Source organism: Macaca mulatta, chromosome X, assembly GCF_049350105.2.
Source record: "Macaca mulatta isolate MMU2019108-1 chromosome X, T2T-MMU8v2.0, whole genome shotgun sequence".
Lineage (NCBI taxonomy): Eukaryota > Metazoa > Chordata > Mammalia > Primates > Cercopithecidae > Macaca > Macaca mulatta.
Window position 1 is genome coordinate 21575274 of NC_133426.1, and position 118276 is coordinate 21693549.

The 118276-nt window shown below is 39.3% G+C and overlaps 2 protein-coding genes across 4 annotated transcripts; both read left to right on the forward strand.

Moving 5' to 3' along the window:
• Nucleotides 1-17774: 17774 nt before the first annotated feature.
• MBTPS2 (membrane bound transcription factor peptidase, site 2) lies at nucleotides 17775-76318 on the forward strand. Of its 3 annotated transcripts, XM_077988388.1 has the most exons (12): nucleotides 17775-17972; nucleotides 21339-21487; nucleotides 23670-23886; nucleotides 29659-29762; nucleotides 31549-31676; nucleotides 47657-47775; nucleotides 48688-48868; nucleotides 56197-56291; nucleotides 56656-56851; nucleotides 59048-59123; nucleotides 60579-60797; nucleotides 75909-76318. In XM_077988388.1, the coding sequence occupies exons 1-12, from the start codon at nucleotides 17898-17900 to the stop codon at nucleotides 75928-75930; spliced, it is 1581 nt and encodes a 526-aa protein (XP_077844514.1). In that variant the 5' UTR covers nucleotides 17775-17897; the 3' UTR covers nucleotides 75931-76318. The 3 variants fall into 3 exon arrangements, with proteins under 3 accessions (XP_077844514.1, XP_014982566.1, XP_077844515.1); XM_015127080.3 differs by lacking the exon at nucleotides 75909-76318 and having other exon boundaries at nucleotides 60579-63555; XM_077988389.1 differs by lacking the exons at nucleotides 47657-47775; nucleotides 48688-48868 and having other exon boundaries at nucleotides 75909-76314.
• On the forward strand, nucleotides 34197-38608 carry YY2 (YY2 transcription factor). The gene has a single exon (XM_015127081.3). The coding sequence runs from the start codon at nucleotides 35471-35473 to the stop codon at nucleotides 36593-36595; it is 1125 nt and encodes a 374-aa protein (XP_014982567.1). The 5' UTR covers nucleotides 34197-35470; the 3' UTR covers nucleotides 36596-38608.
• Nucleotides 76319-118276: the final 41958 nt, after the last annotated feature.

Below are 118276 nucleotides of genomic sequence, written 5' to 3' on the forward strand. Positions count from 1 at the left end.
CCAAAATTTTGCTGAGCTCTGAAAACATTTTAAAACTTTTATTATCATTTGCTTTGGCCTGTCAATATGCTGTAAGCCAATATCACAGCATTTGAACTTTGGCAGTTTTTTAGCTGAACGAATAATAATTCAGCAGTTTTTAATTGTGTCTCTGATAACTAAAGAAGTAGATGAAAAATTTTAAGTACCAAGTACAGCTGCTGTCTCGTTTGCAATTCTTACTAAAACCCATTGTCTTATCCATTTTGTGTTGCTATAAAGGAATGCCTGAGGCTGAGTAATTTATAAGGAAAAGAGATTTATTGGGCTCACAATGCTGCACACTGTACAAGAAGCATGGCATTGATATCTGCTTCTAGTAAAAACCTCAGGAATCTTCCACTCATGGTGGAAGGTGAAAGGGGAGCAGATGTGTCACATGGCAAGAGAGAAAGCAACAGAGAGACAAGAGGGGTACCCACACTCTTTTAAACAATCAGCTCTTGCATGAACTAATAAAGTGAGAACTTACTCATTATTGATAAGACAACACCAAGCCGTTCATGAGGGATCCACCCCTATGATCCAAACACTTCCCACCAGGCCCCATTTCTAACATTGAAAATCAAATTTCAACATCAGATTTGGAGAGGAAAAATAGCCAAAATATATCACCCATTAAATCCAAATGAATAAAATGCCCATTTTAAATATTGTGCAGAATTCGCACAGAAGGTATGCTAAGGTTTGAATGCTTTTTCCCCTCCAAAACTCATGTTGAAATTTGGTTGCCATTGTGGCAGTGTTGGGAGGTGGGAATTTGGGGTGGTGATCAGGCCATAAGGGCTCCACCCTCATGGGTAGGATTAATGCCATTAAAAGGGTGAGTTTGGTCCCCTCTTGCTCTCTTGCCCTTTCATCTTCCATCATGTGAGGACATAACAAGAAGGTCCTCACCAGATGCTGGCATCTTGATTTCCAGCCCCTAGAACTGTAAGAAAGTAAATTTCTGTTCTTTGTAAATTACCCAGTCTGTGATACTCTGTTATAGCAGAACAAAAAAAGACTAAGACAAGGTACAAGCTACATTTTTCAAGTAATCTATCAGAGTAACTGTTGACACAATTTATGCTTTATGTAAAAGTAATAAAAATCAAATTTTTAAAATTAGCTTTGGCCGGACACAGTGGCTAGCACCTGTAATCCTAGCACTTTGGGAGACCAAGGCAGGTGGATCAACTGAGGTCAGGAGTTCAAGACCACCCCGGCAAACATGGCAAAACCCCGTCTCTACTAAAAAAATACAAAAATTAGCCAGGCGTGGTGGCACGTGCCTGTAATCCCAGCTATTCTGGAGATTGAGGCAGGAGAATCACTTGAACCTGGGAGGCGGAGGTTGCAGTGAGCCAAGATCACGCCACTGCACTCCAGCCTGGGCAACAGAGTAAGTGAGACTCTGTCTCAAAAATAAAAAATAAAATAAAATTAGCTTTCTGCAAATTCTTTTATTTATCAGATAATATTAGAAAATAAATGTAAATTTTTCTTTTCTGTTATTTTGACAGTCCTCATTATCATATCAAGGGAGTATGTTCTTGCTTGAAATTGAACCAATTAAAAATCCATATTCCATGCACTATGAGAAGTGTTTTTTCAGGAGGTATCTCATTTATTCCTTACAAGAAACACCTGCTAATATTATCAACATTTTACAAATGAGAAATGAAGTAACTTGCAAGATTACACAACCAATATGTAGTAGAGTTGCAATTTGAACCCAGGCCATCCAGCTCTAGAGCCTGTATGTCCAACAACAAAACTGTACTGCAGTTACATTTTAAAAATTAAAACACACACACACACACACACACACACACACACACACACACACACACACACAAGAAATCTACCTCAGAGGCCAGGTGCAGTAGCTCATGCTTGTAATCCCAGCACTTTGAGAGGCTGAGGCTGGTGAATCGCTTGAGCCCAAGAGTTCAAGGCCAGCTTGGGCAACATGGCGAAACTCTGTCTCCACAAAAAAATTTTAAAAATTAGCCAGGCATGGTGGCTCACTCCTGTAGTTCCAACTACTTGGAAGACTGAGGTGGGAGGATCACTTGAGCCCAGGAGGCGGAGGCTGCAGTGAGCTGAGATCATACCACTGCCTGCATGACAGAGCAAGATCCTGTCTAAAAAAAAGAAGGGAAGGAAAGGGAAGGGAAGGGAAGGGAAGGGAAGGGAAGGGAAGGGAAGGGAAGGGAAGGGAAGGGAAGGGAGGGGAAGGGAGGGGAAGGGAGGGGAAGGGAGGGGAAGGGAGGGGAAGGGAGGGGAAGGGAGGGGAAGGGAAGGGAAGGGAAGGGAAAAGAAATCTACCCAAGGAACATTCTAGGATAACAATGTTTAAAAACAAGTTTTATTGGCTCTACCCCTCCAAAGAGCTCCCAAATCCAACTACTTCTCACCTCCTTCAATACTGCCTCTCACTGAGACTATTGCAACTGCCTGACAGGAAATAATAAAGATACAGATATGTCCACTCTATGACCCAGTAATTCCACACCTGAACAGACACTCAACATAAATGAGTGCTTTACGTCCATCCACCAGCACATATAGACAAGAATGTTCATAGCACTGTTATTCATAACCAAATGCTACAACACACAAATATCCATCAACTATAGAACAGATGAATGATTTATGAAATACTACGCAGTGATTTTAAAAACTTATTTTGATACATAAAATAATATCGATCAATCTTATAGATGTAATGTTGAGTGAAATAAATCAAACTAAAGCCAGGTGCAGCAGCTCATGCCTGTAATCCCAGCACTTTGGGAGGCTGAGGCGGAAGGATTGCTTGAGCCCAGTTCAAGATGAGCCCAGGTAACATGGTGAGACTCCGCCTCTACAAAAAATAAAATAATTAGCTGGGTGTGGTAGCACATGCTTGTGGTCCCAGCTATTCAGGAGGCTGAGGTGGGAGGATCACTTGTGCCTAGGAGGTTGAGGCTGCAGTGAGCCATGTTCACACCACCACACGCCAGCCTGGGCAACAAAGGGAGACCCTGTCTCAGAAAAAACAAAAAAACAAAAATCTTAAGAAATTAGACACAAAAGAGTGCATACTGTATCATTCCTGTATCATTCCTGTTTTCCTTTTTTTTTTTGGATGGAGTCTCGCTCTGTTGCCCAGGCTGGAGTGCAGTGGTATGATCTCAGCTCACTGCAACCTCTGCCTCCTGGGTTCAAGTAATTCTCCTACCTCAGCCTCCCAAGTAGCTGGGGCTACAGGTGCCCACCACCATGCCCAGCTAATTTTTGTATTTTTAGTAGAGATGGGGTTTCACCATGTTGGCCAAGCTGGTCTTGAACTCCTGACCTCAAGTAATCTGCCTGCCTCGGTCTCCCAAAGTGCTCGGATTACAGGCGTGAGCCACTGTGCCTGGCATATGATTCCATTTCTATGAGGTTAAAAAACAGACAAAAACTAATCTATGGTGCTAGAAACCAGAAAAGTGATTATTTCTTGGTGGGGTGGGTGGGGGCAGATGGTTGACTGGGAAGGGGATGAGGAAGAAGACATGTGAGGTGCTGGTATATTCTGTATTTTGATCTGGGTGGTGGTGACACAGGTGTAGACACGTAAAAATTCATTGAGCTCAGCCCTTAGGACTGTGCACCTGACTGTACGTGAGCAACATCTCAAATGAAAAGAAAAAAGTGAAAACAACAAAGAACATCAAAGGCCATCCAAATCATAACTGACAACACCCATCCTAAAGCCAGTTTTTCTCTCCTCCCCAATTCTGCTACAGTAACCCTCACTGACCAAACCCCAAAACTCACTGTGGCATCCAGCAAGTACTTTTTCTTTCATCTCTCCTTTCTTTCAATTTTAATCCCAGGCTTGACTTGGCTTTTTACTAAACCTTTTCCTCTTACCCACCCCCTTTCAGGTCCATCTCTTTCTAAGTCCATCTCATTTTCCCAATTCTGCCTCATAAAAGATGCAGAATAGAATAGCAAAGACAAAATTCTCTTTACTAGATAGTTATGGGGAGAGAATGAACAGCCAGTAACGTATCTTGTTCCCTCACATATCCTCAGTTATAAAGTTAATTGAACTTTCCTAGAGAAAAGATACCACTGAGTGATTATTTCTTTTTAGTGACTGTGCACCAGTATAAACAATTGACCGACCCCTCACCTAAAATGTAGTAGTAAGCTGTTGTCTTACTCTTCTTAGCAATATCTACCAGCCTATACCAGGTATTTCCTGCAGGATGGTTTTTTTTTTTTATGAATTTGTTTTTTGCTGAAAATCATAAAGGTAAAATTAGGAAGCAGCATGGCATCTGGAGAATGGTTGGAAGAAACACATTGCAATTTCTTAAATATGAATATTGGCAGCACTTTTCAACTTTAAAAGGCAATGGTTATGGGCCCAGAGCACATCAGTTATCAACAGCACTTTCCTGGTGTAATTCTACAATGTTAAATGTATAATCTTTGGGCCAGGCACAGTGGCTCATGTCCATAATCCCAGCACTTCGGGAGGCTAGGGTGGGAGGATCGCTTGAGGCTAGGAGTTTTAGACCAGCCTGTGCAACACAGTGAGACTCCATCTCCACGAAAATTTTAAAAATTAGCCATGTGTCATGGTGTGCACCTGTGGTCCCAGCTACTTGGGAAGCTGAGGCAGGAGGATCACTTGAGCCTGGGAGGTCAAGGCTGCAGTGAGCTATAACCATGCCATTGCACTCCAACCTAGATGCCAGAGACCTTGTCTCAAAAAATAAAAATATATGGTCTTTGACTATTTTTTCTCAATTTAGGGTCTGAGAATATCTGGGGTTCTGCAAATATGTTCTCAAAGATCTGCAATGACTTTTCCCTTTAAAACAGGTCCATAGGAAGTTATCAGGGGCTAGAGAGGAAGCAAAATGGGAAGTTATTGTTTAATGGGTAAAAAATTTATATTTGGGAAGATGAAAAAGTTATGGAAATATATAATGGTAACTGTTATACAATGTTGTAAATATATATACATGCCACTGAATTGTACACCTAAAAATGGTTAAAATGCGAATTTTTATGTTATGTAAATGTTACCAAAATTTTTAAAAAACAAGTTCATAGGGACTTCCATTCCCAGCAATATAGCCTATTAGCCATCCTGAAAAAACCCTCCTAGTACAAAAATACCCAAAATATAGAATAACATACTTAAAATATTCCACAAATGCATAGTTGCTATAGTAGAAAGTAAGGGAAATCCTTAGAGGTAAAAAAAAAAAAAAAAAAAAAATACGAGATGAAAAAACACAAATCCAGAGAGGTAAGAGAGCTCTAAAGCTGGTGGCTTCCCTGATGTCATCTGCTGATCTTAGGTGCTCCAGAGCTGCTGCTGTAACAGGCCATCTTTGGGGACAGAAGATAAAGCCCAGAGACTTAGAAACTGGACCCTCAGAGGGTGAACCAGAACAAACCAACCACTCTGGAGCGAACCTTAAAGAAATTTGCTTCTCTTGGCCTCAGATGGAGGAGAAAAAAGTCTCCCGTGAAATCTTCTGTTTATGAACTGGGATCCAGGAGGTTTGGGGTCTCAAAGTCTTAGTGATTTCTATTGCTCCTAGTTCCAACTTCTATTCCATTATCTTTTTAAAAATTTGAAAAAATATTATGGATCAATTTCTCAGTTATAACACACCCAATTCTTTCACCTGTTCTTCATATGACATATTTCCCAGATCTTTTACCACCCCTCCCCACTTCAACAGGCTTCTTTGGGGTACCTTCTGGTTTGTCTCAGTATTCAGTATTCCTCTTAAGGAATAATGGCCATAACTGGAAACAGTGATGCAGATACGGCTAAGCCTATACAGAATAGAGTGGGCTTATTGCCACTCTCAATTGGTGTATTAGTTATCCACTGTTGAATAACAAATTACTCCCAAAACTTAGCGGCTTGAAATAACAACATTTATGATCTCACCATTTCTGTGGGTCAGGAACCTGCGCAGTGTAGCTAGGTCTTCTGGCTCAGGGCCTCTCACAAGGTGGAAGTCAAGGTGTTGGCTGCAGTGGCAGTCATCCCAAGGCTCAACTGGGGAAGGACCTGCCTCTGAGTTCACTCATGTGGTTGTGAGCAGGATTCAGTTTACCACAGGCTATTGGTTTAGGGGCCTCAGTTTGTCACTGGCTGTTGGCCAGAGGCTGCCTTCAGGTCCTTGCCACATGGGCCTCTCTAGAGAACAGCTCACAACATAGTAGCTTGCTTCATTAGAGCAAGCGAGGAAAGCCAGAGAGAGAGAGCAAGCAAGACAGAAGTCACAGTCTTTTATAACCAAATCACAGAAGTAATAGCCTATCACTTTTGCCATATTCTATTGGTTAGAAGCATATCACTTGGTCCAGTCCACACACACAGAGAGTGGATTACATAAGGCATGAATAACAAGAAGCAAGGATCACGAGAAGCCATTTCAGAAGCAGCCCGTCACAACTGTATACCACACTTCTGATCCTGAACCTAAAACTGTGACCTAGAAAGAAAGCCCACATGAATGATTTACTTTAAGTGACCTCAGGTTAGTGAGGCCCCTAAGTATTTGGCAAAAGCAAACAATCATCATCTCTGGAGGAATTTACCTTAAGCCCAGGCATCAAGTGCTTGCGCCACCACATGAGGGTCCAATAAACATAAGTTCACAATGGAAAAGAAAAAAACCTAAGTCACTATGAGCAACAGTTAGCAGAAACAACCATACCTGCAGATACTACAGACACTGGAATTATCAGATACACAATATATAATAAGATGTTTAATATGTAGAATCGAAATATGACTGAGGAACAAGAGGGTTTTTAAAAATAGCAAATCATTTCTGAAATGAAAACAATATTGCTTCTCAGCCTTTTGGCTAAGATCAAGTGAAATGAAACCAAATATAATTTCTAGAAATGAAAAATAAAATAGTTGAAATTACAAATCAATAGCCTGGTGGCCGGGCACGGTGGCTCATGCCTGTAATCCCAGCACTTCGGCAGGCTGAGGCAGGCAGATCACTCGAGGTCAGGAGTTTGAGACCAGCCTGGCCAACATGGCGAAATGCCATCTTTACTAAAAATACAAAAATTTAGCCGGGCATGGTGGCACAAGCCTGTAGTCCCAACTACTCGGGAGGCTGAGACAGGAGAATTGCTTTAACCCGGGAGGCAGAGGTTGCAGTGAACCAAGATGGCGCCACTGTACTCCAGCCTGGGCGACAGAGTGAGACTCTGTCTCAAAAAAAAAAAGAAATCAATAGCCTGGTTAAAACAGCAGATGAGACACAGTTGAAGTGAGAATTAAGAAACTGAAAGATAGATTTCAAGAAATTACTCAGAATGCAGCAAAGGAAAGACATGGAAATTCCAAAGAGAGGGCAAAAGACACAAAAAATAGAGAAGCTCTTATATCTAATTGGACTTTCAAAATGAAATTAAAGAACAAGCAAGTGAGAATATTCAAAGAGAATGACAGCTGGGCATGGTGGCTCACATCTGTAATCCCAGTACTTTGGGAAGCCAAGGATGGAGGATCACTTGAGACCAGCCCGGCCAACATAGCAAGACCCTGTCTCTAAAAAAAAAAAAAAAAAAAAAAAATTAATTTTTAAAAAACTAGCCAGGGATGGTGGCATGTGCCTGTACTTCTAGCTATTCAGGAGGCCAAGATAGGAGGATTGCTTGAACCCAGGAGTTTGAGCTACAATGAGCTATGATTGCACCACTCCAGCCTGGGTGACAATGTTAGACCCTGTCTCTGAAAAAGAAAAAGAAAATGGCAGAAAATTTACCATACGTGATGCAGACAACAAATCCTAAAATTCAGAAGCTAAACTGCACTGGTTATTTATCTAGCTTTCAACTCCACATCCATCCTATTTCTTGCAAAATAATGATAGGATGGGATGTCTTCAAAGCACTTTTCCAGGCTCTGTTAGTGGCTGACTTCCCCCAAGGTTTCACCAATAATAGGCACTGGTCAGTGATCATAAGGTAGGAAAGGGGAATAGCAGTAGTTCTTCCCCTCTCTTTTTTGCTCTTTTCCTTCTGGCTCTAAGCTCTCAGCAATAGCACTTCCTCCAACTATTCAGCCCCAGTAGCCCAACCGTTGAGGAGATGGTGGTCCCTCCTCTTCCCTTCTAGATTCTGATAATGCAACATACTCTCTTTGATTCCTTGAGCCCTAGAGATGTGATAGCTACTTTCTGTGTTTTCTAATCTCTGGGCTACCTCACCTTTGTTCCTCTTTCAACCTTTTGACATATGTGTAGCTAATTTCCTTACAAAATCCTCTATATAAAAATTTTATATAAAATACAAAAATATTTTAAAATACCTAGCATGGTTTCTTTTTCCTGCCTGGACTGTGACTCAAATACCAACAATTCCAATCAGGAAGAATAAAAAGAAATCCACAACTAGACACATCGAAGTCAAATTTAGAATATTAGAAAGAGGACAGACTGCCTAAAAGAAGTGACTGGTGGATTGATGATGGACTTCTTAACAGTAACAGTGGAAGCCAGAAAATAAGTACCATTCTCAAAGTGCTGATTAAAAACAACTGTCAGCCTAGAAGTACATACTCTATGAAACTATCATCTCCAAATAAGAGGGAAATCAAGATATTTTTCAGACAAAACCCAAGTGTTTTCCACAAACTGAGACTCTCCAAAGCAATTACTGAAAACTATACTTATGGAAAAAGACAAATTGTCCCAAAAGAAAGGCCTGAAATGTTACCAGGCAATGGTGAGCAAAAAAATAAAATAAAATAACAAATAAAAAAGTAAGCATCCAGTTATCTAAAGAAATACTGCCTCTAATAAACAACAAAAATATCTTTTTATGTGCTTAAATAACATCAACAGAGAACCAAAATACCAGGAAAAAAATGACATGCAAGTCGGGAGTGGGGTAATGATCATTAAAGCTTTCAAAGGTCCTGATACTATTCAAGAGAATGCTAAGTGTATTGACCAATTTTAGACCATGCTGAGTTAAATAATAGAGATCACCAAAGTTTAGTGAATCTCTATTATTTCACTCAGCATGGTCTAAAAGACCTGGCCTTGGGATCTGGGGTTTAGTTTCCCCCTCAGCCTTGCCTTTAGAAATCCAATTAGCCAGATGCCTACTTCAACATCATCTCTGGCATCCCTGAAAAGTTGCACAACCAGTTATCATATGATTGAGTAGGTACTATCATATTTAATTAGTGAAACAATGTCTGTAATATGAATAAGGTATGCCACTTGGATGAATTGAAAATACTTTAATATTTACTTTTGAATATACATAAGCATTCTAAAAATAACTTGGAGTGAAATTTTTCTTTATGAGCTTTCTATGTTTATATCCATCACTTGAATTAAAAAATGTTATTCATTGGTTCAGTATACTCAGTACTGAAGAGTAAAATGCTGCAATAATTATGATTTTTAATACTATTGACATAGAAAACCAATTATTAACAACCTGCATTGCTCAGCTTTTGCTACATTATGCTGCAGCAAAAAACCCTAAAATAAACAACTATATTTAATTTTGTGTTTCTTAATTCCACTTAGGCCATAAGTCTAACAAGAAAAAATATTATTAGGAAATTCTTCACATCTTGCAAGGGTAAACTTAAAGCAGAATTTTAGCTTTGCCACCTTAAAATTTCACAAGTAGGGAAAACTCAAAAATCCTGCTCAAAGAATCTCAAAATCCTGGAGGCCAGGCGCAGTGGCTCATGCCTGTAATCCCAGAACTTTGGAAGGCTGAGGCAGGCGGATCACTTGAGGTCAGGAATTCCAAACCAGCCTGGCCAACATGGTGGAACCCCATGTCTGCAAAAATATAAAAGTTAGCCAGGCTTGGTGGCGCATGCCTGTAATCCCAGCCACTCTGGAGGCTGAGGCACGAGAGTCGCTTGAACCCAGAAGGCAGAGGTTGCAGTGAGCCGAGATCACGCCACTGCACTCCAGTCTGGGTGACAGAGCGAGACCCCATTTCAAATAAATAAATAAATAAATAAATAAAAACATCCTTGATAAACCATTTTCAATTTAGATATGATAAATGTAAAATACAAAAAGAGTCAAATAAAGTGTTAGAGCAAAATGAGGTATCAAAACACACTTTATTCTCACTTATCAAACTTAAAAATAATAAATTTTTTAAAAAGGCTTTGAGAATTCCTTATAGTTATGTCTAGGGAAGCTAAAAGTTAAAGAAAAAGCTTATTGATCTTATTACTATAGAACCAGGAGTTGGCAAATTTTTTGTTAAGGGCCAGAGACTAAATATCTTAGGCTTTGCAGGTCATAAGGTCTTTATCACAACTACCCAACTCTGTTGTAATATAAAGGTGCCGTAGATAATATGCAACAAATTAGCACGGCTGTGTTCCAATAAAACTTTACTTACAAAACAGGCTCAGCCAGGAGCTGTGGCTCATGCCTGTAATCTCAACACTTTGAGAGGCTGAGGCGGGAGAATCACTGTGAGACTAGCCTGGGCAACATAATGAGACCCCGTCTCTACAAAAATATATATTATTTAATTAGCCAGGCATAGTGGTGAAGCGGGAAAAGTTCCCTTGTTCCCCTCGCAGGGCATGCGACCGGGGAGTGGCTCACTTCTTCAGTGCCCCACTGCTCAAACCTCTAGGGGAGCTTACAGTCGGGCAGGTTGTGGGGCTCCAACCCCACGGCAGCGTCTAGTGGTGAATGTTTACAGCTTCTGAGGCCCCAGTGGGTGTGTGTTACCGTGTCCTCTTTTAGTTGTGTTGTCTGTAGGCGGCTTGCGTTTATCAGCTCAATTAGACCCTCTGCCTTATCGCAAGGACAAAGGGCTTTCTGTATCCTGGGGTTCTTGCCTGAATATACGGGAAAAATCAGATCACACGTGGGCTTGGAGAATGCATGCAAGGTTTTATTGAATGGTGGAAGTAGTTCTCAGCAGATGGATGGGGAGCCGGAAGGGGAATGGTAAGGTGGTTTTCCCCTGGAGTCAGGCTGCTCAGCAGACCCGACTCTCCTCCGATCACCCTGGCCAAACTGCACGTCCTTCCGCTGGTCAATGGCCTGCCGGCGTCTGCCAGTGCCTGTTGGTGTGCTCTTCAACAGATGTGTTCCTCTTGACATCCAGCCGCTTGTGTGCCTGCCCGCTAGGGTCTCGGGGGTTTTTATAGGCACAGGATGGGGTGTGGCGGGCCAGGGTGGTCTAGGGAAAGACAACATTTGGGCACAAAAACAGAAATGCCTGTCCTCACCTAGATCGGTGGGCACAGGCCCAAGGTTGGAACCCTAGCCAGGGACCACGCCCTTCTCTACCCAGCACTTCTCTGCCCCCCTCCCATATCAGTGGCATGCACCTGTGGTCCCAGCTACTAGGGAGGTTGAAGTGGGAGGGCTGCTTGAGCCCAGGAGTTTAAGGCTGCAGTGGGCCGTTGCCGTGCCACTGTACTCCAACCTGGGCGACAGAGCAAGACCCTATCTCAAAAATAAAAAATTTTAAAAAGGACAGATTTGGCCTTTAGGCAGTAGTTTGACAGTCCCTACTCTAGACTGTGAACTATTTTCAGTAGGTGAAGATGAAAGATTTTTGAGATTTGCTGAAGCTATGAATCCTACTTGAGGTCCTTCTAGAAAATTTATTATCAAAAAACGTTTTCTTGAATTGTATTCTGTTGTGTACAGAATGGCTATGATAATATTAAATGGACTACTCTATCTTGGACATCGAGACATTTGGATATGCTGAGACAACTACAAGTCATATTTAAGTTTAATAGCATGGTAGATTAATGATGAATTCAACTCTACTTCTACTTGATTGTTGGGAGATCATTGAGGTCTCATACAGCTATTAATATAATACATTCTGATTGAAGAACTATTTATAGGATAGAAATCAGTAAAGAAGAGTGTCATTCAGTTGTTATCAACAAATAACCAACATAGTGAAGGACCAGATAGTAAATATCTTAGGCTGATTTAGGAACCACAAGCATACAATGTTTTGTTCACATACCCTTCAGTACTGCAATCAGAAAGCAATTATAACTGTCTATAAGCAGAAAGTTAGTAGGCCACTTCATCATACCTCAGTCAAGACAAAATATATGATGTCCAGAGATTTTGGAATGGCCGTGTCATATATTTAACAAGATATTTAAAGAAGATGGAATAGCAGCTACTACATGTTTAAAAGCCATGTTGAATGAAATAAAAACAATATACTTTTTAGATGAAAATTTATTTTAACTTATTAAAAATGCTTGCAGAGAAAGTAGTTTGCTTACTGGAACCTGAAGAGAAAGTAAATAACCAAGCCAATGCTTTCAGAGTGCAAATATTTCTCATATGATAGCTGCTGAAAAAATTCCCTTATCTACTCCAGGAAGATGCTTATACTGGTGTGTATGATATGAAACTGAAATGCAGATGGAAAGCCTGAGAAGACTGGTTTCTTGAAAGCCAATTATATTGCTCCATTGCTATATTGGTAGACTCAAGGTTTAAGGACACATTTTTTCAAGTGACTGTGTAAAAGCACCATGTGCAGACAAAAACAAAAATACAGAAAGTGAGAACAATACTTTCTGAAAAGATTCAGAAAATAGATTCTCCATTTGGCACTCAAAGCTTCCATTTGTAGAACTACTCCAATCAAACTGCACCATCACTGGCAATCACAAGACTAAGATTTTAATGGAGATGAATTTTTACCCTACTCAGTTCCTATTAAACAGAAAGGAAAGCTTAATAATTTTGTGGCAACATCAACACTAGCAGTATCCCATAATGGCAGAGCTAACCAAACATCTGCTACTCTACCCTCTTTAGGTGAAAGTGAACATCTATTTATGTGGTACATAACACTGGCATTAAGGTTAGGCACAGTGGCTCACACCTGTAAATCCCAGTACTTTGGGAGGCCAAGGTGGGAGGATTGCTTGAGTCCAGGAGTTTGAGACCATCCTGAGCAACAAACGAGGCCCTTATCTCGACAAAAACATTTTAAAAAAATTAGTTGGCTGGGCGCGGTGGCTCAAGCCTGTAATCCCAGCACTTTTGGAGGCCGAGACGGGCGGATCATGAGGTCAGGAGATCGAGACCATCCTGGCTAACCCGGTGAAACCCTGTCTCTACTAAAAAATACAAAAAACTAGCCAGGGGAGGTGGCAGGCGCCTGTAGTCCCAGCTACTCGGGAAGCTGAGGCAGGAGAATGGCGTAAACCCGGGGGCGGAGTTTGCAGTGAGCTGAGATCTGGCCACTGCACTCCAGCCTGGGCGACAGAATGAGACTCCGTCTCAAAAAAAAAAAGCCAGACATGGTGGCACGCACCTGTGGTCCCAGCTACTTCAGAAGCTGAGTTGGGAGGATCACTTGCCCAGAAGGTTAAGGCTGAAGTGAGTTGTGATAGCGCCACTGCACTCCAGCCTGGGTAAAAAAAACAAGACCCTGTCTCAAGAAAGAGAGAGAGAGAGAGAAAATAAATCTTGGGACCCCAAAATCACAAAGCCAAAGGGAAAAGTCAAGCTGGGAAATGCATCAGGCAAACCTGCCTCCCATTTTAGTCCTAAATAAGATAGCTACATAGATGTTTTTTTAAAAGCTACATATGTCCCTCACAACAGGCCAACAAGGAATTTCCCTGAAACAGTTCTGTTGAATTTTACCCCGGTAATATAAATTGATAGCTTATCTTCACAGGTACAGGACAAAAAAGACAGAACTCAAAGTCATTCTGCTACTCACCTAAGACAAATGTTTATCTGATTGCTTCCTTTGTTTTTTTGTGTTTTGTTTTAAGATGGAGTTTTGCTCTTTTGCCCAGGCTGGAGTCAAGTGGCACGATCTCGGCTCACTGCAGCCTCCGCCTCCCATCCCACCCCTACGCTGGGTTCAAGTGATTCTCCTGCTTCAGCCTCCTGAGTAGCTGGGATTATAGGCGCCTGCCACCATGCCCGGCTAGTTTTTGTATTTTTAGTAGAGATGGGGTTTTGCCATGTTGGCCAGCCCGGTCTCAAACTCATGACTTCAGGTGATCCACCTGCCTCGGCCTCTCAAACTGCTAGGATTACAGCTGTGAGCCACCCCACCTGGCTGGATTGCTTCCTTTGTTTATGTAAAAATGCAAAAGTCACTGAATCAGACTAAGGCATAAGTGACTATTTCTCTACCCCCTGCAACGTGTAAATCGTGTATTCAGCAAAAGGCTGATCAAAGACCCCAGAGAATGCAACCTTTGGTCTCTTACCTACCTATGACGCCTAGGCAGGCGTCGTCAGGACCTCCTGAGGCTGTGTCACAGGTGTGTCCTTAACCTTGACAAAACAAACTTTCTAAGTTAATTGAGACCTGTCTCAGATACTTTTAGGTTCACAACTGTTTACTTCCAGGCATGTTCTTCTCTACTTTCAGGTATACAGGGGATTACACTTTCCCTGCCCTTTTTAGTTAGGCACAGCTATTTGACTAGTTTTGATAATGAAACATGAATAGAAGTAACATGTGAATATCTGAGCTATAGCATTTCACTGCCAGTGGTAGACTCCCTAGTTCACTTCTTTCCCTGCCTTGGTGAACCCTAAGCGTCATCTTGTGATGTGGACATGATAAAATGGTGGAGTTTCCATCAGCCTGCCACCCTCCTACCTGCATATCCTGCCAACTAGCACACACAAAAAATAAATCTTTGTTGTTTTAAGCCTTTGGATTTTAGGGTTGGTTTCGAAAGCATAAGCTAGGTTATCCTGACTGCTGCAAGTTAATGTCATAAATGTAGACTATAATGATCCCAGAAGCAAACTATCTGCTCACATTGATGAGAAATACATAATTCTGAATGCCATGTCAAACTTTAAAAATTTAAATAGCAATACTTGATAATTGAAAAATAAAAATTGTATATATTTATCATGTACAACATGTTATTTTGAAATATGTATACATTGTGTAATGACTGAATAGTAATATTTTCAAGAAAACTAATATAAACATTTAATTTTTAAATGTTATATTTCATGTATTTTTTATCACTGAAGTTTATTATATAATGGTGATATTCTGCTTCAGCCAAATATTGACTTTTAACATGCAGCTGCTTTGCATTCAGTCAATATATATATTCCGTGCCCCTCTAAAAATAATATATATACAAATGATATAAATTCAATCTTGGTTATGTGTCCTTTATTTAAAATACATAGGTCACAGAAACCTGAAACAATTTGTAAATTAAATCACAAATTTATTCTACGGAAAAATACCTTGATCTTCTAGAATTCAGGCATTTTTTGCTGCCCCTTGCATCCTCTATCTTGTCTCGTCTGCTGCCACCAGCTGGCTTCCACTACTGCTAAATTTCAGCAACCAGCAGGATTCAATTCAGTGCTTTGTTTTGACTGCTGAGTCCCTGATGAAAACACCAAGTCAGTTGAATAACTAAATTTTTAGGCTGGAAACAGAAAAGCACAACCAATTCATTTCCTATGTACTTTGGGCTATCAGATAGCCACATGGTAGCTGGTACTTGTCCCAGTAAGTGGTCCAGACAAGGCTGCAGGCTAACAAAAGAGAAGACATTTCAGTTCTTAAGTTAATATTCTGCTCTCAGGGAAGAATATTGTTAAAAACTATAGAGTCATTGTATAAGAACAGACAAAGGTCAGATCAAACACAATAGTGTATCAATAGTCTCAGTATATGGCCAGGCATGATGGCTCACACCTGTAATCCCAGCACTTTGGGAGGCAGAGGCCGGCAGATCACCTGAGGTCAAGAGGTTGAGACCAGCCTGGCCAACATGGTGAAATCTCGTCTCTACTAAAAATACAAAAATTAGCTGGGAGTACTGGTGGGCGCCCGTAATCCCAGCTACTCAGGAGGCTGAGGCAGGAGAATTGCTTGAGCCCAGGAGACGGAGGTTGCAGTGAGCCAAGATCGTACCACTGCACTCCAGCCTGGATGACAAGAGCGAGACTACGTCTCAAAAAAGAAAAAAAAAAGTCTCAGTATAGTATTAAGCTTTTAATAACTTCAGTAGTATAAATTCTATGAATTTATACATCATTTGAAAGTAAAATTATTTAACTGTATTAACTATAAAATTATTTAACTGCCTATTTGGTTTGTGAATTTTTGAACAGTAAATGTGTTTTACTTTTTTGTTGCAGTCAATGTTTGCCATCTCCTGCTAAAGGGACTGAAAAATTTAAAAATGTTCAAAATTCACAAAATAAAATAAGCATTTAAGAAATTTAAATAAACCTTCAAGTGACTTTTTGCAAGTTTGTAGCATTAATACTTCAGAAATTATTAAAGCTTAAAACAGCACTAAGTCTTTTGGGATACTTGTATTTGGAAAACTGTGCAGTAACAGGGTGGTTGAATACAAACTTTTATAATTTACACCCAGCTATGTCCAAAGAAAACTGAAATCATTTATAACAACACATATACACGCAAATAGGCAAAGATATGTAAAACAGTCATAAGCTGTCTTGAAGCTGGAGAAACATGTTCCTAAGTGAGTAAAACTTTAGGAAAAGCAGAGAGAATGAGGCAAATTAGTAGCAATATTTTTAATATAGGTTTCTGGTATTATTCTATATTTTCACTTGGAAGGGTGTTGAGGATACATTTTTATTTGGGATACTTGTTCTTGAGATAGTATTATGTTCTCAATATTTTGGTATTAGCATTAGTATAGCTAATGATGCTTTTCCAGAAAAACTGAAACAAATAACTTTTAAAGATGCACATTAATAGAATGTTAAAAAAATAATAATAAATAGTTTTCTTTCCTCTTAGAGATTATCTAGTTCAGTGGTTCTCAACCTTGGCTGTACAGTGCAATGACTTGAGGGGTTTAAAAAGTATAAATGCTTGGGTCCCACTGAGCATCTGATTTAATTGGTCGAGGATACAGAACTGGCATCGGGAATTTTAAAAGACCTTGGTGATCCTAAAGTGCAGGTAAGGTTGAGAACCTCTGCTCTAGTTCAATATATAATCAGGTATACATCAACATTAAAATGTGTAGGTGTTCAGAGTTCTGATTTTTAACCATAGTACCATCTCAAATATTATAATGGAAAAGTTTGAAAAAAGAGCCTAATTTAATCATCATGGATAAATTTCAAAAAGCATGTTGAACGAAACAAGCCAGACACAAAGATTACTTATTGCATTCTATTTACATAAAGTTAAAAATAATCAGAACAGGGGGAGGGGCTATTGACTAGGAAGGGACGCAAGAAGGAAATTCCTCAGAGGGAAATTTTCTCTATTTTGATTAGGGTACACGGATATATATATATATATATATATATATATATATCTCAAAAATCACAGAAATGGACAATTGAGCTCTGTATGTATGATTTCATTATATGTAAATTTACAATTCAGTAAAAAGGATAATCTGCATAATTAAATCTGCATATGTATGACAGGGTCGGGTAGGGAGAGACGATTACTTTAGACGACCCCAAATCCTCATAGGTTAAAAGAAACAGCAAACTCCTGATCAGAACTGGCGAAAATGGAGAGTAGACAGCAGGGAGGGCCAAAGCCTAAGAAATCGCTACAAGACTAGACGCCGAGTTCGAACTACTGCCAGGACGGCGGCGCCCGAGCGCCCACAAAAATAAGCCCCCGCGCCATTTCCGGTACTAGCAAATCCTCCTGTATGTCCCCACTGGAAGAGTCCGGTGGGAAACTGTGCCACCGCAGGGAAGGAGCCGGCGGTAGCTTGGTTCCTGAGCGGATGCTGGGGCTGTAAGGCGCGCGCGGTCAGCTGTTTGCGGTGCAGGGAGGAGGACGCCGGGGCTCGCCTTCCCTCCTCTGCCGCCGCCGCCGCCATGATTCCGGTGTCGTTGGTGGTGGTGGTGGTGGGTGGCTGGACTGTCGTCTACCTGACCGACTTGGTGCTGAAGGTGAGGGCCTTGGGCCTAAGGTCCAAGCCCGCGGTGCCCATGGCCGGAGCGCAAGGCCTTCTTTTCTCTTCCCCTGCCTCGCGCCTCCCGGGCTGGACGGTGCCCACGTGCGACAGTCCGCGTGGTGGATCGGCCCGGTGGAGTAAATAAAGCATTGCCGGCCGCGGGAGGGGTGTGGCGGCCTGCGCGGCTGCCACCGTCGCAGTGCGGGACAGTGCAGGCCCTTCAGCCTTCGGGTCTTGCCTGGGAGGCGCCAGTGGTGGGATCGGGAGGGCCGGGGCCCTGCCAGACCCAGCCGCTGCAGTGCAGCAGGGAGGAAAAGAAAACGTCTGCTTAGTAAAGACAGTGCTTTCCCTTACTGTTTTTAAGGTCAAGACGCTCTAGAGACTCAGATATTGGAATGAATCTAAATCAAGTCGTGATTTAGATCAGTAGTCTCAAATTTTTAAATGCATATGATCGTCTGCTGTTGCGGTCAAAATGCAGATTCCGATTCAGCAGGTCTGCGGCAAGGCCTAAAATTCTGCATTTCTAACCACTTCCCAAGTGCTGCTGATACTGCCAGATCACAGAGTGTACTTCAGAGTAGCACACTCAAATAGCAAGGATTTACATAACCAGTTTCTGACTACTTGAATTCTGACTTGCACCCTGCACCCCACTTCTTCACACTAACCAGATACCTGGGTGCACGGTCCATTTTCCAGTTATTTGAGAAGGGTAGCAGAAAATCAGGAAGAGTTGTCTGACCACATGCTTCAGGCAAGCTTTTGAAATTGAGCATTGGGGGGGTAGGGGATGCGGGAGAGTAATTGTGTATGTGGAATAAGATCATATAAATTCTCAAATGTTTAATACAAATTCCAGTTATGAATAGCAAAACCTTCATGTTATGAATACCATTTAAAATAGAAAACCATAGTATTGCGTGTTTTAGCTTTAACAATAAAATGAAATGAGACTTTTCCTTCTTTCTATCATTTAAACTCGTAAAGTGCAGGAGGTTATATAGTGTAGTCCTTAGATCCAGGGCTGGGCTTCTAGCCAATGTGACCTTGGGAAAATTGCTATCTGTGCCTTGGTTTCTCATCTTTAAATAGAGATAATAGTAAGGATCTCCTAAGATTATAGAGAGAATTACATTAGTGTATCCACATAAAGTCTCGCTCCTCAACTTGAGGTTCAAGGACCAGTAGCATTTGCATCATTTGGGAGCTTGTTAGAAATGCAGAATCCCAGGCCTCACCCCGACCTAGGGAATCAGAATCTGCATCTTAGCAAGATCCCAGGTGGCTCCTCTGTACCTGTTTGTGTTTGAAAAGCACTGATGTGGCCAGTCACAGTGGCTCACACCTGTAATCCCAGCACTTTGAAGGAGGCTGAGGTGGGAGGATTACCTGAGTCCAGGAGTTCGAGACCAGCCTGGGCAATATAGTGAGACTTTATCTCTACAAAAAATGTAAAAGCTAGCCAACCATGGTGGTGCATGCCTGTAGTCCCAGCTACTCTGGAGGCTGAGGTAGGAGGATTGCTTGAGTCTGAGAGTCAGGGGTTACAGTGAACAAAGATCAAGCCACTACACTTTGGCCTGGGTGACAGAGCAAGACCCTGTCTCAAAAAAAAAGAAAAAGCACTGATTTAAAGTACTTGGCATAGTGGTTAACATGTCATAAGCAATACGGGCCACAGTGATTTTGTTGTTTGAAAAAGCCACATGAGCCAGGTATGGTGGTGCAGCCTGTAGTCTCAGCTACTTGGGAAGAAGAGGCGGGAGGATAGCTTGAGGCCAGGAGTTACAGGCCAGCCTGAGTAACATAGTAAGACACACACACAAAGCCACATGATTTCTTCATGTTGCATATGTGGAAAAAAAAATCTAAAATAAAAAGAACTTTTACAGCCCCTAGTCACGAGTGAGGTGACCAAGATGTCACTGGTTTCAGTGACAACCCCTAGCTCCTTAAGAGTGCACCATCCTCTGAGCAAAAGACCTAACAACCACTCAGAATATCTGCCTGGGAAATGGAGAGACCTCAACTTTTAGGAGCCTGCACCTTTAGTTTCTCTGCTTCCAGCTTGGTCTGCTGATCCATCCTCGGTTTTTCTAGGATTTCTGCATAGACATCTGTTGGAGAAGTGTGTCACTCCTTTTCCAAGTCTTGGAAAACAAGCAGACTTAAAATTTAACTACCGGAAGACTGGGAGCAGATAACATTACAGATCCAAAGCAAACAGCTACCTATATTTAGACTATGATCATTTTTTAAGACTATGATAGGGCTAAGATTTCCTTCTTGGACAGATAAGTTTCTCACATGGGTGGGCATCAATATGACAATACTTACTGTACTTACTGTAACTGAGTCAGGTATAAAACACAGCCTTATGTCATCCAAAATCCTATATTAGTCAAGGACTTCAAACTTCCCTAAAGGTAAAACTCTTGTTGGGGCTGTGTATAAGCAGCTATTCCCACAACCCCAGAGAATTTAAGGGACATTACTAAGCCCAAGATGGTTTTAGATAAGTTTTTTACTTTTTACATGATCAAAGTTGGCCTAACTTCTTAGGGATGTTGCTCAGAAGAAGAAAGCAAGCCCTGATTGCAACTGTCCCTTCTCTTGGATTGGTTGGGTTTTTTTTTTTTTAATTATAACACAAGGCTTCTAGACCAGTGCTGTCCAATATGGCAGATATTAGCTACATGTGGTTATTGAGCCTTTGATCAGAGCTAGTCCAAACTGAGATGTGCTGTAGGTATAAAGTTGATGTTGAAATTCAACGAATTAGTACCCCCCAAAAAGTAAAGTATCTCAACAATAGTATATGTTGATTACATGTTGAAATATCTTGGATTTTGGGGTAAAAGTATATGAAAATTAATATTTAAAATTTGGCTGTTAGAAAATTTAAAGTTATATATGTGGCTTACATTTGTGGCTCACATTATATTTCTATTGGACAACACTGTTCTAAGCAGGGGTCAGCAAACTTTTTGTAAAGGGCTTGGTAGTAAGTATTTTAGGCTTTTTGGGTCACACAGGGTCTCTGTCGCATATTTTTGGTTTTTATTGTATTTTTATAATCCCTTAAAAATGAAAACTATTCTTAGCTCACAAGTTGTGTGAAAACAGTCTGTAGTTTGGATTTGGCCTGCTGCCCATAGTTTACCAGACCCTAATCTCAGTAGACCAGTTAGGTCTGTGACCTTTAATATTCTGAAGAATAAACATAAAGCTTCAAGATTATAAACATTTGGGCAGTCAGCATCTTGATTTCCTCTAGAAAATACTTTGTGTTATTTTCTTACACATTATAAATTGTTCTTCAAAATTGAGTGATTAAGAACTTTTCTTTCTCTCTTAGTCATCTGTCTATTTTAAACATTCTTATGAAGACTGGCTGGAAAACAACGGATTGAGCATCTCCCCTTTCCACATAAGATGGCAAACTGCTATTTTCAATCGTGCCTTTTACAGTTGGGGACGGCGGAAAGCAAGGATGCTTTATCAATGGTATTCTTCATCTTCTTTTGTTTGGTTTAAGTTAATCATTAAGTGATCACTACAGACAGCTTGTTAAATTAACTATTTCCATCACTTTGCAGTTTTCTGAGTTTTAAAATATTGACAATATTAAAACTTTCTGGTTTTATATAACCTTACGGGATCGTATCATTGGGGCTTGCATACATTAAAAATCGAGGCATTTATGGCAATTTATGATTAGGGGCTTTATAATGATCTCTGGGACACCCAAGATACTGGCAGGTTCTGTAGATGAGTGAATGTGAGGGTCAGGGGTGGCATGGTCTAAATTTCTTTTTGTTAAAAATTTAGCCCCAAATGGATTAGAGCTAAGTGTAAACAATCAGATCATCAGAGTTAGCAGAAAATGCAATAGCAGATCAAAGCATACAAAGTAGAAAAAAGGATATAATAAAGATAAGAACAGAAATCAGTGAAACAGAAAATACACAATAGAGAAAATCAGCAAAGCCAAAAGTTGGTTCTTTGAAAATATTAATTGGGCCAGGTGCAGTGGCTCACACTTGTAATCCCAGCACTTTGGAAGGCCAAGGCAGGTGGATTGCTTGAGGCCAGGAGTTCAAGACCAGCCTGGCCAACATGGTGAAACCCTGTCTCTACTAAAAATACAAAAATTGCTGGGCATGGTGGCATACGTCTGTGGTCCCAGCTACTCGGGAGGCCAAGGCACAAGAATTACTTGAACTCAGGAGGCAGAGGTTGGCAGAGAGCCAAGATCACACCACTGCACTACAGCCTGTGTGACAGAGCAAGACCCTGTCTTAAATAAATAAATAAATAGAAAATATTAATTGATAAATCCCTACCATGACTGATGAAGAAAAAAGAAACATAAGTAATTAAAAATGAGAATTGAGGCCAGGCACAGTATTCCATGCTTCAGCCCAGGAGTTCGAGACCAGCCTGGGTAACATGGTGAAACCCCATCTCTACAAAAAATATAAAACTTAGCCAGGCGTGGTGGCTTGGGTCTGTAGTCCCAGCTACTTGGGAGGCTACATGGTGAAACTCCATCTCTACAAAAAATATAAAACTTAGCCAGGCGTGGTGGCTTGGGTCTGTAGTCCCAGCTACTTGGGAGCTAGTTGGGAAGATCACCTGAGCCCTGGGAGGTCAAGGCTGCAATGAGCTGTGACCATGCCACTGCACTCTAGCCTGGGTGACAGAGTGAGACCCTGTCTCAAAATGAAAAATCGGAATTGAAAAGGGGACATTACTACAGATTCTATAGACATTAAGAACATAGTAAGACTGCCGGGCGTGGTGGCTCACGCCTGTAATCCCAGCACTTTGGGGGGCCGAGGCGGGCGGATCACGAGGTCAGGAGATCAAGACCATCCTGGCTAACACGGTGAAACCCCATCTCTACTAAAAATACAAAAAATGAGCCGGGTGTGGTGGCGGGCACCTGTAGTCCCAGCTACTCAGGAGGCTGGGGCAGGAGAATGGCATGAACCCAGGAGGCGGAGCTTGCAGTGAGCCGAGATCACGCCACTGCACTCCAGCCTGGGTGACAAAGCAAGACACCGTCTCAAAAAAAAAAAAAAAAGGAACATAGTAAGACTATTAAGAAAATTCTATGCCTATAAATTTGACGGTTTTAATGAAGTAAACAAGTTCCTTGAAAAACACAACTTATCAAAGTTAGAAAACATGGCAGATTATCTCCACTATAGAAGGGTAGCTTCTAATTATTAAAACAATAGAAAAAAGAAACTATTATTAAATTGTGCCATGTTAATATTTAAGCTCATTTTATCACAAAGTAAAGCTGAAATACAATGCAGACAATAGAAGAGGTAGATGAAAAAGGATGGATGTCTATAACGTCAAAAGGGCTTTCATAACGATATAAGGACAAGATCAAAACAACGTTATGTAAATGAGCAAGTGCATGAGAGGAAACAAACTTTTTCATTGGGAATGATATTCAGATTCTTTAGTTATCAGAGAATTATAAATTATAAAACTGCTTAAACTAAGCTCATGCTTCAGTCAAATATTTGAAGTTCATGTAGGAAAAAGAGGCAGAGTTATTGAAATTTTTTAGCCATTATTTTAAAGCTATGAAATGTGGCTGGTCAGTGAGTTTGCTAGTCCATGAATTGAGAGAAATTGTAAATTAACATGATTTTTTTCCTTTTGACAGGTTCAATTTTGGAATGGTGTTTGGTGTAATTGCCATGTTTAGCTCATTTTTTCTCCTTGGAAAAACGCTGATGCAGACTTTGGCACAAATGATGGCTGACTCTCCCTCTTCTTATTCTTCCTCCTCTTCCTCTTCCTCCTCTTCTTCCTCTTCCTCTTCTTCATCATCTTCCTCTTCCTCCTCCTCGCTTCACAATGAACAGGTGTTACAAGTTGTGGTAAGTATCGTCTTTTTGCTTTAAATAACTATCGAAATAGAGATGCAAGATACCACTTCTGACCTAGTGTAACTCCTATCCATAATATAAATATGGAAATAAATTAAAAGTCTAATAATTTTCAAATTACCTTCTTACACAAAAAAATTAATAAGAATACAGCAAGGAATTGTTGAAATATTTGGTAGTAGCTTAGTATTAATGGTAATAGAGAACAAATGAACCATCGTTAAGACTGTCAGCAATTACACAGATATGTGACTGAATGTCTTTTTAAGATGTTAAATGATTGTTACTTTCAAAGAATAAGCATGCTGATTTAAGATCTCTATAATGTATAAGTAAATTGCATTCCAATTCTATGCAAAGTGTTTCCTTTTCCTTTTCATGGCCTTCAGAGCCTAACCAATAATATCCGTTTAATTAAAGATATAAGACCTTTCTGAGTCGTCACTGTGATTTCTTAATATGAAGAATAATGTGCTGAGTTGTACTCCTTTAAAACTCATTTGTAGACCTATACCTTATCATTTTATGTCTCCAAAGTTTGGAAGGGGGCTTTACATTGGCTCACTTTTATTTCACATTTTTACATTTATAGTTCCCATTTCCATGAGTCATGGATGTTGTTTTTAATCGTGTTCTTATTAATGGAGTAGACTAAGGATTAGTAACAGATTGGTTTTTTTTTTTTTTTTTTCTTGTCTCTTTGTGGCCTCTACTAGGCTGGGTCACTGGGAAGATTTAGAAGTCATTTGTAGAAAACAATAATCTCTCCTATGGCCATAGCTCGCTCTTAGAGATTAAAAAGATTTACCAGGTGAGGCCTCAGAATAAATTATTTATTTCTTCAGCAAACATTCCCTGCCTTACAGATAAGAAAATCGAGGCACAGACATGTTAAGTCACTTGCCTGTGGTCACAACTCATAACTAGTAGATCCATCATCACTGATCTTAGAGCCTATGGACATTATGCTCCATTATTATTATTATTATTATTATTTGAAACGGAGTTTTGCTCTTGTTGCCCAGGCTGGAGTGCAATGTGACACGATCTCAGCTCACCACAACCTCCGCCTCCCAGGTTCGAGCGATTCTCCTGCCTCAGCCTCCCGAGTAGCTGGGATTACAGACATGCGCCACCACGCCCAGCTAATGTTGTATTTTTAATAGAGACGGGGTTTCTCCATGTTGATCAGGCTGGTCTTGAACTCCCGACCTCAGGTGATCCACCTGCCTTCACCTTCCAAAGGGCTGGGATTACAGGCATGAGCCACTGCGCCCGGCCTATGCTCTACTTTTAAGAGAGGTAGATAATTCTTCAAGGAACTATAAATAATTTTACTTACAGTTTTATACCTCTAGGTATATGGTGGGAGGATAGGTGGGACTGGAGGCAAGAGAACAGGATAGTGCAGGAAATAAGGTGGGAGATACAGATAGGGTCTAGGTTATGAAGTTTATATTTTACCTGTAGGTAGCAAGTCTATACAAAATGGACCAAAGTCATTAGACTGAAGATGTGGAGATCATTTAAGAGCAGTAATTTATTTTAGAAGTGATAAAGATCTAAAATTAGTGGCAAGGAGAATGAAGGGGACAGATTGAAGTGACCTTTTGGAGTGGAATTCTCAGACCTTGGTGATGAATTAAATGTGAGACTGGAGGGAGAAGGAAAAGTTTAGGATGACTCAGGTTACATGATTGGTTATTGTTCACCAAGAAAAAGGATAAGAGAGAAATAAGCCAGTTGGAGAAAATATGATCATTGGCTTATCTGCCTGCTAGAATTAGAATGGCAAAATGTTGTTTAGGGAAGAAATTATTTCTTCTCTTTGCCACTCAGTTTATTCATAGTGCTCACAAAAATATCAGCTCTATTAGGAGAGCCGTGCTTTGGAACCATTAAGAAGTCAGCTGCCCTCTGGAGCCCACCATGCATATTAATGTATAAGTTTAAGAATGTTATGAATCCTGACTTTGACATGAGCTCTTGTCGCTTAGGTAACATACCTTCTGTTTACCCTATAATTCCCGACAGCCTTGTTCAGTATTAATTCTCCAAACCATGGCACTCTGTGTTGTTGAAAGTATTCTGTATTCAGTATTCCAGTACATCTAATACCCTGTGTGAATCATGGCAGAGACAGATGGGCAATCGTGTACTGCTGCCAACAAATAAGACCTACCATCTGTTGGTATTATCACACATTCAAATTCTTACTTTATCTCACTCACTAGTACATGCAGAAAATAATAAAGAGAAGGAAGAAATATCCTATTGGACCAAGCTTACTGATTTATTTGAAATGAAGGTAAGGTAACCAGGATATTTTGTGATATAGAGGGTATGTATGACAATCTTAAGTATGTAAATTTAGAGAGGGTCAGAGAAAAGTGTAACACTGGAAAGATGTCTGACAACTTGGGAATGTAGCAGGTATATAAAAAGGGACATAGAAGTTCTTGAAAAAAGTTGCTCAATAGGGTCCAAGTAAAGAGAATTTCAGATAATGAACATTATAAACATATCCATTTCCTTTGACTCTTTACCTCCATATCTGGGACTCTAGCTTAAGGAAACACTTTCAAATACAGAAAAAATAGTATTCATTAAGCTCTTTAGCCTAACATTATTTATTATTATGAAGAATTAAAAGCAACCAAAATATCTGAGGAATGATTAAATTATTGGATTGTCATTCAATTAGATATTATGCACACATTAAAAATGATTATAACTAGTTTCGGCCGGGCGCGGTGGCTCACGCCTGTAGTCCCAACACTTTGGGAGGTGGAGGTGGGTGGATCACCTGAGGTCAGGATTTCGAGACCAGCCTGGGAAACGTGGTGAAACTCCATCTCTACTAAAAATACAAAATTAGCCGGGTGTAGTGGCGTGTGCCTGTAGTCCCAGCTATTTGGGAGGCTGAGGCAGGAGAACTGCTTGAACCTGGGAGGTGGAGGTTGCAGTGAGCCAAGATCGCACCATTGCACTCCATCCTGGGCAACAAGAGCGAAATCCCATCACTTTGGGAGGCCAAGGTGGGCGGATCACAAGGTCAGGAGATCGAGACCATCCTGGCTAACACAGTAAAACCCCGCCTCTACTAAAAATACAAAAAAAAAATTAGCTGGGCGTGGTGGCGGGCGCCTGTAGTCCCAGCTACTCCGGAGGCTGAAGCAGGAGAATGGCGTGAACCCGGGAGGCGGAGCTTGCAGTGAGCTGAGATCGCGTCACTGCACTCCAGCCTGGGCTACAGAGCGAGACTCCGTCTCAAAAAATATATATAAATAAATAAAATAAAACAACAACAACAAAAATGATTATAACTAGTTTCATAACTGGAGAAAGGACACTTGGAATTAATGGAATTTAGAAAATGATTCAAGCAGCATTGTTTGAATCTTCAGTTACTAAAGGAGGCTTTTTAGATGAGATTTCTCTGTGTCCACAAAAATTCCAGTTGAATTAAAATTAAAACTTGAAACCATAAAAGACCTTGAAAGAAAAAAGCCAGGTTATCATTTTTATGAACACAGAATGAGGAAGACATAGAGCGAATACTAGAAACCATGAATATTTTTTATATAACAGTAACACCTTTATTTTTTATTTTTTAAATACTTTATTAGAGCAGTTTTAGATTCACAGCAAAATTAAGAAGGTGCAGAGGTTTCCCCCTTACAATGATGAACAGATGTGAATATGTCATCACCACCCATAGTTTACATTAGGGTTCACTCTTGGTGTGAACCATGAATACTAATAGATTACCTATATTTTACATATTGAAAACTAAAAACAAAGTAAAATTAAAAGGCAAACAAACTGTGGAATACATTTATGTCATGTATTACAAAGGACCAATGCTGATATTTGAAGTGATCTTACAGATCAGTAAGAAAAAGATGAATACTTTAGGAGAAAACAAGTCAGGTCATCAGTAGGCAGCTCACAGAAAGACCAAAAAAAAGTCAAAAGTACAGAGAAAGTTCAGCTTTACAAATGGTCAAAGAAATGTAAATCACATTGCAGATTTGAATAAAATGAGCTTGCCCAACGTTATGGAAGGGTCTGCTTTTAGAGTACAATTTGATGATATGTATCAAAATCTTTTAAATTTTGTGTAATAATAGCATTTACTACCCTCTCTGTGAGGCATAACATTAAACATTGGACAAAGATTAGCTCATCTAATCCTCAAAATTACACTTTTGTGCAAATGTGGTTATTTCCATTTTAATGATGAGAAAATAGAAATGTTGGAGGAATAATGCCAACTTTCCTGAGGTCATTTAGCTAGTTAACAGATAGAGACAGGACCTCAAACCCATAATATGTCTCAAGAGCCCAATCCCTTAGCAAGTATGCTCATCTAAGAATTTCTTCCTCCAAAATATTTAGGTGTGTGTGTCCGAATATCTTCATCACATTATTTATAAGAGCAGAAACTTTTAAAACAATTAAATGCCCAACAGTTTATTCCATAGAACACAGTGTAGCTATTAAAAATCATATTGAAATAGAAAAGACTCATGGGAAGATGTCTGTGATACTGTTAAATGAAGGGGCAAATTTCAAAACCAGATTTATAATAAAAGTATAGTTTTTAAATATATGTGTACAGGAAAAGACTAGAAGGACACACATCAGAATGATTCAGAATGGTTTTGTATGTGTATGTATGTTTGGGGAGCAGAATTTTAGGCTTCTGTTTAGCTTTGAATTTTGCAGTTTTCCTGCAAAATTATTAATATAATAATTATAAAAGAAAGCAGAAATTTCCTCCAGAATGATACCTTTAGGTTCCAACTCCTGGACTGTAAGAAATAGATTCTCAGTATGTAAATGGTATTCCTGAGCCTGGTGTGTCCCACTTAGCCTAATTTATTGTCTCTCTTTAACAGATGACATAACTTGGGAGTGATTACTTATGAGAATATATCTTTGCTATCTAAACAAAATTGCTGTGCAGCTCTTATCTTCCCTTGTGTATGCAATAATACATAACTGCACATTTTAGGAGCACATGATTGTAAGACAACTCCTGCTTCAAATGTTTGTAACATGTCTATATGTTCCAAATGCCTTAATTTCGACATTAAATTTCAATTTTAATGTATTTGTGTATCTTTCACACTATTTTTCTGACCAACATAGTAGACCAACTGATGAAATAGAAGGGTATGGTGCTCCCACACTGATCAGGATCCCTATTAGAACAGCTTTCATTACCAACTCACCTATAACTTGAGGATATTAAAATGAAAATCGCTGATTAATAATATGGGGTTCCTATATTAATCAACACAAGTACTTGGAACCTTGCAATAACATTTCAGAGGAAGGTCTAGGAATTTTAACAGCCATTCCCAAATCAGGCATCCAGCCTTTGAGGGTGGGTCAGCTGCTGCCTGCTTCACTGTCACCCTGCATTCCTTGGCACTTTGCTGGGCTCCCTCATTCTTTCCCATGGTGAAGACTCCAGGAAGCTAAAGTTTGAACTGTTTAACCTGGTGTTTCCCATTCTCTTTAGATTGGTTTTGTGCTTGTTCCAGAGAAACTGGCTAGTTCGAAAAATGAAATAGTGTTTTTGCTTTTTATTATGATAGAAATGGAGAAGTGAACCATTGTCATATTACTTTTAGTTTGCAGAACATTCAGCTTGAAGGTTTAATACAGAATGAACATCATGTATCTTAGTGCCCAAGTGGGACTCCCCTGCACCCCCACTGATAATTGCTGCCATATTGTGTCTATGAACAGGTTCCTGGTATAAATTTACCCGTCAATCAACTGACCTATTTCTTCGCGGCAGTTCTCATTAGTGGTGTTGTACATGAAATTGGACATGGGATAGCAGCTATTAGGTAATGATATTTACCTTTTTCTTCATACTACATGCAAAAAAAAGCTTTTCATTTAGGAGAATTTATTACTAAAATCTGCTACATTTGATACTTCACTATTTTTCTTTCTGTGGCTATTTCCTAGTGCATAGCCATCATTTGTTACTTTGAGGAAGCTTCTTTTTTTATAGAGAAGATTAATATGTTGATGAATATGCTCTGTTAACCACGGGCATATCTGTAATCAGGGTCTTTCTATCCTTTGCCTTTGCCAGCGTGGTTATCCTCATGATGCCTCAAAGATTTTTTTTACCAAATCCTGAAAGCCAATCTTTCTGTTCATCATTGAGTCAGAATGATAACCACTGTACTCAAAACCCACTCACCTTAGAACTTTATTTGACTTATCAGCTGAAATAATTTCCTGCTTCTGCTTATGTCCTCTGCTGGCTAGAGCAAGAAAACTGAAAGCACTGAGTTTAACAAATATCATAGTCTATCTGGAAACCCAAGTGGAAGATAAGATGAGACCTGGGACTAGCTTTGAGTATCACGCTCTGTTCTTGGTCTTGGCTTCCCAAATGTATCACTGTAACTATACCTAAGCATTTAGAATCCTATAACGCATACAAAATCATGATGGGGAGAGGGCCACGTCACAACTCCCCTGCTACCTCCATTGCTAATTACTGCCATGATTAGCAAGCATGCTAATAGGAATGTGTTTTATCCTTTTGGTGTGTGGACCAGAGAAAAGGTTAAAAACCTCTGTTTTGGAAGAGAAGGTGTAATCACTTCTTATTACTTTCCAGTTGTTTATGAACAAGAGTCTATTTATTGGCAATAAATCCTCATCTTGACAGAGCATATACTATTACACAGGTGTGCACAATAGTGGCTTAAAGTGGTGGCTGCTGGGTTTCTTTTTCTTTTTAAATCTCCTTCACCTCTGCTTCCATGTTTTTAGCTTTGCAGCCTTTAGGATTTTACCTACAGACACATAGTTAATAACAGCTTAACAGTTTACAGTATGTTTGTAAAAATAACTTGGGTAATTTTTTTTTTAAATCCCAACTGCCAAGAAAAAAAATGAACTGTACAGCTGTCTTATATATTTAGTATTAAGCAACAGCACAATATATTTAGGTGATACTTTTTTCTAGGGGGCCTGGTTGGTTTTATGAGACTTAAATATTAATTTTTGGAAAATGAAGTGATAAAAAAAATGGTTCTTTTTTTTTTTAATATGGAGAGCAAAACCTGCTAAAAAAACTGGTTCTCTTAAGGACAATCTGAGCATTATGCATGTTTAAACATACTTACTTAACGTTAGCTCGATAGGAATACACCTAGATAGATCTCTACCATTATTTATTATTGCTAAGACAAATACAAGTTATTAGGTAATTTACTTGAATTATATAGTCTCCTGTGTCCTTCTCTGATAATAGTTCAGAGTAAACCATAAAAATGTTTTTCATTTAGTTTCTCATAAAAGCCATTTCTGTATATATGTGACTAACTTCAATTATTTGCTCAACACATTGGTTTCTAAAAATTTTGAAGTGATGTCTATTTCAGTATGCCCTATGTTACAAAATTCAATTTCACAGATAACCAAATCTGTACATTATTATAAAATTAAGATTATATATAGTATAGATATAATTTTTTGGCTGTTCAGAGGGACTTTTTGTTTTTTAAGCAAGAATTCAAATTACAGGGAAAAGTTTTAAGATTATGTATACTATTAATTTGATAAATATAATAATATTAGTAAACTCCTTTTTCTTATGTGATTTCTTAGGGAACAAGTCCGATTTAATGGCTTTGGGATTTTTCTCTTCATTATTTATCCTGGAGCATTTGTTGATCTGTTCACCACTCATTTGCAACTTATATCACCAGTCCAGCAGCTAAGGATATTTTGTGCAGGTAACAGACTTAATTTTGTTTTAATATTCATCTGTGCTTTTAGTTTTGATTTTCTATGGTAAGTGGTTTTTGGAAAATATATCACAAATGACAATACGTTATCTTTTGGTTAATAACTTCAGTTTATAAGACCCCCTCAAAAGTAGAGGAGTAAAATAATTTACATTCCAGTTTCTTCCTTAAAATCAACTAAAAACAACATAAATTAATTTTTAAAAATTTAAAAACAGAAGAAAACTTTGTTTTGTCCACAACATGAACTCACAAACTATGAAGAATGTCAACTCAGCTGAAATAGAATGAAATTTGCATCAAATCAAGGGAGAACATGAAGAATTGACTAAGAGATAAATCAAAAGTATCCAGGAATGGAGAAGAAGGGTTATGAAAGGATGGGTAGTGAACTCTAGCACTGTCAGAGTTCAGTCAGAGAAACAGAATCCCTTAGAGATGGAACTGCAGTTCCAGCTGAGTGAAACTGACATAAGACAAATTCATCACAACCCTGCATCACTTTTAATGGAATAACTGAGGCTAAGCAAGTGTGGAATTAGAATTCTCAAACTAACAACAACAACAAAAAATTGAAGGTGGGAAAAACAAAAACAGAAAATGTAAATACTAATTTCCTCAACTTCATAGTGGAGAGGACATCTGCCTGAACTTGATAAATCAAGAAATAGAGGCTTGAGTATATCACTTAAGATTGTAAATGTAGGCCGAGCGCGGTGGCTCAAGCCTGTAATCCCAGCACTTTGGGAGGCCGAGACGGGCGGATCACGAGGTCAGGAGATCGAGACCATCCTGGCTAACACGGTGAAACCCCGTCTCTACTAAAAAATACAAAAAACTAGCCGGGCGAGGTGGCAGGCGCCTGTAGTCCCAGCTACTCGGGAGGCTGAGGCAGGAGAATGGCGTGAACCCGGGAGGCAGAGCTTGCAGTGAGCTGAGATCCGGCCACTGAACTCCAGCCTGGGCGACAGAGCGAGACTCCGTCTCAAAAAAAAAAAAAGAAAAAAAAAAAAAAAGATTGTAAATGTAAACAAGATCTAAAAACACACATAAACTTTTCGAGTTATCACAGTGAAAGCATGAAACACAGACCAAAGAAAACAGACCCTATATCAAAAGATAAACCATGGTAATGAATTTAAGACCAAAACACATTTATTTTGTCAATAAACATAAATGAAATAAGCTCACCTACTGAAAGAAAGATGCCCTTAGTTTGTATTTAAAACATGTCTCAAATGTGTGATGTACAAAATAAATCTGTCTAAAAATTACTCAAAAATATTGAAAGTAAAATGATGAGCAGAACATAACATGCAAATGGGGACAGAAAATAGGACCAAAAGCATTATGTCAGACATTGGGGGCCATTTAACAATAATAAGGAATATAAGCCACAATGAAAATATAACATTTGTGAATCTTACTGTATCAAGTAACAAACCATCACAGCAAAACAAAAATGGGAAAAGTATAAGACGAAACAGAAAGGTAATAAAAAGACTCACCTTTTAATACATGGCAGATAAGTATAAAAAAGTTAGGCTAAGGTAAAAACAGGTATGTCAAACTCTATTCCATGAACACAGAAGACAATATTTTTTTTCAAATGCCCATGGGACTTAAAGTCTCAGTAAATTCCCAAGAGAAGACTAGCAAACTAAGTAAAAACTACCTGAAATTTAGAAATTTATCTTAATCACACCTTGGATCAATTTAATTCAAACCTGTGATTTCAGTAGATTTAAAAATTATGATGATGAAATCATTTTGCTGAGATAATGTTTAAAGTTTTGCTAAAAGAAAAATGCACTGCCTTAGGCAGTTATGCAATTACAAATGGAAATAGATCAGTTAAGTATTCAACCTAAGTGAGAAAAGAACTGTAAAATAATTAAGAAATTAGGACATAATTAGTAAGGATATAGGCAGAAAATAATAAATTAGAAAAAACAAAACTAGATCTGTTAAATCCAAGAGCTCTTAAAAAAAAAAAAACAGGTCGAACAATGAGAAAAAGCATCTAAAGACAATTAGCAATCAGATTGTGGAATGACAGTTGATAACAGAGAAAATAAAAACAATTATAAGTATTCTTTGCTCATCTCCACAAAAAATTTCAAAAACCTATATAAATATAAGAAAATAAAAATAGCTGAAATTAACCCAAGAGGCAATCAAAAAAATCTAAATAGGCAAATAATTATAATGGGAGAAATTAAGAAAGTTGATAAAGAATGCCCTTTCTTTTGAGATGGAGTCTTGCTGTGTTGCCCAGGCTGGAGTGCAGTGGCGTGATCTAGGCTCACTGCAGCCTCCACCTCCCAGGTTGAAGCAATTCTCCTGCCTCTGCCTCCCGAGTAGCTAGGATTACAGGCACGAGCCACCACGCCCAGCTAATTTTTATATTTTTAGTAGAGACGGGTTTTGTCATGTTGGCCAGGATGGTCTCGAACTCCTGTCCTCCTGCCTCAGCCTCCCAAAGTGCTGGGATTACAGGTGTGGGATTATTGTGCCTAGCCAAGAATGCCCTTTACTATGTGGAATTCTTTCATACCTTGAATGAAAAACTTTTCTTTTAAATTCAAATTTACTATAAACTTTCCAGATCACATAGAGAAGGAAACTAAGATTTTTTTCTTAAAGCCAAATACAACACTGATTAGAACATCTGGTGAAGCACAAAACAACCTACAGACACATGACCTATCAAGAATACACTGGTGGCTGAAATCTGTTTGAATGTGATAAATATTATTTGCCACTAGGGAAAAAAAATTCATCTCAGAAGATATTGAGACAGTCTTTAACAAAATTCAACATCCATTAATACTTTAAAAAATCCTGGCCAGGTGCGGTGGCTCACGCCTGTAATCTCAGCATTTTGGGAGGCTGAGGCGGGTGGATCACAGGGTCAGGACATCCGAGACCATTCTGGCTAACACGGTGAAACCCCATCTCTACTAAAAATACGGAAAAAAAAAAAAAAAAAAAAGCCGGGTGTGGTGGCGGGCGACTGTAATCCCAGCTACTCCGGAGACTGAAACAGGAGAATCGCTCGAACCCAGGAGGCGGAGGTTGCAGTGAGCCGAGATCGCGCCACTGCACTCCAGCCTGGGCAACAGCGTGAGACTCCGTCTCAAAAAAAAAAAAAAAAATCCTTAGTAAAAGTAGGAATAGCTGCATACATCATAATAGCATAACACTTAGCACTCCTATTAAAGGACAAGACAAATTCTACTATCAACTATTACTGATATTAAATGTCGTGTTAGTGCAATTAAATAAGAAACGCATAAAAGGAGTAGGCTTTTTTGGCAGATACTGTTATATGGGATGGAAAGGAGGGGAAGACATGAAAATCAACTGAAATGAAATACATAAAAAATCAGTAAAGAGCCTGTTTACGAAATATTCGAAAAACAATACCTGGGCGGGGCTGCAGGGCGGCGCACGTGAGTACGTGGGCATGTGCGTGGGTACGTGGGCATGTGCGTGTGTACGTGGGCACGTGCACGTGCTTTTGGGGCCGCCAGACGCGCCAGTTGCCTAGGCGCATGCGTCTGGTATCCCAGAAGCACCTGCGCCTTCCGCCTCAGCCGCTCGTGCTTTCCTCAGGCTCGCGCCTTCCCCAGACTCGGCGCCTCTCTCTGCAGCTCGCGCCTTTCTCTGCAGCTCGCGCCTTTCTCTGCGCTCCGGCCTTTCTCTGCAGCTCCCACCTCACTCCCCTCAGCGTTCTTTTTCCCACGGTCTTCCTGTTGCTGCTAACCTAACTCTCAGCCATGGCCTCCAACGAAGATTTCTACATTACACAAGACCCGGAGATCCCGGCAGATATTGTGGGGCTCCACGACATCAATGTGGAGCCCCTTCCTATGGTGGACATTCCGATGGAAAGCATCCAGTACGAGGATGTCGATGGCAATTGGATCTATGGTGGCCACAACCATCCTCCTCTGATCGCGCTGCAGCCGCTCTTCATGAACACGGGCTATGGCGACCACGACCAGGAAATGCTCATGGTGCAGACACAAGAGGAAGTGGTGGGCTATTACGGCTCAGACAACCTGCTAGGCAACGACTTGGAGGACCAGTTGGCCATCCCGGATAGCACTGAAGACGAGCACTTCCAGCTGACCCTGGCCTCTCTGTCAGCCTCGGCGGCATCGACATCAACCCAGAGCCGCAGCAAAAAGCGCAGCAAAAAGCCCAGCAAAACGCCCAGCAGCAAGAGTGCCACCAGCGCTGAGGCCACGCCGGCGGGCAGCAGCTCCAACGAGGGCAGGAGGAAGTGGGAGCAGAAGCAAGTGCAGATCAAAACGCTCGAGGGTGAGTTTTCCGTGACTATGTGGTCCCCTAACGATAACAATGACCAAGGGGCAGTGGGCGAAGGGCAGGCTGAAAACCCACCTGATTATTCCGAGTACTTGAAAGGGAAGAAACTTCCTCCTGAGGGATTACCAGGCGTTGATCTCTCAGATCCTAAACAGCTGGCAGAATTTACTAAAATGAAGCCCAAAAGGTCCAAAGGAGAACTTCCCAAAACAGTCCCTTGCTCTCATAGTGGCTGCGAAAAGATGTTCAGGGATTACGCCGCCATGAGAAAACATCTCCACATCCACGGGCCCAGAGTCCACGTATGTGCAGAATGTGGCAAAGCTTTCATTGAGAGCTCAAAGCTGAAACGACACCACCTGGTCCACACCGGCGAGAAGCCCTTCCAGTGCACATTCGAAGGCTGCGGGAAACGCTTTTCCCTTGATTTCAATTTGCGCACACACTTGCGCATCCACACCGGCGATAAGCCCTTCGTGTGCCCCTTCGATATCTGCAATAGGAAGTTCGCTCAGTCAACCAACCTGAAAACCCACATTTTAACGCATGTGAAGAGCAAAAACAGCCCGTGAAAAGGAGAAGACCCCTCTCAGACTTGGGAAGTATCTTCCAGGACTGCGGTAGGGAATAAATATGCCTCTCAAAGCTTTGTATGTTGTTTCTAAGAGTTTTAAAACACTGAATCCTACACATCTAAGGTTCGTGTTTTGTTAGAGTAGTAGAAGTACAATTTAAAAGCTTTTTTAAAAGTAAACCTTGACGTAAGATAATAGTGCTAAGATGCCATAGCTTGTTCTGTAACAGCGTTTTTGTAAAGTTTGGTCCCAACAGGAGAAAAGTTCGTAGACTTCACATCAAGAGACGGTTCTTACAAACTGTGTTTAAAATGGGACTTTTCACATTCTTAGAAATAGGAAGTTCATTTATTGTTTAAAATGCTTTTTAAAAACTTGTAAAAAATTCAAAATGTTCATGTTTATACTTTTAGGAATATGCTTAATAAGTCTATGTATGGTTTTTCTGGAGGTTGATAACTTTGGGAAAGATTTACTTTAAAAAAGTGAACAATTATATGCATACGCGAAGTATTTTCCTGCTTAAAAAAGTTATATCGGTGCTATTTGTTTTAATTTTGGTTGTATTCTTGGATGTTAACACATCTTGCATTTTAGCTGTATTAGGTTATGTCGTATTGATATTAGGTGATTTAATAGTACTAGTTTAAACCTATTTTAGTCATTTTATTTTCCCCAAAATACTACCAGATGCTGTTTAGTGTAATTTCTCTGCCTTTTCAGTTAAAGCAGTGCTCAGTTGTAGAATATATTGTGTGTATGTTGACTTTAACACTTAAGAAGTACATTCTGTGTAATAGAAAAAGCAACTTCTTTCTAAAGAAGGAAGAAAGTAATTTGCCTATATCAATACAGAAGCTAGAACTAAAGAAAAGGGGGAGGGTGCTACTGGCATCTGGTGGGTGGAGGGAGATCAGGAATGCCACTAAACATCCTACAATGCACAGACAGCCCCACAAAACAAATAATTATTTGGCCAAAATGCCAATAGTGCCTGGTGCAGGGGCTCACACCGTAATCTCAACACTTTGGGAGGCCGAGGTGGGTGGATCGCTTGAGCTCAGGAGTTGAACATCAGCCTGGGCAACATGGCAAAACCCGGTCTCTACCAAAAATACAAAAATTAGCTGAGTGTGGGGCACACACCTGTGGTCCTAGCTACTCAGGAGGCTGAGATGGGAGGATCACTGGAGCTGGAGTAGTTGAGGCTGCGGTGAGCTGTGATCGAGCCACTGCACTCCAGCCTGGGTGACAAGAGTAAGACCTTGTCTCAAAAAACGGGGGGTGGCAGGGGGACTGGGCATGGAGCTCCTGCCTGTAATCCCAGCACTTTGAGAGACTGAGGCAGGTGGATCACTTAAGGTCAGGAGTTCAAGACCAGCCTGTCCAACATGGTGAAACCACCCCCCGGCTACTAAAAATACAAAAATTAGCTGTAGACTTCATAGACTTCACATCAAGAGATGGTTCTTACAAACTGTGTTTAAAATGGGACTTTTCACATTCTTAGAAATAGGATGTTCATTTATTGTTTATAATGTTTTTTTAAAAATTGTAAAAAAATTCAAAATGTTCATGTTTATACTTTTAGGAATATGCATAAGTCTATGTATGGTTTTTCTGGAGGTTGATAACTTTGGGAAAGATTTACTTTAAAAGAGTGAACAATTATATGCATACGCGAAGTAGTTTCCTGCTTTAAAAAAGTTATATCGGTGCTATTTGTTTTAATTTTGGTTGTATTCTTGGATATTAACACATCTTGCATTTTAGCTGTATTAGGTTATGTAGTATTGATACTAGGTGATTAACAGTACTAGTTTAAACCTATTTTAGTCATTTTATTTTCCCCAAAATACTACCAGATGCTGTTGTTTAGTGTAATTTCTTTGCCTGTTCAGTTAAAGTAGTGCTCAGTTGTAGAATATATTGTGTATATGTTGACTTTAACACTTAAGAAGTACATCTTGTGTAATAGAAAAAGCAAAATAAAATACCTCTTCTAAAGAAGGAAGAAAGTAGTTTGCTTGTATCAATATAGAAGCTAGAACTAAAGGAAAGGGGGAGGGTGCTACTGGCATCTGGTGGGTGGAGGGAGATCAGGAATGCCACTAAACATCCTACAATGCACAGACAGCCCCACAAAACAAATAATTATTTGGCCAAAATGCCAATAGTGCTGGGTACCAAGGGCTCACACCTATAATCTCAACACTTTGGGAGGCCGAGGTGGGTGGATCGCTTGAGCTCAGGAGTTGAACATCAGCCTGGGCAACATGGCAAAACCCGGTCTCTACCAAAAATACAAAAATTAGCTGAGTGTGGGGTGCACACCTGTGGTCCTAGCTACTCAGGAGGCTGAGATGGGAGGATCACTGGAGCTGGGGAAGTTGAGGCTGTGGTGAGCTGTGATTGGGCCACTGCACTCCAGCCTGGGTGACAGAGTAAGACCTTGTCTCAAAAAAAAAAGGGGGTGGCGGGGGGGGCGGGCATGGGGCTCCTGCCTGTAATCCCAGCACTTTGTGAGGCTGAGGCGGGTGGATCACTTAAGGTCAGGAGTTCAAGACCAGCCTGTCCAACATGGTGAAACCACTCCCCAGCTACTAAAAATACAAAAATTAGCCAGAGGTGCTGGCATTACCCCTGTAATTCCAGCTATTTGGGAGGCTGAGGCAGGAAAATCGCTTGAACCCAGGAGGCGGAGGTTACAGTGAGTTCAGAGAATGCCACTGCACTCCAGCCTGGGTGACAGAGTGAGACTCTGTCTCAAAAAAAATAAAATAAATGCCAATAGTGTCCCTGTTAAGAAATCCTGCTGTAGAAAAAGTAAGAGTTTATAACAAAGATTCCAGAGTTTTGCAGTACTTATAAACAAATCATTAATGGACAAGAGGTTGTTTAGATGAAGGAAATGTGTGTGCTCCACCACCCTCATTGCCATTTAACCAGCATGGGTAAATCCAGAATCAGAGGGGTGATCTGGTACTAGCTACATGCCTGACGAGATAAGAGACTAGGCAGATAGTCAAGGAATCAGTGCTGCTGAGTGTCCCAGCTTTTATTCATTTGTTCATGTCTGGTTTCTGTGACTAGCAACTGGGCTGGAGTTGGGGAATTCATAGTGGTATCCTGAATTAGTTTCCCCAGAGTAAATTCCTGCGCATCAAAGGATTAGGTTTTTTTTGTTTTGTTTCATTTTAATTTTGTTAAGGAAGCTATGAAAGCAGTACAAGAAAATACATGTGAATATCTTTTATAATCTTGAAGTGGAAAAGCCTTAGCACAAGAAACTATTTGATCACACAAAAATTTAAAGTATCTATACAGGCAAAATGACAAACCACACCAAACAACAAACTGGGAGGATAAAATTATAATACCTGTTACAACGGACCAAATTCCTCCATGTATAGATTATAAATAATAGCATATATGAATCAGTAAATTAATAAGACAACTCAGTCAAAAAATGGCAATGAATAGAAATAAGTAGCTGTCAAGAAAATGGGCTTTAATTTTTCACCCAGAAGACTGGCAAAGAGTAAAATTATGATAGCATCCAGTCTCATTCAGAGAGTGGAAAAATGTCAATTATGAGAGTATAAATTAATGCAATAATGGAAACTCATTGGAGGTCAACTTTAATGTTCATATTTTTTGACCCAACATTTCCATTTCTAGGTAATTTTTCATACCCTTGTAGATGCATACTTAACTGGATGCCTAACATTATAAACAAAGCTGTATATTTCAGTATTATATGAAAAGGTTAAAACACCCTAAGTGATTAATAGTAGGAAACCTTATAAATAAATTGATATGTTCATAAAAATGGATTACTCTCTGTAGCAGATATAATGGGATTGATATGTATAAACAGATATGGAAAAATGTCAAAAATATATAAATTAAAAAGCAAATAGGTTGTGATGGCTCACACCTGTAATCCCAAATTTTAGGAGGCTGAGGTGGAAGGATCACTTCAGGAGTTCAAGGCTGCCATGAGCTGTGATCATAGCACTGCACTCCAACCGGGGCAATAGAGCGAGACTGTCTTTTTTTTGTTTTTTTTTTTTAAGACACACAAAAAAGCAAAATATAGTATAATAATTTGATACCATTGGTGTTTTAAATGATATGTCTGTATATAATAGAAAAGATCATTTACCCAATAAGTCCTAGACCATACTTTGTCTGGCTATTTCTGGAATTTAACAATTTATAACACTTTAAAAATTTAAAAAGGAGCATTTTACAATGTGAATACATGACTTGGAACATGTGTTAGCTAGGTATTTCTCTGCTCTAATAACTAAAAATAAATGGCATAAACTCTCAAAACATTCCAAATATAAGTAGTTCAGTGTTGATCGGGTAACTCTGTGATTTGGGGACACAGGTTCTGTCTTGTTAGCTCTGCTATTCCCAGCAGGCAGCTTGTGTGGTGGACCTAAATCCAGCTCCATCATAGCTACATTACAGCCCACAGGCCAGGGTTGTCTCCATCACATCCTGGTGCTAGTAGTGCCCATACCCCGCCCCATAAGAAAAACTGCAATAGGAAAAGGGAAGACTAGGTATGGGGTAAGGGATTATCTAGTGGCGTGTTAAGTGAATGTTTAACATCTGGCTCTGCAGGGCTGAGGTGGGGAGCTCTGATGGTAGCATTTGCTGGTTTCTGTGGTGTAAATACTCGCACCATGGTCAGTTTCAAGCTGCAAACCTACACTTCCTGAAGGAGGAATTAGGGAGAAGTGCACACAGTTAGCTCCGGCAAGCTTGTAGGAGCAGGCTTCAGGGAACCACTGGGTTCATATAACCATATCTGCCATAGGATGGGATATAAGATGCTAAGGGGAAAAAAGAGTTTAAAAAATATAGGCCTGGTGCGGTGGCTCACGTGAGCCTGTAATCCCAGCACTTTGGGAGGCCGAGGCGGGCAGATCACGAGGTCAGGAGATGGAGACCATCCTGGCTAACACGGCGAAACCCCCCGTCTCTACTAAAAATACAAAAAAATTAGCCGGGCGTGGTGGCGGGCACCTGCAGTCCCAGCTACTCGGGAGGCTGAGGCAGGAGAATGGCGTGAACCCGGGAGGCGGAGCTTGCAGTGAGCAGAGATTGCGCCACTGCGCTCCAGCCTGGGCGACAGAGCGAGACTCTGTCTCAAAAACAAAAAACGTATATATAAAACCCGCTGGGCGCGGTGGCTCACGCCTGTAATCCCAGCACTTTGGGAGGTGGAGGCGGGAGGATGACTTGAGCTCAGGAGTTCAAGTCCAGCCTAAGCAAAATGGTGAAACCCCTGTCTCTAGGGAAAAAAAAAAACAAAAAAAACCTATATTAAAAAGCTAGCCGAGCATGGTGGCACGCGCCCGTAGTCCCAGCTACTTAGGACACTGAGGCAGGAGTGTTGCTTGAGCCCAGGAGGCGGAGGTTTCAGTGAGCCGAGATCTCGCCGTTGCACTGCAGCCTGGGCGACAGTGAGACTGTCTCAAAAAAAAAAAAATTAATAAATAAATTTTAAAAAATTTTAAAAACTATAAAACTGTCTTGAAAAAGTTATTAGAAAACTTGCTGCTTTGTACTCTTAAATAAATTATTAAAATTATTACGCATGTATACTCATATACATGCTGATGTGGGCAGAGAAAATCTGGAGTAATGGAAAATGATAACAGTATGTTTACTCTGAGTCTGGTGGTTGAGAAATGGTATTTGGGAAAGATGAATATTACTTCTCTATTGTTTGGAATTTTTATAATCAGCATGTATTTTTTAGTAATTTTTTAAAAGCCAATTGAACATTTTTAAATTAATTTCATATTAGGGTTAAAATGTACTGAGACTTATTTTTCCTTAAAATTGGCACTTAATGTCCAAAACTAAGACTAAAGAAGGTTATATATCCCCACCAATAATTGGATCCACACACCTCTTTCAGAGCTTATTAAATGGTATAGAACTAACTAGTCCTCCTATCCCAAACATCACCTAGCCCAGTAACTTCTCATTCTCAGTTGTGAGTTGTCAGCCTAGTAGATAACAGAACAGCTTTGCCCTGCCGTCTTTCCCAGGCAAGGGGGCAAGGTTAGGGGTGGGGAGGAGATGCTTATCTTGCCCTGAATTCAAGACAGGGCAAATTCAAAGATCTGGAATTGTCTATAAGAAGAAGAGTTTAGTATCTTATTCCCTGCTAAATGTTTGCTGAGCTGTGAGCTCACCTTGGTGCAGCCATCAAAGTGGAAGACAACATGGGAAACCTGTGTGTTCCCCAAAGTTTAGGGATGTACAGAAATTATGTATTTAGAGTGAGAGAGAAATAATGGATACCCTCTGCCTACTTTATTAGTTTTAAACTTAGGAATATAGCTTCATTGCTTCTAAAATGACTTTCCACTTCCATGTAAAAAGTACAGAGTGTCATTTAAATCTAGTTTTTTGTTTTGTTTTATTTTTTGTTTTTATTTGTTTGTTTGTTTGTTTGAGATGGAGTTTTGCTCTTGATGCCCAGGCTGGAGTACAATGGCACGATCTTGGCTCACTGCAACCTCCGCCTCCCGGGTTCAAGCGATTCTCCTGCCTCAGCCTCCAAAGTAGCTGGGATTACAGGCGCCTGCCACCACGCCCAGCTAATTTTTTATATTTTAGTAGAGATGGGGTTTCATCACGTTGGCCAGGCTGGTCTCGAACTCCTGACCTCGGGTGATCCACCCACCTCAGCCTCCCAATAAATCTAATTTTATAATGCTACTTTTTTAGCATAGGTAGGCCAGGTGCAGTGACTCATGCCTGTAATCCCAACACTTTGGGAGGCTGACGTGGGCAGGTCACTTGAGCTCAGAAGTTTCAGACCAGCCTGGGCAACATGGCAAGATTCCATCTCTACTAAAAATACAAAAAATTAGCCAAGCATGGTGGTGCACACCTGTGGTCCCAGCTATTCAGGAGGCTGAGGTGGGAGGACAGCTTGAGCCTGGGGAGCAGAGGTTGCAGTGAGCCGAGATTGCACCATTGCACTCCAGCTGGATGACAGAGTGAGAACCCTGTCTCAAAAATAAAATAAGTTGCATATGTAATAGGTTTTTTTTCTTTCTTTCTTTTTCTTTTTTTTTCTGAGATATGATATCGCCCTGTCACCCAGGCTGGAGGGCAGTGGTATAATCACGGCTCACTGCAGCCTCGACCTCCTGGGTTCAAGTGATCATCCCACTTCTCAGTCTCCCAAGTAGCTGACACCACAGGTGTACACCACCACACCCAGCTAATTTTTGTATTTTCTGTAGAGAGGCGAGTCTTGCCATGTTGCCCAGACTGGTCTCGAACTCCTGGGTTCAAGAGATCCACCCACCTCGGTCTCCCAGAGTGCTGGGATTACAGGCATGAGCTAGAGCTACCACACCGGGCTATTTCTTTCTTTCTTTCTTTTTTAATAAAAAAATATCAATGAAATGCATACTGATTTTGAAAAGAAAAAGTCACTGAACATCTGTCTGAAATTTGGTGGGGAAAAAAGAGAGATGAGATGAGATACTTCCTGAGCACATTGTAAATGAAGGTGTTTTAATTTTGAATTATGGTATAAAGAATTTTTAGAAGAGGGATTAAACAATACCTGCTATCTGGTCCCAAGTGAAGAGTAGATTGCTACTGCACTCCAGCCTGGGCGGCAGAGCGAGACTCCGTCTCAAAAAAAAAAAAAAAATTATCTATGCTTTGTTGCTAAAAGTTCCTTTAAATAGTGGAAGTAAAATTTGACCATTCTGGTTCCATACTTAAATGTTTTAAAATCCTTCTTAAATATTGAAAACCCTGTTCTTATTTGTATAAACCAGTTGTAAGTTTATTTGAGGGCAAAGTAAAAAACACTGGTGACTATAAAAATGATGCTGTGATTAGAGTAAGCTGGAATTTAAACTTAGAACACAGTGTAAGCCTTGCCAAATTGATAGTTTACATTCTTTCAGCTATAACTATTGTGGATTATTCAAGGAATAATAAGTTGTTATTTTACCTATTCAGTCATCTGGTGACCTGTAAATCATTTCTGTGTGTTTAGAGAATTAAGGTAGTTGGTTTTTTTATTGTTATTATTATTTGCAAACCACACTAAGTATAAGTAGGGCTTGATTGAGGTAATCCTTAGCCCCTGCTTAGTAATAATCACCAGCTTCAAGTCTATGTGTACCTTGCTGCCTTGATCACAACTATAGATTTTCTTCTCCTTTGAACCATGATTTTTTTTTTTTTTTTTTTTTGAGACAGAGTATCTCTGTGTCACCCAGGCTGGTCTCAAACTCTTGGTCTCAAGTGATCTGCCCACCTCGGCTTCCCAAAATGCTGGGATTATAGGCAGGAGCCACCGTGCCCAGCCCCATGATATTTTTAAACCCTGAGTCACCCATATTCTGATTTTTCTACTGTTGCCCCAGTCTCACTGCTTAGTATATAAACCAGAATAAAATTTGTCCTCAATTCCATCTAAGCCCTACTGTTGCTTGGCTATTCTTTTATTAAAATGATGAAGAAAGCAAAAGAAGGCATTCCATCACAACTATTCAGAAGTGTTCTAGAAGTTATAGTCATTGCTCTAAGATCAAACAGGAGGGAAAAGATGAGGTATGAATGTTGGAGGAGATAAATGATTATTATTAGCAAATAATGGAAAATCCAAGAGAATAAAGACTAAGACATCCTAAATGGAAAGTTCAGTTTGCTGGTTGATTAGAAAGTAAATATACAAAAATAAATGTAGTGTTCCTGTATATCTGAAAGAAATAGATCATGTAATAGGAAGAAAAGATCTCATTCAGAAAGTAATGTGACATATAAAAAAATAAAAAACTAACATTTTTAAAGAAGTATGCAGGGCCTATATAGAGAAACTACAAATCTGTACTGAGAGATGTAGAAGATTTCAGTAAACAGAGATGTCATGTTCCTATGTCAGAAATGAAAAAGTATGGATTTACCCCTAGTTATTGCAGTCATTGTAGTGACATTATAAATCCTAATGTGGGCCAGGTGTAGTGGCTCACACCTGTAATCCTAGAGCTTTGGGAGGCTGAGGTGGGCGGATCACTTGAGGTCAGGAGTTCAAAACCAGCCTAGCCAACATGGTGAAACCCTGTCTCTACTAAAAATACAAAAAAATTAGCCAGGCGTGGTGGTGGGCGCCTGTAATCCCAGCTACTTGGGAGGCTGAGGCAGGCGAATCGCTTGAACCCAGGAGGCTGAGGTTGCAGTGAGCTGAGATCTCGCCACTAGGCAACAGAGTGAGACTCTGTCTCAAAAAAAAAAAAAAAGAAAAGAAAAAAATCCTAATTTGAATAATATTTGGTGGTTGTCAAAATGATTCTCAAACTTGTTGGAAAGGATAAAGGGAGAATAACCAAAATAAACAAATTGAAAGTATTTATTTACTAAATACTGAAATATTACTACCAGCAACAGCTTTATTGTCGCTGGAATAGTGGAAAAGAATGGAAAATCCAGAAGTAAGCCAAAGAATAGATGAAAATGTAGTGTAAATTAAAAGTTGCATTTAATTTAGTAGGGAAAGGATGCACTGCTCAGTAATTATTAGCTAAACATTTGAATAAAATTAGTTATATGTATCAGTCACACCATACACAAAAATAAATTACAAATGGTAAAAGATTTAAATATAAAAATCACACACATACACAAAAATGAATTCCAAATGGTAAGAGATTTAAATGTAAAAATAAAACTGTTTAAACCATCCTTCCCCACAAAAGGAGTGATTACTTACATAATGTTAGGGGTGAGAAAGTCTTCCTTTGCACAGCTGCAAAGGTTGAATATACAATGGAAAAGATTCGTGAATTTGACTACCTAAATTTTAGGGGGTTTTATTTATTTATTTATTTATTTATTTATTTATTTTTGAGATAGAGTCTCGCTCTGTCGCCCAGGCTGGAGTGCAGTGGCCCGATCTCGGCTCACTGCAAGCTCCGCCTCCAGGGTTCACGCTGTTCTCCTGCCTCAGCCTCCTGAGTAGCTGGAACTACAGGCCCCCGCCAACAGGCCCGGCTAATTTTTTTGTACTTTTTTAGTAGAGACGGGGTTTCGCCGTGTTAGCCAGGATGGTCCTGATCTCCTGACCTCGTGATCCACCCGCCTCGGCCTCCCAAAGTGTTGGGATTACAGGTGTGAGCTACCGCGCCCGGCCACTTTTAGGGTTTACAAAAAAAAAATAAATAAAGACAGTTTTCTTTTTTTTTTTTTTTTTGAGACGGAATCCCGCTCTGTCACCCAGGCTGGAGCGCAGTGGCATGATCTCAGCTCACTGTAGCCTCCGCTTCCCGGGTTCAAGCAATTATGCGACCTCAGCCCCCCGAGTAACTGGGAATACAGACGCACGCCACCACGCCTGGCTAATTTTTTTGTATTTTTAGTAGACACGGGGTTTCGCCATGTTGGCCAAGCTGGTCTTGATCTGACCTCGTGATCCACCCGCCTGGGCCTCCCAAAGTGCTGGGATTACAGGCGTGAACCACCGCGTCTGGCCGACAGTTTTCTTACGGTTTGTTGCTTTATAGTCTGTGACGTGATGTAAAACACATGCTCAGTTTGTTCCACCAATATTATTCTGCATAATAGTTTAATTCTTAACCTCCTTTTTCCAAGTACCATTTGAGTTTCTGTACCCCTGTTTAGCAAGAATTTTTTTTATTTGAATGTATTTGAGGTTTCTTTCAAAGATCACAAATATGTTTAAATTAGTGATATATACATTTTCTGAAAAGAGGGTATAGTTAGTGGAAGATATTAGTTCTATCAGTATCAAATCATGTTAGCATGTGGTCATCCTAGTGTGGTATTAACATGCCCGTTTTAGATTTCAGTATCTCAAATGAAAGTAACTAATAATTGAACATCTGTCTGCTCTACTAATAAGTAGATATTTTTGCCTCATTGCTTCTTCTGATCACTTTATTAATTTATCAGAATGCCCAAGTGTTGTGAGGTCCAGCTACTTACATCATTCCTGCCCCTGGTTGAGCTTATTGCTTTTTTTTCCTCTCTTTCCAGGTATCTGGCATAATTTTGTCCTTGCACTCTTGGGTATTTTAGCTCTCGTTCTCCTCCCAGTAATTCTCTTGCCATTTTACTACACTGGAGTTGGGGTGCTCATCACTGAAGTTGCTGAGGTAAATAATGGATTACTCAGGGCATTCTTTCATCAGAGGTTGTGATGTAATACCTAGCATCTAATCAGAAACTTTTATTCAAGATCTCCTCATATACAAAATGCTCGGTTTCTTCTGAAGAAATTACTGTAATCCTTTCAAATCTAGCAAATAATGTTGGGAAACACGTTGGTTTTTTTAAAGTTTCGTGAAAATTGTTTTTGTCCTGATGCTGTACTTAGGAAGATAGTATCAAGATTCTCTACCTGTAGTTTATTGGTAAAATACATCATTTACCTTTACTGTTTATTTTTATATCTGCTTTTGAGTCAAATGTCTTTACGCCTCCTAAGTAGTAAGAAAGATGAAACCTAGGCTGTCCAGCTGCAACATTTCATAGGAGTTTAAGTTAACGTCTTCAACTCTGTATTTCACTCCCTTAGACAATAACTGCTATGATGGCATCAAACCTTCTATTCAGACATTAGAAAGAGGAAAATTACGTTTGTGAGCAGTTGGCTTACATATACATTGTACTGATGGTATTGTCTGTATATTTGGGATATGTAAGGACGTGTCTTATTGTTTTACGTGTTAAGGATATAGGAAAGGCAAGACAGTCTGATGATACGTTCACCAAAAAAAATTTTAATTGGCAGTTTGGGGAAAAAATTTATCATTTTAGTCTTAATAGTCAGCAAGTCGGCTTTTTTTCAGTTGTGAAAAATTCAAAATCTTGGAGAATTTGGGAAAAGTAACTATAATTGTTGGATTTTATTTTAATTTTCTAGGACTATGTCTTGAATTCAAAGCTGGATTATTTTCTGCATTCAAAATATTCTACTTAATTAACTCAGTGTTTTTATTATTTGCTCAGATTAATTACAGCTTGTCTTCATGCATTATCTGATTTGGTTTTACCCTCTTCCCAAGGACTCTCCTGCCATTGGACCCAGAGGCCTTTTTGTGGGAGACCTTGTCACCCATCTACAGGATTGTCCTGTTACTAATGTGCAAGATTGGAATGAATGTTTAGATACCATCGCCTATGAGCCCCAAATTGGTTACTGTATAAGTGCATCAACTTTACAGCAGTTAAGTTTCCCAGTTAGAGGTGTGTATTTTCCTCAATATAATATAATGCTTCAAGCACCAGTACCTGCCATTCACTAATCCTTAGACCATGTCTATAGATTTATTCTGTTCTAATCTGTTTAAAGCAAATCAGTAAAGTAAATAGGTTCAAACTAATAGACATTTTTCTTGGTAAGTTGGATGCTAATATGTATGTTTCCTTTATTATATATTGTTGAACTTTTAATTATTTTCATAATGTCATATTTGACTTTTAGGACTCTAATATTTTCTGCTTTCAAAACACTTGTATTAAATCATAGCCAGGCACAGTGGCTCAAGCCTGTAATCCCAGCACTTTGGGAGGCTGAGGCAGGCGGATCACTTGAGGTCAGGAGTTCACAACCAGCCTGGCCAACATGGTGAAACCCCATCTCTATTAAAAATACAAAAATTAGCAGGGCATGGTGACAGGCTCCTGTAGTTTCAGCTGCTCGGGAGTCTGAGGCAGGAGAATTGCTTGAACCCAGGAGATGGAGGTTGCAGTGAGCCAGGATCAGGACATGGAAAGAGACTCTGTCTCAAAAAAAAAAAAAAAAATCAGCATTCAAGGTCCATCATAACCAATTAACTAATTCCAATAATTAAATACCCCCAATATATTATCTTTATGGTGTGTAGATATATTATAGTACTTTAAACTTTTATAACTGAAAAAGGGAATATAAATAATAAGAACCAGTTCTACTTTGCATAAGCTTATGTCAGAACAGATAAACAATGATAGTTAACTAAATATATAAAAATCAAAGCATAAACATTCTGTATTAATATATTGTTAGCCCAACACAGACATGCAATAAGGAAAGATTAAAAGAAATAAAAAGGAACTTGGCAAACAAAAAACCCCATCTGGGATTTAGAAAAAATTCCCTTACTTCTTAAAAATTCCCTTAATACTTAAACAGTTCTAGTGGTAGCTGTGTGGATGTTGGCATGTCTGAATCTATCTGGGATAGAGTTATGTTATGTATTTTATGTGGCAGGCATCCTAAGGAAGTTATCTTGGCTTCCAAAAATACCCTGTGAAGTCAGATATGTTGCTCTGTGCAGCAGATGACAGAGCTGAAGCAAGTTTCTTCTCGGATCCTGCCAAACTTATTTTGAGTTATTTTAGCTCTGAAAAATCAGCTTCCCAATTTTTTATACAAAATCAGCTTCCCAATTCTTTATACAAAATCAGCTTCCCAATTCTTTGTACAAAATCAGCTTCCCAATTCTTTACACAAAATTGTTTATACAAAATTGAAGGTGTTAGAAAATAGAAATTATGGTCACAGACTATATCTTTAAGTGAAAAAACATCCTGATACTTGTCCACATCTATTGGTGTAGGGAAATATGATTAATAATCAAGAATAGTTTTAGTAAAGTACTGTGTGCAACACAGGCAAAGTAGTAAGAACTGATTTTTTTTTAAGTTTTCAAATTTACTCTTCCATGTATAATCCATTTGTAAGAATTTTTTTATTATCAAAAATGTTTAGACACAACGGAGAATAGTATAAACGAGCCCACATGTATCTTTCTGCCAACTTTGGCAATTATTAACATTTTGCCAATTTTTTCATCTAAGCAGTCCACTTTTAGGGGAAGTATTTTAAAGTACATCCCAGGCATCCTATCATTTCATCCATAACCTTCAGCCTGCCTTTAACTGATGATGACTCATTAAACATGACCATAATACTGTTGTAATTCCTAACAAAATAACAGTAATTTCTGATATCTAGTTGGTATTCAATTATTTCTAATTCTTTTCATTATAGTTGATTTAAATTAGTTAGGATGTCTTCTAAGACTTTAAATTTGTAACAATTCTCCTTGACCTGTTTTTGAAAGGTTATTTTTTTGTTGAAGAAACTGAGTCATTTGTTTTGTTGAATTTCCTATATTCTGGGTTTTTCTGGTTATAGCTTGTCCTCATGATGTCATTAACTTGTTCAGATGTCTTCCAATTTTCTATAAACTGTTAATTGGGTCCACGGCCTTGATTAGATTCAGAATCCTTTTTGTTTGTTTGTTTGTTTGGCAAAAACACTTCATAGGCGGCGCTTGGTACTTCCTATGGCATCATATTGCATCCAGTATCTATTGTGCTCTGTTTTAATGGTGTTAAGATTGTTCAGTGGACCAGTCTGATTCTTTAAGGTTGAAATATTTATAAATTTTCCCCATTCTCAGGAGCCTCTTACCATCTTCCAAAGCTTTTAAGATGATAGAAGATTGATTATGTAATCCACAATGTGTTCTTCTTTAAAGAAATGATCCATTATTTCCCACTTCTTAAGTCCTTTATCATTTTCTTTTGGTTTCTCTAAATTTGATGTAATGTGTATTGAATTACAAAAACCAAACTGACACACTAGTTAAATAAAGTTCTCTTCTGTAGGATTGTTTTACTTAGGATATCTGCATATTCAGATGTTTAAGGTTTTATCCTTTTCCTATCAGACAGACTGTAAATAAAAATTTTCCCTGAAATACTCAGAAACTCTCTTCTTGTCAACTGTTTGAGTATTTCACTGTTGTGGATCATGTGCTACATTTTGGAGGTATTTGTTTAAATACCTAATTACTCTTTCTATACTAAAATCAATCCAGAAGTAATTCTCTTTTTTTTTTTTTCCAGACCCTGGGCTGTTGTAGCCCAGCAGTAATTCTTCAATATCTATTTTGTCTCAGTATACATGTTTATTTTACATGATTACTATATCTGATAAATCTGTGCCTCTATTTAAGCTTTTGAAAATGGAGTACGTATACTTAGCCAGTTTAAAGGAACATTAATGTCTATAAATATCACTTAAAATATATACTAGGACTGGTCCAAATGCAGTTGTGGTTACAATTAATTGATCACAACCAGTTACAGAATTCTTTGTTCCTTCTCTATTCCCACTACATCACTTGACTAGCCTTAAAAAAAAAAATACATACTAGATTAATTTTGATGGCAGGCTTAGCCCCTGGGGCCATGGACATTTAAGAAAGCTATGGATTGATGGTTTTTTATATGTTTCTAGGTAACTTTGTTATCCTTCATTGTAAGTAGGAATGAAAGATATGGTCAAATATACCAATACAAAGTGTCCAATGATCCAAAAGTTATTCATGTTCAATTTAGAGTAGAATTCAGTACACATAACTAAATTCTAGGAATTTATACCACTTCAGATTAATAAAGCCACCTTGGAAAGATCACACCCTGGAAGTGCTTGTAAACCATCTCCACCAATTATCTCTAGCCTCTTATTTCATACCCCGCCTCTCCCAGATGCAGTATTAGATTTAAACTCTTTGAAGATTAAACAGCCTTTTGGGGAAACTCCAAGAAGAACACTGAGGGCTTGGAGCCCTTTGTACCTGGAATAGATCTCTGGTCTTACTCTGGGTCAGAAAAGAAAAACATACACTCTTCCCCCATTCATATTGAAGCCTCTGCTTTTAGGGTTGCTGGCTGTCCATACACCACTCAGTGATTTAAATAGAACTGAAAGTTACAGACAATAACTAGTATGACTCTTTTGGGGGACTATTTTCCTAACAAGTACTTTGCATCTTCACTCTTTATTTCGAGGGAGGCACTCCTTATTTCATATATGCATAAAGCTAAATTCCTTTTTGATGAAAGCATTGTCTTGAGTAAGAAAGGCTGTCCTTAGCAAGTCCACCATTTGAACTACATTTTAAGAAGCACGAGACAGAATGCTAAGGCAACTCTGCTTAAAGTGAAGCTGTGAGCCCAGACTCAGGCATCCACCCTGAACAGTTTACATTCCTATTCAAAGGAGGTGAGGGTTTATGCCCTTACCTGCCTGGCAACAGAAATATTAAACTGTCTTACATATCTTTAACTAGAGTGAGAGAAGACCCTTCTTGACCCAGTTTAAGATAATAAAAGGAAAACTCTGGGAATCTTTTCAACAAACTTTGAGAACTCAGATTGTTTTTATGCCCAAATTGCTCTAATATTTGGGGAAAAAAAGACTTTTTTGTTATTATGAGCATCAAGTTATGGTTTGCTATCCTAAATTGAAGAGTAAGAGTGTGTATATAAGTGTGTGTGTGTGTGTGTGTGTGTGTGTGTGTGTATATATATATATATTTTTTTTTTTTTTTTTGAGATGGAGTCTCACTCTGTCGCCCAGGCTGGAGTGCAGTGGCGCGATCTCGGCTCACAGCAACCTCTACCTCCCTGGTTCAAGCGATTCTCATGCCTCAGCGTTCCGAGTAGCTGGGATTACAGGTGTATGCCACCAAGCCCGGCTAATTTTTTTGTATTTTTTTTGGTAGAGACGGGGTTTCACCATGTTGGCCAGGCTGTTTTCAAACTCCTGACCTCAGGTGATTTCAAACTCCTGACCAGGCTGTTTTCAAACTCCTGACCTGGGTGAGCCACCACACCCAGCCTCGTGTGTGTGTGTGTGTGTGTGCGTGTGTGTTTCGTTTAACTACTTGTTACTAGGCAGTGATGGCATAAAGTCAGCAATAGAACTGAGAATAAATAGGCTTGCTTCCCTGTGTTGGAGCCCTAGCTATGTGTTATATATTTGATAAGCTAGGGTAAGAAAATTATTCAGTTCATGTTAGAGATATAGAAAATGGTAGGCACTGTGAACTAGAGATTGAAAAAATCTCTTCTCCCCAGCTTTATTCCACAGTTACCTCTGGTCTAGACCATTCTTTGTAGACTGGACTATTTCCATGACTATATTAGGGCTCATCTTAGGGTACATTCAAAATATACGAATTCTCCCTGTAATAACATTATGAAACTTTTCTGGCCTTAAATATTTCTGATTGTCTCCCATACTGGGGATATTTAAGGACAATTTTAATCTTCTAGAGTTAAATTGAACCCATAAATTCCCCTGGGGACATTCTATTGCAATCTTGAATATTACTTCCAAAGTAGAATTGTATTGGCCTCTCGTAATTGATAAAAACATATGAATGTAAAAATTATCTGTGTCATACCCCCTCATCTTATAGATTAAGAATCAAGTCACAGAAATTGGTTAAGTAACTTGTTCTTTATGTGACCCAGTAGAAAAGATTCTAAAATTATGTTTAAGCCTATAGCTTTTTAAGATAGCAATAGAGAAATATCAAGTTTACTTCTCACATGCAAACAAAATATTTAACTCTTTATTGGAAAATTATGTATGTCAGGACGTACTTAATCATGTTACGGAGGCCACAGGCATGGATTTCTGTTTTGCTTGGAATAAATGCCACGGGAAGAAAAAAAACAGAGATCACAAATTGGTGGCAGCCTCCAGGCCAAATCCAGCCTTAGCAGATGTATTTGCTTTGGCTTGCCCAGTGTTTTTAAATTTTTAATTGGCTGCCAATGTTTAAACTTCAACAGGCTTCACATGAAGGTCCAGATTTCTGGTTTCTATTGGGACAAAATGGAAGATCTGTCAATTCTGGGCCCCAAATTGAGTGGCCTGGCTGTTAACCCCCTAGAACAGGCCATGTATTTTCTAGTTCATCACAGTCCCCACCACTTTCTGTTTTTTCTGCATATGATCCACTTCATTTATTTGGTACCTGCTTGGCCCATTTAAGCATTTATATTACCAAACATGCCATATCAATAGCAATAATAAATTCCTGACTTCCAATTCTGTATTGTACCCAGTCCTCTAAGAAAACTTAGTAACTAAGCATCAGCTATAAACATTTTAAGATCATTACTGATACAAAGGCAAATCACGTAGAACATCATTTATGTATTCAGTGTATATTGAGTAATCCACCTTATATAAAACACTGAGAAACCTTTCCCTCAGGAAGCTCACAGTTTAGTCATAAAAACAGACCATACCCACATTATTACAGTACAAGTTTAAATTTAAGTAATGACAGGCAATACTGGGAAATGATAACAGTCTTGACTAAGAACATGAAGGCAGGTTTCACAGCATCAGTCCTTGAACTGGCCGTCAACAGTGAGTTTACTTTTAGGAGGCCAAGATGGACATGGACCTCAGCACCATAGAACAGAAGGTGGTCAAGGAACTGCCAGTAATTCAGTTTAGGAAGAGAATCATATGGGATAAGGTAGTTTAAAAGTGAGAGGGAATTAGTCTGTACTCAAGTGGGAATAGATAAGGAGAAAAATGAGGAGGAGTTTTGTAAAAATCCATGGGACTTGGCAATCTGGTCAAAGAGAACACTGAGGGTTTTAGCTTGGATTGATTTTTCTAAAGAATTCCTGAACAACTTTTTACTTTATACTTTACCATTAGGGCTGACAAATGATTATAGGCTAGGATTTGTCTGTGCCATTAGATGCTCACAGTCTGCTTTAATATTTTAAATACTACTCACTCAAAATTAAATACCCATTCAGTTATGATAAGAAAACAGAACAGGCCAGCACAGTGTCTCATGCCTATAATCCCAGCACTTTGGGAGGCCGAGGTGGGTGGATCACTTGAAGCCAGCAGTTCAAGACCAGCCTGGCCAACATGGTGAAACCCCATTTCTACTAAAAGTACAAAAAAATTCACTGGGCATGGTGGCACATGCCTGTAATCCCAGCTACTCAGGAGGCTGAGGCAGGAGAATTGCTTGAGCCCAGGAGGTGGAGGTTTCAGTGAGCAGAGATCATGCCACTGCACTCCAGCCTGGGTGACAGAGCGAGACTCTAAATAGATAGATAGATAGATAGATAGATAGATAGATAGATAGATAGATAAATAGATAGATAGATAAATGGAATAACAGTTGCCCCATTGCTGTTGTCTTCCAAAAATGGTTACTGGATTACTGGTGTACAGGCAGGTATGTGCGCATCTGTGGGTCAAATTGGGCATCCCTGGTTCTCTAGGGGGAGCCCCAAAGTAAGCCTGGGGTAGAATAGGTATTTGGATATAATGGGGATGTCTTAGGCATCCTCTGGCCACCTCTGTTTACCAGCACCACAGTGCAGGGGTTCCGAAGTAATGTTGGATCATCGGCATTCAGGCACATAATAGTAGTTCATTAAATGTTTGTGCTTGACCAGCTGGACTTATTATTGTGAAACTTACTGAGGTACTGCAACTCCGGCTTTATGGGTAGGTCGGTTTATATGAGGACAACTAACCTAGGGTAACTGCTGCTTCTTGATTTAAAATTGAATGGATCTCTTTTGGTAATGTAAAATCAAACTGCAGCAAGTAGCCCTCAAGTTGAACTCTGAATTATACAGTTGCTTCTAAACAAAGTAAAAATATGCCATTTTACTTATTCTTTTTGTCACAAATGTGTTTTTATATAACAGACTCTAATAAACAGTGTATTTCTCTTTAGCATACAAACGGCTAGATGGTTCAACTGAATGCTGTAACAATCACAGCCTCACAGATGTGTGCTTTTCCTACAGAAATAATTTTAATAAGCGTTTGGTAAGTTGTCCCTGAAGCAGTCTTGCATGTCTGATATAATTACTACAAAATAAGCATGTAGAGCTAAAATGGAATCTATGGAAACTTCTCTCTTTTGCTCTATTTGTATCATTTTATTAAAATCTCTACATTTCACATGTCACATTTCATCTGAAAATCTTTAAAAATTTATAGTGATAATATCTTATTTGACCCAAATGGGGTACTTGCATCTATTTTATAGTAGGTGCACATAAATGGCATTTCTTTTATATGAACCTCATTCCTGATATGCTACGTGGCATGAAAAATGTTGAAGGAATGTAACTTAGGTTTTTCTTAATAAATCATTTTTAATATTGACTGATTAATATTTTATTTATAGCATACATGTCTTCCTGCCCGGAAAGCAGTTGAAGCGACCCAAGTTTGCAGAACCAATAAAGATTGTAAAAAAAGCTCAAGTTCAAGTTTCTGTATAATACCTTCTTTGGAAACTCACACTCGCTTAATAAAAGTAAAACACCCACCTCAAATTGATATGTTATATGTAGGACATCCTCTGCATCTTCACTACACAGGTGAGTATTTTTGTGGTAGACACTTAGAAAATCATTAAGATCACATATAGTTTCAGTAGTAGAAACTCACTACAAATCCTTGAATTAATACATTTATTATAAATTTGACCATTTATCAAAGTCTTGTTAACTTGTTCTTAAGCATTAGGTGAAAATTATGCAGTAGGAAGTTAATCTGAATTTATAAAATAAGATGGAGCTGAATCCATGCCTGCCTATGCAGAGTGACACATTTTCCCTTCCCTACCATTTATGCCCAGGTGAAATACGTGATCTCTCAGATGTCCTCTGAGAGTTTATTAAATTTATCCAAGCTCCCCAAAACAGTGGCAAGAGCAACATACCCTAGAGAATGCCAAGATGCATGGGGATGTAACTATAATTTGTGTGTGACACATGACTTTCATATGACTATACTTTCAAAACTGGTCCAGCATAATCATTTTAGCAGTGGCAGCATCGTTGGACTAAGTTATTTATGGCTAAAGATCACATAGTCTAACTCATTTTGTTGTAGAAGATTTTTTAAATAGTTTACCATGCAATTTACCCATTAAAGTTTACAATTCGGTGGGGTTTTGTTTGTTTGTTTTTGTTTTGTTTTGAGACAGATTCTCACTCTGTCGCCCAGACTGGAATGCAGTGGCTCAATGTTGGCTCACTGCAACCTCCATACCCAGGACTCAAGTGATCCTCTCACCTTAGCCTCCCAAGTAGCTGGGACTACAGATGTGTGCCACCATGCTGGGCTAATTCTTTGGGTTTTGTAGAGACAGAGTCTCACTATGTTATCCAGGCTGGTCTCAAACTCCTGTGCTCAAGCAGTTCTCCCTCCTCAGTCTCTAAAAGTGCTGGGATTACAGGCATGAGGCACTGTGCCCAGCCCAGTGGTTTTTAATATATTGAGTTGTGCAACCATCACCACAAGCTAGCTGCAGAATATCTTCATCACCACTAAAAGAAACTCCATACCCATTAAGTACTCACTCCCTGTATCTCTCCAACACCCCAGCCCTTGGCAATCTCTAATCTACTTTCTGTTTCTATAAATTTGCCTGTTCTGGTCATTTCATATAAATGGAATATTTTATGACTAGCTTCTTTGATGTAGCTTAATGTTTTCAAGGTTTATCTGTGTTGTGGCGTGAATTAGTACTTCATGCTTTTTAAGGCCAAATGATATTCCTTGGTATGGATAGACCACATTTTCTTTATTCATTAATAGTTAATGGATATGTGGGTTTTATGTCACTTTTTTTTTTTTTTGAGACGGAGTTTTGCTCTTGTTGCCCAGCCTGGAGTGCAATGGCGCAATCTCGGCTCACTGCAGCCTCTGCCTCCTGGGTTCAAGCAATTCTCCTGCCTCAGCCTCCGGAGTAGCTGGGATTACAGGTGCCCACCACCATGCCCAGCTAATGTTTGGTATTTTTGGTAGAGACAGAGTTTCACCATATTGGTCAGGCTGGTCTCGAACTCCTGACCTCAGGTGATCTGCCTGTCTTGGTCTCCCAAAGTGCTGGGATTACAGGCGTGAGACACCGCGCCTGGCCTATGTCACTCTTTAAAAGACTCTCTCATTGCTCCACAGTCATATCCTGAGATACAACTGAGGTCATTTTTCTTATCAGTTTGACACTAAATGACTCTAGACTGCAACTATTAAATAAAACCTGAATAAATGAATAAATGAATAAATGTCCCTAGTGGGGGTAATTCAGAAATGTGTACTATGAGTTCTGACTAATTACAGGATAGTTTTAAAATGTTTTGAACAAAAACGGGATTATGGAATCCACAGAGTAGATGAGACTTTAAATCCCCTCATCTTAATCCTTGGTTTAGCCATGAAGAAAAAAAAAGACCTGAAAGAGGTTAAGTAGCATAATAGTAGGAGTAAACATAATTTTAAGGTTATACCACTTTGAAAGGGTAAGGACTCTTAATGTAAATTTCTTACTCTCGCCTCAAAATATAAGTACACATTGGGACATGTTTTTTCATTCTGCTGTTTTTATTAGATATTCTGGAAGTATTGACTGCTTTTATATGTGAGGTACATAGCCTGCATATGTTTAGGAAGGGCTTTCTCAATCAATTTAATCTGCTAGCCCAATTTTTAACCATATGGTAGAATTCATAATGCTGTTGCTTCTCTGGTATGAATAATATTTATTATTCCTTATTTTTCTTTTTCAGTGAGCATCACCAGTTTTATCCCACGTTTTAACTTTCTAAGCATAGATCTGCCAGTGATTGTGGAGACATTTGTCAAGTATCCTTTCTGGTGTGAAACATGTTTTAAAAGTGTGTTACTTGGATCTTCATCAATTTTTCCTTGAATAGAGCATTACAAGTATAGACCTCACAAGTATCACTTAATTGCTAATAACTGAACAAGAATCTTGAAAGTTGAAAAAGATCAGATTGTACCCAGGAGGGAAGAAGTCAGAGAAAGATTAATCAGAGTGAGAAAGGTTTAGATGTAGAAGGGAAAGAACCCAGAATACAAATTGAGAAATGAATTTACAGGTCTAAAACGTTTTAGTAAGTTTATAAAGGATGGAAGCTTCAGTTACTACTGAGGTGATGAATTCTGCCCCATCTGAGCCTGTTAGTTCTGACCAAATAGAGGATGTAATTGCATAACCAGGAATTATGTAAATCCCAGGGAGGAATGCACAAGAAAGATCAAGCTGGTTTCAACTACTAAGATAGCAATTCAGAGGGCCAAATCTCATGTGGTCTTTAGCATATTATGATTGCACATAAAAGATGAATTTTTTCATATTAATTATTATGCAGAATTGAATTACTGGAAAGTTATGGGAGGGTTCTTTAATTTTGTCGCTTTTAAATTTTTTAATGTCTTTCCTCAATTATTTAAATTTTAAAAAAAAAGGAAAACAAGTAAGCAGTTATTTTTTTTAAATGTGTATAATTAAGATTGTGGCCAGGTGCAGTGGCTCACACCTGTAATCCTAGCACTTTGGGAGGCCAAGGCAGGTGGATCACCTGAGGTCAGGAGTTCCAGACCAGCCTGACCAATATGGCAAAACCCCATCTCTACTAAAAACAGAAAAATTATCCGGGCGTCTTGGTATGCACCTGTAGTCCCAGCTACTCGGGAGGTTGAGACAGGAGAATCGCTTGAACCCAGGAGGTGGAGGTTGCAGTGAGCTGAGATTGCTCCACTGCACTACAGCCTGGGCGACAGAGCTAGAATCCATCTCAAAAAAAAAAAAAAAAAAGATTGTACTTTATAGACTCTGCAGCTTTGTCACCAAGAGACTTATGCTATAACCTTATAGATGGTAGTAAAATAAAGTAGGTTTCAAGAACCAAAATCTTTGTTTCCTAATATAAAGTAATGCTTTGTAAGGCCCAAAGAGTAATTTTCCCCTTATTTCTTATTCCTTCCACATTCCCTTCCCTGTTGTATCATTAAAGGCTTAGAAAGACTTAGTCATCCTACGAGTTCATTATAGATTGGCTTAGTTTATAAGTAGTTGGCCTTTATTTTTCTAGTCAAGGTTTTTGAACTTTGAAATAATATAAACTCATTTGTTTTAAGTAGTACAGGTCTAAGAAGGAATGGCAGAGATTTAAAGAAAGTAGAGAAGTCAAGTGTAATCTCAAATTCAGTCACAGTAAAATATCTTCTGACTCATAGAAATGTGGTTTCTACTCAGACTTCTCACAGTTGGTTCCTTAACTGATTTTAACCCAGGTACCTGATTTCCCTCTCAGGAGCTCTGGCTATTGTTAATGCAGTACCCTGCTTTGCTTTGGATGGACAATGGATTCTAAACTCTTTCCTAGATGCCACCCTTACCTCAGTGATTGGAGACAATGATGTCAAAGATCTAATAGGGTTTTTCATCTTGCTGGGTGGCAGTGTACTTTTGGCTGCCAATGTGACCCTGGGACTCTGGATGGTTACAGCACGGTAATGTTTGCACTCATCTGACAGAATCCCTGAGTTACAGTATACAGCTAAGTGGTAATATCCATTGCCATTGAAATTCTTGTTTGGTATGAAATATAAAGTGTTTCCTTAAATTACATCTTAGCCAACAACCCTGAGCTCCTCCCATATGCAGAGTACCCAAACTCTGTGGTAAAAGATAAGCCGAATAAATGAAAGGCATAGTCCCTGACTATATTCTAATTTAGGACTGAATGTAGCCAGATGCTTGTGGAATATCTAAGCAAGTGCAAATTCATGTGATACCATTTCATGTGATTACATATTGTGTTGAAATAGTATAAAGGAGAACAGAACTGGGTGGAATTAATTGGGAAAAACTTCTTACAAAAGCATCATTAATCAAAATTTGAAGGAGACCAGACTTTGGCCAAGTGGAAGGATGACCATTGTCTTGGCCTATATCTCTTGTCCTTTGTCTTGTTTGAAAAGTGTTTTAAAATTTAATGGTGTATTATTTTGTGCTCTGAAAGCTGAGGTCTGATTACAATTAGTAAAATTCTGCAGAAGAATCTGCTGACGTGAAAGGGAAAAATCTTTGTCAAATGATACTAAATAAATGAACAAAATAGGATGTAGGGCCTATGATATCATGAGACATGTTTTGCCCCACAAAAGTTGCATCTTTGATAAGGTATCTCTGCCCCCTCATAAAGCAGCAATAGCTTTGACATCCACAGTGAGCTGCAGGAAGCATCTCACACCAGCAGTATGTGAGCTGAGGGAGGCAGTTAGGGTTGAACCTCAGAACTAGGCCGGGTCTCCTGACAGATCACAAGACACCCCAAAGGATCTTCAGCAGTCCTGCTTCCCATTCTCTATAAAGCTTTGAAGCTTGGAACTCTTCCAGGGTAAACATTTTCTCTTGTGCTGCTGAGGCCATCTGGGGCCTAGCTCCTGGGTTCCTGTCTCCAAGAAGCAATGACCTTAAACTCTGAGCCATACTCTGTCCTCACCAGCGGCTCCCATGTTTCTCTGTGTCAGGTTATTAAGTACCTAGTCCTTGCTTTCCGTCTCTCCCCTAAGCTACCTCTCTGGGTCCACAGAAGACTTGGTAGTACAGTGAGAATGGCTCTACATGAGTACAAACGTGGATTTGCCAGAGCTTGGGAACTGACTCTTGAGCCCAGAAGAGCCACGCCTGGTTCGAGGTCTTTTGGACTGGAGATCCAGCCCTGGGAAATTTGGGAAGTCAGCAGGCCAGTGTGAAGCTGTTGGTCCTAGAAGTATATGAGCTTGGTGTTTCTTTGATGAAAAATACGTGCTTCTCTCGTATACTCAGAAGTGATTAAGGGCAATAACTTATTAATAGCCAGGTATCCAACTTCTTTACTGAGTGATGTATTCTATGGGGTTACCTTTTTTAGATTATTGAGTTGCTCTGTAAGCACTAAAACTTTTTAATCATTTTTAAGAAACTTTTTAGATTGTATTACAAATTTGCCTTAACAGAAATTAGACATTGAATATAATTTTAACATTTTATTAATGACTTGGGTCATCAGTTAATAACAGTACTAAAACCACATGAATTATTGGTTTATTCCAGAAAATACAGCATTTGTTCTATGTTAGGTAGACAGTCATTTGGGATCAGAGTATATTAGCATAGTAATGCTCAGACCTGTTCAAGTAGTAGAGCTTGGAGAATGCCATGAAATACTTATATAATTAATTTGATTGCATGAACTAAGCAATTTACTAATGAAAAGGTTGTATATGTGTAAGTCAGTTTTTTTAAAAACCGAGAAAAAGTTTTAATAGAGGAAATCTTATTCATTAATTTATTTTTCTGAGTGAAAAAACAAAACGCAAATCTCATTTTATTTCAGCTGCTAAACATTTTGATCTGTTGACCCATAGGAGCAGGATTTGGGAACCACTTTACTAGGAAAGAGCAGATCAGCACCATTTGTGTAAAACTGGCTTCAATATGTAAGAAAGAAAATGTTATGTGTTTTCTTCTTTAGCTTGGTTGTGGGCACTTCTACAGCAAGGACCATATCATGTTCATCTTTGCATCCCTGGCACAGTGCATGAGACATAAGTACTTAATAAATGCAGTTGAATGGATAATGATTAGTGTTATTTATGGATTAGAAAAAGCATGTTTCTATTTAAGTAAGCTATAAAAAGTATTATTGAATATTTACTGTAAATATATGTTCACATAAAAAAATAACTTGGAAGGTCTTTGTGTCCCTGGCATATTATCATCTTTATGGAGAGAATCCACTATGGTTTCTGTAGAGTGATTAGAAAAATGGATTATTTTGAGAATTGGAGAAAGTGTTCTTTCTGTGTTGTCACTTTGTTCAACAGTAAAACTTTATTCTCAGTGTTCCTACTCTGCATTGTTTACATTTTTGAGAGTTTTTTTTTTTTTAAATCACCTACAATCTGTAAAGAATGTATATATTCTTTTCAGCATCTCAGTTTGAAAAGACATGCCGTTAAACTTGACTTTTTGATAATCGTTCTTACAGGTCATTGTCTGTTCTAACAGCAAATTGTAAACATGTGCTTCATAGATATTGTGGCTCTCAGTCATCACTTTGTCCTATGGTATTTATTGAATGTTCACATACTAATGGTGCACAGGTGTTTTTTTCTATAAATCTTCTGACTGTCCTGTAATTCATTCTTAAGCTTTAACTTGAAGATATCGTAATCGCCGGCATTTGATGTTTAGCAATAAAAGGATAAATGTGTACCAGCATTTTATGTTTATCATCGTCTATGTGTTGTCTTCTTTGAACTCTTTTCTGTCAAAATTGTTCCTATTACATAAAGCAAGATCTTAATCATTTTTAAATTCTTGATTCTAGAACCAGCCTTCAGTTTTCATTCATGTAATCTATACCTGAAAGTCATTGCGGGCCTTGAAAATAAGTCTTTTAAATGAGGCTCCTGTGCACTCACTACTGTCTTGGAAATGGCTGGTTTATGGTTGAAGAAAGAGGACTATCATGTTTCCTTTCATTAGTGTCTGACAGAAAAGTCTGCTGTAAGTTAGGAATTCTTGAAAGAGAATGTTTTAACTATGGCATTTGGTTCTTTTTGACCTTTTGCCCTAGTGCTTCCTCCCATACTCTCTCTCTATTTCTCTCTCTCTCTCTCTCTCTCTCTCTCTCTCTCTCTCTCTCTCTCCCCCCCCCCCCTCCCTCTCCCTCTCCCTCTCTCCCTCTCTCTGGTACTAAGGGCCAGATAAAATAGGCTAGGAATGTAGCCCAGTTTTTGATTGGTTAGCCTCATTCCACTAATTCTTGCCTCTGATCCCATTACACTACAGTTAAGAGCCACAAGACTAGGTGACTGATTAAGCCACTTTTTTAACAGCTTTATTGAGATATAATTAAATACTCTCAAATTCTCTCTTTATGTGTTAACTTTAAAGTATTCAATTCCATGTAAACTATTTTTCTCTTAATGTCCAAACAGTATGCATATGCTTTCGTATAATCTAACCTTTTAAGTAAATGTACATGTGACAAAAGACTGGCAGGGAAAAATGTGTTTTAGTTATTTCACAACTATGTTAACTCTGGAATGGTTTTCAGCAACATAATAGAGTTGAATAAGTTATTTTTAAGCATGTAAATATACTTTCTTTGAGACAATAAGCCTTTTTAATCAGTGCATTTGCAAGCTACAGTGCATTTGAAAGCTACTCCTTGCTACAGCAAGAGTACTACTAATTTGAATAATCCATTGCATATTTTATCAGACCATGACATATGAATTCAATGAAAGGAAACCCCTCTGTTTCAGAACTCAGTGCTACAATAAGTTATACTCGGGGTGGAGGTAGGAAAAAAATGGCTAATTACAAAGCAGGTTATATTGTGTAATTCAATTTTCCATTAAAGGAAGGAAAAAACACCCATATATGTTAGTTTTATTTAGCTAAAGATTGATGGATAGTCAATAATGGTCCCTTCTTATTTACTGAATGCTTCTCAAACTTTTCTACTGACATGCTCCTAACACTATAGAGGAGGGAAAACCTAGAAGGATCTAAGAGTAGAACCTTGTAATTGACTCTCCACAGTATAAAATTGAACTCTCACTTTATCTTAAATTTAGCATCCTATTAATCTAATCAAGCATTCTAAAGCCAATTCTCTTAAAGATATGGAACTCTAAACTGTAAAAGAATTAGACTTTAAGAATATTAAGAATTTCTTCATTTCTAAAACACATTCTGATTTGTAGACTAGTGACAGTCTATGGTGGTATTTTTGTCCATCCCAAGTGAAATGAGAAAAATAAAGATCGTGTATATTGTCTTTAATTACAAAGTAAACATAATGTATGTGTAATGTTATAAGTCTTCCTGCTGCCCTTTATCAAAGAGCCCCCCTTTATATGGAGTATGGAAACATATACTTGGTTTCCCTTAGCACTGCTAGATTGCCCTCCAAAAAGGTCTTTTTGTAACTGACCCTCTTATTGGCAAGGCATGAGGGTTCCATGTTTGCCCACACCCTTGCCTCCACCTGAATTATCTGACTTCCATGTTCTGACAAATCTGTTGGGTTTAAAATGACATTTCAAGAAAAAGATAACATTTCATTTTAATTTGCATTTCTTAGATTATTAATAGAGGTGCACATTCATATACTTGTTTAGCCCTTTGGGTTTTTCATTCTGCCACTTGCTTATTGATATCCTTTGCCCAGTTTTCTATTGGGTGTCCTAAATTTTTCTGTTTGATCCATAGAAATTTCTTGTATATTCTTGATTGGAGGTCAACAAATTATGGCCTGCAGGCCAAATCTTGCTCACTACCAATTTTTGTAAATAAACGTTTATTGTGTTTTATTGGAACACATTCATTCATGTATTTGATGGCTGCTTTTGTGCTATAATGGCTGAGTTGAGCAGGTGCAACAGAGATCGTATAACCAAAAGCCTAAAATATTTGCTATGTTTTACAAATATTCAGAACAACCCACGTTCCAGATATCAGTCTGCTTGCGGAGCAACCCGAGTCCTAGATATCAATCTCTTGTCCATTGTAGATGCTACAAATAATTTTTCCCAGTTTCCCATAAACTTTATTTATGAGGTTGTTTGTTGAACAATGATCTTTAGTTTAATATAGTAAGATCCATTAATCTCTTGAGTTATTGTTTGTGTTTTGTAGGTCTTATTGAAAAAGTCCTGTCCCAGGGTCACAACAGTATTCTCTTACATTTTCTTCTACTTGCTTTAAAGTTGTACTTTCATGATGAGATCTTTAATTTCTGGAATATATGATATGAGGGAGGGAATCAAGGTTTATTTTTCTATATAGACTTAACTATCCTTAAAATAAACATCATAGTATTTTCCTTTTTAAGACTATTATATAAAACAGCTTACATAAAGTAGTTAATATGGTGCCTGGGATGCTCAATTCATTACTGGTGTTATGAACTTAACGACTTCTTTTCAGAATGCAGGAAGGATTAGGACTTAATTTGCCCTGAGATCTCAGTCTGTACTGGTGTTAGATATTGCCTCCTTTTGGTATGCCTTCTAGGCTTCCAGTGCCTTCAAGCTGGTTCTGATTGTCCAGAGTATCTTCCAGGCCTTGGATCTTTTAAGCATTTCTTCCCCCAATCAAAATGGACCAACAATCGCAGTATTTAAGCAAATGGCTAGGGATTTTGCTTCCTGTAACTAGTCAAAATAACCTGTGTTCACGAGTGTGTTTGCTGATAGTAACATAGGCTAGCATTTACATCTGGTCTTATGAAAACAGCATGTTAACTCAGAAGGAAGCACTATGAGAAACCAATATAGGAGAGAATTCACGATAGGATGGCCTTTGAAACCACCAAATCAGACAATAAAAAGCTTTCTACTCTGTGCATAGTCTAGGATCTTATATTTCAAAATAATCTTTTTTTACATGTTCATTTTAATTTGCATTTTGTTGTTATTGTTAGAAAAGAGGCTAAAGTTTTTAATTTTTTTCGAGACAGATCTTGCTCTGTCAACCAGGCTGGAGTGCAGTGGCACGATCACAGCTAAATGCAGCCTTGACCTCCTGAGCTCAAGCAATCCTCCCACCTCAGCCTCCTGAGTAGCTGGGACCACATGCATGTGCCACTATGCCCAGCTAATTTATATATATATATATATAATTTTTTATTTTTTGGAGACCTCGCTATGTTGCTCAGACTGGTCTCAAACTTCTGAGCTCAAGTGATCCTCCTGCTTTGGCCTCCCAAAGTGCTGGGATTATAGGCATGCCCAGCTTAAACTTCTTTGTTACAATGTGTGTGCTTTGGTAGACTCCTTATCCGTATCCTTTGCCCATTATTTCCCTTCAGTGGTTGTCACCTTCTAATTCCTTTTCATTGTTCAGGAATCACATTTTTACGAAGGACTTACAAACATATTTGACCATATCTTACAGTTCCTTGGCTTTCATACTTTATTCCTAGCAGTCTTTTCTTACCTTTGAACTTCTTTGATTCCATCTTTTAATGGCTTCTACTTTTTTTCTAGCCTTTATGTATTACCAGAAATCTATAATGAGAGGTAGCACTTTGTGATTTACAACACATTCCCGTCTCCAGTTTAGGGTACCCCTTTTCTGTCAAGGAAATGCCTAGGAAAAAGAAGTTAGAACAGAAGGAGGTACAAATGTAATTTTTTGGCCTCTATAGAAAAATAATTTCTTTCTTATCGGAAAAGAAATACACTTTAATCACAGAGAACAGGTTAATGAAAATAAATTGTGAATTATTGAAAACAAACAGGGTTGTATTATGCATAAACTGGTAAGCCAGTGTTTAAACTTGACAATATATTACAAACACTTTTATGTTATTAATATTCTAATGTTATTTCAGTGGCCATATAATATTGCAGTGTTAAATATGCCATCATTTAATCAACCCCTATTATTTTTAATTTTGCAATATTATAAATAAAACTGTTAGGAATATCCTTACAACTACATTTTTTTGCATTCTATGACTCTTTAGACAGTTCTAGAAACTCTCAGGAAAATCCTAAAGATGACTTTCTTGAAGCATGAACAGTTATATATATAGTATACATTTAATTTTTTTTCTGTTAATTGAGTATCCAAAGATGGCATCTTGTTTTAATTTGTACTTTTTGATTTTTTTAAAAAAGTGGAATATTTTAAAATGTGTGTGTTGGCCATTGTCTTCTTTTTTTAATCCACAACCTTTGCCCATTTTTCATGTGAGGGATTATCTTTTAACTGCTTTTCCTCATAAGCTCAGCTGTACCATTCGATTTGTTACATGTAAATATGTTAAAACTTCATTTAAGTATAATGCTCATTTTTGTTTTCAATATATTATGGTCTGTCAATTTTTGTCTTGTTTACTACTTTTGGTGATATGTTTTGAAAGTGTCCCCCACTCCAAGATTTTATAAATATTCACATTTTCTTGTAATAATTGTGATCTAATTTTTAAAAATATTTAACTATTTAACCCATGTGGAATATATTTTCATGTTGGTGCAAAGTAGGGATATAACCTTATGTTTTGTTTTCCTCAAATGATTGGCCAGCCAGCCAAAAGAGATGGCTAGTCTTCATATGAGAGATAACTGTTTATTAATTTACTTTTACAATTCAGTAATACAATGAAATGAGTATATATCTCATGTGTTTCATTAGAATAGAGTACTTAAATCATTTTTTTTCCTTTAGGTGGATTTATTTTTTATGGAAATAGTGTTTCTCATTCCTAAACAATGTAAGACTAGCAATCTGGAGATCACCCTTAACATATGTCACTATCTAAAGGTACTGTTTTCACCACCTTCTTAATTAAAATATTTTTTGCTTCATAGATTTTCAAGCTTTAACTCTTCTATCTATCTATGAATCATTTACTATTCATTTTTAAAGGTTAAAAAGGCAATCTGTCTTTGGAACAGATATCCTGATTTTAATGTAAGTATTTTATCTTCATCTGTTTTCGTTATATAATGATTAAGCATGGAATATTGCATTTCTTGATTACTTGTTCAAATACATGCATTAATTTTTATTGTCATAATTTAATCATGAAAATTAGGGGTAATGTAGATATTATGAATTTGTATTTTATTATAAGATTTAAACTGTTTTTTCTATTTATAATAAATGATGAGTTTAAAAGAAGTTGGTTAGCTGTGCTTTTTTCCTATTTGAAATGTTTTACTTCTGAGCTCACTGTAGTAGGTTTTTAACTTTGTCAAACATTAGAATATGACTCTTACAAACATGATGCACTAAGAGATGGCTATTGGTTTTAAAAAGTTCCATTTTTCATATTCATCCCTATTCTTTAATCACTGGAACCAATACATGAAATCTTTCATTCATATAACAAATGTTTATTACACACTTATTATGTGCCAGGCACTGTTCTAGGCTCTGGGGATACAGCAGTAAATAATACAATTTTTCTCTTTTTTATTTTGTAAGAAAAAAATCCCATTTGTTTTTAAGCCAATAGATACATGTTGAGAACTACTAAGTGTTACAAGCACATAGTGGCAAAAGATTAAGCTACGAAGGTTAGCAGAGCCCAAGTCTTAGAAATATGTTAAAGAGAGTATACACTTTAGCCTCATCGCAAATAGGAAGTCATTGAAAATTTCAAGCAAGATTTGCCTTTTGAATGGATCATCTCAGCTAAAGGTAAAGTATGGATGGGAGAATAACAAGTCCGGCAGCAAAGAAATTGGTTAGAAGACTATTTCACAGCTCGGTGTGGTGGCTCATGCCTGTAATCCCAGCACTTTGGGAGGCTGAGGTGGGTGGATCACTTGAGGTCAGGAGTTCGAGAGCAGCCTGGCCAACATGGTGAAACCCTGTCTCTACTAAAAATATGAAAACTAGCTGGGCGTGGCGGCAGGCACCTATAATCCCAGCTACTTGGGAGGCTGAGGCAGAAGAATCACTTGAACCTGGGAGGTGGAGGTTGCAGTGATTCATGCCATTTCACTCCAGCCTGGGTGACAGGAGCGAAACTCCATCTCAAAAAAAAAAGACGATTTCAGTAATCTTCAACAAGAGGTGACAGTGATGGCAAATACAGTGGCGGCAGTAGAGATCAGAAGGAAGAAGAGAACAAACCAAAAGTAGACTGTAAACTCCACTGTATTTGATGGTTAGGTGTGTATTGGGTTCAAGGAGTCAAGAAGGCAATGAAATGATGGAAATGCCATTGACAGAGCTAGGGAACACCAGAAAAGCGGCAGTTCAATTTGCAACTCTTTTTTTTTTTTTTTTTTTTTTTTTTTTCGAGATGGAGTCTCATTCTGTCACCCAGGCTGGAGTGCAGTGGCTCTATCTTGGCTCACTGCGACCTCCACCTCCCGGGTTCAAGTGATTCTCCTGCCTCAGCCTCCCAAGTAGCTGGGATTACAGGCACGCACCACCACACCCAGCCAATTTTTGTATTTTCAGTAGAGACAAGGTTTCACCATGTTGGCCAGGCTGGTCTTGAACTCCTGACCTCAGGTGATCCGCCCGCCTCGGTCTCCCAAAGTGCTGGCATTACAGGTGTGAGCCACCAGGCCAGCCTCAATTTGGAACTCTTGAGTTTGAATACCTGAGAGACGTACAAGTGGAGATGGCAAGTAGGCAGTTGTATGTACAGATCTGGAACTTAGGAGAAATTAGTTGGAGATGCCATCTGCGAGCTGATGCACCCCAAATACATAATTGAACCCATGGAAGTGCATATTGTCCAGCAAAAATAGAGAAAAATGAAAAGGGAAGGTGTCCTAGGATAAAGATCTCAGAAACACCGGCATTTAAGTTAAAAAAAAAGAAAAAAGTACAGGAAGAGGAAACAAAGGAGCTTCAGAAAATTAGAAGGAAAACCGTAAGAGTTTGGTATTAGAGAAAAGGAAGAGAATGTGTCAAGAAGAGGGGGATGTCCATAATATGAGATGTTGCTGAAAGATAAATGATGTAGAATGAGGACTGAAAAATATCCATGGGTTCTAGTAGAAAAGCAGTCCCCAACCTTTTTGGCACCAGGGACTGGTTTCGTGGAAGACCATTTTTCCATGGACCAGAGGTTGGGGATGGTTTCAGGATGAATTCAAGCGCATTGCATTTATTGTGTGCTTTATTTCTATTATTATGGCATTATAATATATAATGAAATAATTATACAACTCACCATAATGTAGAATCAGTGGGAGTCCTGAGCTTGTTTTCCTGCAACTAGACGGCCCCCCATCCAGGGGTGGTGGGAGACAGTGACAGATAATCAGGCATTAGATGCTCATAAGGAGCTTACAACCTAGGCCCCTTGCATGCACAGTTTACAATAGTGTTCTCATTCCTATGAGAATCTAATGCTGCCACTGACCTGATAGCGGGCAGAGCTCAGGTGGTAATGCAGAGCTCAGGGGGTAATGCAAGCAGTGAGAAGCAGCTGTAAACACAGATGAGGCTTCTCTGGCTCACCTGTCGCTCACCTCCTGCTGTGCAGCCCAGTTCCTAACAGGCCATAGACCCGTACCAGTCTGTGGCCTGGGGGTTGGGGACCCCTATAGTAGAAGAGTTCATAAATGATCTTATGAGAGCAACTCTAGTGTGGCAGGAGAAGTTGAGCCAGGTTGGAGTGGATGGTGGAGTGGGTGGGGTGTGTGCGGGTAGAGACTGCAAATACAGAAAATGCCATCGAGAAGTTCAATGTGGAAGGGGAGGAGAGAAAAACTGTGGGACCTAGTGAACGATGTAGGAGAAAGTTGTGATCATTGTTTTAGCAATAGGAGAATCGTGTGCATGTTTTCGGTGCTAATGGAAAGGACCCAAGATAAAATAATTGAAGGAAGAGATGAGAACCAGGGCACGATAGAGCCTTCATTAAGAGGGATGCTTTCTAAGAGGAGGAAAAATGGATGCAAGCATAGTTGTCTGTGGTTTTGATAGAGAACCTCATGTGGCTCTCCATCAAACATCACTTGAGTCGTAAGTGTCTAGAACACTATTTTGCACCTTAGAAATCTTTGCTGAGTAAGACAGATTCTTCGCATAGCTGCAAGAAGCTTAGCCAACCCCATTTCTAGATTAAAATACCAGCAAAGAGGTACTTGAGGAATAGGCACAGGGTGCTCAGCTCTGGGCTAATAGCATTGAATGTCCTGATTTTGAGAATGTTCTGTGCTTAACTTCTCAGGCAACACAGGCTGAAGTATAAGAGTTGAAGGGATTTAGAATAAGTCATTGTTTCATTAAAAATTATTTTTGGCTGAAGGAGAAATAAGATTTGGATGGGGACACAGCTAAACCATATCATATACCATCTTAATTGGGATGGCTTTTTTTTTTTTTTTTTTTTTTTTTTTTTTGAGACAGAGTCTCACTCTGTAACCCAGGCTGGAGTGCAATGGCATGATCTTGGCTCACTGCAACCTTCACTTCCCGGGTTCAAGTGCTTCTCCTGCCTCAGCCTCCTGTGTAGCTGGGATTACAGGTGCACTCCAACATGCCCAGCTCATTTCTGTATTTTTACTAGAGCCCAGGTTTCACCATTTTGGCCAGGCTGGTCTCGAACTCCTGGCCTCAAGCGATCTACCCGCCTCGTCCTCCCAAAGTTCTGGGATTACAGGTGTGAACGTGCCCATCCAAGTTCCTGAAATCTCTTTATCTGTCTAAAAGCAGAATCTACCCAAAACCAAAACAAAACAAAACCCTCAATTGCCATAAATCCCCTCCCTGAGAGCAACATAGATGGAGATGAGAAGTTGGCACCACACCCAAACAGACATTGTCACCAAACTCATATCTCCCATCTATTCTCCTAAGGGTTCATTTATCTTTCAAAAAAAATCATTTTTTTCCATAAGTGCCCTTCCCCAAACCCCTTCTCAGAAGTTATTAGTTCTCCTAGAAGTGTCCTCTGACCCTCCCCATCCCCAATTAAGATGGTATGTGATATGGTTTAGCTGTGTCCCCACCAAAATCTCATCTTGAATTCTAGCTCCCATAATTCCCAAGTGTCATGGGAGGGACCCAGGGGGAGGTAATTGAATCATGGGGGCGGGTCTTTCTCATGCTAGTCTCGTGATAGTGAATAAGTCTCATGAGATCTGACGGTTTTATAAAGGGGGCTTCTCCTGTACATGCTCTCTTGCCTGCCACCATGTAAGACATGCCTTTGCTCTTCCTTCACATTCTGTCATGATTGTGAGGCCTTCCCCAGCCATGTGGAACTGTGAATTCATTAAACCTCTTTCCTTTATAAATTACCCAGTCTCAGGTATGTCTTTATTAGCAGCATGAGAATGGACTAATACAGTATGTAAGCCCCAAATTCTAACTACCTCCTTGAGTCACATTTCCTTGTGAATTTCCATGCCAACCAACATAATTAAATGTTGCTTTTTCTTGTGAATCTGTCTTCTATCAGTTTAATTTACAGCGCTCCAAGAAAAGAACCAAAGAGGGCAGAGGAACAGTTTTTCCTCTCTGACAGAATAAAAGGGCATGGTGTTTGAAGCTTACTTCCAAATGGTTCTGAGAGAATGAGATAATAGAGCAAATGTAGCAAAACATTAACAATTGTTGAATCTGGGTGAAGGATTTGAGGGAGTTTTTTGTACTCTTCTTGAAACTTGTTTTTGAAATTATTTCAAAATAAAATTATTTTTAAAAGAACAAGGTTCTGCACTTACTCATCACCTCTGCTTTTTTTTTTTTTACTCTATTTCCACTTTCAACACTTTTTTACTCACAACTTCCTATGAGTGAAAAGGATGATGAATTTGAAAGACAGAGCTGCCTTTTGTGTTTGTGCAAAATCTCTGTATCTTAATTTGTATATCTGTAAAATGAGGATAGTATCTTCAAACATTTGCTACATGAACTGAGATGAGGATACAGTAGGCCCTCAATAAATGTTATTGCCTACCCTTCTAAGACCAGTTCAAGTCCTGTTTCCTTTATGAAGTCTTCCCTCATCACACCCATGATAAAAACTTATTTTTTATCATACCATATATTTAGCTAAACGGCTTTCTCATACATTACCTCGTTGAATTATCCCAATAACCTTACAAGTTAGGTTATCATTTTCTCTGCATCACAGATAAGGACATTTAATGAAGTTAAAAGATTTGGCTAAAATCACACAGTCAGTCAATAGAAATAACAGAATAAAAACTCAGGTTCTTTTAGCCCCAAGTTGTTTCCTTTATGTTATACCACAATTTGATATTTCTCCTTCTCAAGTGTTTTAAGTGTGGTAAGAATATATGTAACATAAAATGTACTATATTAACAATTTTTAAATGTGCTGTTTAGTGGTATTAAGTACATTCACATTGTTATGCAACCATTCCCACTATCCATCACTAGAACTTTTTCATCTTGCAAAAACTGAAATTCTGTATCATTTCAACACTAACTCCCCACTCCTCCCTTCCCCCTAGCCCCTGGTAACCACTATTCTACTTTCTGTCTCTATGAATTTGACTGCTGTAGATATAAGTGGAATCAGGCCAGGCGTGGTGGCTCACACCTGTAATCGCAGCACTCTGGGAGGCCAAGGCAGGAGGATTGCTTGAGCTCAGGAGTTTGAGACCAGGCTGGGCAACACAGTGAGACCTGTTGTCTACAAAAAAAATTTTAAAAATTACCTGGGAGTGGTGGTGCATACCTGTAGTCCCAGCTACTTGGGAGGCTAAGGCAGGAGCACCGTTTGAGCCCAGGAGGTCGAGGCTGCAGTGAGCTGTGATGGCGCCACTGCACTCCATTCTGGGCGACAGAGCAAGACCCTGCCTCAAAATAAAATAAAATAGGCCAGGTGCAGTGGCTCACGCCTATGATCCCAGCACTTTGGGAGGCTGAGGTGGGTGGATCACCTGAGGTCAGATGTTTGACCAACGTGGTGAAACCCCATCTCTATTAAAAATACAAAAAAAAAATTATCTGGGCGTGGTGGTGGGAGCCTGTAGTCCCAGCTATTCGGGAGGATGAGGCAGGAGAATCGCTTAAACCTAGGAGGTCCAGGTTGAAGTGAGCGGAAATCAGGCTACAGCACTCCAGCCTGGGCAACAAGAGCAAAACTCCATCTTAAAAAATAAATAAATAAAATAAAAATTTTAAACTAAAAAATAATTATACAAGAAGGGAATCATACAGTATTTGTCCTTTTGTGATTGGCTTATTTCACATAGCATGATGTCCTCAGGGTTCATTTATGTTGTAGCATGTGTCTTAAGTTTTATAAACACGTGTGCTCATGGCACTCATGTACAACTTCATGTGTCCTTATTTCCTTTCCTGGCTTATAAACTCCTTGAGGACTGAAATCCCATGTTTTCTCTGGGTATTGCCACCCTCACAGTGCCTCGTTCATAACAGTGGCCAATGAGATCTCTTGAATGGATAGATACAGGCCACTTTAAAGTAGAAAACGATCCCCCTCCTATATTTGTATACTCCAGTTTATCACTGCTCTCAGCTATTGGAGACGAGGAGCTGGACAAGCATAATTGTTCTGTCTGCTATTGAAAAGGGAGCCAGACAAATTAAGAAGAGTCCCCAGCTTGGAAGTATGGCAGGCAGGTGAACTTTAGTCAAGTATAATTAGCTCCCTGCCCAGTGTAAAAACATATATGCAGTATTCTTCAAAGAGGAAAAAATATAATCTTTTAGTCATATGAAGTGAGAGAGAGTTTGGTCATGGCTTTCTTTTCCTCCTCTGAGAAAAAGAAAAGAGGTCTGTCAAGACTGAACTTTGCAGGAGAGGAATCATCAATCTTTGGTGTCATCTGAGTGCATTGGAAATGCATTTGCCTTGTCTTGTGGTTTGATTGCTGTCTAATCCCTGTAAACATTAAAGGATAAAAACAGGAGAAATGGAACAAGAAATATGTGGGATCCAGGTTTTAGCTGTGCTGCCCACTGGTGACTTTCGAGGTGAAGCTTTCAGGTCCCTTCTCCCTAGCATGCCCGTGCCTCCGCCTCTATGAAGCAATAGAGCTTCAAGGGCAAATCTGGCCTCAGAGCCCAGAGGGGAATATGGCCATGTCAGGGGCCACCCCGGGAAACTCAAAGGCCTGCATCTCTTTGTCTTGCAGGAGTTGCTGCTGGACCACATGACACCAGTCCCATTCTTGAAGCAGAATGTTCAGAGTGTGTCCAAAATGCAGAAGCCACCCATTTCCAAGAAAAACAGCTATGCTTCAACCAGCCTAAGTCTATTGCAAGTAAGGGCACCCATGAGAGATGGACCTTGAGGGATTCAACCTAACTAACTGTGAGTAAGGACGTCTAGCACATTTTGGAGAGTACTGGTATGAAACAGATTCCAAATAAAATAACAGGAGGCAGGCTGGATGCAGTGGCTCATGCCTGTAATCCCAGCTCTTAGGGAGGCAGAGGCAGGAGGATAGCTTGAGCCCAGGAGTTCGAGACCTGCCTGGGCAATGTAGCAAGACCCCATTCTCTACAAAAAGGAAAAAAAAAATAAAAAACAAGAAATAACTGGAGGCAACCTGTAACAAACTAAATTATTTCCCATTAGCACATAAACACCATTAGCACATCTTTTTGAATACACAAGGTCTGTGGAGATAACACTACACACAGGATCTCAAAGAATCTCCCTTACTAAGGGGGAAATCAAGTTGGCTTTTTTTGTTTGCTTGTTTTTTGTTTTTTGTTTTTGAGACGGAGTCTGGCTCTGTCACCCAGGCTGGAGTGCAGTGGCCGGATCTCAGCTCACTGCAAGCTCCACCTCCCGGGTTTATGCCATTCTTCTGCCTCAGCCTCCCGAGTAGCTGGGACTACAGGCGCCCGCCACCTCGCCCGGCTAGTTTTTTGTATTCTTTAGTAGAGATGGTGTTTCACCATGTTAGCCAGGATGGTCTCGATCTCCTGACCTTGTGATCTGCCCGTCTCGGCCTCCCAAAGTGCTGGGATTACAGGCTTGAGCCACCGCGCCCGGCCTCAAGTTGGCTTTTATCCTAGCAGCTTACTTAAGCCCTAACCTACTTACAATTGTTTTACATAGTATATAATATTTCCCATACTTGATTGTGTTTCTTAAGTTTCATTTTTAATTTTCAAATCAAAACAGGAAATATAAGCTGGGCACAGTGGCCCACGCTCTCAGCACTTTGGGAGGATAGCTTGAGGCCAAGAGTTCAAGACCAGTCTGGGCAACATAGCAAGACTCTGCCTCTACAAATTTTTTTTTTAATTAGCCAAGCATGGTGGCATGCATCTGTAGTCCCAGCTACTCAGGAGGCTGAGGCAGTATTGCCTGAGCCCTGGAGTTCGATACTGCAGTGAGCTAGAATCACACCAATATACTCCAGCCTGAGTGAAAGAGGAGGATCCTGTCTCAAAAAACTGTCAAAAAAAAAAAAAAAAAAACACCAGAAAATATAGAGAAGAGGTAGCTATTTCGAATGCTTGTAGAACTATTATAATATTACTGTTTTTAGACTAAGGAACATTCTCCAAAAATATGATTTTGCACACACTTTTGATTGCCTACCCAAAAGCCATTTCTCTCTCTCTTTCCTTCTGGCAGAGCCTGCTTCCCATAAGAAGGGCTAAAAATGCCAGACACTCTCTTTCAACCTCCTTTGCATATAGGACTGGCCACATGACCCATCTGGTCAAATTAACCTTTCAGCCACACTCTTCCGAAAGGCTTTTAGAAAGATTTTTCATGGTAATGAAAACAAGAGATATTCAAGGAGAGCTTTTTTTCCCACCTCTTCCTTCCTGACATTTCATAGGCATTTCATTTCATGGGAGCTATGGAAGCTATATTGCAGCCATTAAGCAGTAGACAAAGCAAACGTGCTGAGGATGTCAACAAACAGGGATGGAAAGAACCTGGATCACTGACGATGACACTGTTTAGCTTGGGACCATCCCCTTCTGTATTAGTCAGGGTTCTCTAGAGGGAGAGAACTAATAGGATGGATAGATAGATAGATAGATACATAGATAGATAGATAGATAGATAGATAGATAGATAGATAGAGATATATATAGATATATACACACACATATATGGGAGTTTATTAAGTATTAACTCACGCAATCAAGAGGTCCCATAATAGGCAGTCTACAATCTGAGGAGCAAGGAGAGCCAGTCTGAGTCCCAAAACTGAAGAACTTGGAGTCCAATGTTTGAGGGCAGGAAGCATCCAACACCGGAGAAGGATGTAGGCTGGGAGGCTAGGCAAGTCTAGTCTTTTCACATTTTTCTGCCTGCTTTACATTCTACCCATGCTGGCAGCTGATTAGATGGTGCCCACCCAGATTAAGGGTGGATCTGCCTTTCCCAGTCCACTGACTCAAATGTTAATCTCCTTTGGCAACACCCTCACAGACACACTCAGGATCAATACTTGGCATCCTTCAATTCAATCAAGTTGACACTCAGTATTAACCATCACACTTTCTAAACATCTTATTAGGTAAAATGATACAACTTCCTGTTAGATATGCGACTTTCTTCGAAACAGGGTCTCACTGTGTTGCCCAGGCTACAGTGCAATGGCGTGATCACGGCTCACTGCAGCGTCAAACTCCCGGGCTCAAAGTGATCCTCCCACGTCAGCCTCCTGAGTAGCTGGGACCACAGATGTGTGTGTGTGTGTGTGTTTTTTTTTTGTTTGTTTGTTTTTTTTTTAAGAGAGACAGGGTCTTGCTATGTTGCCCAGACTGGTCTCGAACTCCTGGGCTCAAGTGATCTTCCTGCCTCAGCCTCCCAAACTCCTGGGATTATAGGTGTGAGCCATTGTGCCTGGCCAGATGTAACACTTTTAGCTGGATATTGTTATTCACAACTGAAAGCTTCTTAACTTGTTCAATGCGATTTTAAATACAGTCCAGGAGGAACCTATTTTACACCAAATATTGACTAACTTTCTCTCAGATATTGGAAGGGCATGTTCCTAAGCATAAGCATATGAGAAAATCCTTGTAATGATGATATAAAGGGAGTTTGCCAGTTTAAACACCTGCGGGTTGCCCTGGTAAATGTCAGGTATCACAGGGTCAGAAAGATTAGTTCATAATGTACTAGGAAAAACATCCTGCAATATGTATGAAAATATACATTGTAAAAAATATTTTTAGGCCGGGCGCGGTGGCTCAAGCCTGTAATCCCAGCACTTTGGGAGGCCGAGACAGGCGGATCACGAGGTCAGGAGATCGAGACCACCCTGGCTAACACGGTGAAACCCCGTCTCTACTAAAAAATACAAAAAACTAGCTGGGCGAGGTGGCGGGCGCCTGTAGTCCCAGCTACTCGGTAGGCTGAGGCAGGAGAATGGCGTAAACTCGGGAGGCGGAGCTTGCAGTGAGCTGAGATCCGGCCACTGCACTCCAGCCCGGGCGACAGAGCGAGACTCCGTCTCAAAAAATATATATATATATATATATTTTTTTGGCTAAGTGTATTGGCACAATTATTAGAATACAATCTAGAAACATTTGCTTTAAATTTTAAGAGCAATGACAAGACTGCTGATCTTAATTAGTCAAAGTTTTTCTTAAGGATTTCAATTCAAATGTGTCCTTTATTCTGATTGTGATGGGACTTTTGAGTTGTCCTATTTGAAATGCCAAGTAAATTTTCCAGATGGAAAGAATTCACAAAGTAGCTTTGAAATAGTTTATGTGATGCCTTAGAAAACCCAGACATTTGACCTTATATTTTACCTGATAAATAGAAAAAGCCACTTGCTGATAAAATTTTGTTATTCACAGGTGATTACATGAGTGAATTCATTTTTCTACCTGCTATTTTGCTAGAAAACTATCTTCATTAAAATTTTAGATTCCTATAATTTATATGGAGCTCACACATTCGATTTACAGATTTGGAATACTTATCAATTGATGTCCATTTTATTTTTTCTTTTAGTTGCTGAGATGAGACATCCATTTTTCTCAAAATGTATCAGGTCAAGCTAAAAAAAGAAGTGAAATTAATATGAAAATATCTGTTAAAGGACATCAGTGTCCAAGCTCACCATCCTTTCTATCTGTCATTCATCTGCACATAGTCAGGGCTTATACAATAGAATTAAATATACCATCCCAGAGGACACCTGGCAGTGTCTGGAGACATTTTTGGTTGTCACAACACGGGGGCATGGTGCCACTGGCATCCTTGGTAGAGGACAAGGATGCTGCCACACATCCCACAGGGCAATCCCCACAGCAAAGAATGCTCCAGCCCAAAATGTCAATAGTGCCAGGGTTGAGAAACCCTGTTCTACACCAAGCACCTTGACGTCTAAAATACAACACAAACTGGTTCTTTGTTCATTAGAATTCCTACAGAGGAAAGAATAGATTGCTATCATTTTACAGTCATCTCAACAATTGAAGTCAGGAGAAGCCTTGATTCTTATAAACCGTAAAACGTTAGTTTGAAGTCTAGTTTGTGGGTATCATTTGTTTTCTATGAGAAATTCCTTCTTTTGATGTTATATTTTCTTTCACACAAAGACAGGACTTACATAAGCCTTCCTTTCTGCTATTCCTTTTCTTAAAAAAAAAATTGTTTTATGGCTGGGCGCAGGGGCTTATGCCTGTAATCCCAGCACTTTGGGAGGCCAAGGCAGGCGGATCCTGAGGTCAGGAGCTCGAGACCAGCCTGCCCAACATGGTGAAACCCTGTCTCTACTAAAAATACAAAAATTAGCTGGATGCAGTGGCAGGTGCCTGTTATCCCAGCTACTCAGGAGGCTGAGGCAAGAGAATCGCTTGAACCCAGGAGGCAGAGGTTGCGGTGAGCCGAGATCACGCCATTGCACTCCAGCCTGGGTGACAAGAGTGAAACTCCATCTCAAAAAAATAAATAAATAAATAGTTTTATATCTAGTGTGTCTTGAAGTGAACCTGAACCTCACTAACATTGCCAAGAGTCTTCCCCAAGACGTGGACCATAGATGTGAGTTCAATATAAATTATATGGCTATAGGAAAGTCACTTGGAGAAACTTTCATTGTGCCTCAGTATCTCCCTGAGATCCCTGCTTTGCTTGTAGACATAATGTGAAAACATTTCACTTGGAAATAAAGTCACCATCCAAATCTAAGATCTGATATAAAACAGATGATAAAGAACACTAAGTTCACATTACCCTTCCTGGTATTTTAAATGTCTTTTCTATCTTTGAAAAGCTGACCTGGAACACAGAGAAGGGAATTTTTTTTTTTTTCCTTTTAAAGATCCCTATGGAGGATTGTTCTGGAATCCATCAGAATGTTCTAATATCTAACCTCTAATTTGTCATGATAAGACATGACACATTGCAATGTAGATTGATAAAACTACTTTGGAAAGCAATTTATCAACACTCATCAACCTCAAAAAGGTTCATGCCCAATGCCTGTAATCCCAGCTACTTGGAAGCCTGAGGCAGGAGGATTGCTTGAGCCCAGGAGATTGAGGCTGCAGTGAGCCATGATTGTGCCACTGCACTCCAGCCTGGGTGACAGAACAAGATCCCATCTCTTAAAAAAAAGAAAAAAAAAAATTAAAGAGTCCACGCCCTTTGAGGCAGTAATTCTTTTTCTGGAAATTTATTCTACAGTTCTAAAGTAATACTCCTAAATATATACTAGGCTTTCTACAAAGAGATGTTCCTAAAAGTGTGATTTACCACAGTGAATAACTGTAAACTACCTAACTGTCCGAGAACCAAAACAGTTGAATTGATACATTAAATTCACTAACTTAACTCAGCTTTATGTCTACATAAACATAGTAAAAATTATTTTTATAGAACATATGTGATAACATGGGGAAATATTTTTATTAAAAGATAAAACAGGATATGAAACTATACTCACTACATGATTATAATATCATAAGAAATCAAGCAAAATCCTATAAATTGGTGTAATCAAAGCTGTTTACCCAGAAATTCCACATCTAAGCTGTCCACCCAGAAATTCCTTAATCCTAGGGAAATGATTGGCTACAGGATTTTTTTTTTTTTTCCTGAGACAGGATCTCACTCTGTCACCCAAGCTAGAGTGCAGTGGCATGATCATAGCTCACTGCAGCCTCGACCTCCCAGTCTCAAGCAATCCTCCTGCCTCAGCCTCCCAAGTAGCTGGGACCACAGGCAGGCACTACCACGCCTGGCTAATTTTTTGTATTTTTCATAGAAATGGGGTCTCCATATGTTGCCCAGGCTGGCCTTGAACTCCTGTGTTCAAGTGATCCTCCTGTCTCAGTCTCCTGAGTAGCTGGGACCATAGGCATGTGCCACCATGCCTGGCTTTTTTTTTTTTTTTAATAGAGATGGGGGTCTCCCTATGTTGCCCAGGCTGGCCTTGAACTCCTGGGCTCAAGTGATCCTCCTCGGTCTTTCAAAGTTCTGGGATTACAGGGGTGAGCCACCACGCCAAGCCTGTTACAGGGAAATTAATCACCATGCAAAAAAGTAGAAACAATTTTAATTTTTTTTTGGTAAAAAAGTGGAAACAACTCAAATGTCCAACAACTCAAATAATAAGAGATTCATAAAAATCAATTACGGTACAACAATACAGTGGAAAGATGAGCGACCAATACAATGATATTGAAACATGTTTCTTAACAAGACAACATGTTCATAATATATTAAGTGAAAATTCAGGTTTAAAAGGGTAGACACATTAAAAATCCCTTAAAAGAGTAGGAAGAGGTAAGAATGTGTATGTTTAGTATATAACTATAAGTCCAAAAGAATATTTTCTGCAAAAATAGTTGGTTGTCTTTGAGTGGTAAAAGTATAAGGAGATTTTTTTTTCAGTTTGCTTGTATGTATTTTTCCATATTTCTATAGTAAGCATGAACGATCTGCATAAAAAAAGAAATACATCAAATGTTAGCAATGCCTACAGAATAGAACTATGGATCTTTCCTTATTACATTTTGTATCCTGTATTTTCCTAATGGTCTTTACTTTTAGAAGAAAGCACTATCCGGTGTCTTCCTTAGGAGAAATATCTTGGTTCAGTCACTTTACTTCTTTAAAATACCTGTCTCAGATGGGATAGGGTAGGTTATGCTGTTGTAACAAACAAGTCCAAACAACAAAGATGTATTTCCCACTCATGCTACATGTCCAGCACAGGTTGTCTGGCAGCGCTGACTGCCACAGTGACTCAGAACCTTAGTCTGTGGATCAGCTACCATGTCAGACTGTGCCAGCTGCCACACTAGAGCAAAAAGGAGCTCTGGAAAGTCACACATCAGCAACAAGTTGCCCCAGCCTGAAAGTTACTCTTATTACACGGTGGCCACAATGAGTCACATGGCCCTATCCAATTCATAGGAGGCCAGGACATGGGTAGAACAGATTATGTTTGGTGAACGGCACCTAATTCACCAGCTCAGAACACTGTAAGCAAATGTTGAAAGAACTATAAGGAGACATCAACAAATTTGTAATCACAGTGGTCATATTCCTGGCACCTGCTACTTTAGTCTGTGGCCAACTTTATCTTGTTAGATGCAAGCATTGTAGAAAGCACACCAATGTGTCAGATGGAGACCAGATACCACAAGCAAAACAGGACATGCTTTTTGTGAAATCAAAAACTAACAATGCATTTGTTGATTGTGTGGCAAAAAGAGGATAAAGGAGCATGCAATACATACCTAGGTGACAGCGTTTCACATTTACTAGGTATATACTCAGCTGGGCAAAGAAAAGTGTAGCTTTCATCACTTCTCGGCCTTTTGGCTAAGATCAAGTGAAAATTGTAGCTTTCTTCTTTCTCTCTGACTGCTCTGATTTACCTTACAAGCCCCCACCCTCTAGGTAGAAGTAGGGAGGGGAAACAAGATTGAACTCAATTTATTAACCTCAATTCAATCCCTAACTTAAAATGTCTTTGTAGGCAAATAGTCCCTACTTGGATGACTCAGTTAAGTGCTCAACTGGTAAGAGTTCCACCCCTTCCTCTACTCCTCTCCAGGATGGCATCCGGTGTGTGAGGGAGGGGCGTAGCTTTCGAGACCTCTTAATGGCAGAGGGCAGATGTTAATCCTCCCAAAGGAAAGTAAGATCCAGACCTCCCCATTTGCAGTCCTCTGCCTTCTGAGCAACCTAGCTAACATACTTCCTACCCTAGGACTTAACCTAGAAGGAGGCGATCAGAAAAATCGTGTCTTGTGACCTGCCCCGCAAACTGGGAAGTGGGAAGGGGTTAGGGAGTGGGGAGTGGGGAGTGTTTTCCTCTCTACTCTTTACAGCCTGACCAGGCCTCCCTTCTATCCTGCACACAGGCCTGTGTATTGAAAAGGAAGCTTTGTGATTTAGAAATCCCTTTCTTTCTCCAAAAAGCCTGGGTTTTATATATATTATTTTACTCAAAAGAGGTCAAGAAAATCAGCTTTGAAATTCAAAACTGATGAATGGACTCTGTTCTAGATAGCACCTGTTCATCCTTTCTTTCCTGGGACAATAACCTTAATGACTCTATCAAAAGGCTAGCAGGAAATGGGATTTAAAGGGGAAAATCAAAATGCATTGGTTTAATTATTATAAAAGGTGTTCCTCAGAGGCGAGATTGGAAGAACTGAAGTAATGAGGTATCTATTTTCTTGGGTGTCTTGTGAGATTTATCTCTTTTCTTCACAGAGACAAAGTAAAATTTTCAAAAATATGACCCTAATGAAAATACAGAATGAACACCTCACTGGTTTTATGCATTAATGAGGGAACCAGTAGGATGGTAAATCTGGCACAAAGGAGAATTCAAAAGATACGTTTAAAAAGAAAAAGCATACCGAAATAAGCTTGCTAAGTTAGAGGCAAAACAAGGCAATAAAACCATAACCTTTGAGGTCACCTCTTCTACTGCAAAGAAATCATTTGCCTCTCTACCGGACAAAAACCTCCAAGTTAACGTGCCTGGGCTTTAATCAAGCAATAGTGCATTCTCATAGAGAACTGAATAATCCTTGGGTGGGCCCTTTAAATGGAGGCCTTTTAATAAAGCTTCAGTCTGGAAATTGAAAAGACAAGCAGTCATTCTGTCTCCTTGTTTCCAAGTGTTAGGTAATTTTTCTTAACATACTCAAACATTGCCTACATCCCACCCACCTTAACACACACAAAACCGATCTGCTGAGAGCTGATGGAAGAAAGAGTTATGAATGGATTAAAGAACCTATAGGAATAAAAGATGGGGATTTAAAGCAAGCACAGGTTTTTGCTTCAGAGACACAAGTGAATGGGTATCTTTAAAAGCCTAAATATGTGATTTTGTTCTAAACCTACATATTTTAAAGATGTTTAAATTACGCTTTCCTTTTAAAATTACCTTTTCCTTTTCAAAATCTAGATAGACTTAACTAGGCCTGAATGAGTCCATTACCAAAGCAGATTAATCTGGTTAAATGAAACCATAGGGGCATGTGATAATTATTTTTCAGTTGTCACAGGTTATATAGGTTACCACAGTCCATTAATGTATGCTAGCCCATTAAGTTACTGAAATGACAAACATTATTGCATCGATAAGGCATATTCAGTTCAGTTGAGATAGAAACCATTCTCCAAATGATAGTAGTTTCCAAAATAAACCTATTTTTAAAAATCTCATAACAGCTCATTTGTAATACAGCTTGCTGCTCAGATGGTTTCTGAAAAGTATCTTCTTAGAGAGAAATCAAAACATCTCATGTACTCCATAAATATACACACCTATTATGTATGCATAAAAATTAAAATTTTAAATTTAAAAATTTTTAAAAACAAAACAGACAAAAAAGTAAACAAATATTATAATAGGACAAAGCCTACTCTGAATAGCAGGTTCCCCATGGAATTTTGTTTTCTGAGTAGAGAGCAAGATCATCTGATTAAAAGGCTCAAATTCTCTGAAACTTTCTATTGAAGGCTATGATGTGTAACATGAGCACATTTCCGTATTAAGGTTATTCAGCTGTGGGAAACACCAGAACCCACACAAAGCTCTTCCTTTAAAAGCTGAATAAAATCTAAGACAGTGCATGTTGGTGCAGAAATGAGAAATCTAAGTTGTTGTTCGCTGACTGCTTGGCTGTGTTTTTTTGTTTTTTTGTTTTTCCTGCAAGAAAGCAGAGACACACATTTGAGAAAGCGTTGTAACTCAAAAGCGTGACCACAACTAAGAAATTTAAGTAACCATGTCACAGAAACACAGGAACATAGATTCTGTTGGCTAATCCGAATAGATAATTAATCATGTTCCTGGCAGTGTGGAATGCAGATTTGCATGCTATTCACAGAGACTTTGGCAGGCAGGCTGAGAGCTTTCTGGAATATCAGATCTGGAGTGTCTTGAGGAACTATTAAGTCAGTCATTCTGAGATCTACAGATTTCTTGGATCAGTAACATTTAAAAATAATGTTGAAGACCAACATGGTATTAACAACTTCTTATTTTGGCAAATAATAATATTGTAAAAAAATACTTACTATTTATAATTGCCATTACTTCATAAAATATATGGTTTCACAGACTCTATATTTTTAGGCTAGTTTGTAATTGGATTCGCTGTTGGATTTGGGGGTCAAGATATCTTTAAGTAACTTAACTTATTTCTCAAACCTTTCATTAGTGACTGAAAGGCATATTGAAGTACCTGCCATGTCCAGTCAAAATGAATGTTACTTCCGAGACAGGTGAATGTGACAGAACTAGACTGGTTCTAGATAGGAGCTTGGTTCTTCAGAGCTCTTCTGTGGCATCAGCTTGTCTTAAGGAGGGTTTTTTCAAATGGTGGGGAGATAGGAGATTGAAACATTGACCAAATTCCAACTGTGGCATGTTTTCAGCTTTCCTCTGCCCTTCCTGACCTGTAAATAAGAATTAAATCAAGTAATACTCCCCAAATGCCTATTACAAAGAGTGCAGGGTTAAGCTTTGGGGCAAAATTTCTCAAACTTAAGTCTTCATAAGAATAGTCTGAGAACCTATCAAAAGGCAGATTCCTGGGTCTTAGTGCCATGGGTTCTGAAGTCTGAAATGGCAACCATGGAATCTCAATTTTTAACAAGCATAACGTGATTTTGGTGGAAATGGTCCATGCGTCCCATCTTTAGAAACATTAGCCTACGAGCAAAAAAAAAAAAAAAAAAAAAAACCCGCTTCCAATTGCTGTAATGACATACTAGGTCATTCAGACCAACTTTTCTGCTGAACATAATATATTAAACATCTTCTTAAAAGCATCAAAAAGCTAACAAAATAGTGATAAATTACTAGGATGTGATTCAGGAAAGAATGGAAATCCACAGAAGTGAGCCTGATATTCTGAACCATTTTTGCCTTCCCATTATTAGCAGATCCTGAAGAGACAACTGAGAGGGTGAGCTGTTTTCTTAGCAAGCTCATGGGAATAGGGATGCAAAAGTCAGAGATCAGGACCTGCCAAGGGTGGACACATGGTAAACCAGTCCTCATCCCATACACATGCACACACATGTTAGGAGGAAGGATGAACTGGAAGTGGCTTGCTCAGAGAATCTCACATCTTGAATTTGGACTAGGGTGATCAACTTGGGCCTCAAATTACTCTGACAAATAATTTTTCTGATATAGTGCCCAGCACACAATCAAAGATAACCAAGACTAATTGGAACAGAAAACCTTGAGCAAGAACCACTAGGAAAAATGAACAACAAAATAGATTTAGAATGACTCCAGATGCTGAGTAAATCTAAATGAGTATTAACTATGTGAAACAATTAGTATTCCCCTGTGGAAATACATAGATGATGATAGATAGATAGATAGATAGATAGATAATTTATTTTAAATGCATGACAATCATAGTATAAAGTCTTGAGAGAAAAATAAATGGAGATAAAAATGTTCTAAATTCTTAACATTATCCAAAAGGAAAGGAAAGGTGTCAATTAAACTTAGATATTTGGCTGGGTGTGGTGGCTCATGCTTGTAATCCCAGCACTTTGGGAGGCCAAGGCAGGAGAATTGCTTAAACTCGGAAGTTTGAGACCAGCATAGACAATATAGTGGGACTCTGTCTCTACAAGAAATAAAGAAGTTAGCTGATCTTGGTGATGGGCGCCTATAGTCCCAGCTACTCAGGAGGCTGAAGCAGGAGAATCGCTTGAGCCCAGGAGGTCGAAGCTGCAGTGAGCTATGATTGTACCACTGCACTGCAGCCTCGGTGACAGCAAGAGACCTTGCCTCAAAAAAATAAGATATTTAGGCCAGTCACGGTGGCTCATGCCTGTAATCCCAGCACTTTGGGAGGCCGAGGTGGGCAGATCACCTGAGGTCAGGAGTTCGAGACCAGCCTGGCCAACATGGTGAAACACCATCTCTACTAAAAGTATAAAAATTAACTGGGCGTGGTGGCAAGCGCCTATAATCTCAGCTACTCAGGAGGCTGAGGCAGGAGAATCGCTTGAACCCAGGAGGCGGAGGTTGCAGTGAGCTGAGATTGCGCCACTGTACTCCAGCCTGGGCGACAAGAATGAGACTCCATCTCAAAAAAAAAAAAAAAAAAAAAAGATATTTATAAGTGAAACATACATGCTGTAATTCTAGGGTAACCACCAAAAGAATAAAAGAAGAGTATGTGATATAGAAACTGAAAGAAATTTTTAAAAATGGAATGTAAAAGTCATCAATCCAAAAGAGGGTAAGGACAGAAAGAAAAAGAAACACAAAACAGACAAGAAAAGAAAAAGTACATAATAATAAGATTTTAACACAAATATATCACAATTACATTGAATATAAATGGACTACATTTTCCAGTGAGAAAACAAAGGTTATAAAATAGAAAATAGACAAACAAGCAGTACTACTATGTGTTGTTTAAAGAGACACATTTAAAACATAAAAATAAAGAAGGGCAGAAAGTAAATAAATAACAATAATTTACTCCACAATTGGTAACTAAAAGCAAGTTGATATAGCTATATTAATATCACACAAAATAGACTTCAAGCAAAAAGAGTTCTTAGAAATAAAGCAAGTCACTTCTTAAGAAAAGTTCAATTCACTAGGAAGAGAGAACAATTTTAAATTTGTGCATAACTAATAACCTGGCCTGAAAATATATAAAATAAAAATTGAGGCCGGGCATGGTGGCTCACACCTGTAATCCCAGCACTTTGGGAGGCTAAGGTGGGTGGATCACCTGAGGTCAGGAGTTTGAGACCAGCCTGGCCAACATGGAGAAACCCTGTCTGTACTAAAAATACAAAAATAAGATGGAAGTGGTGGTGCATGCCTGTAGCCCCAGCTACTAGGGAGGCTTAAGCAGGAGGATCACTTGAATGCAGGAGCCGGAGGTTGCAGTGAGCCGAGATCATGACACTGCACTCCAGCCTGGGCAACAGAGTGAGACTACATCTCAAAAAAAAAAAAAGAAAAGAAAAGAAAAGAAAAGAAAAAAAGAAAGAAAGAAAAAAAAATTGAGGCTCATACCTGTAATCCTAGCACTTTGGGCAATGGAGAAGTGAGAATCAATTGAGTACAGGAATTTGAGACCAGCCTGGGCAATATAGCAAAACCTTGTTTCTACAAAAAAAATTTTTTACATAGCTGGATGTAGTGGCATATGCCTTTAGTCTCAGCTACTCAGAAGGCTGAGGTGGGAGGATCACTTGAGCCTGGCAGCTAGAGGCTGCAGTGAGCTATAATGGTGCATGGCACTCCAGACTGTGTGACAGAGTGAGACCCTGTTTCTAAATAAATAAATAAAAATAAATAAAAAATAAAAATTGATGAAAATAAAAATTGATAAAATCAAAATTAAAAGTACATCAAAGAGAACGAAGAAAACCCCTAGTCATTGTGAGTGACATTAATACAACTTCCTTAGTTACTGGTAGAACCAATAAACAAACAAACAAACAAAAATCAAAACACATAGGTGTACTCTACACAGCCACTACAGGTATGACCGTGTAAAACAATAGACAAGGCCAAAGTCCCGGGAGGATCATGTATAAGGGAATTCCTCCCAGAGGGCAGGACCAAGGTCTGACAGGAGAACTTCCTTCACTACTAGGGAGTCTTTGCACATCTTGCCAAACATGATTTCATCCCTTCTATGCACCAGTGACTGATGAGTGCTTTCCATTCTACATTTTCCCAAATAGGAGTTTTCTCTGTGTCTATCCTGTTCTTGCTCTATATGATGTGCCAAATGTTGAGTAGTGCTGGGGAAGTAATGTTCTATTATTATATAGATCTCTGGATCCTGAGACAGTAGATCTAGACCTGACAGAAAAGACTGCACGTTACACAGAGGTGTCAGACTTTGTTTTGTACTCAGGAAATGGATTGTACTTTGAGGGATGAGTGTATTCTGTGTGCATGAATATTAGATGCCCAGGGTTTGGAAGTGTCAGAGTTTGTTAATTGTTCCCTGTGTCCATTTTGCCTTTCTACTTTTTGGTAACAGAGCCCACCTGCATGTGAGCTCATCACATGGCTGCCCAGCAAGACACTACATTTTCCAGTCTCCATGAGGATAGATGTGGTCACATGACTGAGTCTGGGCCAATGGGGTGTGTGTAGCTGTGATGTATATTCATCTCCATAAAGATGAAGCTGCTTACCCTGAATATTCTGTCCATTAGTTGGGAAGTGGCAATGAATGGAACAATGCCTTGGGCCCCAAGAGGGATCCTGAGTATGGCAGAGCTGCCCACCAGCCTAGGTTCCTATATGTCATCATGTGACAGAGCTGCCCTGCAGACCCTGGACTGTTATATTAATATAAAAAAGAAATAAACTTCTATCCTATATAAGCTATTGTGCTTTAGGATTCCTTTGCTACAGTAACATTGCCTGTACCCTAACTAATACATATATGTGTTATGGAGTGACAAAGGTCAGTTGGGAAGGTGAGGGTGAAGAGGAAACACTTGTTGTTAGCCTAATAGTAAGCTCAGGAGTCAAGACTTGACAGGCTTGGTAATGGTGATGGGGTAACTGATGAAATGGCTTCAGCTACCTTTTGTGTGATGTTTATAATTCCATATCTCTGGGCAATTCTCTCCAGAATATCACGTCCGTATCTCTCTTGAAAACAAATAGGCTCCTCAAAGTCAACATTTCAAAGCTTAGCTTTCTTCCCCGCAAAGACTTTCCTTCTTCCTGTATTTTCTATACAGGTTGATGACTGTACCTTTCAATATCACCCTGCACCCACTTGTCAGTAGAAACTAGAATCACCCTTGATTCTTCCTTCATCACCACACAATTTCTCATAAAGGCCATCTACTTCTGTTCTTTTTCCTCTATTCTCATCGCCAGTGCGTTAATTCAAGTCTTCATTATCTCTTACTTCAAATGTTGCAGTAATCTTTCTTTTTTTCTATTTCTTTTTCTTCTTTTTTTCAGCATTCTTCTTTCTAGCTGATCTCTCTGATTTCAATCTCCCCCATGCCTCATACTGCTCTCTCTTTTTCCAAATAACAAATTTGACCATGTCACTTACCCTGTTTAGACATCTTCTTCAATTTCTCAGTTTTCTTTTTTTGAGATGGAGGAGTCTCATTCTGTCACCCAGGCTAGAATGCAGTGGCGCCATCTCGACTTACTGCAGCCTTGACTTCCCAGGCTCAAGTGATCTTCCCACTTCAGCCTCCCTAGTAGCTGGGACCACAGGCACATGCCACCATGCCAACTAATTTTTTGTATTTTTGATAGAGATGGGGTTTTGCCATGTTGCCCAGGCTGGTCTCAAACTCCTGAGCTCAGGCGATCCGCCCGCCTCAGCCTCCCAAAGTGCTGAGATTACAGGTGTGAACCATCGCACCTGGCCATCTTCTCCAATTTATTTTAAGCTAAGGAGCCTGGACTGGTCCCCTTTGAACCCTTATCAAGCCCCTCAGTATACTGTGGGCCCTGGGCACAATGAGCCTTTATAGACAATGTTCTCTCTGCCTGGAACACTTTTATCCTGTCTTCATTTAACAGACTCCTACTCTGCCTTCAAAACCCAGTTTAAACATGATTCAGTGAAATATCTTCTCAGGTCAGGCACGGTGGCACACTCCTGTGATCCCAGTACTTTGGTAGGCCAAGGCAGAAGGATACTTAAGCCCAGGAGTTTGAGACCATCCTGGGCAACATAGTGGGACCCCATCTCTACAAAAAATTTAAAAATTAGCCAAGCATGGGGGTGCATGCCTGTAGTCCCAGCTACTGGTGAGGCTGAGGCAGGAGGATCACTTGAGCCCAGGAGATCAAAGCCGAGGGGAGCTGTGAGCATGCCACTGTACTCCAGCCTGGGAGACAGAATAAGACTCTGTCTCAAAAAGAAAGAAAGAAAGAAAGAAAGAAAGAAAGAAAGAAAGAAAGAAAGAAAGAAAGAAAGAAAGAAAGAAAGAAAGAAAGAAAGAAAGAAAGAAAGAAAGAAAGAAAGAAAGAAAGAAAGAGAGAGAAAGAAAGAAGAAAGAAAGAAAGAAAGAAAGAAAGAAAGAAAGAAGAAAGAAAGAAAGAAAGAAAGAAAGAAAGAAAGAAAGAAAGAAAGAAAGAAAGGAAGAAGAAGAAGAAGAAGGAAGAAAGAAAGAAGGAAAGAAAGAAAGAAAGAAAGAAAGAGAAAAGAGAAAGAAAGAAAAGAAGGAAGGAAGGAAGGAAGGAAGGAAGGAAGGAAGGAAGGAAGGAAGGAAGGAAGGAAGGAAGGAAGGAAGGGGAAGGAAAGATCTTCCCAGAATCCCCTGGTTTAGTTGTTTAGCTATTCCCACCTCAATATTTGATACATGAATGAATGAATTAAAGATACAACATTAAGAACCAAATCCCAAAGAACACATCCGGCAGAAAGAAAAAAAATGTAAAAAGTATAGAAATTTACCACTGGAAAGGGAGCTTACAGATTGTAAAGATCATCTAATTGTGTTTACAGATGAGGTTCAGAGATATTACGTGACTATCTCAGGATCAGACAGGGTCTGACTATGCTGCCCAGGCTGAAATGCAGTGGCTATTCACAGGCACACAGCACACTACAGCCTCAAGCTCTTGGGCTCAAGCAATGCTTCTGAGTTGCTGGCACTGCAGGTGCACATCATTGTGCCTGGCTCTTCTTGTACTATTTTTTTCTGTATTTTGCTGTGAATGCATTAGAGAATAATTTTAATAGAAGGATTTATTTGAAAAGTTGAATTTAAAGGTTCAATGATTCAGCTTGCCAACAAAGTTTCACTTCAAATCAAATATGAAAGGATCAAAATGTCAGCGTGATCTTGTCACAAAGATAATTATCTAAGTTACAAGCCATTCTCCCAGAGAGACTAATAGAAACCCTGTGTACACACCAATGTAGACGTTGAAAACAAGAGATGATCCAGTTCAAGGATTCTAAACACTTTTTTTTTTTTTTTTTTTTTTTACCTAGGAGCCCTTTGGCAGGCTGGCTTCTCAGAATAATGCTTTTGAATGCATAAAACATCACACATAGGAATACAAAGGAAATCAGTTATATTGAAAATATGCCTATCAAAATAGTAAATACTATGAATGTGTGATATAGCATTATATATGTTTCTTCATTTAATCTATTAATTAACAACATCTATCAGGAGTCTAATTTTGAAGTGGTAATAAGTATAAATGATATTTCAAGATATATGCAACAATTGTCATGTGATACAAAAATATTTCTGATTTCTATTAATGACAAATCACAGGTTCTGCTAGCATGACTATGGTTTAATGCTTGTATTTGCAGTTAAATAAAACACATGCTTTTGTTAGAGATTACTGAAAATAAAAAGGAAATGTTTTTCTCTTTCAAGTTCACTGATACACTAAACCCCAAGTTAAGAATCCCTGGGTTAGTTCAATCCCTCATTTTAAAAGTAAGGGATCTTTTGTCTGAGATATGTAAAAGTAGGCCAAATAAAAATAATTCAGAGAAAACCATTGATGGGTCTATGAAGTTGGCCTTTTTCAACTCAGCACAGTTCCCTTAAGGAGCTTGGGTTTAAAAACAAACAAAAATTCTTGAAAAGGGAGGTTGTTTTTATATAATTTCTGCTTTCTGCTCAGTGTTCCTGGTCCCTAAGTCCTGCTTGGTACAAAAGCCCTTGAACTAGGGGAAAGGACATGTAAGAACTAAACTGAAATTAGTATCTCAACATATTATCCTGCCACCGTACTAACAACAAGAAAGATGACACAATTAATTTTTGAAGAAATGCCAACAATAAGAAGTGTCCAAAAATGCCCTGTTAAAGAACAGAATGACCAGCCTGGAAATGAACTAATACTGTACAGGGATTTGGGGCAGCTGGATCTTTCAAACCTTTGTGATTGTAGCTCACAGTAAAAAATAGACTTTTCATTGAGACCCATCACTCGCATGCATGTATATACATACATGTGATTCAAACAAAAGTTTCCCCAAACAGACTTGCCTTAATAAGTGATGAGACCCACTGATAGTTTTTGTTTTATTCCTTTCCATTTCATTCAAAAAATGCTAGTCAGTGACTCACTATTCGGGAGCAAGGATTGGGTTACAACCCATAGTTGCATAAATATTGGACTGGATGAACTTCAAGGACTCTCAAATTCTAAGATTCTATGATGTGTGAGTGGATCATATAAATGAGTACAGTATTGCAAGGGGTGGTAAATGTTTTTAAGAAATGCTATTCTTACTTTATTTTTTATTTCCAACTCTTCATTTTGAAACATTTCAAAACTACAGGAAAATCAGAAGCATGGCAAAATAAATGCCCTATCTAGTTCACCAAGATTGACATGTATTTTATTACATTAGCTTTTTCTCTCTCACTGAACACACACACATAGGTATTTAAATATATATATATATATATATATATTTTTTTTTTTTTTTTTTTTTTTTTTGAGACAGAGTCTCACTCTGTAACCCAGGCTGCAGTGCAGTGGCACGATCTCGGCTCACTGCAACCTCCACTTCCAGGTTCAAGCGATTCTCCTGCCTCAGCCTCCCGAGTACCTGGGATTACAGCATGCGCCGCCACACCCGGTTAATTTTTGTATTTTTAGTAGAGACAGGGTTTTACTATGTTGGTCAGGCTGGTATCGAACTCCTGACCTCAAGTGATCCACCAGCCTCGGCCTCACAAAGTACTGGGATTACAGGCGTGAGCCACTGTGCCCAGCTGGTATTTAAGTCTATTCTTATTATTTTTGTTAAACCATTTGAAAATAAGTTGCAACATTGTGATACTGAATCTTGAAGTATAATACTTTAGTCTTTACTTCTTGAGAACGGGGATATTTTTCTGCAAAGCCACAATATTATTGTCATATCCAAGAAATTTAGCATTAATGCAACAATATTATCTAGTATACAGATCACATTCACATTTTCCCAATTGCTCCAAATGTCCTTTATAACTGTTTTTCTATCCAATCGAGAACTATGCAGTACACTTGTTATTTCTCATTAGTATCCTTTCATCTTAGTTCTTCATGACACTGAGTTTTTTTTTTTTTTTTAATAGGCTTTTGGGGAACAGGTGGTGTTTGGTTAAATGCATAAGTTCTTTAGTGGTGAGTTCTGAGATTTTGGTGCACCCAGCAGTGTACACTGTATGGAATGTGTAATCTTTTATCCCTCACCTCCCTCCCACTTTCCCCCTCCGAGTCCCCAGAGTCCATTGTATCATTCTTACTCCTTTGTGTCCTGGTAACTTACCTCCCATTTATAAGTGAGAGCATGCCATGTTTGCTTTTCCATTCCTGAGTTACTTTACTCAGAATAACACTCTCCAATTCCATCCAGGTTGCTGTGAATGCCATTATTTCATTCCTTTTTATGGCTGAGTAGTATTGCATTATATATATATATAATATATAGGTAATATATAATATATATTATATATACATATGTATGTTATAGATATGTTATATATATGATAACATATTATATTATACATATGTTAACATATGATATGATATCATATATGTATATCACATTTTCTTTATCCACCTGTTGGTTCGTGGGCATTTTGGACTGGTTCCATATTTTTGCAATTGCGAATTGTGCTGCCATAAACATGCGTGTGCAAGTATCTTTTTCGTATAATGACTTTCTTTCATCTGGGTAGATACCCAGTAGTGGGATTTCTGGATCAAATGGTAGATCTACTTTTAGTTCTTTAAGGAGTCTCCACACTGTTTTCCATAGTGGTTGTACTAGTTTACATTCCCATCAGCAGTGTAGAAGTGTTCCCTTTTCACCACATCCGTGCCAAAATCTATAATTTTTTGATTTTTGATTATGGCCATTCTTGCAGGAGTAAGGTGGTATCTCATTGTGGTTTTGATTTGCATTTCCCTGATCATTAGAGATGTTGAGCATTTTTTCATATGTTTGTTGGCCATTTGTATATCTTCTTTTGGGAATTGTCTATTCACGTCCTTAGCCCACTTTTTGATGGAATTGTTTGGTTTTTTTCTTGCCGATTTGTTTGAGTTCCTTTTAGATTCTGGATATTAGTCCATTATCAGATGTATAGGTTGTAAAGATTTTCTCCCACTCTGTGGGTTGTCTGTTTACTCTGCTGATTATTTCTTTTGCTGTGCAGAAGCTTTTTAGTTTAATTAAGTCTCATCTATTTATCTTTGTTTTTGTTGCATTTGCTTTTGGGTTATTGGTCATGAAGTCTTTGCCTAAACCAATGTCCAGAGTTTTTTTTCCGATGTTGTCTTCTAGAATATTTATGGTTTCAGGTCTTAGATTTAAGTCTTTGATCCATCTTGAGTTTATTTTTATATAAGGTGAGAGATGAGAATCCAGTTTCATTCTTCTACATGTGTCTTGCCAATTATCCCAGCACCATTTTTTGAATATGGTGTCCTTTCCCAACTTTATATTTTTGTTTGCTTTGTCAAAGATCAGTTGGAGGCCAGGCACCATGGCTCATGCCTGTAATCCCAGCACTTTGGGAGGCTGAGGCAGGGGCATCACTTGAGGTCAGGAGTTCATGACCAGCCTGGCCAACATAGTAAAACCCCATCTTTACTAAAAAATACAAAAATTATCCAGGTGTGGTGGCAAGTGCCTGTAATCCCAGCTACCTGGGAGGCTGAGGCAGGATAATAGTTTGCACCCAGGAGGCGGAGGTTGCAGTAAACCGAGTTTGCACCACTGCACTCCAGCCTGGACAGACAGAGTGAGACTGTCTCAAAAAAAAGATCAGTTGGATGCAAGTATTTCACTTGATTTTGGGGTTGTCTATTCTGTCCATTGGTCTATGTGCCTGTTTTTATACCAATACCATGCTGTTTTGGTGACTATGGCTTTATTGTATAGTTTGAAGTCAGGTAACATGATGCCTCCAGATTTGTTCTTTTTGCTTAGTCTTGCTTCGGCTATGTGGGCTCTTTTTTGGTTCTATATGAATTTTAGGATTATTTCTTCTAGTTCTGTGAAGAATGATCATGGTATTCTGATGGGGATTGCATTGAATTTATAGATTGCTTTTGGCAGTATGGTCATTTTCACAATATTGATCCTACCCATCCATGAGCATGGGATGTATTTCCATTTGTTTGTGTCATCTATGATTTCTTTCAGCAGTGTTTTGTAGTTTTCCTTGTAGAAGTCTTTCACCTCCTTTGTTAGGTATATTACTAAGTATTTTATTTTGTGCAGGGGCAGCTATTGTAAAAGGGGTTGAGTTCTTGATTTGATTTTCAGCTTGGTTGCTGTTGGTGTATAGCAGTGCTACTGATTTGTGTATATTACCTGCATCTCTGGTATGAAACCCACATGATTATGGTGGGTTATCTTTTTAATATGCCACTGGATTCAGTTAGCTAGTATTTTGTTGAAGATTTTTGCATCTATGTTTATCAGAGATATTGGTCTGTAGTTTTCTTTTTTCGTTATGTCCTGGCTTCATAGAATGATTTAGGGAGAATTCCATCTTTCTCTATCTTGAGGAATAGTGTCCATAGGATTGGTACCAATTCTTCTTTGAATGTCTGATAGAATTCAGCTGTGAAACCATCTGGCCCTGGACTTCTTTTTGTTGGAAATTTTTTTATTACCATTTCAGTCTTGCTGCTTGTTACTGGTCTGTTCAGCATTTCAATTTCTTCCTGGTTTAATCTAGGAGGATTGTATATTTCCAGGAATTTTCACATCTCCTCTAAGTTGTCTAGTTTGTGCCCATAAAGGTGTCCCTAGTGGCCTTAAATGATCTTTTGTATTTCTGTGGTGTCGGTTGTAATATCTCCCATTTTTTTCTAATTGAGCTTATTTGGATCTTCTCTCTTCTTTTCTTGGTTAATCTTGCTAATGGTCTATCAATTTTGTTTATCTTTTCAAAGAATCAGCTTCTTGTTTCATTTATCTTATGTATTTTGTTTGTTTGTTTCAATTTCATTTAGTTCTGCTCTGATCTTTACTATTTCTTTTCTTCTATTAGATTTGAGTTTGGTTTGTTCTTGTGTCTCTAGTTCCTTGAGGTGTGACCTTAAACTGTCTATTTGTGCTCTTTCAGACTTTTTGATGTAGGCATTTAATGCTATGAACTTTCCTCTTAGCACTGCTTTTGCTGTATCCCAGAGGTTTTGATAGGTTATGTCACTATTATTGTTCAGTTCAAAGAATTTTTTAATTTCCATCTTGATTTCATTGTTGACCCAATGATCATTAAGGAGCAGGTTATTTAATTTCCATGTATTTGCGTGGTTTTTAGGGTTCCTTTTGGAATTGATTTCCAATTTTATTCTACTGTGGTCTGAGAGGCACTTGATATAATTCTGATTTTCCTAAATGTATTGAGACTTGTTTGTGGCCTATCATATGGTCTATCATGGAGAATGTTCCATGTCATGATGAATAAAATGCATATTCTGCAGTTGTTGGGTAGAATGTTTTGTAAATATCTGTTAAGTCCATTTGTTCTATAGTATAGTTTAAGTCCATTGTTTCTTTTTTAACTGTCTATCTTGATGACCTGTCTAGTGCTGTCAGTGGAGTACTGAAGTCCCCCCGACTATTATTGTGTTGCTGTCTATCTCATTTCTTATGCCTACTAGTAATTGTTTTATAAATTTGGGAGATCCAGTGTTAGGCACATATATATTAGGATTGTGATATTTTCCTGTTGGACTGGTCCTTTTATTATTGTGTAATGTCCTTTTTGTCTTTTTTAACTGTTGTTGCTTTAAAGTTTGTTTTGTCTGATATAAGAATAGCTACTCCTGCTCGCTTTTGGTGTCCATTTGCATGGAATATCTTTTTCCATCTCTTGCACTATCTTGGATGTCCAGTCCAGTTGAGTCCAACTGACTCCAGCCCCGGCTGCCATCTTATTATGCTGGATGAGAGACCCTGCTTAGCTGAACCCAGTCAACTCACAGAACAGTAAGAGATAATAATAATTCAAAAAACATTTATTGACATAATTTCAGACTTACCAAAAATTTGCAAGAATAGTACAATGAATTTTCAGATATCCAGAGTCCCCAATGTTAATCCTTTCCTATATTTGCTTTATTCTTCTCTCTCAATCTCTGTCCACCTATCATCTATCTATCTCTACCCATATTTCACTCTTATCAAAAATAGTTCATTAACATTAATACAATACTATAGTCTGACCTATATACCTGATTAAGTTTCACCAATTGTCCCAATAATATCTTTTATAGCAAAACAAAAAACAAAAACTTCTAAAATATGTGTTGCTTCAGTTATTATGTCTCTTTGGTTTTCTTTCATCTAAAATAATTCCTGAGTCTTTGTTTGTATTTCATGACATTGACATTTTTTGAAACATTCAGGCCAGTTTTTCTGTAGATTGTCCTTCACTTTCAGTTTGTCTGATGTTCCTCGTGACTAGATTTAGATTATTCAGGAATCCCTCAGAATCGATGCAGAGTCCTTCTTAGTGCCTCATATCAGGAGGCACATGCTGTCAATTAGCTCCATTACTGACAATGTTAACTTTGATCATTTGGCTTAGTTGGTAACTGTCGGCAACTGTAAATTTACTGCTTTTCCCTTTGTAATTAGTAAATGCTTTCTGGAGAGATACTTTATGACTCTGTAAATGTCTTCTTACTACTCAAACTTTCACTCGCTGGCTTTAGCATCCATTAATGATTCTTGCCAGAATCAATTATTATTATAATGGCCACCAAATAGTTATTGTCATATTTCCATTATTCTTTCTACATTTATAATTTGGCTTTCTACTGTAAGGAAGATCTTTCCCTTCTTATTTGTTTGCTTGTTTGTTCATTTAAGTGTGGACTGATGGATTCTCACTTTATTCAATAAATTATAACTCTTAATACTAGTATTTGCTTTCATGCTCAAATTGTTTCAGAGTTGACCAGTGGGAGTTCTTCAAGCTGGCTCCTGTGGCCTTTTAACATGTCTCCATTATATCTTGAGTGCTCCTCTACTTTTTAACACAAGATGATTCAGGCTCATCTTGTATTTTCCTTGCCCTAGCTCTGATTCCTTTTAGTGGAGAATGTTATGTAGAAAGCAAGATCTAGGTGCTGGGTATGTTTATCATTACTGAGGTATCATTGCTTCTAAAGCCTGTCAACAGACAGAGCTGGGAAAGAGATGTCTGTATGTACATATTTGCACATACATATATGTGTACACACACATGCATTTACATATGTATTCAATATATATACATATATCTATATTCATTTCTATATCTAGCTATCTATATTGATCTACATATATATACACATAATATATAGTCATGACTTCCCAATGATACCTCCAGCTCCAATCCAACACAGTGACATTCAATCTGTTCTTCCCACTTTCCATAATTGTAACTGCCTTCCCCAATAATGAAAAAACTGGATCCCATTATCCACAATGTATTTACTTATTTGCTTAACCCTAGACCATATTGAAAGTAGTTTCAGAATTGTGAATTTATGCCTATGCCAAAATAAGCTTTCTGACTAGAGTTCATTATTTGTTTAAAGTTCTTTGAGGGCATGTGGTCCGAATTCTAAAAGTTACTTGGATTAATGCCCCCTTTACAGTGTGATTATGTTTTTATTTGAGAAATGCATCAGTTCACTTGTTTCTGTTTGTATTCAATTTTAAGGTCCTCCGATTGTTATTTTAAGCCACTATGGCTTATCATGCGACAATGGATAACTCTGACACCACTGCATCACATCAGGAGGCATATGATGTCAATTATTAGTGATGGAAGTTGGATCGTATAGATAAGCTCTTATCTAGCCAGACCTCTCCGTTATAATTAATAAGTAATCTGTGGGGTGTCTTACTCTATTTTTAAAGTAATTCTTGCTATATGAACTTAAACCACCATAACTACCACGATTGAGGGACCCTAAGTCAGATTTACATTTGACTTACAGATTACATCCTATGTATACCATAGGAATACAGACAGAAGGAAGAGCATCTATTGATGGATTACCCAGTGGGTGGGGTCCACAGCTGGCAAGAAGGTGGATATCCAGCTTTGATGAAAACATTGGATTCTACTTGTAGTTCAACAGCACTTAAAACAGAATGCTACACACTCTGTGTAGGTTTGCCAAGTTGTGATTTGGATCCCAAGTCATGAGATAAGGAAGGAAGGAAGGAAGGAAGGAAGGAAGGAAGGAAGGAAGGAAGGAAGGAGAGAAGAGAAGAGAAGAGAAGAGAAGAGAAGAGAAGAGAAGAGAAGAGAAGAGAAAAAGAAAGAAAGAAAGAAAGAAAAAGAAAGAAAGAAAGAAAGAGAAAGGAAGAAAGGAAAGGAAAGGAAGCAGAGGAAGAAAGAGAGAGAAAGAAAGAAAGAAAGGGAAAGAAAGAAAGAAAGTCTTTTTATTTTAGGTTTTTCGTATGGAGTTAGAATTGGGTGCCTGCTAAGAAAGAAGTCTGTAAAGAATGCTGCTTCTCTTTTTAACAATAATGCATTGATTTTCTAGCTAGGATAAACATCCTACTGTATAAAACTAGTCGAGTCTATGTTGCCCTCTTGGTTCCATGTCTTTTAATTTCTGTCTTTAAATATATTATTTGATCATATTCAAGTGATTGAATCACAGTCCTCTTATATTCCAAATGCACAGATGTTCGTGGCTATATTCCCAGTGCCTAAGATGGGACACAAAGTATGACTGAGTGGGAATTCCTTTTTTTGTTTGTTTGTTTTTTTGAGATAGGGTCTCACTCTGTAGCCCAGGATGGAGTGCAGTGGCGTGATCACAGCTGACTGCAGCCTCAGACTCCCAGGATCAAGTGAGCCTCCCACCTCAGCCTCCTGAGTAACTGGGACCACAGGAGTACACCACCATGCCTGTCTAATTTTTAAATTTTTCGTAGAGATGGGGGTCTTGCTATGTTGCCCAGGCTGATCTCAAACTCTTGAGCTCAAGCAGTCCTCCTGCCTTGGCCTCCCAAAGTGCTGGAATTACAGGCGTGAGCCTCCATTCCAGGTCAAATTCTTATTCTTTCATTCACTCTTCACAGAGTTATAGCACACCCACTCCCCTGTTACATGCCAGGAATTATCCTAGGCATCAAACCACAGTGGTTAATAAAATACAGCCCCTGGGTCAAGAGTTCACAGGGTAGATCTAGAGAAAAAGAAAAATATAAAAATTATTAAAATCTGTGGGGCCTGGGGAGAGGAACAGACACTGACAGAAATATGCACTTGGTTTTTGTTGCTACATTTGTAAGGCGTTCTCAATTTATTCACAATTTAGGCACATGGAAGTATTATTCACAGGAAAATGCTTTAAAAAAAAGCACAACATTTCAGTAAGCAGTTGAAAAAACACAGCATAGTTTTGGAAGAGACGGGTAGAGGACTCCAAAGTCTTGTATACATATTTATCATCATCATCATCATTTTTAAAAAGTAATATTTGAGTTAGCTGACAAGTACCTAGGATTACCACTGTTGCTAAATGTTTTCAGAGTAAGGCCTGGGTTTTACAGGATCAGAGAAGAGGTGATGAGAAAAAGCCCCCTATGGTGAACCTGAGTTAAAAGGATGTAACACTCGCATGATATTTTTCTCAGTACAACTGTAGTCTTAAAAATGAAGACAGCCCCCCAAAAATATTTCAATACCATGTATAATCCCATCCACAGGTAATGGTGAACAATCTTTGTTTATATCCTTCCTATTTTTCCAGAATATAAATATATTTAAAAGCATGTAAAAATATAACCCATCTGTATTTTTTCTTTTGCAATCTGCTTGTCTCACTTAACAATATTTTGTGAATAGCTTTATGCATCCTCAAATATTCTTCTACCATATCAAATGTAAGGGCAGCATTATATGGAAAGAAAGAATGCTGAAATAACATTGCTGAGAGTAAGATATAAAGTTATATACAAATGCAACTATTGTTGTGATCATTTTTATCTGGCAGAAATCATTCGCATTTCTACTGAACCAAATAAAAATTGCTCATAATCTTATCAGTCTTTTCTGCAAGTTAATATGCAAATATGTAGTTTTGCAGAACCTAGGCTCTAATCAATAGCGATTGGTAAGTTAAACAAAGTTACATTTCTCTGGAACTGTGCTTTACAGTATGGTAGCCTCTAGCCACATGTGGCTACAGAGTACTTGAAAGGCTAGTGCACCTGAGGAACTAAATTGTTCGTTTTATTTAATTTTACTTAAGTTTAATTTAGAAACAGTAGTGTCAACTTTATTGTTTAGGCAGGACAATATTTTACTTTAACCGTGGCATCTTGGCCTATGTTAAGATCCGGGCACGGTGGCTCACGCCTGTAATTCCAGCACTTTGGGAGGCCGAGGCGGGCAGATCACTTGAGGTCAGGAGTTCGAGACCAGCCTGGCCAACATGGCAAAACCCCATCTTTACTAAAAATACAAAAATTAGCTGGGCATGGTGGCGGGCAATTGTAATCCCAGCTACTCAGGAGGCTGAGGCAGGAGAATCGCTTGAACCTGGGAGGCAGAGGTTCCAGTGAGCTGAGATCACACCATTGCACTCCAGCCTGGGCAACAGAGCAAGACTCTGTCTCAAAAAAAAAAAAAAAAAAGATATTGCTGCATTGTACTGTGTGTGTCCAGTGCATGAGTCATTTTCAGTATTACATGTAAACATATTATTACTCTAGTCAGTGTCTGATTGACATTGATTCAATTTAAATGATGTTTTTCTATGCACTGATGTAACACTGAAATGTGTTCATTTGAATATTTTATACAGACAGCACTAATTACAATGATACTTATGTAAATCAAAATTGGCAACTAAATTGAAGTATTTATGCCTTAAATTATGATATAATTAAACCGCTTTTTTTTAAATTAAAAAATGTGTGGACTGTTTTAAATGTAAAACGAAGGCAGCATTGGGTGGAGAGTTAGAGACTATTACTGCTGTGCCTGGAATAGAGAAACAAAAACGGGAAGAAGGTATGTTGCAAATTTGAGGCAATTTGCCAAGGCAAAGCAAAACAAAAAAAAAGCTGTTTGTTGTATAAAAATTGTTCAAAGATAACAAAGCGGACAATATTAAGAGACATTTTCAGCAAATACAGAGTGAATTTGATAACAAAAGTAAAAAAAAATCAGTAAAAGTAGTTGTCAGAATTCAAAATTGAATGTCCAATAAAAATGGTTTAAAAAGTGATAACAGGCTCTGAGCTTGGAACTTTGGCTAGCTTTATACTGGCTTGGATTCTGCACAAAAAAGAAAAACAGTTTTAGATGGCAATAGTAAAAGAAATTATTTCAGTTATGTAAATTTTGTTTAAAAGTTGTAACGAAAAGACTTTAAAATATATTTTACAAAAAATGAAAGCTTTTCAATTAAACCACAAAATAATTGCCTGTAGAATACAAGACCAGTATCCAAGATTAATTAATTTAAAATTTGAAAAATTGCAACTACTTTAGATGATTCATGTGATCTATGACACTGCCCAATTAATATTTTGGGTATGTTTTGACTCAAAGGACTCCCATATTTACAAAGAAATGCCAACTCATACCTTTAAAAACTTATAGTAAAAATTTTAAAAAATCTTTTACATCTCTCAAGGAAGAACTTCAGTTAGATATGAAAAAAAATTGCAATGAATACTGCTCCAGCCATGTTAGGTCAAAATTCCAGATGTATAGGAATTTTAAAATAGGAGTCTGATGTTTTCCTGATGACTTCATATCACTGTATGACACATATCGAAAATATTTGGGCTCCCTTCTCTGAAACAGACTCTGTGAAAGGAGTCATGAATACTGTTGTTAAAATTGTTCAGCATATACATGCAAATGCTGTGTGTGACTCATCACCAGTTTAAAGAACCGTTGAAAGAAATTAAAGACAATGAATTTACTCTCGTGTTCATTGCCAGTGCTCACTGGTTAAGCCATAGAGTTTTACCAAGCTGTTAACTCCAATTCAAGATTTTCTTGAAACAAAAGGAGTGCTTGCCAAATATACAGCAATCAAAGAAAAAAAATAGCAATGTGATTTATGTGTTTTCTCATGGATATCACACTGCATAGGAACAAGATAAATTTAAAACTCCAAGAAAAGGAAAAGCTTATTTGTGACTTAGCTAGACAGTTAAAGGATTAATGTTGAAATTGAACTTTTTTGTGATGCAAGTCAATAATAATGATTTCATACCTTTTTCTAACATGAATCAAATATGCATAAGACTTTATTAATAGACAGTTATGTAAATTGGCTGCAAAAACTATAGAAAATTTTAAAGAATGCTTTGTTTATATTGATAAACTTAGAATTACTTCTCAAATCATGCAATACCTCTTTGAATTCGATGTTAATAATATGGAGTTGACACGAATTAGTGTATTTACTTAACTTGGACAGACATGATTTTGAAACTGACATCCTTTTTCTTCAAAGTAAAATCACTACTTCTAAAAAATAAGCTCGTTTTGTCAATGAGGATGCAAATATTAAAGGAAAATAATTTTTGCTACTCAATTCAGTTACACAAAAACTTTCAGGTATGTTAAAACAACTTGGATATGTGAATCTACCTTTCTTCCAAATGCAAATTTTATGAAACCTAAATACAGATGAAGCACTTCCCGTGAAAATCTAGCATCCGAAGATGTGCTGTAAGTGTAAAATACTCATTGTATTTCAAAGGCTTATGATGAAAAAGAGAATCTAAAATATCTCATTAATAATGTTTTTTACATATTGGAAGAATAATGTTTTAAATACTTTAGGTAAAATGTTATGCATTATTAACAGCAATCTATCTGGTTTCTTTTTTTTTTTTTTTTTTTTTGAGATGGAGTCTCACTCTGTCACCCAGGCTGGAGTGCAGTGGCATGATCTCAACTCACTGCAACCTCCGCCTCCCGGGTTCAAGCGATCCTCCTGCCTCAGCCTCTTGAGTAGCTGGGATTACAAGCGTGCACCATCACACCCAGATAATTTTTCTGTTTTTAGTAGAGACGGGGTTTCACCATGTTGGTGGGGCTGGTCTCAAACTCCTGACCTCAAGTGATCCACCTACCTCAGCCTTTCAAAGTGCTGGGATTACAGGTGTGAACTACCGTGCCTGGCCTTATCTGGCTTCTTTCTACTTATTTTTTAATGTGGCTACTAGAAAACTTAAAATAGTATTTGTGGCTCAATTGGACAGCACTGCTCTACATTAGGCAACATAGATTTACTTTTTAAATAATACTCCAGTGGACACAGAAAGACCAGAGAGTAATCTTTTATTACTTAATATATAATTTTATTTCCAAATTTTGGGTAACTTTTCTTAACATTATTAGCTCACGAAAGATCATGCTGGCCGGGCGCGGTGGCTCGCGCCTGTAATCCCAGCACTTTGGGAGGCCGAGGGAGGTGGATCACGAGGTCAGGAGTTTGAGACCAGCCTGGCCAACATCGTGAAACCCCATCTCTACTGAAAATACAAAAAATTAGCTGGGCGTGGTGGCAGGCGCCTGTAATCCCAGCTACTCGGGAGGCTGAGGCAGGAGAATCACTTGAACTCGGGAGGCGGAGGTTGCAGTGAGCTGAGACTTTGCCACTGCAATCTAGCCTGGGCAACAGAGCAAGACTCCACCTCAAAAAAAAAAAAGAAAGACCATGGTATGTCTGAGACTTACAGCAACTTAGCAAGTTTAGAGTCCTGTGTCTTTGGAGGAATAATAGGAATTGAGTGACAAAAGGCAGGCTAAAGCCAGATCATGAGATGTCTTTAAGCCACATGTAGCATTTGATCTTTATTCTGTAGGCAACTGGCAGCCATTGAAGAGTTTTAGCGAGGGAGTTGTTGCATCATTAGATTTGTATTCTGGAAAGGTAACAATTGAAGAAGGCAAGGCATGAATTGCAAGGAGCCGATTATTATTGTACAGGATAGAAAGAATAAAGGCCCAAATTTAGATAATTAGAAAGAGGGCATGGGGGAAATGATGAGATGAATTTAAGGAAGATTTGGTGTGGGAAAGGAAGATTTGCTGATACGGTGTAGGAAGTGAAGGGAAGGAATCAAGAATTAGTCCAAAGTGTCTGATGTGATCAGCTCCGTGGGCTGTGGTACAGAGTCTGTTTTCTTCACTATTTATGAGCATGTAAATGTCTCAAGTTTGAGACTGCACAAGAAAGACCAAGTGGGGGAAGAAGGTAAAAAGTTCAGTTTGGTCATTTGACTTTGAAATTGTAGAGGGTGAAGAGGAACAATAAATAGGTCCAAAGCTCAGGGGAAGGAATAGGACCCAGGGATAGAGATTTGGGAATCTGCATACAGGTGGCTAGAACTGTAGGCATAGATGAGATCACCTGGAGAAAGAGGTTCTCCACCTTGCCTGCACCTTAGAATCACTTGGAGGGATTTAAAAAGAACCCAATGCCTGGGACATACCACAGACAAATCAGGGATGAGACCCAAGCATGACAATCTTTTAAAGTTTTCCAGTTGATTCTAATATGCAGCCAGATTTGAGAACCATTGGTACAGGGAAAGGAGAGAAGACATGCCAAGGATGGAAGCTGTAAGAAGCTCAACATTTACAGAAAAACACAGGAAGAAGTTGGTGAAGGCACCGTCAAATTGAAGAAGCAGGGGGAACCAGAAGGTAGTGATGTCATGGAAGCCACAGGAAGAGGAGGTTTCAAAAATCTATTATAAAAACAAAGATCAAGTAATGAACTGAGAAAAGGTCAATAAGGATTGCTGAATGGGATGAAAGCCCAACTGCTTTGAAGAAAACACACACACACACACACACACACACACACACACACACAGATAGTATATATGAGTCAGCACCAGTGTGAGGTTTTCCCATTATCCTGAACAACAATTGAGAAGGACAGGAGAAGGCAAAAGGCTGGATTGGTCCGGGGTTGGGAGTTTGCAGTGTCAAAGGATGAGGGATTGAAGAATTGAAGACATAATGTGACTGATGTGACCAACCATGGGGAAAGAACTAAAATGAAAAGGTGAGGGATCAAGTGAGGAGGAAATGAGGTGGTCAGGGGACTGAAGGTCCTGATATGGTCACAGAACGGGTATAGCACACGTATTCTGAATAGCCTCATTCCCTTTACACCAGCTGCCTCCTCCTCGTAACTCCTCCGCTTCCTCCCTCCCACCCTCTATCTCCTCACCCACAAGTGTATTCAGAATGATTGGTGCTGAGGAGGTCAAAGAATTGAGATGGGACATTGGCTGTCTCATGCACAGAGAAGCCAAAACTCTACCCAGAATGAGGCAGGCATTGAGGTAACGGCTGCATCAAAGTCATCAGTGAAGGTGGGAGGGTGATCTAGAGGCCTGCTAGAGTGGCTGAATGGGCCATGAATCTCCCAAGGGAGGAATGTGTTAGGTTTTTTGTTTTGTTTAAATTGAGTCTGTGAACAATGGGCTGAAAGTATAAAAAAGGCAACCTTCCTTTTTTCCTCAACCCTGCACTTTAAAATGCAGAATGTTTCTCTTAAATCAAACTTACCCATTAACAAAAGATTTAAACATGGCTTAGACTCCTCCGTGTCATGTACATTTCAGGAGCGTTCCTTTTTTTTTCTTTTTCTTTTGTAATATTCTTTTATCTTCTATACATCTATTGTCTTTTTTGATAACCTTCAATTTTGATATACTTTTAAATGTGTGCACAAAAAGTTGCAGAAATAGTACAAAATTTTTTTTTTTTTTTTTTTTGAGACGGAGTCTTGCTCTGTCCCCTAGGCTGGAGTGCAGTGGCCGGATCTCAGCTCACTGCAAGCTCCTTCTCTCGGGTTCACGCCATTCTCCTGCCTCAGCCTCCCGAGTAGCTGGGACTACAGGCACCCGCCACTTCGCCCGGCTAGTTTTTTGTATTTTTTAGTAGAGACGGGGTTTCACCGTGTTAGCCAGGATGGTCTCGATCTCCTGACCTCATGATCCGCCCGTCTCGGCCTCCCAAAGTGCTGGGATTACAGGCTTGAGCCACCGCGCCCAGCCTACAAAAAATTTTTTATATATACCTTTACCCAGTTTTGACAATTGTTGACATTTTGCTCCATTTGCATTATCAGTCTTTTTCTCTCTCTTTATTTGTACATGCATATTTTCCCCCCAAACCATGTGAAAGTAAATTGGAAACATATTGCCCCTTTATACAAAATACTTCGGTGTGTAATTCCTAAGAACAGGGACATTCTCTTACATAACCACAGTACACTGATCAAAGTCAAGAAATTTAACATTGACACAATGCTCTTGTCTAATCCACAGTCCTTGCTCTGCTTTGGTCAACTGTCCCAATAATGGCTTTTATGGCTTTCTTTTTTTTTTCCTGGTCTAGGACATTGTGATTTAGTTGTCACATCTCTTTAATCTCTTTTCACCTAGAACAGTTACTTACCCTTTCTTTGTATTTTTTTACCTTGACATTTTGTGAAGAGTATAGGCCATTAATTTTGTGGAAGTTCCCTTGTTCCCTTAGTTTGAATTTGTCTGATGTTTTGCCATGATTAGATTCAGGTTATGCATTTTTGGCAAGAAGATTACAGAAAGAATGTTGAGTTCTCAGTGCATCACAGCAGAAGGCACATGATGTCTGTCTGGCCCAACTGGTGATCATCACACCATTGCTTTGTCATAGCAAAGGAAAGTTCTTTTAGCTTTATTTTTTCAATTTGGCAGGCATCCTGCATTGCAGTAAAATTTTCTTTTTTACACAAGCGTAACTAGAGGCTTTTAAATTATTTTTGATTAATTGCAAATAACCAAAGAGCAATAACCTAGGTTGTTTTCTTTTTTTTTTTTGAAGAAGCAAGTTTAAAATAATATACAGTCATGTTTACTTGTAGAGTTTTACTGTCAACAAGTATACTTACACTGAAACAAAATCTATTACTTTCAGACAAAAATGAGAAAACTATGCATTTGTAAAGAAACTTGATAAAATGCAATTTAAGATTATTAAAGGACAAAGTTCCAGACACAATATACATATATGTGTGTGTGTGTATATATCTCTGTGTGTGTGTATATGTGTGTGTGTGTATATGTGTGTGTGTGTGTGTGTGTGTGTATATATATCTTGAGACAGGGTCTCACTCTGTCACCCAGGCTGGAGTGCAGTTGCACAATCATGGCTCACTGGAGCCTCCCGGGCTCAAGCAATCCTCCCACTTCAGCCTCCCAAGTAGCTGGGACTACAGGCATGTGCCACCACGCCTGGCTACTTTTTGTATTTTTTGTAGATGCCTGGTTTTTCTATGTTACCCAGGCTGGTCTCAAACTCACGGGCTCAAGCAGTCCGTCCACCTTAGCCTCCCAAAGTGCTGGGCGTGAGCCACCGTGCCTGGCCAAATGAACATATTTTTAAAATACTGATATGAATATATCCTTAAAGTACAAGATCTTTATAACTAACACGGTAATATGCCAGGCAATATACAACATAACCAGAAGAGACCTATGGCTTAGTAGAGAGGAGTGAATCCTAGCAGTGATTGCTATGTAATGATTTTAGGCAGATACTCAGAGTCTGACAGAGGGGAGTCATGGGACTGGTTGTGCCACGGGGAAGAAGTTGAAAATGGAGCTTAAAAAGATTTGAAAATAAGAGTTGGGTCAACACGCATAAATTTACTTGCTTTGAAGACGTTGAAATGGGATCCAGGAACGGGAAAAAAGAATATTTATTGTTTTGCCTTTGCATGCCAAAATGTAATCTCTCTTTTTCTTCTAGACTTTCCTTAAAATAACAATTGTCTGCATGTAGAATGAGTGTGTTTTAAAAGAGCCATTCAGGGTTTTTTCAGTGCTCATTTCCTGTACTGAGTAGCAACACGATGACAGACTAGAAATTCTACTGACTTTGAGTCAGACTGACCCGCAAGCCAAGCCTCACTCTGCCACAGACTGGCATGAGGCCTTGAGCAAGTCACTTGACCTCGGTGTCTCAATACAGTATTTAAATGAGAGAATGAACCTTCCTGGGTTCGGAAGGTTAGAAATAACACATATAAATAACTCATAATACTTTACAAATACCGTGATCTATCCTAGGCATTCAATAACGGAAGTTAGACATGAAGACAATTTCATGAAAAGTTTAGTTTAATGAAAAGAGCTCTGGTCTGGGAACCAGGACACCAGGGTTGTTCCCTTAGTAGTTTATTTAACTAGTAAGCTCCTAACCTTGGCCTCAAACGTTTTGGACTGTAGTCCCATTAAGGAAGGAGTGTTGGCGAGAGAGAAACAGGTCAAGTTCTTGGGGAGCTGGCAGGGAGCTGACATGGTACCATTAATAGAAATTGGGCTGTTTTTCACTGGTGGGCTGAACGCTGTGCTGTGGAAACATGGAGGTAAATGAGTGAGTGCGCAGCTCTGCCTGGGCCAGGGGGCGCCACTTGAACTGGGCCTTGAATGCTCCTGGATGGATTTTTCCACTGGAGAAAGGAGGGTGTTCCAGGCACCCAAGATTTAGCAGGTGAAGAGACAGGGTGCTGCCACCGTGCAACATAGTGCTTCGCATCAAATGCCACTGCAAGCAGCTTCTGAGACTGCCCCTGACTGTTAAGTTGTATCAAATACATGTTAAGATAAGTAGGCCGGTGCGGTGGCTCACGCCTGTAATCCCAGCACTTCAGGAGGCTGAGGCGGGTGGATCACTTGAGGTCAGAAGTTCGAGACCAGCCTGGCCAACATGATGAAAACCCATCTCTACCTAAAATATAAAAATTAGCCAGGCATGGTGGTGTGCGTCTGTAATCCCAGCTACTCTGGGGGCTGAGGCCAGAGAATCGCTTGAACTCGGGAGGCGGAGGTTGCAGTGAGCCAAGATCATGCCACTGCACTCTAGCCTGGGTGACTCTGTCTCAAGAAACAAACAAAAAAATAGGAATAAAAATAAGTAAAAAGCAAGGAGTCCTGAAGGAGTATGACACCTCCATAACAAAATCAACGTCCTCTTCAATGGAGCTGCTATTTATTGAATGCTAGTCATGTGTCAGACACTGCCATCAGTGTTTGCCAGATATCTATTCATTTAATTCTCACAACAACTCTATGAGGTAATTATTAGCTCCATTTTAGTGAGAGGGACGGAAGCAGAGAGGTTGATGAACTTGTACACTGTCACACAGCTAGTAATAGGTAGGGGTAGGAATTGCACCCCAGAAGGTGTTTGGTGGAGTTAGGGAATAGCTTCAGAGAGCAGGGAGAGAGGATAGCCCCTCCAATCGCACACACCCTGATAAGGACAGGGGTGCCTACTGGCGGGAGGTAAGCAGACTCACACACCTGAGGTTTGTGGAGTCCTAAGAAAAGTGGAGACACTTTGGGACAACTAGGCAGGGCGATCAGAGTCAGCAAGGTGAGGGGGTAAACAGCCTGACTACTGAGCCACCCGCTTGGGTTCAAGTCCTGGCTCTCCCACTTTCTAGCTACCTAACCTCTTTGTGCCTCGGTTAACCCATTTGTTAAATGAGGATAATTTCACCTACATCTTAGAACTATTGTGAGCATGAAATAATTTTGTATTGGAAGCTGAAGAAGCTATCAAAGCAGGTAAGTGTTAGAGGAGGCGGCCTCACCTTCCTAGTGGCCCAAGAAAGATATTTACCCCAGGGCATTCTACAGGCTTCACTGGTGAGATGTCTTTCCTCTTAGACCATCAAATATTTAGAATTGTTTTACTTGCCCAGTCATGATGGCTCACATCTGCAATCCCAGCATTTTTGGGAGGCAAGGTGGGAAGATCTCGAGTCCAGGAGTTGCAGACCAGCCTGGGCAAGATAGTGAGACTTCGTCTCTACAGAAAATAAACAAAATTAGCCTGGCATGGTGGTGCATGCTTGTAGTCCCAGCTACTTGGGAGGCTGAGGTGGGAGGATCAATTGAGTTCAGGAGTTTGAGGCTGCAGTGAGCCAAGATCGCACCATTGCACTCCAGCCTGGGTGACAGAGCAAGATCCTGTCTCAAGAAAAAAAAAAAAAAAAAAGAGTTTTTTAACTTAAACTTTATGGTGAAATGAGAGAAGACCTGAACTTAGGGGTAGTGGTAGTCTTGGGGCCAAGACAGAGAAAAACGTTTCTTTCAATCTCTACAGGCACTTGTAACACTCGTAAAGTGCTGGGCCTCTGGGTTATAGGATTGTCCCCACCTGTCTGCACATCTCTGGGAAAACCACAACCAGGTAGCTGGTTTCCCAGCAGCCTTCATTTTTGCTTTTTTTTTTTTTTCTTTTTTGGCCAACACCTCACTTCAATTCCCTCCCATTAGGCATTTACTTGAAATTTTTGGGTGATGAAGCCTGCTTATTAAAAATTTCTATACAGCTTTACCTTTCAAACTTGGTGTGGCTATAAGCTGCTTCTTTTTTTTAAATTGAGGTAAAATGAAATAACATAGAATTAGCCATTTGAAAGTGAACAATTCAGTGGCATTTAGCACATTTACAATGTTGTGCAACCATTACATCTGGTTCTAAGACATTATCGTCACCCCAAAAGGAAACCCTTACCTATGAAGCAGTCACATCCCCCGTCCCCCCACTTCCTGTCTCTATGGATTTACCTATTCTGGACATTTCATATAAATGGAATCATACCACAGATTTTTTTTGTGACTGGCTTTTTTCCCTTGGCATAATGCTTTTGAGATTCATCCATGTTGTAGTATACATCAGGACTTCATTCTTTTCATGGCTAAATAATATTCCATGGTATGGCTCTACTACATTTTGTTTATCCACTCATCTATTGATGGACATTTGGATTGTTTCCACCTTTGGGTATTGTGAATAACTGAATAATGCTGCTATAAACATTTGTGTTTTTGTTTGAACACCCGTTTTCAATTCTTTTGTGTATATACCCAAGAGTGAAGTTGCTAGATCATACAGTTATTCTGTTTAACCTTTCAATAAACCGCCAAACTATTGTCCACAGCAGCTGCACCATTTTATATTCCCGCCAGCAATGTATGAGGGATCCAATTTCTCCGCATCCTTACCAACACTTCTTTTCTGGTTTTTAAAATGTGTTTCTTTATTTACTTACATATAGCCATCCTTGTGGATGTGGAGTGGGCTCTATTGTGATACAGACTGCTGTTTGATTTGGCAGTGGTGCTTTTGGCTTTACTCTGGAATCTCCTGGGTTTGTATTTATTTATTAACAATCCCAATGCCCAGGCTGTACCTGGGGCCAATTTCCTCAGACACTAGGGCTAGGCCCAGGCAGTGGCAGTATGTTTAAAACTCCCAAGGTGATTCCAGTGTGCAGCTGAAATTGAGAATCGCTGTAAAGATCCTAGCCCCCTCTTGCTTATATACTTTTTTTTTTTTTTTTTTGAGATGGTGTCTCACTCTGTCGCCCAGGCTGGGGTGCAGTGGCCCGATGTTGGCTCACTGCAACCTCTGTCTCCCGGTTCAAGCTATCCTCCCATTTTAGCGTCCCAAGTAGCTGGGATTACAGGCGCCTGCCACCATGCCTGGCTAATTTTTGTATTGTTAGTAGAGATGGGATTTCACCACGTTGGTCAGGCTGGTCTTGAACTCCTGACCTCAGGTGATCCGCCCGCCTTGGCCTCCCAAAGTGCTGGGATTACAGGCGTGAGTCACCATGCCCGGCCTTACATACTCTTTTCAGTCAAAAATTTAAATAGTGTTAAAATAGCTGGGTGAGTCCCACATTCATCTGAAAAAATGGTGGGGAGTGATCCCGATCTGTGTCGCCACTCTAACCCTAATAGCTAATGCCAAGTGTTTAAGAGGGGAACTGACATCACTACAGCGGCACACAGGGGCCGGGGAGGCAGAATGTCTCCAAGGGTCCCAAATGAACTGGTGGAAAAAAAAAATTGTATATATTAAAAAAAAAAAAGAAACAAAAGGCTACTGGCTTTGATGGCCGGGGCAGCTGTTAAGGACTGCCAGCCCCCATCAGCTCCCTCACCCGCCCTGCAATGAAAGTTTGGGACAGCAGCATGATGGGTGGCCTTACAGTGCAGGCCAACAGTCTATGGATATTTCCAATTAGCACCTCAGCTACCCATCCACTGCCACCACCACCACCTCCTCCTTTTTAACAGAGGGCTCTTTTCTGCTTTTGACTTCCTTCTTCCCAGTACACACTTGCTCACTGTGTAGGACAGTGTGGCTCTTTCTCTAAATTTTTAGAAACTCTGTTGCTGATGTCCAGCTTGGCCTGTCTGCTCAGAAGCAAGTGGGCCCATTTGAAAGGGAGGAGTAATACTCAATACTAGCATTTTGCTAAGTGGGTCACCAAAGCTTTCACCCTAAGCCTGGACTTCATCTTGCTGTCTATATTGTCACTGCACTGTAGCCACACACTCCCAAGAACACACCTAGAGTTGAACAAGCAGTTTTCTTCTCCTTGCAGGCGGAGGAAACACATACCATGGGAATAGAGGCGGTGATGGGGCGGGGGCTCTCAATAAGAGGGTGTGAGAAAGGATGACTTAGAGGATTTGCACCTGGGTATGTTAGAGGCACCCCGGCAGCGATAACCTGTCAGGTGAGAATGACCCCATATGTCAAGTGCACCTGAATGTGTGTTTGGAGTTCCCAGCATGGCCAACCAGAGAGTCATTCCTTATCCATGGGGAACATCTGAGCTTCTGGCCTGGCCAAAGCAGTGTGGGTCCTGAAGGGGATTGAGGCCCTTTGTTTAGGGTAAATGAAGTTTGCCAGGTTGTTAGGGGGAGGGTGTTCTCCTGTTGAACCCACTGCCACTGGATCGTCCCCGTATGTAAGTTACCAGTAAACTCTGTCTCTGAGTCTCTTCTTTGGCCCCTTGAACCTGGTGCCATCCCTACTGAAGTTAATAGGCATCTGACACGACACTGTGTCAGGTGGTTTTGGGGAGCGTTTAGGGAAGCCAGGCGTTGCTCTGGATTGGAAGCTGGTGCGGGGGGTGGGGGTGGGGGGAATTCTATGATTGGATGGTTTAACAAATGTTCTCTAGAAGCAGAGAAAATTAGAGCCAGGCTATAGCTGTGGTTGGTAAAGAAGCAGCAGTCACTCATATTAGCCAGGATTGGGGGCTGAGGTGGTGTTTGGTCACATTTGTGGTTTGGACAAGGCTTATGTTTTCTCTGTGTTCAGACATGATTACAGAGTGGTCTTGTTTGTGTTTTGTACCCTCCTTGTCATAGAGTGGCCTTGCCTGATGTTGGTGTTCTCGGGAGTCGTTTCTGTTCAACAGGACACCCAGGCACAACTGTGAGTGCCTGGCCAGCACCGTGAAGGCAGGACTGCTTTACTCTTTCTCAGTCTTACTTTTCTGGCAAGAGCAGTCAGCGGCAGGCTGCAGGACACGAATCCACGATATCCACATTTTCACCATTGGCAAGACTGTCTCAAGAATGCAGGCTCTAGTCGGACTAGGGTAAATCTAGTCTCTGCTGAGTCTTTTGTTGCAGGACGAGTTGCTGACGTGTCTGATAACAGCTGTGCAGTATTTAAGACTCTGCACAGGATCCACTAGTCGACTGTAACACAATTACCACAACAACATGATTATTAGTCCTGAAACAGGCCTGGAAGTCAGGCCTAGATTATAAAACTCAGGTAATGAGAACATGTTCCCAAATCCAAATAGATACTCACAGCTCAATTGGAGTGTTTAAAAGAGGCCTCGAGCAGGATTATGTTACTGGTAAGTAGGACGTGCATTGGGAACATCCTTGCAATAACTCCTAATGTTACCCCAACAATGTTGGTTCCATATCGAGGCCAATTTAACTCTGATGTTGTGCTAACATCATGAAGCATTTGTTGTGGTTTTTTTGTTTGTTTTTTTAGACAGTCTTGCTCTGTTACCCAGTCTGGAGTGCAGTGGCATGATCTCGGCTCACTGCAACCTCCACTTCCTAGGTTCAAGTGATTCTCATGCCTCAGCTTCCCAAGTAGTTGGGATTACAGGCGTGTGCCACCAAGCCCAGTTAATTTTTGTATTTTAGGTGGAGATGGGATTTTACCATGTTGACCAGGCTGGTATCCAACTCCGGGCCTCAAGCAATCCACCTGCTTCGGCCTCCCAAAGTGTCGGGATTACAGGCATGAGCCATGCCCAGCCAATGACGCATTTGTTAAACTCCACTTTTGTTATGGCTGTCTGATAAGTTAAGCAAAGCATCTCAGGATTTTCATCCCTACTTTGTACCTTGCAGGAAACAAGGTGAGGTACAAGTGCTGGGGATGAGATTTCAAGCCTGAGCCCTAGGGCCACCTGTGCTGCCAGACACAAGCTGCAGAGCATAACCAGCTACATAGTTTGCAGGCCAAGTGCAAAATAAAAACATGGGGCCCCTCGTTCAAGAATTAAGAATTTCAAGATGGCAACAGAGAATTAAACCAAATGCAGGGTCCTTTTGACGTGAGGCCCACACTGGTGCTGAGTGGGGAAAGGCACACCTAAGGCCCATGGAGCCCTACTGCCCCTGCAACATGCAGGACAAAGACAACTCTATTGTCAGTGACCTGACTCCAGAGGAATGGCAAGAAGTGGAGAACATCCTAGGAAGAAAGAGGAGCTGCAGACTGACATAGATAACTGAAGGATGAGAATTGCAATAGCTAACAAAATTGAGAACCTAGGACACACAGAAGAAAGGAAGACATGCAGAATAACAAACAGGTGGCCATGGGTAGACAAAAATTAATGCAGGTCCTAGAAAAAGATCCAGTTCTTAAGAGAGAAAGGTCTGTTCAACAGACCCTTGTTGAACACTTGTGAAGGCACTGCCCAGTTTTTGTAGAAGGGTGAAGAACTCAGCAAAACAGCTGTTGCCTGGGGGAGAGATGAATTTAATATCCAGGTTCTTCGTTGCTTTTGTGGAGGCCCATGAGTTCATTGATTTAAATTTTGTCTAACCATTACAGCAATTCCTGTGGCCGTTGAGAGGCACAAAAGCCTGACAGGATGATGGAGGCATTTGCCCAGGGATGTTGTCAGTGCAATAAAGAATAATTTTAGTTCAGACGCTCATGCTCTCTCCCCTTTGCCATTATTTT

Excerpts from the sequence above, each read along its gene's own strand:
- MBTPS2 (XM_077988388.1), top strand. The coding sequence starts at position 17,898 with ATGATTCCGGTGTCGTTGGTGGTGGTGGTGGTGGGTGGCTGGACTGTC. Across the intron at positions 23,887-29,658 it reads AACAGGTGTTACAAGTTGTG|GTTCCTGGTATAAATTTACC; the intron begins GTAAGTATCGTC and ends GTCTATGAACAG. Across the intron at positions 31,677-47,656 it reads GCTAAGGATATTTTGTGCAG|GTATCTGGCATAATTTTGTC; the intron begins GTAACAGACTTA and ends CTCTCTTTCCAG.
- YY2 (XM_015127081.3), top strand. The coding sequence starts at position 35,471 with ATGGCCTCCAACGAAGATTTCTACATTACACAAGACCCGGAGATCCCG.